General features: G+C 40.0%; 1 protein-coding gene across 1 annotated transcript; it reads left to right on the forward strand.

Moving 5' to 3' along the window:
* Positions 1 to 30,169: 30,169 nt before the first annotated feature.
* On the forward strand, positions 30,170 to 120,290 carry PPP2R3B (protein phosphatase 2 regulatory subunit B''beta). The gene is made up of 13 exons (XM_034773499.1): positions 30,170 to 30,307; positions 32,879 to 33,339; positions 70,543 to 70,746; positions 89,760 to 89,945; positions 91,201 to 91,304; positions 92,012 to 92,114; positions 93,446 to 93,520; positions 100,279 to 100,365; positions 100,843 to 100,999; positions 103,402 to 103,450; positions 110,082 to 110,295; positions 110,400 to 110,506; positions 119,529 to 120,290. Exons 2-13 carry the CDS (start codon positions 32,989 to 32,991, stop codon positions 119,671 to 119,673), a joined length of 1,782 nt encoding a protein of 593 aa, XP_034629390.1. The 5' UTR covers positions 30,170 to 30,307; positions 32,879 to 32,988; the 3' UTR covers positions 119,674 to 120,290.
* The last annotated feature ends 1,606 nt before the right edge of the window (positions 120,291 to 121,896 follow it).

Here is a 121,896-nt window from a genome sequence, read left to right on the forward strand (position 1 = left end):
CTATGACCTTTATTAAGAGATTGCTTTAAGGATGAAATATTGGATTCTCTGATTCATTTCAACATTATTCCCTGATTCATTTCAACTTGATTCAGTCTAATTCACCTCATCCTGTAATCTGTCTTATTTCAGTTCCCCCACATCATTCCAATTTCTCTGCAGCTTCCTCCACACAGGACCTCTCCAAGGTTTCACTCCTCACAGTACTGAATTCCTAAATATATCATTAGTCATTAGTTTTTCTCCCTTTTCCTCCTTAAATTGCCTCTCCAGTCTGTCTTTCCAGTTTTCCCAATAACATCTAGAGACGTACAAAACTTGATGGTTTTGTTTCCCAGGTTCCCAACTGTGCATGCAATCATTCTCTTTGATTTAAATCTGGGCAGGGTCACACTCCAGGAGTCTTCTTTTGAAATTTGGGTTTAACTGTGCCCCAGTCAATAGAACAAAATGAAATCAAAGAGTTTATCCTGATGAGTCAGCAAACCACAGCTTTTGATGGAAAACCACAAAGTGGGCTATGTTCATTTGAAAGGACCCTACTATTTTGGTGAACATGGTCTAAGTTTTGAATCTGTCACGAAAACCAAAACCAAATGAATTTACTTGGTTTGAGGTTTCATTGTCAGCCTTTCAGACAGCTCTAATCACATTAGTATCATCAATACTTTGCACCAGATTAACTACATTTTTGGAGGGGAATCTGATATGGAATCTGTTTCTTCCTAATATAGGGCCAAATTCTGCCATTCTCTAGTTAGACCATTATTGACTTCAGTGAGATTGCACAGGTGTAATTGATGTCAGGATTTGGCCCATAAAAGCCATTGCAGTCACTGTTTTGCTGCTTGGGGAAATGAGACAGATTCATGCCTGCAGAAATACAGCAATAAAAAGGATTATAGGAAGATATAACAAAAATTGTTGTATTTTTTCCTCCATGGAATGTTGCATATAGTCTATTGAACATTTTCTCCTGTATTTCATGATAGCACAATTAAAAAAGGAAAAGACAAGTAGTGGCGTAGCACATGAGGGTACCTGCCAAGGTCACTCCAATAATTTACTATTGTAGGGCATGGGGTTTGGTCTGCAGCTGTTGCAAGGGAATTCTTCTCTCTGGAGTATCTCATGACTTCAGTTTCCAACAGAAAATCCATTAACTGGAATAGAATATCAGGACTACCAGGTATGCACAGCTTCACTAGAGAAATATGTGTTTCCTGGTCATTTCTGGTATGTCATTCAATCTTTTTAAAATGTTAATGGAGTTTTTAAAGTGAGTGAGTGTGTGTGTGTGTGTGTGTGTGTGTGAGACAGAGAAAAAACTATCTACAAATTCAAGGGCCAAATAATCTCCTTTAGAGGATTTAAAAAGAGTGTATAAGAATAAAAAAGAGCCTCCAAAAATCCTTAAAAACAGGAAAGAGCAAATGGCACCCAAACATCCCCTGAAATCCATGCAAACATGCAACAGATGTGATCTGTGTGAGGGTGGATGTATGGAAGAATCAAGGTTTGGCTAAATGCTTCAAAAGCACTTCTCATCCTCACTCCTGGAAGTTACTTGACTCATTCAGAAACAAATCTGTAATGTAGACAGTGACCCACAGTCAGATACGCATACCGGAACACTGAATGACCCACCTCCCAGTTCATACAGTTTTCTCTGTGAGTATAACAGCAATTGTGACATCATTATAACAAAGGAGGCTTATATTACATTAATAACGGCTAGTGTGTCCTCCAGGCATCCAAAATCTCCCAACATCCCCGAGTTGGACCAATATCTGCTTCAGTCTCCTATGCAGAATGGCAAAGATGCAAGTTAAAGTTACTTTAACTTGTTCCCTTTACTATTTTTGTTTTAATACTGAGTTACATTTGGCTCTGATGGCACTTGGTCTTTGCTAGGTCAAGTCCACGTAGAGAATATTCTACAGTTTGCTTGAGAAGTGAGCAGGCCATGCACACTACATTATGCCCTCCTGTGCTCCCCAGGTTATTAAGGCAGAATCTTAGACTTCTTTTTAAATAATTATATATAACTTACCCCACACACACACCCCCGCTCCTTCCATGTCATCTACCAGGTGGGATCTGGTGGGCTCCTGATCATTTTACATTTCCCAGATGGTGAGCCATTCGAGTTATTCCGGTTAACACATGTCATTTTAAAAAAGAGAGCTAGTTGTGCAGAACACACAGTTGCAGAAACCTTCTGAATATAACCAGATTAGATGGTCCTCAGGTTCGCTCAGTTCACATTCGACTTTACTGGGGTCTCTAATATATTTGCACACATTGAATAGCACCTTTCTTCACAAATAGTCCCACTGGAAAAAAATAGCACTACTCATGGAATAAAAGAGCTCATCAAAGTGAATAGAGACATCAGAATCTTGCTTTCAGTGGCATGACAACTGATGCCAATGACAGCCAACACTTAAAAATTTCCAATTCAGTATACTCAGCATGAAAGCCTGCAGTACTATCCCCATCGTAACATGTTTGTGTTCTGGACGTTGATGCTAGGTATCATACTCCCTGCTTCAGAAAACACTGCAAAGTCAATTAGAAACTATGACATAAAAAGACCTATTTTCCTGTGTCCCTGCAAAACAATTCCAGGCTTTTTCTGTTTGTTCCCTTCAGCAGAGCTTTTGATGTGCTACAGAAACAATTTAACCAGACTTACTTGTTTGGAGTTCACCGGAGGAGAAAAGGAATCTTGGTGATATATTCTCTTGATATAATGTTTGTTTGAGAAAGAGAAAAACATAACACATAGTGTTTGACTTTTCCTTCTTCCTCTCTTATATCCTGTCCTGTACAGTTTTTGAACTTGCATTTATGATCCTGTTCACACAGGTTTCAGTGAACTATTCTTCTGTCCTTCTCCTAATCAGTGAGCCAGTAAATAACAATAATACTATTACATATGACGAGGTGATATTCTTGCAAAAAGTTGCAGAAATAAAAATATGTGATATATTAATGTATTGTGTACCTCTGACTGCCTCTCCTGCCCTCTGCCCTTTTGATCCATCTCTTTGGATTTATTCTAAGATTCCAAGCCGCTGAGCATCTTTTTAAATAGCACCCATTTCTTTTTAGATCAGCTGGTCAGATGTTTCTTCCTTTTCCCCAAATATGGACTTTCTTCCCAAATTACACCTGCACAAGGCCCAGAACAGGCTAGATTTAGTACTTGGTGACTGACAGGTTTCTAAACAGCACTTCAATGTTCATCATCTTGAAATGTTGTGGAACCTGAAATGAGAGTTTTCCAAGATTGGAAAGGGGGCATTCCTAGCTTCCCAATCGGATACACAATAGTTGCTCCTAGCAGTGGAAGGGCTCAAGATACTGGACTTTAAAGGCATGATATTTGTAAGTACTGAAAGGCAACTCTGGGTCACCTTTAGATACTTTTATGTCTGGCTTTGAACCCTGTACAGTTAGACTCCTGGGGAGGGATCGCCCCCTTCTCTGATAAAACACATGCAAAGGGATTGAAGATGAGGCAAAATCGAAGAGGTCCCTTAGTGGAGTTTCACACACATTATTCCATCAGTACAGGCTACTAATAATAACAACAAAGCTTGCCACGCACAAACTCTCTGTGTCAACAAGCCCATGGTCTTGTCCACTCTATAGACTCTATTGTATGACCTATTCTCAAAGATAGTTTTACTGCTGTTAGCCAAAATTAACTACATGAAACTAATTAACAAAATTGGAATGGACTATTTATTTGAACCCACCAGTTTCCTCTCTTCATATTTCACAAATATTTGTTAACTCCCTGATAGGTAACGGTAATGTCATTTGTAAATTTCCTATTTAATAAAGCATTGGTTCTCTTTTCCATATAATATTCCTTCCAAAATATCTTCATTTACCAAGCAAATACAGATATTTTCTATGATTTCCTCATGAAGGGCTTTATCCTGTTCCCACTGAAGTCAATGGCAAAACTCACATTGATTCCAAGGGAACAGGACAAGAAACTACTTTTAGATTAACTTGTAAGGACATTCGGGGAAAACAGTAAAGAGTCATACAGCAGACCCTTAAGCTTGCACCAGCAACAAAAAGATGTACAGATTGACAAAGTTTCTCACAAATGCATCTTAGTTTAATTTTGCACTGAAATCTATTTAGAGGTTTTGTGTTTTGCAGTAGTGGACTATACTTAATATTATGAGACAGAGTCATATTGCAGGAATTTTGTAAAGTTCCCTTGTCTAGTTGAGTTATGAAACAGTACAAAATGAAAAGAAAAAAATGTTTCAGTGGAGACCCTATATCAGTGTTGCATTTCAGAAGACAAAAAATAGCACAGACCTCCATTTGAGTGCATCCTGTTCAAAGATCTTTTCTCTGTATAATTCTGTTTTTCATTTTAGACATTCAGAACAAACCATACACCACTGTATGAGACATAGATGCCATTTTTCCAGTAGAAAAGGCTTTTATGAGTGCTTATACAAGACGGCTTTATATGCGTCTGACACATCAGCTTGCTGATTTACCATAAATGCATGATTATGCAGCCACCTCCAAAATAGCACTAAAATTCAAGAACATGGTAAATCATAGAATTACACATAGGCCTGGACTCCAAGCCGGCTGAGGCCCATTTATGTCTGAAGAAACAAAGAGAGTAATGGACTGAAATGGCAAATTATATCTGAACCCAACTCACCCCAAACTATACAAAAGTCCATCATCTTTCTGAAATCAGGGTTCAGAAAACAAACAGCATTGCATTTCAGATTTTTAAGCCAATAAAGAAAACAATAAGACATACATAAGTACCTGCGAGACAAAGTAGCATAGGCCTCTTTATGTTCTGGGGATAGGAGTGTTATTTGTTTTATTTCATTTTGTGGGGAGAGCTATTGAATTCCTTTCTGTATTGAATGTATAACATATTGATCTACACATATATTTTATTGCATCTCAGAGGGGTAAAACTGCTCACAAGTTTCTAACTATACTCACTTACCTTTGTTCTTTTTGTATTCGATGTCACTTACAATCTTCTGTACAGAAAGAGCAGGTCTAGTCTACAGCCAAATGGCCAGAGATTTTAAGAAGTGCTGAAGATGTGATTTATTATTCTGAACATACCACACAGCCATTTCAGTTCCATAACTCACACGATTGCATGTGGGATATACAGGCCATGTCCTAAGCAGGTACACAAGGGTAAGAGAAGGGACAGGGATCTTCGCCTCTCCCTCATTTTTTTGTATTTCAGGTTGTTTCTAGTTCTCAAAAAACTAGTGGACACGAGACAAACCTAGAGTTCTTGCAAGTTCAAAATGTAAACCCCGAATGTGACATTTTCTGCAATCTTTCCTGGTGACTTCATGGCATCAATCAACATGCAAAATGCAAATCTACACATCCAAATTGCTGCCACTCTATGGAATGTCCTTTGCTTTAGTGGCAGATCAGAAACACTTCTAGCACATGATCTTTCCCCTCAAGCTGGCTATGGCCTGGAAGACCCTTGAGGAAACCCTGGTCTTTGTTCCGTCAGCTCTGCAGAAGGAGGTTATCTGTATAATAAATTATTTAGACAAGCAGCTTATATTTCAGCAAATCTCCCTTGCAATTGATAAGGTCAGGAGCCTGTGTAAGGGGCTGAGCCTGGTAACAGACAGATCAGAGTTCTCTTGTTCCCTCTCAAAAGATAACTAATTTGGGAGGCTCTTAGGGTATATCTACACAGAGCACTTAGCTGCCCCTGGACATGTCCTAGAAGTACTATCAACTCAATGTTCTTTCTTCAACAGATAAAGCCAATGGACAGTGTGGCCCCCAGGCAGCAAGGAAGAGAGTTCCCCAGAGCTTCTTACTAGGCCTTCCTCTCTCCCCCCTTTCCACTATATTCAAGTATTTGTCAGGGCCACTGTTTTTATTTGCTGGGGGACCTTGTAGTATGAATGCGGTCTGGTTAGCTTGGTCCTTTTGCTTTTTTACACCCTCTGTATATTTTATTTTATTTTATCTCTGGGAGATGCTACACAGATCCTATTGTCTTGTTCTCATGTCAGCTAGATTTCACATTTTCTTTTCATGCTCCAGTTCCGCCAATACAGGAATTGACCCCCAGCCCTCACTCAGGCAAAAATTGCACCTTTGTGGTTATGCACGTTGTATGTAATGTTGTTACAAATGCAAGGTAGAGTTGCAGCTCTGGAAGTCATCCAGGTTGGAAGAGAAAAGAGGGGCATGACCTGAATGGTTAGTGGGATCCACAACAGGAGATTCTTATTAGTTGTTGATCTTCCTGTCAAGTAGAGAGAGAAGAAGGAGATACCCATTTCTTCTGGGTTGATAGACCAGGGCACAAAAATAAATTATCCTTTATTTTAGTGAATTTTTTTTCCTAATATTTTTTGTGACAGCTCATTCTCAGAAAGATTATAACATAAACCTTCCGGTAGTTATGTAACTGTGTTCATCTTTTAAAATTTCATTTTGCATTGTTTTTCACATTGTATGATTTAATGTGGGTCCTATGCTATATGCAAATAAATCCTCTAGACCAAACCCAGAAGACCTTCCTCAGCTTTCACTTAGCCCTCTTGCTTGAGTAAAGACATCAGAATTTGCCCAATTACTTGCTGATCCCTAATTCCTCCATACCCCCGGCTGGCCAGGCCTCCTTCTTCCATATGTTTTTGTTTTTTTGTTTTGAGGAGCAGGAAAAAAGTCTAGGGGAGAGACACATGCAGCCTAGATACTCCTCCACCATGAACTCCGTGGCTTCTTTCCATGATTTAGTTCCCATCTGCACTGGGCAGTGCAGGAAAACATAGAGGCCATAGTTTTCCAAACCAGTGTGAGAGACACATCAACACAGTTACTGATGGCTGTAAAAGCTAAGGGCCCAAATTTTGCCCGTATAATTGCAAGCAGAGCACCCATTGACATCAATGTGCACATCAGACCACAGAATTTAGCCCCTGACATTTACACAGGTCCATCTACATATGAAAGGCAATTGTGGATGGGACACAGAGGAAAAGATAAAGTTGGGAGCAAAGTGTGCACAGGAACTTAAATTTGACTGCTTTTGGAGGGGCACATTCTGTGCCCCCACCATGGCCCCAGGACCGGAGGAGCTCGCTCTGCCTGCTGCGGCCCTGGGGCTAGAGGAGTTCTGTGTCCCTGCCGATTATTTGAGGGGCTCGTGCCCCTGCTTGCCCCCCATTATGCACGCCCCTAGTTGGGAGGGTACTTATAAGAGCAATGAAGCGCATTTTGTTCAAAATGGTAGTTCCCATGGCTTAAAATTAGCAGATAGATGCACTCTTTTCTTACCCATCACATATCCAAAACTAAATTATCTGCATATATCATACATATATACACACACTGCTATTTAATAAGTTGATAACAAAAAAAACAATAAACCTTACTCTTTTAATTAGAAGTGTTTGAAAAGCACAAAAGTTGGCTTTTCCCCATTTTGCTCTCATCCAATAACCTCAATGTAACTTATTCTTTATTCAGTGACATTTCTGACTGTTTAGTTTTAAGTTTAAATCAGTTTAAAATTGATTGCTCGTTTTTTGTTTACCTCTGCAATCATGGCTTTGAAGCTGTGAAAAAGAGAACTGGCTCACCATTATAAATAAGAAATAACAAAGTCAAATATATGTTAAGATATTTTCCACATAGTTTATTTGTCCTAAAGCTAATAATTTTGGAGCTACAAAAACTAAAGAGAAGGAATTTGTTATCTTTTGCCATTCTGCAGTTTTTTTGCATCAAATGTCAACACTGTTGCACAGTTCTAGTGGTTTTCCCCCATTCTGTTCCCTTTTATTTCTTTTGCATATTACTGAACAAAACTGTCTACAAAATGTGCATCCCTCTATTCAGTCATAGTAGGCATGGGCGGCACATGCACTGATGGCTGGGGGAGGCTAGTCCTCAGCCCCGTGCCTTCCACCCACAGCCCTGCCCCTTCTGCTCCCTCCCCCACACTGGAGCCCAGAGGCCCCCCACTGTGGCCACAAGAAGGCAGACTTTAGCATACTCAAAGAATTAGTAGGTAAGATCTCATGGGAAGCAAGTCTAAGGGGAAAAGAGTTTAGGAGAGTTGGCAGTTTTTAAAGGGACATTAAGGGCACTAGAGCAAACTATTTCAATGCATAGGAAAGATAGGAAGCATGGTATGAGACCACCCTGGCTTAACCAGGAGATCTTCAACAACCTATAACTCAAAAAAGTCATACAAAACGTGGAAACTAAGTCAAACTACAAAGGATTAATATAAAAAAAACCCAATCATATAAGGACAAAATGAGAAAGGCCAAGGCACAAAATGAGATTAAACTGGCTAGGGACATAAGGGCTAACAAGAAAACATTTTACAAATACATTAGAAGCAAGAGGAAAATCATGGACAGAGTAGGCTCATTATTCATTGAGGATGGAAAGACTATAACCAAAATGCATCAATGGCCAAAGTATTAAATGCCTTTTTTGTTTCATTTTCCACCAAAAAGATTAGCAGCGCTTAGATGACTAACATAATGAACCTCAGTGTAAATGGGGTAGGATATAAGGCTAAAACAAGGAAAGAACAAGTTAAGAATTACTTAGAAAAGTTAGACATCTTTGAGTCAGCAGGGCTTGATGGAATACATACTAGAATACTTAAGGAACTGGTTGAAGAGATCGCTGAGCCATTAGCAATTATCTTTGAGAACTCGCAGAGGATGGGAGAAATCCCAGAAGACTGGAAAAGGGCAAATATGGTACCTACCTATAAAAAGGGGAATAAGGACAACCAAGGGAATTATAGACCAGTCAGCTTAACTTCAGTACCAAAAAGATTTGTAAGCACCAATTTGTAAGCACCTAGAAGATAATAAGGTGATGATCAGTAATAGTCAATATGGATTTGTCAAGAACAAATCATGTCAAACCAACCTAATACCGTCTTTGACAGGGTAACAAGCTTTGTAGATGGGGGAAAGCAGTAGATATGATATATCTCGACTTTAGTAAGGCTTTTGATACTGTCTCACATGATGGCTCATAAACAAACTAGGGAAGGATTGCCTAGTCAAGCCAACTACAAGATGGGTGCACAACTGATTGGAAAACCGTACTCAGAGAGTAGTAATGGTTCACAGTCAAGCTGGAAGAGCCTATCGAGTGGGATCCTGCAGGGATCTGTCCTGGGTTCTGTTCTATTCAATATCTTCATAAATGATTTGGATAATGGCATAGAGAGTTAATTTATAAAGTTTGTGGACAATACCAAGCTGAGAGGGGTTGCAAGTACTTTGGAACACAGGATTATAATTCAAAATGATCTTGAAAACTGGAGAAATGGTCTGAAACAAACAGAATGAAATTCAATAAGGACAAATGCAAAATATTATACTTAGGAAGGAATAACCAATTCCACAGATACAAAATGGGAAATGACTGCCCAGGAAGGAGTACTGCAGAAAAGGAGCTGGGGGCCATAGTGGATTGGGTATTCACCCACGAAAGCTCATGCTCCTATACGTCTGTTAGTCTACAAGGTGCCACAGGACTCTTTGCTGCTCAAACTAAATATGAGTCAGCAATGTAATACTGTTGCAAAAAAGAGAACATCATTCTGGGATGTATTAGCAGCAGTGTTGTAAGCAAGAAATGAGAAGTAATTCTTGCACTTTACTCAGCACTGATAAGCCCTCAGCTAGAATACTGTGTCCAGTTCTGAGCACTGCATTTCAGGAAAAATGTAGACAAATTGGAGAAAGTCCAGAGGAGAACAACAAAACTGGTTAAAAGTCTAGAAAACATGACCTATGAGGAAAGATTGAAAAAATTGGGTTTGTTTAGCCTAGAGAAGACTGAGGAGGACTTGATAACAGTCTTTAATAAAGAGGAGGGAGATAAATAGGTCTCCTTAGCCACTGAGGCTAGAACAAGAAGTAATGGTTTTTGATTGTAGCAAGGGAGATTTAGGTTAGGCATTAGGAAAAATTTCCTAAATAAAAGGGTAGTTAAGCACTGGAACAAATTACCTAGGGAGGTTGTGAAATCTGCATCATTAGAGGTTTTTAAGAGCTGGGTTAGATAAACACCTGTCAGAGATGGTCTACATAATACTTAGTCCTGCCTCAGTGCAGGGGACTGTACTACATGAACTGTTGTGGTCCCTTCCAGTCCTACATTTCTATAATTCTATGATTATATACACACTGCATTATTCGAATATTGTGTAGTGAACATGTGGAGCAGGAAATTTCCTGATATGTACAGGTGCACACCTAAACATAGCTGAACTATTTATAAGCACACAGATACTTAAGGGCCAAATCCATTAAAACCAGTAAGAAGATTTCTGTTGCCTTCAATGGGGGATGAAGTGAATCCTGAAGCCAGCACTTGAAAATGAAGATCCTACCTTCTGTCCTCAATTCCCATTGACTTCAATGAGATCTGAGGATGCTCAGGAACTTGTAGGTGTAGGCCCTTCGAGAACAAATCTTTCTTAAAGCATGGAGACCATTTTGTATATTACACTATTATCCTATTATGCTACTATCCACCTTACCTATTTCCCACTTCTTGTTTGTTACCAACAGTTTCTGTCCCCTTTGTTTATAAACTGAGACAGCTCAAAAGGTGAAAAAGTATCCTGTTATACTTTTTCACCTTTACAGAACCTCTGTAGTTGGTATCTACCTTCTCCACTGCTTTGCCATTTCTGCACTGCACTATTGCCTACTCTATTATATTCTGTGATTTGTTTATCCAGCAATACGTTCCATACATTCCTTTATACAACAGACTCTGGTCTTTGAGTCAGAGCAGAAACGAAAGTTCCTTCTCTACAGAGTTTGGTTGTTTATTTCTTTTTATTCCTTTCCTCAAGCCTTAGGATTTAGTAGTCAAATTTATAGAGAAGCTCTGCCCCATAGAATTTTGTTTCCAAACACTGTGGCTTAGTTTGCTTTAGAAGGTGAAATACATTTATTTTGATATTATTTTGGCAGTATTTCTTTTAGGTTTAACAATCGCTTGGTGTTATTTTTCTGAACTGTATATATTTTGTTTGTTCCCATCAGAGAAGCAGTTGTTTAATGCTTAGCTGTACATTTGCATCTGTTTGATCTCAGGTGTCTTGCTGCCAAAAGAATTAATGGTGCTTTTGATAATATGTACTCAAAGGTATATTAATTTGAGGAACTCTTTTGACCTACTTGTTTCGATAATGTTTGAGGTTTCTATCAGTATTGCTTCCCTTTATCATTTTTCTTTCCTTCCCTTTACCAGAGGCCAATTTTCTTCTAACAACCTGTTTCATTTCTGTTCAGTAAAATTCTCTTTATTTTTTAATTTTCGTAGGTTATTGAAGTCCCCCGCTTTCAAATAACATTAATTTTACATTTTGTCAAATAAAAGAAAGTTCAGTAGACCAGACCAGACTGAATAACCCTATCTATGTAATGTATAGCATTTTCCTTTGTGTTGAAAAATTCAATGAACATGGATGAAATGTTGTTCCTATGGTAGGTGGAAAACAAAAATGAGTATTATTTCATTAGATCTGGAATATAAATCTCACTGTCATTTTTAAAAACATTTATTCAAACATATATAAGGAGTAACATACTGATTCCTGCTCCATTTAGCAGGGGCTTCCATTTTAAAAAGACCCCAATTATGCAATCTGATCCACAAATGGACACTTACAACTCAACAAAGTCCCACTGAAGTAACTTTGGGCCAAATTTTCAAAAGTATTTAGTTGCCTAAAGATTCAGATAGGTGCCCAGTGGGAAAATCAAAAGATTTGTCCATATAAATCCCATTGATTTTGTCTCTTGGGCTCTGCACAAGCACAGGGATCTGTCCATGTGGATCGGGATTGCAGGATCAGGGCCAAAAACTAACATAGACCCTTGTTCCCCTGCAACATCCCACTGAATCCTGTTCATGATCAATGCCAATTTTTTTTTAGAGTCTTGCTTTTACTTCTCAGTATAGCTGACGAACAAAATTTTGAATGAAGTTTTCCATTGGAAAATGCTGATTTGATTAAATCAAAATGTTTTGCAGGAACATATCCATTTCACATAAATTTTCAACAGGAAATTATTTAACTGTTTTGTTTCTATCAGGTTAAAAAATCATTTCTACTTCAGTGTTTTTATATACTGTCAATAAGGTCAAAGGGAATCATTGATAAGGTCAAAACGAAATATTTCAGACTTTTTCACTTGACAAAAAACTCTGAGATTTTGATTTTTCATCCTAATTCAGGATGAAACTAAATTTTGAAATTTTGGACTTCCCACACGACAGAAATTCCATTTTTCAAACAGGTCTAATATAGGTCTAATTTTTGAATAGATATCTGATTGCAATTCCCTTCACCTCAAAAGTTTCCTAAATAAGGCCTTGGCTACACTTACCCGCTAGTTCGACAGCTGGAAATCGAACTTCTGGGTTCGACTTATCGCGTCTAGTCTGGACGCGATAAGTCGAACCCGGAAGTGCTCGCCGTCGACTGCGGTACTCCAGCTCGCCGAGAGGAGTACCGCGGAGTCGACGGGGGAGCCTGCCTGCCGCGTGTGGACCAAGGTAAGTTCGAACTAATTCGAACTAAGGTACTTCGAACTTCAGCTACGTTATTCACGTAGCTGAAGTTGCGTACCTTAGTTCGAATTAGGGGGGTAGTGTAGACCTGGCCTTAGATGAACATTGAACATTTTGAGGTTGGTTTGGAGGAGAGACAAAGATATTCAGTACCGAAAGTCTTGTTCCTTGTTTTATTAAAAACAGTCCACATCTAGCATCTGAACTCTCCTCTCCCAGCACATTCACAAATGTGGTGACTGGCAATTCCCACCCCCATCCCCCACCTAAAATACAGAGATTGTGGACTCTCAAAATGGGAAAGGGCCAAAATTTCACATTTAAGGATCACACTGAAGCGTCTTTGTTCAAAGAAAACAGATTCAATTGTCCATTCCATTTTTGTAGGACAAGAATGTTTTTGTTGAAAGGGAGGATTATTTCAGACTGCACATAAGACACTTTTCATGGTGATACGGTATTACAAATATACTGAAAAGCAATAATCAGATCCAGATTATTATGCTGAATTAAAGGCTGAAGGTTTGTTTTCCAGGCTGTGTAAAAGCTTGGACTTAATTTGGCTTCAACAGCACCAACACATTGCAAATTACTTTTAGTGTCATATGGGGGAAATTTCACTAGATCTCAACTGGGTTTGGAACCCACACAAATCCAAAACTCATATGTGAAATCTGAATTTTACTTGACTCAAAATTTTAAAAGATGCTGATTTGCAGTCCTAGTTTTGTATAATTCTGTCTCTATCATATACTCTCTTGGATGAATAGATATATGGAGTTACAGTATTAACGTTAAACACCAATGTTCACACAAGAATAAATGGATATAAACTGGCCATCAACAAGTTTAGACTTGAAATTAGATGAAGGTTTCTAACTATCAGAGGAGTGAAGTTCTGGAACACCTTCCAAAGGGAGCGGGGGTGGGGCAAAAAACCTAACTGGCTTCAAGACTGAGCTTAACAAATTTATGGAGGGGATGGCATGATGGGACTGCCTACAATGACATGTAGCCCATCCAGGACTGCTAGCAGCAAATATCCCCAAATGGACAGAGATGGGATGGGATCTGAGTTACTATAGAGAATTCTTTCTGAGGTGTCTAGCTGGTGGATCCTGCTGACATGCTCAGGGTCCAACTGATAGCCATATTTGGGGTCAGGAAGGAATTTTCCCCTGAGTCAGACTGGCAGAGATCCTGGGGTTTTTTTTACCTTCCCCTGCAGCATGGGGCATTGGCACATTTAAACTAGAGTAAATGTAAGGCCCTACAGCTCTAGAACCCAGGCCTGCAGAGCTACCAGGTTACTGACAGCTCCAGGCTGCCACCCAGTTTTTGTCTATGGATATAGACCATGGGAAGTTCCGCCTCAGAGGTTTAACAGAAGCAGCCTCATGGCTCCTGGTTGGCTCCCTACCCTATTTAAACCCATGGGGCATTCCAGGAAGTGTCTAGTCAACAGTGTGGCTCTCCTATGGCTATCATGACTGTTCTTGCTCCTGAATTCCTGGCTTTGACCTCAGCTTGATCTGGTCTTCGCCTCCTGACTCGGACCCTGAAATCTGATTCGGACTCTGACCCTTAATATTGACCTTGGCCTGGAAATCGATTATGAACTCCTCTGCTGCTACCAGCCTCAGGTTTGCCCCTGCGCTGCCCCTGGGCCTTGACTGCTTTTGTTGGGATCCTGACAGTAAATGGTGGATTCTCTCTAACTTGAAGTCTTTAAATCATGATTAGAGAACTTCAGTAATTCAGCCAAAGGTTATGGGTCTATTACGGGAGTGGGAGGGTGAGTTTCCATGGCCTGCAATGTGCAGGAGGTCAGACTAGATGATCATGGTGGTCCCTTCTGACTTTAACGTCTATGAGTCTCGGAGCAGCCTGTGCACATGCATTAGTGCACGTGTGTGTGTGTGCACGTACATACACAGAGAGAGCTCACCATAAAAAGCGAAGCATGGGTGGTATCTGAGAATGCCACAAGAATTTCCTTTTAGAAAGAAGAAATGTTTAGGGATAAAATATTAATAGAAAGCAAATGTATAGAAAGGTATTTAAGATACATTGGTATTTAAGGTACATTGATAGCAATAAGACTACTCATTTGATTAAAGTTAAGCAATACCTTGCTGAAGCAGGGCCATTGTTTGTAAATGAACATTTTTAATGGTGACTTCTGCAGAAAGGCTCTGTCTTGTTTTATAGATTTGCTGGCCTAGATTAAAATGAATAAAGAGGAAATCATTAACTTCTTTTTGCACAATGCAAAAGTACTTGCGCAATTATTTGTCATGTTAGCTCACTAAGACCTGGTCTACACTAGGAACTTAGATCAGTATAGCAACGTCTCCACACCCCTGAGAGACATGATTATACTGACCTAACCTCCGGTATAAACAGTGCTATGTCAACAGAAGAATTTGTGCATTGATAACTGCCTCTCAGGGAGGTGGATCACCTACCCAGTTGGGAGAACCCTTCCCATTAGCATAGGTAGTATCTACACTGAAGTGCTTCAGCCGCGCAGCTGCAGCTGTGCCACTGTAGTGTTTTAAGTATAGACATACCCTCAGACTTTGAAAGATCGTCTGCTAATATTGGCATTTTAAACTATCCTTGAAGAGCAATAAATTATAAAATTAGAATTTGTTCTTACTTAACTATTTAGCTTTATACAAGCAAATTGTCAGGCTTTTGCTAATTATCTTGCCTGTGTTGATGATTAACAACCTAATGATGAAGTGGTAAAGTTTATGTAGACTCAGAAGCTCTATTTTCACATGGACTTTTACCATCTCTTTATAACTGATTGAGAATGTTTTCTGATTTATATTTTTAAAAGTTTAAACCACTTGACAAATATTTCATAGCACTCATATGGCTCACTGCTGCCACTTGTTTGGGAAAATGAAAGGTAAGTTGAAAAATGCACCTTTTCCATTTTCATCTCTAATTGAATTCTCTCTTGACCCCCTTATTCCCTGTGGCTGTATTTCAGGTTTTGATGATAAGAAAAAGAATTTTGTATTTGGATAATACAATTTTCTCACTTGCCTTCGGCGACCTTCAGCTCAATTTCCTCTCCCTAGAGACACTGTATATTATAGAATTGAATCAAATTCCTTATTCATAGAAAAAAAAGTTCCAATTTAATCTGAATATTCAGCATTTTACACTGGTCAGGGTGATGGATGGCATATTGAAACGCTTTTGGTTCAGGTAATCAAATGGTAGAATTCAGACTTGTATTGAAAAAAATAATGAAGTCTATTCAATATTCTTATAAGGTACAAAAATGAACATTATATGGTAGAACTGGGGCCTTTTCTTATTACCTTACCAATAACGTCTCCGTTGCAAAAAGTATAGTCAAAAATTAAGAATTTATGTAGGTTAGAACATGTGAAAAGCAGCAGCTGTTGAGAGCAAAAGGAGGTAGGTACTTGAGACTGCTCAAATGAACAAGTACTAAAACTGGGGAAAAAACAGATCTGTTAGTAATATACATCTGAAATGTTAAATATTGGTCAACTATGGTGTTTAACATTTCCTTAAAAGGCATTTTAAGAAGTAAACAATAGAAAAGGTTTTTTTAGAACATTTCAAGTAATCCAATGTTGTAAATTATTTTGATATTTTATTACCATGCCAAAGAGTGTTATAAACTAACAAATTCACAAAACCAATTACTTAGAGCAGTGGTTCTCAAACTTTTGAACTGGTGACCTCTTTCACATAGCAAGCCTCTGAGTGCGACCCCCCCTTATAAATTAAAAACACTTTTTAATATATTTAACACCATTATAAATGCCGGAGGCAAAGTGGGATTTAGGGTGGAGGCTGATAGCTCACGACCCCCCATTCAGGGGCAGCTCCAGGCACCAGTGCAGCAAATGCGTGCCTGGGGCACCAAACTCCGCCGGTCGCTGTGAGGGCGGCAGTCAGGCAGCCTTCCGCAGCGTGCCTGCGGAAGATCCGCCGGTCCAGTGGCAATTCAGCAGTGGGTACGCCGAGGCCGCGGGACCGGCAGATCAGCCGCAGAAATGCCGCCGAAGCCGCGTGACCACGGACCGCCTGCAGGCGTGCCGCCAAAGGACACCTGACTGCCGTGCTCGGGGCGGCAAAAAACATAGAGCCGCCCCTGCCCCCATGTAATAACCTCACAACCCCCTGAGGGTTCCCGACCCCCAGTTTGAGAACCCCTGACTTAGAGCAACCTAAGGCTGGCTGCAGCTTATTGAGGTATGGTACTTGGACAAAATATTACCAGTGGAGCAAAAGCTAATGGTTTTGCATCCATATGATTGTTTTATATATAGATAATGTGGAAGTTCCCTGTACCCCTGTTGAAAATCTGGGGATAACTCTGTTTTGTTTTTAAGGTCTTCTAGACACCTTTGACAATTGGTTAAAAGCACTAAGACAAATATACACATCAAGGCACTGTATTCAATAATCTAATACTGGGTAGTTTGTTACAATGATTTTACTATGCAATTGTGCAATGGGGAAGACTAACCTTTCTCCGTGTTTACAGTCTCTTATGTTCAAGGCTCTATACTAAAGTCTTTATCCTTCAGGCTGAGGCAGATGAGATGGGCTCCATCAGAGCCCACCAGTACAACTCCCTAGCTGACTGATGGGAGGCAATAATCACATCCTGGAGTTTGGCATCCTCCCTCCACACCATTAACAGCCCAGAGGGCAAGTTATCAAACTAAGGTCTCCAGCACGGAAATGGAGAGCTTTAACACTATGCTGTGGATGCTTGATTTGTATCTTGACTTCTATGAATAATCCTTACATATGATTTTTACCTTTACAGGCTGTATACAGCTTTAGGGTGGTATTTTCAAAAGCAGTTAAGGGAGCTAGGCATCCACTGAGCCTGAATGGAGTTGGATACCTAGCTGCCATTTGAAAATCCCACCTCCAGTCTTGTGCACTAACAAGTATAACACAAATGTGTAGAATTAAAATAGCCCTTCAGGATAATAGTCCTTCAGAATCTTTATAATATTGGATATCCTTAAAATTAAAGTAGCCCTTCAGAATCAAAACAATATTGTTAGAAAACGGAAATTGCTACAAACAGCTGTAGTTTGTGATTTCACGAGCATATTAACTCTACTTTTGGAATAAGAGCAGCACCCAGACTGATATAACTACATCAGCTTCACCCAGATGAAGATGAGCATCCCTGCTTCCCCCCTCCAAACTGCTAACTCTGGAAATTCATCCTAGGAATTGAAAATCACATGCCATTGTTACTAGTAATGCAAGTTCTACAATTGGACGTTAGTTACCAATTCTGTTGATGAATGAGCTAGCCAGAGCAGAATCCATCTCCCAGAGCTGTGTTACCTCTGCAGGAATAGCACGTAAAAATGTATTATTTTAGAAACTAAAGTGAGCAGATATAACCAAGTACCTACAGACAGTTGATCAGCTGAGTAAGAGTGTCTTTTTTTTAGTTAGTTAGTTAGTTAGTTAGTTAGTTAGTTAGTTAGTTAGTTAGTTAGTTAGTTAGTTAGTTTTTTGACAATGGCCCTGATTAAGGAAAGCATCCTTATTCAGGATAGGGCTTAAGCATGTGACTTCAATGAGATTTAAGCATGTGCTTAAATGCTATCTTGAATAGGGATGGACTTAAACACATACTTTAGTGATATCCTGAATCAAGAGCTATAACTGCCAGAGGAACAACTCACTAAAGTCCTGATCCTACAGACACTGTGCATGCATTTAGCTTCATGCATGTGAGTAATCCCATTAATGTCAATGGGACTGATCATGGTCACACTTTTCAAATGTCCCTCATTCTGAGGAGATTCACTTATTTTAGTCCCTCAGTTCCCTACATTCCACACAAATCTTATTGTTGAAATGTATTTATGAGTGCTTTTGAAAATTCTATCCTATGTACAGATATAAATAATGTATATATGTGGAAGTTACACTATAGTACAATAGGGAATTAGAAATATTTTACAGTTCCATAGAAAAAATACTTCAAGACTTGACCCTGCAAGCTGCTGAGCATGCTCCTCACCTTGCAGCATTGCTCAGTGCCCTCCCAGAATGAGCCCTAAGAGAATGTGAAGGTTATATGGGGAGCATCTAAAAGTCAGGAAATGCCAAAGTTAAGATTACACAAACAGTATGAAATGTGTCCTCTACTATATACCCGTTATGAGATATATATACACATAGCACTGGAATAAATTGCCTAAGGAGATTGTGGAATCTCCATCACTGGAGATTTTAAAGAGCAGGTTAGACAAACACCTGCCAGGGATGGTCTAGATAATACTCAGTCCTGTCATGAGTGCAGGGGACTGGACTAGATGACCTCTAAACGTCCCTTCCAGTCCTAGGATTCTATGATACAGTCTTTAATTATATGATCAAATATTAATCCTCAACCTACAAGAATGTATTGTATATTTTCTCCAGCCCTATATACACACATTGAGCATTTTGTAATTTTTTATTCTTTTTACTTGCACTGTTTTCATTTCCATAATAGTCAAATATTCCTCTAATGATTTAGACATTATTATTATACAGATTAGAATCATGTTGCCATTTGCAGTCTGCAGTCACAACTGCTGGTCTCATGAGTCTCAAGTCCTTTCACATAATAATATTAGAGGATTAATACTAATTACAGGGAATATTTCTCTAAACTTCTCTCTGGAACAGAAGATTCAGTTACCAACAATGGACTAAGCTTTAGCTACTCCCCACAGCACACATTTGTTCTGGCAACAGCCTGTACAACTTGCTTTTTTCTTAAAGGCACAGTGCTTGATTCCTGAGTTCTGTACAATACAGATCACAAGGAAAAAGAAGGGGGGGGGGGGGGAGGCATCTATTAAAGTGAATGGCTCAGCTCAAGGTACCAGTCTGCTAATGTGTCCCAAATGCCTGTTTCAAAGAGAATCACAAAGTACTTTGTTGAACTATACAAGATACTGTGACAAGGAATTCAAGGATGTTTGGTTCTTTCTATGCATGCTTAACTCCAATTAATGTAAATGGGAGTTTCATGAGCATAGGGAAAGAAGTTGTACAGGCTCTCATATTAGCTGGCACACCATGAATTAGTTGCTAATGTGCTGTGTCGTGTTCACTCTGGATATAAGCTAGCATGGGTAGCAATTTAATTGAGCTGCTGAAGTTAAAGCCATTTTTTGGCATCACATAACAGAGTTTGTTGTGGGGTCACATATATGCATCTAAGAGGTCATGTACTAGCAAATTTCAGGAAATTGTAGACGTGCACATTATTAGACTGAATTGCTGTCTGGCTCCAATATCTGAAATATGTAACCAACTCTTAACCCTATGCTTCAGCCCACTCTGATGCATTTAAATCACAAAAACACCCAATTCTTTGTGTCTTTAACTAAGTTACTGTAGTAAAAAATAGAACATTAAGAATGCATGACGAAGTCCTTTACAGAAATAGATCTGGATAGATCTGTAATACCGATTTTACTGACATAGAATTGCAAATCCCAAGCATTCAGAAATCATGAATCAGGCCCCCCCAAAATTATGAGATTGACTTAAAAATCTTGATTTTAAAAAGTTATAAATTTAGGTTTCTTTTTATTTTGGTTTTGGGAGGTTCATGTTTAAACTTTTTTCTGCAACCAGGTGGGCTAGAAACGTACTTGTTGTTGTTATATTTTCATAATCACAGGACTCCAGGTGCTGAGGTCTTTAAGAAAAACACAAAATATTATGAGACCCATGATAAATGTGTGAGTGTTGGCAACACTGCAAGACATTCACTTAAGAGTTGTATGGCCTTTTACTCCTTTCTAAAAGTAATTTTTACAACTAAAAACATGTTAATGAAAGGAAAGGAACATGGTTCTCTATGCCCAGAATCTTTTCGAAATTTTAACTTTTCCCTAATAAGAATGGAAACAAATGTACTTATTCCTGAAGGCTTTTATGGATACTAGAACTGAATTGGTATTTTCTAATGATGAAGACATGAGTGAGCTCCTTACAAAAATCAAAAAAAGCAGTAAATATGGTGTGCATTACTGTTCTAATTAGTCCACAGATTTAAAAATAATTAACCTTTTAGTTACTGGATTAAAATATAGTGAGAAGCCCAGATCCAGCAACCTAAAACTGGAATAATACAGTAGTGAATTAGGCCCCACTGTGCATAAGGACCTGATCCTGCACCATTGTAGTGACTGGAAATTCTGCTACCGATAAGAGCAGAAGTGAGTCCTAACTGAAGTTCTAAAATATTATTCAATAGATTACAAACAAATCAAAGTAAAGTGCAGGGATATATGTGAATTGTTAAATATGTGTTTTGTACAACATCTTAATTCAACAATTAATTTAGTTAATTATTGTTAAATGTATGGGTTAATTAGAACACCACTAGCCAAGATAATACAGAGTTTTACTTCACAGTTGTCACTTGGTACACTTATAATACATTACAGTAGACTCCACAAACAAAAGAAATTATTTCAGAACCAGTTAAAGCTGCTAACAAAAATATACTTGCCTGTCACGTCGTTTGCAAAACCCAAGCACTGAAATTCAAGAAAATTAGTAAAGAAATTATAATCACACTTCTCACGTAATAAATATATTATCCTTATCAAGTGCAAAGAAATGCATGTTCTGTCACAACAACACAACTCCAACTCCAGCTTCCTCTGCTGGGTCCTGGCCATATACATGGAGCTGCTGGGGTCCTGGCCCTGGAGTGGCTCATGTGTGTTTCGGGGCAGATGAAGTGGTTGGCAGACCTAGCCACTGCTGGCTGCTGCTGAATGCTGTACGTTAGCTTTTCCTCTCATGTATAATGGTCCCATCAGTGTGAGAGGAGAATTTGGCTCAATGACACTCAACCTGGGGAATGAATAGATTTCCACTCCCATGTCCCATAAGTGTCCTCACACACATCTTGCTAAACACGACCCCCGAGATTGTGTTTTGAGCAGTTTTCCATATGCTTCATATGGCCTGGATACACTGTTAGATAAAACCTTTATATATAGCATTAGAACTCTGTAAACCCAAGATCAGAAGATCAGGGTGACTTAATGGGAAACCAGCCTTTCATACTTGGATTGCTGTAAACATGGTCCAAGCCAAGGCCCTAAGGGAAACAATCCTCTAGATATTAATTCAGCAAAATGTACAATTGCTCAAATTTTCTTGCTCCAGAGTGATATAAAAATTAAATTAATCTAAAAAATGGCAAACAACTGCTCAACTGCTTTTCCTGTTTGGTGAATAGTGCACCTGCTCTTACAGTAACTACATTTTATATTACTTTTTCTTTTCCCGTTCTGAAATGTAAATACTCCCATACAGCAACAACCACTAATGTAAAGAGACAGCCTGTGATGATGTCTCAGTCAATAAACACACAATGTGATATTCATGGACAAAAAATACTTTAAAATAATGTCTGAATCCATGACACAAGTTGACAGGCAGCAAAGCAACTCATAATTAAACCCAGCACTACACCCTCCCTGGTGCTGCAAGAATTGCTGATCTGCAAGTGATTATCCAGACTCTATTTTCTGCAATATCTAGTCACAAAGTGAAGACATAAACACAAATGTTGAGCCTTAACTCTGAATTTCATGCTTTCCCTAGTTTGTAGCTGCCTGCAGAATGTGTACACTAAGTCAGCATTGTTGAAATTTTTTGTCTGCATATGATGCTACTTTTGGAGGTCATCTGATATCTAGCTCATCATTCTAGCTCTATTTTTGGTAGGCAGCTGCAAGAAAGGCTGAAGTGTCACGGTTGGGTGGTGTGGGTCCGTAGTGTAAGGGAGTCCCAGCCTATTAACATTTTCTTAGCCTTTCCCCTCACCCTAGCATACAAGAGGATGCATGAAGCCCCAGCAGTCAGTGCTCTAGATCCACACATAAGATTACAGTACTTGATGGCTTTCAGCACTCACACTTCTTTTTTGTATAGCAGAAAGTTGGATTTTCTCCCATTGATCAGACAGAAATCTCTACATTTTACTGTATTATCATAGAATCGTAGAACTGGAAGGGACCTTGAGAGGTCATCTAGTCCAGTCCTCTGCACTCATGGCAGGACTAAGTATTATCTAGACTATCCCTGGCAGGTGTTTCTCTAACCCTCTCTTAAAAATCTCCAATGACAGAGATTCCATAACCTTCCTAGGCAATTTATTCCAGTGCTTAACCACACTGACAGTTAGGACATTTTTCCTAATGTCCAACCTAAACCGCCCTTGCTGCAATTTAAGCCCATTGCTTCTTGTCCTATCCTCAAAGGTTAAAGGGAACAATTTTTCTCCCTCCTCTTTGTAACAATCTCTTATGTACTTGAAAACAGTTATGTCCCCTCTCAGTCTTCTCTTCTCCAGACTAAACAAACCCAGTTTTTTTCCCAATCTTCCCTCAGAGGTCACGTTTTCTAGACTTTTAACCATTTTTGTTGCTCTTCCTCTAATCTGTCCACATCTTTCCTAAAATGTGGCACCCAAAACTGAGCACAATATTCTAGTTGAGGCCTAATCAGCTCAGAGTACAGCGTATGAATTACTTCTCATGTCTTGCTTACAGCACTCCTGCTAATACATCCCAGAATAATGTTTGATTTTTTTTCTGCAAGAGTGTTACACTGTTGACTCATGTTGAGCTTATGATCCACTATGACCCGCCGATCCCTTTCTGCAGATCCCTTTCCACAATGCTTTGACCAAGTCATAAAAGCAACAGCAAGTTTTGAGACACAAGCCAGATTAGTAGCTACGGCCAAAATTGTTGAATGTAAGCACTTAAATAAAAGTTATCTGATTGTTAGAGATGCTGAAAACACCTACCTCCAACTGAACTAAGTAGGAGCTGCAAGTCATCAGCAACTTTTAAAATCAGGCCACTATTTATTTCTTAGGTGCTGAAATATAGGTTTTACACCTAACTTTAGGTACATAAATTTGAAAATTGTGGTCAGCAACAGCCATATTAGAAGCCTGACCCAAAAGTAGCTCTTCTCTTTTAAAACTACATCCTAATACAGTTTTACAGTTTTCCTCCACATATGTGCAGTTTTAAAGTTCCAGTATAAGGATTCATAAAGATTCTTCACAGGGAGTTGTGTCTGGATCTAAAAAGTAGGTATTTCACCTCACCATACATGCAATCTATGGCAAAATGGCAGCTCTCCATTCAGGAAAGAAAGGTGGAAAAGTAAGTGTGAAAAGCTGTTTTGGAAGTGGTACTACTATAATCTATAGGCTAACTATGAAATACTTAGAATTTACTGAGACAAAACTACCACTTAAGTTAATGGGAGTTTTGCTTGAGTACTCAAGACTGCATGATTTAGGGCTTATACAATACAAGTTTATAGGTCCATATCCACAGGAAACATCCCATTACCTACCATTGGCATTTAGGACCCACTGTGTTTATGGCAATAATCTTCCCTTCAGGGCCGGCTCTGGGTTTTTTGCTGCCCCAGGCAAAAAAGCCCCCAGCCTCCCGACCCCCGGTGGGGAGCGCGGCAGGGGAGGGCGCCGAGCCCGGCCACGGCCCCGCTCTCCCTGGCCGGCTGGAGCGCCGCGGGAAGGGCGGCGAGCCCGCCGCGGCTCCGCTCTCCCCGGCGGCCGGAGCGCCGGGAGGAGGGCGGCGAGCCCGGCCGGGGCCCCGCTCTCCCCGACCAGCCGGAGCGCCAGGAGGAGGGCGGAGAGCCCAGCCAGGGGCCACGCTCTTCCCGACCGGCCGGAGCGCTGGAAGGAGGGCGGCGAGCCCGGCCGCGGCCCTGCTCTCCCCGGCTGGCCGGAGCACCGGGGGGAGGATGGCGAGCCCGGCCACGGCCCCACTCTCCCAGAGTGCCGCCCCCCTCCAAGTGCCGCCCCAAGCACATGCTTGGTAGGCTGGTGCCTGGAGCCGGCCCTACTTCCCTTGCTGTCCACAGATATTTACTATGCTGACATACATGCATAAAGAAATCAGAAATGAAAAAAGTCAGCACTCATCAGTTCTAACTATTGATTGAGGACACTGACTTTATAGTGTAGATGGAGTTCTGGAAAGTGACAGAAAAAGCTGAAGGCATTTTAGGATGAAAGTGGTATTTGGAGCTACTTTACATATACCATATGTTCTATATACCTACTCTGAAAATGATGTTACCAAGCAGTATTGGTAAACTATACTCTTTATGGTTTTAAAGAGCAAAAATGAAATGCTAGCCACTTTATTTTGTTTTAATGCAGCTTCTTATTGTTAGATTTAGTATTGGAGCCTAAGATTTCGCAAAATTGCCCTTCTAAAATATTATATTTGAAGTAGGGCAGGGGTTCTTAAACTGGGGGTTGGGACCCCTCAGGGGATCGTGAGGTATTACATGTGGGACATGAGGTGCCAGCCTCCACCCCAAACCCCACTTCGCCTCCAGCATTTATAATAGTGTTAAATATATAAAAAAGTGTTTTTAATTTGGGGGGGTCGCACTCAGAAGCTTGCTACGTGAAAGGGGTCACTAGTATAAAAGTTTGAGAACCACTGAAGTAGGGTGAGGACCCGTCCCAAATGGGCAGGACAGTCCCAAAATGCAGAGTTCAAGTCACGGTCCCGGGCTGAATGACCCTGGGACATCATTTGCCCCAGATTACCTGTGGTACTGCTCTGCTCAGGGGCAGTACCAGCCTTATCCCAGTGGGGTGGGGGCACTTAGGTGGGCCTTTGCCCCGCACCCGGAGCCAGGCCATGGTAAGAGCCACTCAGGGAGCCTGGGATGCTGTGGGGAGTGCCGGATCCTCCACCTGCCCTGAGCAGGACACCCTGTGGGGTAGAGACATGGGCCAGAAGCTGCTCTCAGGCCTCCCACCCAGGGCAGGTGGACAGTTTGGGGGTCCCCGCAGCGACCCAGGCTTCCTGGGCAGCTCTTACCATGGCCCAGCTCTGGCTTCTGGCCAGGCCAAGGGGTGGGGCCTCAGGGAAGAGGAGGAGCAGGGGGTGTGGAGTCAGTGGAAGAGGAGGGGCAGGGCCTCATGGAAGAGGAGGAGCAGAAGTGTAGCCCTGGAGGAGGATGGGTAACCTGCATGTGTCCCTCTTTTGCCTTTTGAAAAGGTGGTCACCCTAATTTGAAGCTACAAATAAATCATATATGAAAAGCATAAACATTCAGTAATGTAAGTGCTGGATGGCAACCGAGTAGGGCAGGTCAGCTTCTTCTGCTTCATACGCTGTCTGGACTGCAAGTTCCAGGTGAAAATCTAGGTAATAACTGAAATCCACACAGATCTGAATTGTCTAGGCCAGTTGTTCTCAAACTCCATTGCACCGTGACCCCCTTCTGACATAAAAATTACTACACTACCCCAGGAGAGGGGACTGCAGACTGAGCCTGCCTGAGCCCCACCGCCCCAGGCAGGGGAGCCAAAGCTGAAGCCCAAGGGCTTCTGTGTGGGTGGGGGGCATGTAACCTTAGCCTTGGCCGGTGGGGCTTGGGCTTTGGCTTCAGCCCTGGGTGGTGGGGCTTGGGCTTCAGACTTGGGCTTCAGACCAACATCAGCCTTGGTGACCCCATTAAAATGGGGTCGTGACCCACTTTGGCATCCCAACCCATAGTTTGAGAACCCCTGGTCTAGCCCGCAGTTATCTTACACCTCCTATTAGCTGCTTTAATGCTACAACCTTCCTTTTTGCTCCTTAGCATGTAAAATATACTAATTTTGCATATGCACTGAGTCCTATATTGATGTAGGTTATTTTACTGCACCACCTACATCCACCTAAACCTATTTCCTGATCCTCACTCACCCTCACATGTAACTTTCACCACCTTTTACATAACTACTGAGTATGACTCCATTATTTTAACTTTCAGACACTGGATATTGTCTCATAATGCATGCACAAATTTTTAGTATTCAAATGTACATTTTAAGCATCCATCACTAAAGTGAATGGGTACATTTTGCATAAATTGGACCAAGCACATCTCTATTGATCACACATTAAACCAACTGAGATGTGAGAATACCAGCCAGAACACAAGTTTCTATAAGGAAGTCTAAAGTCAGCTCTTAGTTGGAAGGCCTTAACAAAGGGGTGCATTTTACAGCTTTTTCTAAAATTGGACAAGTATGGGCTCACATTTATAGAAGCAAGTTCCGGGGACAGAGACACCCTATTGAAGGAGACCTGATTCAGATTCTGCACGTTCTTTCCTTGGACCAGCCTGCCAAAGTATTACTGCCAATTGCAGTACCAGCTGATGATCTTGCCCCAAGTACTACATGCTTCACTGCAGACATAGAGGGTCTGATTCCCATCTCACTGAAAACAGTGTAAATCTTTACAAATTCTATTGAAGTCAATGGAGTCACTTTGAATTTACACTAACAAGCATAGACCAGACTTAGACCCTGTGTATTTTTCACAGATGTTTTATTTCTTTTCTCTGATTTCTCCATCTGCTCCCTATGGGAGATCTCATTGCCAGCGTCAACAAAGGGCATCATTTCTATGCAGATGATATCCAACTTTACAACTCACTCCACTCGCTCTCTGATCCCTCTATTGCCACCTGTTGTCACTCTGTCAATCAACACATGGCTACACCATCACTAAGGAATGCTTCAAAGACATTCAAAATGTTTTAAGAGTCCTCTTTGTTCCATGTCTCTGACTCTTCTATCACTCTGCTTAATTCAGACCTGTACTTCTAGGGCCAGAAATCGTGTAATCTGTGACAAACTTTTTTGTCTTCCCTCATCTTCCATATTGAAGTCTGTCCTTCACTACCTCCAGAACATTCACAGATTTATCCTTACTTCAGATTCTCCTTTGCATATCTTATGCTCAATGCCTTAATCACTTCCCATCTTGGATAATGCAGTTCAATACATTTTAGTCTTCATAAAATCCTACTCTCCTAACTTTACAGTCCAATATGCAGGAACCAGAATACTATCTTACTTGAGAAAGTGGGGGCCTCTCAACCTATCCTTCATCAATTTACAGGCTTTCTTAACATCTCTGAATCCAATTTTAAAAACTGTGTAAAAATATTAAAGTAATTACGGGAATGGTTCAAAAAACTCAAAAACAATGACAATAGCATCATTGTTTTGGGCAGAAGGCTAATATTTTTAATACAGGAATTGCTTTCCTGAATTTGTTGGCCTTTGGATTTATACCAGATTCTCTCTCAGCGCTTATATGAACCTTCTCCTTTGCTCATCCAATCTTAGCATCTTCTTATCTATTGCCTCTTTCCTTCACTCTTCACAGTGGAGGAGCAATCCCACTTTTTCACTTCTCCTAGATTCACCTAATCTTAAAGTCAGGGTATGTCTACACTGCAATAAAACACCTGCAGCTGGCCTGTGTCAGCTAACTCAGGCTTGCAGAAGTCAGGCTGCAGGCCTATAAAATTGTGATGTAGATGTCTGAGCTTGTGCTGGAGCCTTGGCTCTGGAATGCTCCCCACCTGTGGGATCCTAGAGTCCAGGCTTCAGCCCAAGTCTTCACTGCAATTTTATAGCCCTGCAACCTGAGTCAGCTGAGATGGGCCAGCCATCGGTGTTTTATTGCAGTGTAGACACACTCTCTATTCCTTCCTTCGAACCACTGCATTCCGTTCCAACTTCTTTGTTGCTGCTTCATGTAGATGATAAAGTGGGGAAAGAACATTTGCAATGCTGCCCCAGTCCTGGAACTCTGACACTTCAAAGACTGCCATTCCACCACTATACAGAAGCTGCCAAAGGAAGCCAACAGCAAATAGATTACATTTAGCTAAATCCTTTCTTTCACTTCACTGTGATACGTGGATGATATATATATATGAAAGGAGGTGAAACCATATCAGAAGAGAGGGTGGGGGAATCTGGGTACAAATACAGGGGGCCTGCAGCTAGGGTGACCAGATGTCCCGATTTTATAGGGACAATCCCGATATTTGAGGCTTTTTCTTATATAGAAGCCTATTATCCCCCACCCCCGTCCCGATTTTTCACACTTGCTGTCTGGTCACCATACCTGCAGCTGTACTGAGTGGATGCCAATAGGTGAGGGAAAAGTTGTGTGTGTGCAAGGGTCTGAGCACATGTCCCTCTTAACCCCCTCAACCCCACAAGCCTATCCAGAAAGTCCCAGAAGTTTATTTGTGAAATTTAAACAAAGTATGAAACTACACAGAGGTTTTGAGGCTGGAGAGAAAGATAAACAGTGAAGTGAACTATATGGCAGGGAGTGGCTCTCAAACTGTGAGAAGTTCTTAATAGAGAGATTGTCTATCATCTACCTTTACATTCACCATTGCCGGGCTTCCCCTCCCCTCCCATTTGCTATCACATGAACCACCTTTCCTCCCATTTGCAACCCCACCATAGCATTCCTATGGCAACTACAGCAATTGCTTACATAGAAACGCAATCGGAAAATATTTAATGTATTTTTAGCTCTCTCTTAATGGAACTTAACAGCTGGAAACAAGAAGAGCCAGCATCACGTGATTAGTCAGCTCTCTTCAGAATACCAGCAAGTACTCTGTGGACCACGAACCACAGATTGGCAACTATTGCCAAGAGAGTTGCCATCCTTGAGGGTTTGGGGTGGGGGTGGGAGAGAGCCTAGGAGGAACATTGTGGCAAATGGCACTGATATGTAGCAGCACCTTGTGTTGCACCTACTTGATTACAGTGACAAGCTGGGCCCCTACATTGTGCCTCTTATGTTGTGATGCACTATGAGGCCAGGTGGGAGCTTCCCTACCCCAGGATGCCCCCTCAGCCACAGGGTTCAGGAGGCTCCCAAGAGGGAGGGAAGGAACCCAGGTGATGCTGATGGCAATGGCACAGGGGGTAACTGGAGGGTGCTCGGCCCCAATCCTGGACCCCCAGGAGGCAATGTTGGGAGCCCGCAGGGCATGGGGGAGGTGGAAGGTGTACAGGGGGCCGCAAAGGGGGCTCTACACCACACAGGCTGCTGGGAAAGGACGAGAGGGGGCACAGAGCCAGCCTCCCACGCGCGCCGCACAGGCTGCTGGGAAAGGAGCAGTAGAAGGGAGGAGCCAACAAAACACCGGAAAGCCGGGGGGGTGTCGTCACGCCGCACAGGGTACTGGGAAGGTGAGGCGCCTGCACGGTAACGTCAGGACGCAGCAGCAGCCTCCCGGCGTGGCTATGTTTTCTTCCAGCCACGTGCCCCCCTGTCACCCTGGCAACCGGGCGCAGCTTCTCGCGGGGAGACTCTCGTGAGAGCTGCGGCTGGATAAAGTGTCCGCTCTCGCGCGGGGCGGGCCGGAAGGCGGCGCGGCGGGTTTGAAGGCAGCGGCGGGAGGTGAGACGTGAAACCGCCGCCGTCGCCGCCACCCCTCCCCCCCTGCGCTGCGCCGCGCCGCGCCGCGCCGCGCCGCAGGGCCGGGATCTTGCCGGGGAGCGCGGGGCGGCCCGGGCCCTGGGCGGCTGCAGCCCTGTTTGTGAGCGGGTCCGTGCTGCTGCGGGGGCCTGTCCGCCGCCCAGGGATGTGGCGGGGGCAGACGCGGGGGGAGGGGGACAGAGGAGAGGCTGAGCAGGGCTGGAGACAGCTAAGGCCGTAAGAACGGCCATCGCGGTTAGATCAATGGTTCATCTAGTCCAGTGTCCTGCCTTCAGAACTGGGTAATTATCAAGTGATCCCTCCCTGTCATCCAGTCTCCGCTCCTGGCAGTCAGAGGTTTAGCGTGCCCTGTGGGAGGGTGGGGTTGCATCTCTGACCATCTTGGCTAATGGCTATGGTGACCAAATGTGAAAAATCAGGCTGGGGTAAAACAAAGACCTTAAAATTGGGACAGTCTGGTCACCCTACTAATAACTGTGGTTGGACCTATCCTCCATGAACGTAGCTAATTCTTTTTTTAACCAAGTTATAGTTCTGGCTTTAATAACATCCCCTGGTGACAAGTTCCAGCGGTTGACTGTGCATTGGGTGAAGTACTTCCTCATGATCGCTTTAAACCTGTTGTCTATTAATTTCATGACCCGCACCAAGGCACCCCGGTTCTCTCTCCTCAGGGGACAGAGTCTATCAGGAGATAGACCATAGATGCAATCAGTCCTGCAGTGAGCTGGGTGGGATGGGCCACTCAATGCGTTTCTTCCATATCCTATCGTTGCCATTCCGTGAACAGTGTATGAGTTCAACACCATGGATAACTCTGATTTCATAAACACAATATCTGAAAAGCTATAGTAGCCAACGGAAAGGTGGGAGGGGAAGAGATAAAGTTGATCATTTAAATCTAGTTCTGCCTGCCTTGTCTTGAGTGCTTAATTGCCACCGTTATCATTGCATAGTGTGTTTTGGCTGCCTCTCTCAGGCATGCTTTCCCTGCAGAAAATTACTGCAAAATCAACATGGATGTTATGGAATCAAACATCAGCAATTTAGGAAAAGCTGAATCTTTACTCTGCCCTTATTTGTTGACACCCTAAAATATGGACTGTATAACATTGTGAGTGGCTTTTTTTCTTTTCTTTTAAAGAGCCTCAGTGGTTTATGGTGCACAGATCACATTGACTTTCAGTGTTACATGAGCTCCTAATTCACTTAGATAACAGAAAATCCTAACCTGCAAATACATAGTGGAACATCTAACTTGCAGTTAATTCTGATTCACTCTGTCTTGGTTTGAATGAGTGTTGGGATCTGCAAACAAGCCATATCTAAAGAAAGTCTGAGTAAGTGATGTTATGGATGTTTAAAGGGTCCTGAGTTTGAGTTTGTCCATTATTGTGAAGCATGCTAGCTGGAAGACTGGATAAAGGCTCAAACTTCCTAATTTTAAATGTATGTAAATTACAGTGCTAACAAAAGTTTCAGATCTACTTCTTCCTTAACTGAGGTTTTAATAATAATAATAATAATTACAACTATTTTGCATATCTATAAAGCCTTCCACCTAAGGATAAGAATGCTTTGCAAACATTAAGCCTGTTTATGTCAGGTGTTTTTTTACAGATGCGGTGACTGAGAGATCTGGGTCAACTACAGAACTGGGATAGAACAGTGTGGGGTTTTTTTTTAGTATTTTGCTTTAGCCCTTTGCTTCTTTCCTTAAATTCTGAACTCAGGCATTTTCAACCTGGAGCTTTGCCTCAGAAGTGAGAGTAATTCAAAGCTGAAAGGTCTTGCAGCCATCCCAACACTTAAAGCCATCATATGTTTGCATTGGCTTTTAAAAAAACAGTACGTTCCATACATTGTAAAAATTAATAACATTAACTGGTATTTTCAACTTTGATTTGTGTTGTTGTCCTGACTGAGACATAAGAATCAAATAGTCTGAAGACCGCAACATACCATAACTGTATAAACTTGATGATAAATTTCATTTAGGATTATACTGATAAATCATTTAAAGTGAGACGAAGGGATCATATTTTAAGGCATAAGCATAAGATGCAGAATTAAGGTTGAGTTTTCAACGTTAGCTCTGTATTTCCTGACTCAAACGCTTGATATCTCAGTCTTAACATTTCATTAATACTAACTTCATTTGCTTGGAATTTCACCGCTTGCATGTAATGCCTCCATAGTATCAGTCAGGTTCGAAGCCTTATTTACGATCCACTTCTATTTCCATTTTTTTAAAAAAAGCCCTTAAAACTTTGCACATCTACATGCACAGAAAGGAAGGGTTTTTTCTGGCAAAATTGGAAATAAATGTCTGAAAAGTATTAGGGCTTGTCTTCATGTACAATCTACAGTGGTAAAAGCTTTAGTGAAAACACTCCTAGGCTGACAGAAGAGCTTCTCTCATTGATGTAGTTAATCGACCTCCCTCAGAAGCAGTAACTGTTGACAAGAGAAACTCGCCTGTCCACATAGCACTGTCTACATGGGGGAGGTTAGATTGGTATAACTACATTGGGGGGTGGATTTTTCACACCCTGAGCGATGTAGTTATATTGATATAGGTCTGTAGTGTAGACCAGATAAATTATCTCCCTTATGCTAAGATTGTACAGGATGGGGACTCAGAGCAACAACCTTCACAGCCCAGATTAGTTTTAAAAGCCTTTTCATAGATTGTTGTACTAATCCATAGTCGATGGAATGTGACCCAATTCTCATTTATTTGTATGTTTGTCATCAAGTCTTGTATCTGAGTTTGTACCACATGGCATTAGTTCAGTCTTGACATCTTGATGCAACCATAATATTAAGCAATAAAATCTTTCTTTTAACAGGCATCTTGGATTTTGTGCAACAGAGTGAAAAACAGTGGAATAAGCAGTGAAACTTCCTTAATCTGATTGACTTGAGTTCCTTTGTTGGAACAAAGGTAAACTGGTAGAAGATGCCAACTGGGAAAGTTTTGCAACCTGTACTAAAAATGAAAGTGGATGAACTCTTCCTGTGCTGGCTCAGTCAGCCTACAACCCAGTTGATGTTAAAGGATTGTTTGAGAAGGATCAAGAATGAAGAGAAGACTGAAATTGGTAGTGGAGATGCTGGGGACAGTGAACCTCTCATTTTTACTAATAAAACCTCCAAATCTAAACAAAGTATGCTAGATAACCTGATATCTCCTTTGGTGACTCCTTCCAGTCCTCCTCATCTTTCCACAGCTCTCCCCCTGGGAACTTCAACTAGCCCAAGAAACCTATCTAATATTAGAGGAATACGTAGATCTACAGGGACAAGAACAGTAAGTTTCTTTACTTTCTGAGACTTAAATTAGAATACTTTTGTAATGGGTGAATCTGAGGTGTGTGGTGTTGATGAGTTATGAGGATGTTAGTCACTGCATTCAGTCAAAAAGTGAGTTAGTGGCATAAATTGCTAATCTTTGCTAATACTTGTCTAAACTACCAAGAGACTGGTAGTTTTATAGCTGATTGCTTGTGAGTTTCTTTTGTTTTGTGTAATGTTCATTTTGTTTTTCCCTCTTGAATCTCCATTTCTTCAAAATCAACAATGGTAGTTGTTAGTTGTTCAGTACTGTGAAGTTTAACAAAGTAATGTAAAAGGACACTAAACTCTGATAAATATAATACCGTACAATCTGAGCTGTATATTTCTATGTTGCAACTCTTACTAGATGCTAAATGTACCACAGTGAATGCTATGTGTGCTGGATAATCATTTCCTCCTAGAGGATTAGAAATTGCAGAAAATGGTTGATTTTAGTTGTAGAGTAGCTGTTTTAATAAACTTAGCATCTAAGTTATTTTGCATTCTTATGTGGGTGTGCATCTGATAAAATCTTCTGCACTGTTTGGATTTACAAGATATACTAGTGTCTGAAATTGGTATTAGGGATTTCATTTGACTAAAGATGTGGAGTAGAGCCTTACAAACTGACATCTCTGGTTGGAAGCTCTAGTTCACTGATTATCCAAGGGCCACATGTCACTTTTCCGGGCGCTAATACAGTGCAGTGCACTTTACCAGAGTTTGAAACATTTACCATACACACCTAACTCTACAAAGGGAGTGGTATTATCTTCCAATAGAAGGACAATGTCCTGGTTAGAAGCAGAGGCCCAAATTTTTAAACGTATTTATGCTTTGTTCAGCATTGCAAAACCTAACTGTTTTAGGAGCCTAAGTCTCTTTGCCCCCTAAATCACTTTGAAAACTCCTAAGTCAGTTCAGCATTGCAGTGCTGAGTGAAGCAACATTTAAATCACTTTAAAAATCTAGGCTTAGTCCCGTGTTATCCTTAGCCTCTTGGAAGGTTAACTAGTCTTTTGCCTTTGCTTCTGGAGGGTCATCATTTGTATCCTCTTCTGCCCAGCAGATGTATAAACTTGAAGTTCTATCAGTATGGTGTAGAGTGAATGATTTACTGAATGATTTATTGCCTTATGTAAATGGACTTTGTGGGACTCTGGTTTTAAGGGTGTCTGCTTTTCTTTCTAATTGTTCTATTATGATGGGCACAGGTGCTTTCAATTTGAATTCCCAGTGGAAGACTGCTAGCTGTAAAATTTCTTATCCAGGAGATCAGAATGAGTCAATCTTGCTTTTCTTCCCAATACCAGTAGCTATTAACATTTCTCAGTGGAAAAAAATCCTCCAGAAATTTTTTTATTGTGAAAGCATCATAAAATAGAATGAAAGTGAAGAACTTAGTTATATGGACTAATGCTCTTTTGTTATGCAGATAATGACTGTATTACAAATGTGTGAATTCATAGAAATTGCATATCAGTAGTATTGGAGTCAGTTTTTTTTTTTTTAATTCCTTTCCAGTGCAGTAAGGCTAAGGGTATGTCTACGCTACGGGATTACTCCGATTTTACAGACTTTGATTTTTGGCAACAGATTGTATAAAGTAGAGTGCATGCGGCCACACTAAGCACATTAATTCAGCGGTGTGTGTCCATAGTACCGAGGCTGGCATCGACTTCTGGAGTGTTGCTCTGTGGGTAGCTATCCCATAGTTCCCGCAGTCTCCCCTGCCCATTGGAATTCTGGGTTGAGATCCCAATGCCTGATGGGGCAAAAAACATTGTCGCTGGTAGTTCTGGGAACAGTCTCCCCCCTCCCTCCATGAAAGCAATGTCAGACAACCGTTTCGCGCCTTTTTTCTTGGGTGAACTGTGCAGACGCCATACCATGGCAAGGATGGAGTCTGCTCAGCTCAAGGCAGCAGTCGTGAACATTGTAAACACCTCGCACATTATCGTGCAGTTTATGCTGAACCAGAACCTGAAAAACCAGGCGAGGAGGAGGCGGTAACGGCAGCGGGACGACGACGAGAGTGATGAGGATATGGACACAATTCTCTCAAACTGCAGGCCCCGACGCTTTGGAGATCATGGTGTTAATGGGGCAGGTTCTAGCCATGGAACGCAGATTCTGGGCCTGGGAAACAAGCACAGATTGGTGGGACCGCATAGTGTTGCAGGTCTGGGACAATTCCCAGTGGCTGCGTAACTTTCGCATGCCTAAGGGCACTTTCATGGAAATTTGTGACTTGCTTTCCCCTCCCCTGAAGCGCCAGAATACCAAGATGAGAGCAGCCCTCACAGTTGAGAAGCGAGTGGCGATAGCCCTGTGGAAGCTTGCAACGCCAGACAGCTACCGGTCAGTCGGGAATCAATTTGGAGTGGGCAAATCTACTGTGGGGGCTGCTGTGATGCAAGTAGCCAAAGCAATCACTGAGGTGCTGCTACCAAAGGTAGTGACTCTGGGAAATGTGCAGGTCCTAGTGAATGGCTTTGCTGCAATGGGATTCCCTAACTGTGGTGGGGCGATAGATGGAACCCATATCCCTATCTTGGCGCCAGAGCACCAGGGCAGCCAGTACATAAACCACAAAGGGTACTTTTGAATGGTGCTGCAAGCACTGTTGGATCACAAGGGACATTTCACCAACATCAACGTGGGATGGCTGGGAAGGGTTCATGATGCTTGCATCTTTAGGAACCCTAATCTCTTTAAACGGCTGCAGCAAGGGATTTACTTCCCAGACCATAAAATAACTGTTGGGGATGTTGACATGCCTATAGTTATCCTTGGGGACCCAGCCTACCCCTTAATGCCATGGCTCACGAAGCCATACACAGGCAGGCTGGACTAGGGTGACCAGACAGCAAGTGTGAAAAATCGGGACCGGGATGGGGGGTAATAGGAGCCTCTATAAGAAAAATACCCCAAAATAGGGACTGTCCCTATAAAATCGGGACATCTGGTCACCCTAGCAAGTGTGAAAAATCGGGACCGGGATGGGGGGTAATAGGAGCCTCTATAAGAAAAATACCCAAAAATAGGGACTGTCCCTATAAAATCGGGACATCTGGTCACCCTAGGCTGGACAGTACTCAGGTTCAACTATAGGCTGAGCAAGTGCAGAATGGTGGTAGAATGTGCATTTGGACGTTTAAAGGGTCGCTGGTGCACATTACTGACTCGCTCAGACCTCAGCCAAACCAATATTCCCATTGTTATTGATGCTTGCTGTGTGCTCCACAATCTCTGGGAGAGTAAGGGCGAGATGTTTGTGGTGGGGTGGGAGGTTGAGGCAAATCGCCTGGCTGCTGATTACACGCAGCCAGACACCAGGGCGATTAGAAGAGCACACCAGGAAGCGCTGCACATCAGAGAAGATTTGAAAACCAGTTTCATGACTGGCCAGGCTACGGTGTGAAAGTTCTGTTTCCCCTTGATGAAAACCCGCCATCTTGATTGACTCATTCCCTCTAAACAACCCACCCTCCCCCCTTCGATCACAGCTTGCTTTCAAAGGAAATAAAGTCACTATAATTTAAAAATCATGTATTCTTTATTAATTGATTATAAACATAGGGAAAGAACTGACAAGGTAGCCCGTGTGGGGTTTGGGAGGAGGGAAGGAAAAGGCCACTTCAAAAGGTCAAAATAATGACAGCCTTTTACTTGGGCTCTCTCCCTGTAGTGATAAGCTTACCAGGCACCATATTTTGTACGGAACCTCAGACTTGATTACACTTAAACAGAAAGTAATAGTTTTGGTCAGTGGATGGTATGTTTCTAAGCTCTCCTTTCCTAAAGTTCCTGACTTATATTGAAGATCTCAAGTATTGTGCAGTGTTGCAGAATTTGCTGCAGAATTGTTCTAAATTTCATCTTTAAAAAAAAAAAGGCAGCTAGCCTTCACTGTTATGACAAAATCCTAAAAATGAGAACTGAGTGTAAACCAATGCAGAGTCTTCATACAGTTTGAAATTATTTCTGAGGGCTTGTCTAAACAGTGTGGTAATGTGCACTCAAGGGGTGTGAATTCTCAAGCACATCAACATGTTGCACCTTAACTAGCTCATGTAGATCTTGCTGACGTGCTAAAAGTTCTTAGTGCCTGTTAACATAGTGTTGTTTGAAATGGGACTGCAAGGGCCGGTTAGTGTGCAACATGTTGATGAGTTTTAGAATTCACACTCCTTGAGCATGCATTGTCGTGTTGTGTAGACTGTTGTTAGATGCTACCGGTGTGGTGCTTCTGCTTTCTCCTGTTGATATCACTCGGCTGCATGCGTGTGTTCCCTCTTTGTGCTGCCCCAGCTCTGCGCAGATAGCTGACACAGCAAACCTGACGAGAACCCCCAATAACCACAGAGTCTAGTAAGGTACAAAGGCACCTCGGCCAGGTTTATTGCGACCTCGGACACAATTGCAGTTCCCCGTAGATTACTTAGTCTACCGGGCATACTACTAATAGATGCCTCTTGGCAAGGACCCGGCTCAGTGGCGGGACTTTCCACTGCCCCCGTGGCCAGACAAAGACACTACCCCCGGGATACATTTTTATACACGGGTACAAACAAGTTACACATCACTCCTGACGTATTAAGGTGCAACCCCTTCACGTAATAAGGTGCCGCCTCGCACCTTGTACATGTTGGTTCGATCAGAACAACTCTATCCATCATTTTACCCTTTTGCCCCTGTCATTGGGATGGGTCGGCCTGTTCCATGTTATCTGTGGAATGTTCCAATATAGTGTATGTTCTGATATCTGGTGTCCAGTACCTTTTAGGTATGTCTTTTTGCAGCATCAGCCCTTTCCTTGCCAGCTTCTGTGAGCAGAGCCTGCCTCTGGCTCACAGCTTAACTTTGCTTTATGTTAGCAAAGTCTTGACCATTACTTTAGTTTGGTTCAGGCCTCATACTGGGCCTTCATTAGGGCCTTCACTTACATTTCCCCCACTTCTTGTCTTTTTAAGGGGAGGATGTTTACTCATCGTCCCGGAAAAGCATAATGCATAAACTAAAGATAACCCAGTGGGCTAAACACTGTTAGGTGGTTACTTTATTTTACCATCTATACACTTATGCCCCATTTGTTTGTTTAGTCTGCACATTCCCTCGTACGACTGGCAGACAGATTTTATTATCCAATTATTTTTTAATCCCTTATGGTGGGCCTGGGAATTTTAGGCCCGGGACCATGACTGAGGTATGTAGTATTATGATTGAGCCTTAGAGGCACTCTCAAATAATCAATATATATGAATTATATGGATATGGCATATATATTTGTAGTGTGTGTGGGCATATATGTATAGTATGTATGTGTACATATGACACTACTTTATATCTAAGCATAATCATGTTTTTCTAGTCCGGTGTTGTACTTTGGTCTTTTTACTTTGGTAACACAGATAGAAACTCACTCCTATTAGGGCAATTTCAGTTATCACTTGTCAGTAGTATTAGGCTGAGTGTTTTGAAATATTGGATAGGGATTGTGATGGTGTGTCCCACAGTGCTATGTATATGAGAAGAAAAACAGAAATTTGGAGTAATGACACTACCACTGAGGGGTGTGTGTGTGTGTGTGTGTATGTATGTGTGTGTGTGTGTGTGTGTGTGTGTATATATATATATTGTAATTAGTTACTACACAGTACTGTCCATTCATGTTATAGGTTACCCTTACTGCTAGTTGTCACCCTCTGGTTAGCTTTACTGGGCAGGAAATAGAAGTGGCTAGCTTCTCTGTTCCATTGGTTGCACGGCTCTGCGATACACCAGTAGTTGACATAGATCTAGTTGTTTTTTATGGATGCTGTCTTCCAGATAACCTACTGAATGGACAGTAACCAATTTATTAAATAGTACTATGTCAGGATGTAGTATTGGTACCCAGACACTGGACAAGATTGTTTTGAATAACATGTGCCTTAGTTAGGATGCAGTGTCACTGACCCAAATTATCACTGGTACTAACAGGCAATGTGTTTACTCAATTTGTAGTTACTATGTTACTTTTTGTTTGTTTTATTACTTTTTTTTTTTTTTTTTTTTGCCTTCAGGTTGTTTGCTGCCATTTGTTTGTTTAACCAACACATAGATAAAAATTAACAGTTTAGCAAGGTTATGCACATTGTAAATGTTGTACAGCAATAATACAATACAGCAATAAGACAACAGTACAACAATAATACAGTAGTACAGCAATAATACAGTTGTTTTTACATAATAACTAAGTTGAAATTAAATGATGGCTTATCCTGGTCCAGCTAGTGTTTTTTAGCTGATTGTTAACTTAATTGTCCATATATGGTAGATAGAGGTGTATTTGACCAATCTCTTATTTATAAAGCACTTCATTTTTCTGTTCTTGATGCTTGGGGGTTTCTTCACTGTATACTGATATCATCTGGTGTCTTCAGGGTGTGATATTTTCTGGTGTCTTTGGTCTGTGGGATGCAACTTAAACAGCTAGTTTGTTAACATAATAAAGGATTTTTGTTTGTTTTTTGTTTTTGTTTTCAGTAACTCAAACTTAATACACAGTTTAACTTAGTTTGTTTACAATGTAATAAGAACAATGTAATAGGGACCAAGCCTTTTATAACACAAGCTATACTTTTGCAATTGTTGTATAGACACTCATTTTCATTTGAAGTGCATTACTAATATTTTTATACGAAATGTAATGCTTAACGGCTAAAATAAATGCTCACAATCTTCCATGAGAAGGTGTATTGCTTTCCCTTGCTGAACAATTTGTTTCAGCAAAGGAGTTAACAGAATTTTTACTAAGCTTTTTAGAGTTAATTTGCTTGTGATACTAATTTCACTCTTAACTGTTTAGAAGCACAACTTTAACAACCACTGCTTCCCATTAACATAACATAACAACAAAAGAAAAGCATAAAAAATTAAACTAAGTATAAAATTAAACCAAAATAAATTTTAAATACAGTATTTTGAGGGTATTTGAGGGTATACTTTCATGATGCTTTGTTATGTTTGGGAGCCAAAGGTGGAAACCTGTTTGGTTTGGTTAGCTTTATGCATAAATTGTTAGTTTAAAACATTTTGGTTATGATATTCTTATAACTATATTTAAAAGTGCAAACAAGTTTATAAAAAGCCCTCCCAAAAAATTAACGTTTTGTTAATATTATTTTTACCTTAATGTTGAAGGTTTCCCCTTACATTTTTTCTTTGAATAACAAATAAAAAAAAAATCTTAAAAATCACAACAAAACTGTGATTGATCAGAGAATATTTTTGTTTGCAATTGCATTATTTGTTGAGGCAGAAATATGTGGAAATATATGTACATATATTTGTAACTGAAACATTTTTGAACTTTGCACAAAATATTGGTGCTAATAATACTATGATTATACCCCAACCATGATCTTAAAATAGTGTGGTACCACATATACATAAATTTTTAGAAGGGTATAAAATTGACTTTTGTTGCAACAAAATAAAAATAATAAAAAATAGTCACGTGACCCATACAACATAAGACAACACACATGACATACAGGACAGATTTACAATTAACAACAAATGGTGCCAGAATTCTATTCATAACTATACAAAATAAGGCAAACAAATAAAAAATAGTTATATTTGAATAAACAAATTATTACTTTATTTAAAACTTGTTACATAAATTGTTAAAAATATATTAATATTTGCCAAATGTATTGTATTAATTTGGTAACAAGGAATTTTGCATTATTTTCTATTTAACATTATTTTAAAACTCTGCTATATGGAAATAAGAAAAGTCCATATTTCAAATATTAGTGAGTGGTTAGGATTAGAAGCAGAGTGTGCATTTCTGTTGCTTGGCAACCATATCTTCAAGAAAGTTAGGAATAATTCCAACTGTTGCATTCCTGAAGGGTTAAAATACTTAATTTACTGGATTTATTTAAAGTGAAGTTTTTACCTTATTTTCTTTTTGTTTCTTGTTTCATTCTGTTTTCAATTGCTGTATTGTTTGGAGGTTTCTGTAAAAACTATAACTTTTAACTTTTAAAACAAAGAGAGAGAGCAAAATTGAGGAGAGGCTGGGGGAAAGGAGGGGGTGAACAGCAACCTAGGAATGTAGCGAGACCTGAGCCAAGAGAGATTAACTCTATCAAGATATTTGAAGGTACAGGCAGCAGCAGCAAATTTAGCAAACTAAGAAAGCATATCAAGGACAAAACTTAACCGGTATGTAAAAATATTTGAGAAAGAAGGTTCTATTTTCAGTTATGAGCACGGAGTGTGGTTCCGTGGGTCAAAGTAGTTGGGAACCTGCACAGTTAGGAACCGTGCCCCTGTTTTTTATCCTGGCTTTGAGAGGAGAATGGGGGTAGTTACCTGCTCTTGTAAAACCTGAATTTGTTCCTCCAATGTCTGTTGCTTTTGTGTGCATGCCAGATGGATGGCGGGAGTGCCCTTTTTTGCTGCAGTTAACTGGTTTTGGGCAACTCCATGTGTTAATGCATCAATTCTAGGTGTTAACCCACTTAATTTTGGTTTTTTACTTTGAAATGCTTTTTTATTCACTCCCCTGCGATCGAGTCGCAGCTCCTGTCTCCTAATGTGCTCTGTGAACTGTTCTATATTTTCCTTCATCTGATTTACCAATTCTGTGAAAGTATTATGTGCTACTCTTTCCTTCTGTGCACTTACTTGTCCCGTTCTGACAGGCACCAGTCTAGGTCTCAGTTTAAGTTTAACTGGAACCTGGCTTTTATCATAAGGTGGTGGTTGCAATGCAGTGGACCCCGTTTCATCTTTTAATTTTACTAGGAACACCTGTTTCCATTTCTGTCCCCATTCCTCAGGCACTGTAAAAGCACTTGAAGAACACTGAACCCCAGGGGACGGTGCTTTTTGCTTCTGCAGGTTTTCTACAGCTGTTTTCAATTTATTTTCCTGCTTCACTTGCTCAAGCATATCATGAGTTTGGACCACCTGTTGCCCTGCTAACAGAGCTTGGGCTTTCCAGTGCTCGACTGCCCGGGTTACCTCTTCTACTTCTCCTGTTTTTTCTGTTACTTGTTTGGCCAGCATTCCAGCATGCTGTCTGAGCCATCTCACTGCCAGAGATATAAGTTGCAAAATTCTTGCTTTTTTACTCTTATTACTGTTTCTCAGAGCCTCGGTTTCTACCATCGCTCTACATAAGCCAGTCCATGTTTCCCCACTCTCTTTTTTAAATTCATATGGACCCCCCCTTACTGGCAATCCAGCAGGTCCAAGAGTTATCAAACTCCGTGGGAATCATAAGGGAGGGAATAAGGGGGTTTCCTAGCTCAAGGTTTACTGCCATGTTAGATAGCGATTCTTACTATGGCAGTTTTGCTTACTCACCAGATCAGCGGTCGGGGTCACCAGTGTGGTTAGATGCTACAGACACATGAACTGCCTCATCTGCATGGGCTGATAAAATGTTAAGTTTAAAAGTTAAATATCAACATTACTGAATATTATAGCAAAAACATCCAACTAGTGTCATCCCAAATTGCTTTCAGGTCAGAAACTACCACTAACCTAATCCAGTTGCTCAAATTTCCAGCTTCCCCCTCTTCAACTGCTTATATGGTATAAGGGACGGTTTTGTGGCCTGCAGCATGCAGGGGGTCAGACCAGATGATCATGATGGTCCCTTCTGACCTTAAAGTCTATGAGTCTTGTGTTGTCTCTGCAAGGTCTGCAGCATGTTATAAACTGAAAATGGCAGCATAAAATTTAACCTGTTTAAATGTGTGGCCTAATTCATCACTGTCCTATGGACCTTTTAAAGTGTGAAGTGGTATAATACCCCCCTGGACAGCACTACTAGTGCAGTAGGGGTCCCTGCCAGAAACGGGGGCAGGCTGTACATGGGCCAGAGAAGGCCCTGTGAAGGTAGATCAGAGACAGGAGCCATGGGGGCAGATCAGAAGTGGAAGAATCTAGCTGGGGCAAACCTGTGCCCCAGGAATAGTCTGTGCAATGGCTTATAGGAGTGCTTGCAACAGGACCACAAGTTAAGGCAGTGGTCCCCAACCTTTTTTGTCTGGCAGGCGCCAGACGACGAGCCACGGAGGCCCGTTGCTGCGGACGAGCATCCACCAAAATGCCGCCGACAAATGGCAACATCAATAGGCGTCGCTGCCAAAATGCCGTCCAAAATCGGTGGCATTTTGGCAGCTACGCCTCTGGATGCTGCTGCTTGTCGGTAGCATTTCGGTGGCTGCTTGTCCGCCGGCCAGTACGCAGGCACATTTAGATGCCCCGGCGGGCGCCATGGCACCTGTGGGCACCACATTGGGGACCCCTGAGTTAAGGCATCCCTCAACACAAGGATACATCATCTCATCTATGGGATTGCTGTACTGGCTTTACAGTACTGTATTCATTTTCACATCTAGTCCAGTAATCTGCAGTTTTGAATTTAAATAAAGGTGCCCCCAAACTATTTCACACTGAGAAGTGTGCTACGGAATTTGTCTAGTTTTCTTGATTATAATAGTGCAGTGGCAATAGTTGCCTCTTGTTTGAGGCCTAAAATCAACTTCTTATTAGGCATTTAATTATCTGTAGGCTTAAAGTTCCTATAATAGCAGAGCAGAAGGCAAATGAATGACTTGGTCTTCCAGTACCAAACATAGGCAGAACTACTGAAGTCACAACCTCTCACATTTCACTGCAATAGGCACCAGAATTTATCCTAATTTTCCTGTAATATAAGGATAGTTTTATAAATATACTAAAAGTAATAACTGTTTGACAGTAAGGAATTACAACAACTCTTGTTTGAAGCCTCCTTGGTGGCAACAATAGAAAAAAGATAATGGTTTGGAGAGAGAATTTCTATGTTTCTAATAAATATATAATGGGAGGAAAACTAAAATGCCATTTTTGGCAAAAAATGCACTTGGGATTTGGTTCCATGGTTATGTCACTAGAAACCCTTTGAAGGGTATTGGAGTCTTGTAGATTACAGTTGTTTAATCTACTCCATTCTTCAGCCAATACTTAAGAGGGGAAAGAAAATCTTTTGAAGTTAATATTACTCAGTTCGCTTGGCAGTCTGAATACTCTGCAAACTGTGTACAGTAGCTAGCCCAATGCATCTAACAATATACTGCCCCAAGTAAGTATAGCAGTTGTTAAAGAGAACTGGAAATGTTGAATATTCATAATGGGGAGTAGGGGAAGTCATAAATGAAAATGTAATCTTCATTTAGATGGTGGAGTGGCTTTTATAATACTGTTTAGAAATGACCCTTATAGGCTCAGTTCCCCCCCAAAATTGGGTTCTAAGCTACAGAAAACTTGTATGAACTCTGGTCTAATTTTATTATCAGCTGAACTGAACCTTCATCTTAAATGTTTCTGTTCTATAAAATACAGTATGTTTAAGAAATAAAAGTTGCTTTAGAATGACGTGCATTTGCTGTGTACATCAGCCCTTAAAATAACACCCTTGGTATGATTGCAGGTTCTCCTATGGCTGTTAACTCTTATAGATAGCAGAATCTACCCTTTTTTCCTTCAGTTGTGTTCACAAACCACCCATTACAATGTTAAATAGAATGCATCTGTTTGTGTATGTGCACTTAATCATGCTTCCAAGAGGAGTTAAAACAGATTTACCTACCCCTAGTTTAAATTTAAGTGGAATTTGGAATCCTGATCTTCCATAAATGGAAAAAAGTTCCTAATTGTAGAAATAGCTTGTAATGTAATGCCAGTAATCCAGATTTAGGTTCTAAACAGGAACCATAAAGGGATAGAAAAAAATTAAGATACAATATTGTAGCATTTGGGACTATGTTCCAAAAGGTGATATAAGAGAAGGGTCTTACATCTAATCAGGAATAGTGGAAGAATTAATAGAATTTCCCAGAGCTGCCTAAAATTTTGCTATAGCCAGCTTCTTTCAAAGTCTCTGCTCTTTTAACTACAGAAGGGAAATTTATGTATGTGCTTTACGGTTACTGAAGTATATATTTTCTTTTGGGCAGAGGCCTGTTGGAGTCATCTTCCATCAACACCTTTGGTACATTTGGGCTGAGTCAAATTCAATTCCAGAAATGGATATCAGTCACAAATAAGATACAGGGCATGCAGTGGCGCTGAATACCTACAAACAAAGAGATTTCAGGAAATAACAATGAGACTTGAATTATAATTCTGTTTGAAGTTAGTCTCCATAAAAGGGTTTTGAGTTGTGAGAAAACAGGTCTTATCTGAAGGGAGGAAAATCTTGTTTTTCCTGGGCCATATTCCCCACACAATCAGGGAGAGGCAGGAAGAAAGATAATTGACAGTTCTCCGCTAATGTAGAACATGGAGTCCACCATTCATTAGCCAGTAAAAGTGCCAGTCATATTTGAAGATAAGCTATGTTTGTGCTACCTCAAAGCCACTGATTACTCAAGCAGCTAAAAGCCATTACGTTAGAGGATGAAGTCTTGGAAGGAGTGAGGTTCAGTGCTGTTGCATGGACAGCATAAAGGATACCCATCGTGTTATGTGCTTCCATGATGATTTGTCCTGAACCAAATCTGGCACGTTAGAGTGGGATGCCTGTGAGGAACAAGTGTCTGTCATTCAGCCATCATGTTTTAGGTCTCGGTTTTTTCATCTTGCTTTCACTGGGTCAATGTCAAAGATGACTTTTGCAGGGCAGTTGGTAAGCATTCAGAGCAGCTGACTACATCACTTTGGAAAGAAGGATCTGTTTAGTTAGAAAATGGATCTATTCATTCTACTTGAATTTTTACCATTTGATGTTTTCAATCATTTGGAGATGCTTCATGTGACTGGTGTCCAACTTCTTTTCAGTCTTAACAGTATAGGGCATGTTTCAGTCCCATATGTCAAAAAACTGACCACTGAAGCATTTATATAATCCTCAGCTTTGTGTCTACTTATCTTAGTAGCCCAGGTTGATATTCTGGTTTTGAAGACTGAGAAAGCAGGTGCAGAATTGAACTTAATTTGTTTTAAGTTATGTGAAGTTACTTTACTTTTAAAGTCCATCAACTAATTTAACCTGGGTTTCCCTTTATTTTTGCTCTTAAATATTCACACAGAGAAAAGGCCCTCATTGCATAAACTATGAATATATTATTTTACTTGTTTTTACTTTACTATTTTACTTACCTCACCGAACCCAAAACCAACCTGAGGACTTACTAGATAATTTAGTAGCATGATACAGCTCATAGATAAATTACTAGCTTTTGAATAAGGGATATCTTACAAAGTTTACTTTTCTTATATAGTCTTTCAGTGTTGATGCTGGAAGTTGTACTACATTAATACTGCTTTCTGGAGAAAAATTTAAAATGTTGTCAAGGCTGAATCCCCACTCACTTCTAGTGCAGAAAGTGCGGGGCCTGCAAGGATTCTAAAAATTAATACTTGTCATTCCAGGCTTGTATTAAACTCCCAAGGTTACAGCTTTTCTCTGATCTTGGCTTGGTAAACACTGCCACCACCCAAATGCAAAAGCCCTCTTGGACCCAGCAAGGAGCACTTGGGAATTCCTCCCTGTGGGGTACCCTCAAGCCCTTTCATCCCCCTTCATCCCCCTTCTCCCCCAAGGAAGAGCTGAGAAAGAAAACAAAGGAAATTAGCTGTTACCACCAGCTAATTAAACCGCATATGCACAAACCTCTTAGGACACCAAAAATCCAATTCCTTCTTGAAAAAGGTAAATTTGATTTAAAACAAAAAGAAAATAAATACATCTGGAGCTTAGGCTGTTACTAGATTTTAAAAGAGCACTTCCAAAAATTAAGCACCCAAAATAGCTTTCTTGGGGGTTCAGCTTAAAGGTTACAAGCAAAAAAAAAAAAGGATCTGGGGAGATCCACAAGCCAAAATAAAGAATAAACCTGATCGTGCTTATCTAAATGTTCCCTATCCAAATAATTACTTCTAGGTATGGAAGATAATTTTTCATACCTGGTTCAAACCTTACACAGCATTCCTGCTTATAGCATTGCTGCTCTGTCCCTGCAGCCCAGAGAACAGACAAAGAGAAAGTTTTTCCCAATTTTAAAAAGTTCTACCTTCCCATTGGCTCTCTTGGTCAGGTGCCCACTCCTTTTCTTTTTCCTGTGGGCTTGTTAACCCTTTACAGGTAAAGCAAGCAGACCCAAAGGGATTTTACAGCTAGCTGGGCGTCCATCAAAGGGAGCTACTTCCCTCCCCCCCACTTTCATGTATCATACATGTAGTCTTGAGCTTCAATACAACTATACAAACGCTATATTAAAGGAATGTTAAGGTTGAAAAGTCAAGCACTCAAAGGTTAAGAAAAGCCAGAATTAAGGTTGCACGTTCAACTTTAATTTTGCCCGTATGTGTGTGTGTGCATTATGATTGTCTTTAATTTCCATGAGCATGCTTTCCCACAGGACCCCCTGCCTCATTCAAGTTATAAGTCACCTGTACACTGATCAAACTTGGGCAGATTTTCTCAGGCAACAAAAGGCACGTCCCTAGCACCAGGCTATATTATGCTCCCAAGAGAATCATCTTACTGAACTGCCATTGAAGCTGCCCAAATCCTGCCCCAAGGAGTTATCCAGGGTAGTAAACTGCTTCATCAATCCTGAATGCCTATAACCTGTATCAGAGCTGAGTTAGTAAGCACTGCAAATAACTATTGACCAACTGTACTGAAATGGTCATATGTATGCATGTAGTCTTCTCAAACAGCATGGATTCTCTCTGCCTGAAACCACCAACCAACAGCCTCCTCTGCATTCCCAGAGTATAGTACATTCACTCATGAAGATGTTCTGGGTGCTGTAAAAGAGTCCTGACCCAAGACTTGCGAATCCACCCCATGCCCTTCCTGGCTCTTGAAGGAGAGTCATGAATAACTGGGTGCCACTTATGACTAAAATAGCCAATGCATCTTTCAGAGAAGGACTCTTCCCTTCCTCTTTCAAACATGCAATAGTCTGACCAACGCTGAAGAACCCCAGCATGGATACTTAGACCTAGCCAACTATTCCCAGTATCAAACCTCCTATTCCTGAGCAAGCTCACAGAGAAACTAACAAAAAGCCAACGACAAGCTCATCTAACTGAAGCTAACATTCTGTACCTGGAATAGTCTGGATTTAGGCCAGGACGTGGAACTGAAACTGCTTTAGTGGAACTAATGGATGATTAGTCAGTGGATAGAGAACAGACATCCATTCTCTTCCTCCTGTACTTCTCTTCCGTATTCAACACATGACCATGTTATACTGCTGTATCGCCTGAGAGAGAGATGGTGGGGTCCAGAGTAATGCACTAAAATGTTTTGAGTATTTCCTGGAGGAATTCACCCAACAAGTAGTGATGGGAAACTGCATCTTCACCACTAAACCCCTCGCTTGTAGAGTTCTACAAGTACAGTTTTCTCTCCAGTCCTTTTCAACATCTGCATGCAACCACTAGGTCAGGGGTGGCCAACCTGTGGCTCTTCAGAAGTTAATATGCGGCTCCTTACCTAGGCACTGATTCTGGGGCTGGAGCTATAGATGCTAACTTTCCAATGTGCTGGGGGGTGCTCACTGCTTACCCCCCTGCTGTGTCCCAAGGCCCCTTCCCCTGAGCCTGCCATACCCTCGCTTCTCCTCCTTCCCCCCATAGCCTCCTGTGCACGTGAAACAGCTGATTGCAGTGGGCAGGGGGAGTAGGTTCTGATTAGCAGGGGCTGCCAGCAGGCGGGAGGTGCTGGGGAGCGGATGGGGGGCTACTGATGTATTACTGTGGCTCTTTGGCAATGTACATTGGTAAATTCTGGCTCCTTCTCAGGCTCAGGTTGGCCACCCCTGCACTAGGTGAACTGGTCAGACAACACGGAATCAAGTGCCAGTAATATGCAGATGATATTACTTACAGCTCATCTTATCCTTCACCACATATGCCCAAATCACTGCCACCGAGAGGGCCTAGTGTTTGGATGAGTTCAGCTCATGTATGAACAGCAGCTGGATGAAGCTAAACCTAAGCAAAACAGAGATGGTGCTGGTGGGCAGAGTTTTCAGCCATGGGGCATTCTCTTTTGATTGAAGTTCACATCCACAGTCAATTCAGTCCATGGTCTAGGATTACTCTTGGATTCCTTGCTGACACTGAGCTCTCACATAGCAACAGTCATGAGTAACACTCATGAATAACATCTCTGGTTGGCTAGAAGATTGCCACATCCTGTTGGGCAACGACCTGGCCTCAATTATTCATGTCTTTGTCACCTCTCAGCTGGACTACAGCAATGTAGTATACCTGGGCATAAAACCTTCAGTATTTCGGAAGCTCCAACTAATATATACAGTGCCTGTGCTGCTGAGGAAGCATACTGCAGATCACACCCGTACTCTGCTCTCTACAGTGGCTTCCCACAGAATTTTGAATCAAGTTGAAGGTCTCAGTCCTTATCTTCAATACACCCCATGGCCTGGGCCCAAGATACTTAAATGTTCATCTTAAGCTCTGGTAAAAAGACCACGGTCAGCAGCTTCACTCCTCTGACACAATGGAACGCAACAATAAGGGTAAAGCTCGTCTGTGTGGGAGACCAAACTTTCTCGGAGGGTGATCTGAAACGAGAATGAATTCTCCCAAGAGCTAAGGCCCCCACAAACCTTACCACTTTACCCTCCAAGTACAAGGCACTTTTTTACCTTGCCTTCTCGAATATAAACATTTTTTTTTTTTTTTTTAACTTTAATACAGTTTTGCTAACCAAAACAAGATGCTTCACTACATATGCTGCTTCTGGTGAGAGGATGAGATCTGACAGGTGACAGCTGTCTTGCTTAATGCGTTACTGGAATGCTCTCAGAGGAGTATAGGTTTTTATACTATCTAGAATAGACATTCCTTTGTCCGGATGTTGATGATGATTGTATCATTGCATGCTTGTTGCATTCCTTTGTTTTTGCTTTTGTATGTTTAAAAAAATAAGTTCTTAAAATAGCATTTACTAGAAGAAATTGGTGTCAGACTACAATTTGATCACCTATTGTAACTTTGAAAGAGGTCAGTTATATCCATTAGACTGTTGGAAAGCTGTTGAAACGCCCCAAATTTATTCTTTTGGGGGGGGCATTTATTTTACTGTCTGCCCCAGTTAGATGTGCGCTCATACCGATTTAGCAGTGCTAAATAAGTATTTTATGTTTCTAGCAAATGTAAAACAGGAAGAAAACTAAAATGCAGTATTTTTGGCAAAAACTTTATTCTAGTTTTTAACCATGTACAGCAGTTTCAGAAATGTACTTCAATGTCGCAGACAACTTCTGTTGCATAGTTTTTTCTTATTCATTACTGACAGGTTAATGCCCCCATCTATGGAATTTGGAGTTGTTCCAATGATGGTGGATGCTCCAGAACGAAGTCCCCACCCTTCAGCTCAGGTCATCAGATTTTCTGCCTCCAGCAGCAGGAAGTTCATTTTCTTCTTCATTTTTGTACATTAACAATGTATGTTTCTTCTCCCCTTACCCCCTTGGTTTGGGTTTTTGGTAACAGGGTGGCTTCAATAATTCAATGCTGCAGCATCTCTTAAGCATTCTTCTGCCCCCATTTGGGCATGGCAGAGCTGGCCTGCAAACACTGAGCTAAATCTATGTGAGGTAGCATTTGCAGACTTTACAGAGGATGTATTGTGCCCTACCTGCTCACAGCCAGACAACCCTTGTGCTGCCGGAGCATGGGTCTCAGTTGGAACAGTATGTCAAGTCTCACCTCTTGCCCCAAGGAGCATGACTCAACATAAAAGACCAATCAGAAGCTTCTGAACATTTTAGGAAGATAATCTAAGGATGAGAAGGACACTATCTGGCTAGCTCAAAGGGGGTAAGTCCTGCAACCGACCTGGGCTGGAGGGGAGGAAACCCTGAAAGGATTCATAACAACCCCCTCACCCCCAGATACCAAACTGGGTTCTCAACTCCCTGGGGGAAGAAGCACAGGGTTCCCTACAAAATTAGGTATCTTATTCAAATCACTTTGAATGCCCCTCTGTGGGAAGGCAAGTACAAACAACATAATGAAAGTTAACCTCCTTGGCAGAGAAGAATCTGTTACCTTTCCAGACAATTTACATAAACGCTTCCTTCTTTTCTCTATCCTTTAAGTCCTCCTCCTACTCCTCAACTGGTGCAAAATGCACTTTGGACTTGCAAGCTAGTCCAGGAGCTCACCCTGCACCAGCAGAAAAGACCAGATTTCCTGAAGCAGGGACTCCTTCATCTGAACCAGAAATACCTATAATTAACAACCTGGGCATCAGAACAGAAGTGTAGTTCTGCATAGATTTTTCCATTAGCCTCTGATATAGTTTGATATCCACGCAGAACTCAGCCAGGAAATTTCTTTCATTGGTGTGGTCAGACTACTTAAGATTCTCACATTAGCCCTTTTGGACACAGCAAACTCGCGTTCAGCTGATTGTTCACCACAACCCCAAATCTTCAGAGTGACTGCTTCCCAGGCTATAATCCCCCATCTTGTAAGGATGGCTGTGGCCTTCGTTCTTTGTTCCTAGCTGTATACGTGCATACTGTTTGCTTGTGCCCCCACGTTACCAACTGATCCATATTGCTCTGTATCAGTAATCTGTCCTTTATTTACCACTTCCCCAATTTTTTATGTCATTTTCAAGTTTTATCAGTGATGATTTGTTTTCTTTCAAGTCATTAAATAGTGTAGGACCATGAACTGATCTGTGCGGGACCCCACTTGGAACTCACCACTTAGTGATAAATCTCAAAATGTAACTGTAAATGTGAAATCATAAGTTAGGCACCTTTTAATCCATTTAATGTGGACCATATTAATTTTATACCATTCTGTTTTTATCAAAATGTTATGAAGTACCAAATCAAATGCCTTACAGCAGTCTTAAATATATGACCTTGTCTGAGGAAGATTTGCAAGTAAGGTTCCATTCCTTTGCAGCAGCATCCTTTTGTAGGAGGCTGCTAATGTTCCCACATCGTTCCTTGCTTTATATGGGGGAACTTCCATTCCTACTTATTACTCTTCTATACTGCTTATTGTTGTCCTACTTCTGTGATTCACTGCTTTCTGGTCACTGCTTCCCATTAGTGAGAATGAGGAGAGCAGGTGTGGACCAGAATGGGGAGAAGAAAAAGTTTATTTTTATTGATAGATTGATTGGTATGAGCTTCATTTCTCATCTCATTCCATCCATCTAGTAGTTTGGTAAATGAACAAAATACAAACTGAATTTTTTTTCTAGAGAGGTTAATACATACATTATGTCAAGTTGTTGTCTTAATGCTAATGGGTAGCTGGAGCATTTCTTCAGCTTTGGGAGAACTCTTAGTGGTCTAAACGTAATGACAGTTCTGTAGAATTTGAACTATAAATCCTTATTGTATGATGTCCCAACCAGATCTGTGACAAGCTGTACAGACCAAGCCCCAAAATCATTCTACATGAACACTAAAACATAACTGCATAGAGGGGGATGCAGCATGTCTGCCTTTGTATTGCTCTCTATAATAGTGTTACTATGTAGTACCGCCTCAGTGGTGGTATTGATTTATTTGTAAACTGTAACTTAAGACTGGATGGTCCTTTGTCCTTTGCCAGTTGTGCCATCACTATACTGCACAAGAAACCACCCTGTGCTCCTGTACAGGACGGGGCAAAGCCCAGTACTTTAATTCCCCTGAATGCAAATACTAAATAAGGATAGAAATGACAACACTAGCCTCCCGGAGGCTCATACACATGGCTACCAATTCAGGGCTTGTGCTTAAAAGCACAACAGGCTCTTTAGTCTTCCAGAGACCATAGATATAATTGCATCAAACATACACTTTTGTGGTATTCTTTCCTGAAAAGATGCTGCTGTTTTCTGATAGTGTCATGCCACCTCATGTACCTTGAGAGGGTTATCAGTGCTGATACATTCAATATAAAGATCTTTCCTGGCTCCATGGGAGGAAGGGGCTGCCATAAAATCTCCTTTTTAGATCTGGAAAAATGTAGCTAAGCAATGTTCCTCTGAACAGCGTATCGGTACCTCAACTGCAGTAATGAAATGATTGCACTTGAGGCAAGTTGGTGTACCATTGGTGTCTTGTGACACTCTTAATGTATACTATACAGAACAACTTAGAAAGGAAGCATTGTCTGTCTGACTGAAGAACCAAGTATCAATTTTTGATATAAGAGACTGAATTATTCATTCACTATCCTAGCTCTTCTGTTTTACTGTTTCTTATGCAGTATTCCTTTGTTATTCACTCATTGCACATATGACCCTGGAACAGAGAATTTTTCATATCTCCTCATCTTGGTAACCAGAAAGTTAATTCTGATTAGGCATGTTTCTTTAGGCATGTTAATGTTTTTTTTAAAACAAACAAAAAACACCGCCTTCCAATTAGCCATGTTCCAAACCAGCCGCTAAATTTTTATGACTTTTAAAAATTCTCTAAATTTTCTAAATACTGATTTTATTAGTGTTTAAATATTGATGTACTCTTCTTCTACACCCATTCTTATGCTGCTTTTTGGAATCTTCACAGATGAAAATAAGTAAAATTCCAGAAGTATCATTAGCTTTCTCCAGAAAATAGAGTTCACCTGAATTCTTTAGGCATAGGACAAATACAGATTTTGGAAGTTGGATGCAACTTATTTAAGTTCATGAAGTTTCACAGGTATACACCAAGTCTGTCTGGTTCAATAACACTGCTCTACAGCCGAAATGCTTCTGAAATAAATGTAGTCAAACTTTACTAATTCTGGGTCACTGAGAATGAAAATGATGCTTAAAATTGTTGATTGTCTCTAGTTTTCAAGATATGGTATTGGGTCAGTATATATGACCCTTGACTTGGGAATGGCGGAGGATAAGTGAGTTATAAAGGGAAGGGATCTCAATTTAAACCAGAAATGACTAAAATACATCTTTGACTGGATCTATGAATAAATCTGAGACTGGGTTTGGACAGTACTTGCTTTTTAGGCAAAACAATGAATGATGCACTCTGAAGCTGGTATTGCGTCATACATGATATGAATTGCATCATGTTATTCCTAGAAGTCATGGATGATGCAATCATAATGAAGCTTACATCACTCTGCTGAACAAATTGCCCTATATCAGCTCTAGAAATCAGACCGTGTCGTGCTCTCTTATTTGTCAGTGTTTGATTTTGCAAAGGGACACATTTCTGTTTAGCCAAAGTGAGCAAAGATGCCTTGTACTTGTGTGAACAGTGCAGATAACTTCTGCTATGTTTGTGGTGAAGTGACTTTTGCATCCCAAAAGCGCAGTATAACCACTATGGTTAAGAAAGCCTATCACCTTTATTTTGGCTGCAAAATTGGAGATCAGGACAAGAGGTGGGCCCCACACATATGCTGCAACACTTGTGCAACAAGTCTTCGCCAGTGGTTGAACAGGAAAAGAAAATCTATGCCTTTTGCAGTGCCAATGATTTGGAGAGAGCCAACAGATCATACCAGCAATTGTTACTTCTGCATGGTGCCTCCAGTTGGGAAAGGTGTGTTAAAGAAGAAAAAGTGGACTGTGCATTATCCAAACATTCCATCAGCTATACGCCCAGTACCCACGGAGAAGGACTGCCGGTTCCTGATGCAGAATCATTCTCACTTGAGTCAGACGAGGAAGAGGATGAAACTTCTGGTCCTGAACCATCAATGTCACAGGACCCACATTTTCTCCCATCCTCCTCCTCTGAACCACACCTCATAACACAAGGTGAACTGAATGACCTTGTCAGGGATTTGGAAGTACCCAAGAGTAAGGCAGAGCTGTTGGGCTCCAGACTACAGCAGTGAAATCTCCTGGCAGGTGATGTTAGGGTTTCCATGTTCCGTGACCGTCAAAAGGATCTTGTCCCATTCTTCTTCATGGAAAGTGATCTTGTAGCCTGCAACAACATCGATGGTGTAATGGCAGCCCTCAACATCGTTCACGATCCAGATGAGTGGAGACTGTTCATTGATTCATCGAAGACGAGTCTTAAAGCTGTTTTACTGCATAATGGCAATGTTTTGCCATCAATTCCAGTTGGTCACGCAGTCCATATGAAGGAAACCTATGACAACATGAAACAACTTTTGAGGTGCATAAACGATGACCAACATCAGTGGCAGCTTTGTGGCGATTTGAAGGTTGTTGCTCTCTTGCTTGGTCTGCAGACTGGATACACAAAGTACTGCTGTTTTCTCTGCGAATAAGATAGTCGTGCAAGAGATTCCCACTACAGCAAGAAAGATTGGCCACTCCAACAGTCATTGGAGCCTGGGAGGAAAAGTGTTCAGCATCCACCACTTGTTGAACCAAGGAAGATTTTGTTACCACCCTTACACATCAAGCTGGGTCTGATGAAGAACTTTGTCAAGGCCATTGACAAAACACAAGCAGCTTTCAAGTACCTCCGTGGAAAATTTCCAAGGTGAAGTGAAGCTAAGATAAAGAAAGGTGGTGTCTTTGTTGGTCCTCAGATTCGTGAACTTCTTCGAGATAATGCATTTGACCATGCACTGCGTGGCAAGGAAAAGATGGTATGGAAAGCCTTCCAGTTAGTGGCAATAAATTTTCTCGGAAACAACAAGGCAGACAACTACAGGTTGTTGGTGGAAAACCTCCTCAAGGCATACAAAAGCCTTGGTTGCAACATGTCACTAAAGATAAATTTTTTGCACTCTCATCTAGATTTTTTTTCCACTGAACTGCGGAGCAGTGCACGACGAGCACGGCGAGCGATTTCACCAGGACATTGCAACAATGGAGAAGCGCTATCAGGGCAAATGGAGCCCATCAATGCTTGCAGTCTATTGCTGGACAGTGACAAGAGATGCTCCATTTAATGAATACAAGAGACAAGCCAAGAAGCGCCGAGTAGACACTGAATAGGACTAAACTATGTACATAATAGTTTTTTGCCTTTTGTTTCATAATAAATTTTATTTATATAACCCTTTTGCTGATTTTTAAAGTGTTACATAAACAGGACAGATGAAATATCATGTAAAGCAACCATAAACACATGAAAAGACCTAGGTTTACAATTTATGATTAAAACTCTATCTACACAATATACATAGACATAAAATGTAAAAACTTAAATATTTTAGAAACAGTAGCCAATCAGTTGTTTTAATTGTCATATTTGAATTCAGCACATCAAAATACATAATAAATAGCACATTTTATCTCTGAAGCAGACGACTTCTCAAAAATTGTAGAGCAGTGTAATTAAACCCATAACTAACTTAGAGGATTGGACACTTCCTGTTTACCCTACTGTTGTGGTTTGCAGTCACTGGAAAATGCTAACAATGAATTTAAATGAATAACTAGATCAGGGGTCAGCAATCTCTGGCCGCGGTTCGCCGTCCTAGGCCAATGGGGGCTGTGGGAAGCGGCGCGGGATGAGGGATGTGCTGGCCGCGGCTTCCCGCCTCCCTCATTAGCCTGGAGCAGCAAACCGCAGCCAGTGGGAGCCGCAATCGGCCAAACTGCCGATGCGGCAGGTAAACAAACTGGCCCGGCCCACCAGGGTGCTTACCCTGGCGAGCCGCGTGCCAGAGGTTGCCGATCCCTGAACTAGATCAAAGAGCGCAAAATGAAGACTGGTTGCTCCCTAACTACCCAATCTAACCCAAAACATTTAACATATTAAATTGGAATCAGAAAAACTTAGCTCCTTACTTAACATGAACTAATCATTTCTTGTTTTAAATTATATATTCAACTTCCTCCAGTGTTGCTAAAGCTAAATTTTGAACTAATGGATACCACAATTGTCCTGTCAAAAGCTAGATGCTGTTAAGCTGTAAAAATGTCCCTCTCAAATCTCCAAAAAAGTGCTGCTCCTGAAATCAGCGATTCATTCCAATATCAATGATTGGTCAGCTTCAAACAACAAAAATGGTCCTTCAGAATGCAAGCACAAAGACAGCCTTTAATTATAGCAGTCGCTGTGTGCTCAAGTTATAATAAAGCTGTAATCCTTTGGGTGGACATGTCTGTAATATCTGTGCTTGTGCCACACTTGTCACTTCAAACAGTTTTCTTAGCTGAAATCTATAAAATAGAATTGGTAACATCAGGTGACCTTAATTTCTCTAAATTGGAAGCCTCCTGTTCCAAATGACTGCACTAAGTAAAAACTTTGTTGATCTGGGGAAAATGTCAAATTAGTTTTTTTTTTTTCCCCTATACTCTTCAGTTCACAATGAAGGGTACCAAATTTAAGATTCTAGTTTAATTAGAAAATGAAAATTATTTAATGCACCCCTTTATCTATACAATATACTTCCAATTATCCAAATAGCATGGGGGACACTATTTTATTTGGGTAATTGGGAGTTTAGATAATTGAGAGGGCAGGAACTATTCAGCAGTGAGGTATCCACAGCTGGAGGTGTGTCCTTCTCAGTCCTGGCTGGTGGTCTCTGCCCCACCACAACTGCAGCCTCCTCTTTGCCCATCTTGTGCCTTTAGGGATCAGGTGTCACAAGCCTTGTGGCATCATTGGGAGACCTCAGCGGAACTGCAGTCACAGCCCTGCTCACTCTCTTCTACGGAGGGCTTCCTGTGGTGCCATAGGAGCCAGTCAGCAGTAGAGTGGTCACTCCTGCATCCCGGAACCTGTTGTTCTCCTCCTTGCAGTCCTGGCCGGGAGCCTCTGCTCTATTATCCAAACATCTACATTGTCTGAATCTTTGCCTTGTCCCCCATCATGAGACACATTACCTCTACAGTAAGTATCTCATGGTGTGAGACAAAGAAGTGATTCAGTTAATGTGGAAGTTGGGGTAATAGAGTTTTAGGTAAATGGGAGCATACTGTAATAGTTAAATTACTGTGAACTGCTTCTCAGAAGTTAGTTCAGCAGGAAGTGTTGTTGCATTGTTAAATAAGACTTGCAGTCCTTCAGCTGATAGATAAGGATAAAATTTTCAGTTCTGATTTAGTGCATAGTAACCAACTGACTATCAAAAGGGCATGTTTTTACATAAGATCAGCTATACTGGGTCAGACCAGTGGTCCATCTAGCCCAGTATCCTATATTCCAATAGTGGCTGGTGCCAGATGCTTCAGAGGGAATGAACAAAACTGGGTAATTACCCTGACCATCTTGGTTAATAGACATAGATCAGGGGTCTCAAACACACAGCCCGCGGGGTTATTTCCTGCAGCTGCCAAGCTCCCCCACCCGACGCCCCCTCTTCCCCCAGCGCGACGCGTCCCCGCTCCTCTGCCTACTTCCAGGCACTTCCCACTGACAAACAGCTGTTTGGCGGTGCTTAGTGCTTTCTGGGGGGAGGAGCGGGGAGCCGCATGTGCTCAGGGGAGGAGGTGGAGAAGAGGCGGGACGGGGTGGGGATTTGGGGAAGGGGTTGGAATAGGGGCGGGGAACGGGCGAGTTGGGGTGGGGACTTTGGGGAAGGGGTTGGAATGGGGACAGGAAGAGGTGGGGCGGGGGTGGGGCCGGGGACAGTGGGGTGGGAACTTTTGTACCTTTATATGAAAAGGTGTCAGTGATGTGGCCCTAAGGCCAATGTCCTAGTCCTCATGTGGCCCTCGTGGTGACTTGAGTTTGAGATCCCTGACATAGATGGACCTATCCTCCATGAACGTAACTAATTCTTTTTTGAACCCAGTTATACTTTTGGCCTTCATGACATCCTCTGGTAGTGAGTTCCACAGGTGACTGAATTGTGTGACAAAGTACTTCCTTTTGTTTGTTTTTAAACCTGCTACCTATTCATTTCATTGGGTGACCCCTAGTTCCTGCATTATTCGAAGGGGTAAATAACACTTCCTTATTCACTTTCTCCACACCATTCAATATTTTATAGACCTTTATCAGATCCTCCCCCCAGTCACCTCTTTTCCAAACCGAACAGTCCCAGTCGACTTAGTCTCTCCTCATATGGAAGCTGCTACATAGCCCTAATTTGTTTTTGTTGCTCTTCTCTGTACGTTTTCCAATTCCAATCTCTCTTTTGGGATGAGGCAACCATATTCAAGGTGTGGGTGTACCATGGATTTATCTTATTTTCTCTCTTGTATGGTTCAGAACATTGTTTGCTTTTTTTGACTGCTGCTGTATGTTGAACAGATGTTTTCAGAGAACTATCCACAATGACTCTAAGATCTTTCTTGAATGCTAATTTAGATCTTGTAATTTAGTATGTATAGTTGGGATTGTTTTCCAGTGTGCATTACTTTGCATTTGTCAACATTGAATTTCATCTGTTTTGTTGCTCAGTCACCGAGTTTTGTGAGATCCCTTTGTGACTCTTCACAATCTGTGTTGGACTTAACTATCTTGAGTAATTTTGTATCATCTGCAAACTTTGCCACTTCACTGTTTACCCCTTTTACAGCACAGGTTCCAGTAAAGATCCTTGGGGGACTTTGCTATTTACCTTCTCCACTGTGAAAACTGGCCATTTATTCCTATCCTTTGTTTCCTATCTTTTAACCAGTTACTGATCCATGAAAGGGCTTTCCCTCTTATCCCATGACTGCGTACTTTGCTTAAGAGCCATTGGTGAGGGACCTCGTCAAAGGCTTTCTGAAAGTCCAAGTACACTTTCAGTGAAAAGTCCAAGAGGCATGCTTTCCCTTTACAAAAGCAGTGTTGATTTGTCCTCAACATATCATGTCCATCTGTGTCTCTGATAATTTTCAACCAATGTGTCTGGTACTGAAGTTAGGCTTACTGGCTGTAACTGCCAGGATTGCCTCTGGAGCCTTTTTTAAAAAGTTGGTGTTACATTAGATATTCTCCAGTCATCTGGTACAGAGGCTGATTTAAGTGAGTACTCCTGTTCTTTTTACACTAAAGTTAGTAGTTCTGCAATTTCCTATTTTGAGTTTCTTCAGAACTCTTGGGTGAATGCTGTCTGGTCTGACTTATGGTTAAATTTATCCACTTGTTGCAAAACCACCTCTATTGATGACTTAGTCTGAGACAGTTCCTCAGGTTTGTCACTGAAAAAGAATGGCACAGATCTGGGAATCTCCCTCCCATCCTCTGCAGTGAAGACTGATGCGAAGAATTCATGTACCTTCCCCACAGTGGCCGTGTCTTCCTTGAGTGCTCCTTTAGTACATTCATTGTCCATTGGCCCCACTGACTGTTTTACTCCTGGGGGAATTCTGCACCACTGTGCATGTGCAGAATTTAGGTTCCCTGAAGATTTCTCTGCTTCTGATGACTTTCTGATGACTAAGCAAAGGGAAGCCACAAGAGTGGTCATGCGACCCTCCCCAGCAGTATGTTTCATGTGCCATGGGCAGGCGGCAGAGAGGTAAATCACTGAGGGGCAGGAGGCAGGACTGAGGAAGACCCAGCTGGTGGTTCCTACCTTGCGTCGAGCTCAGCTGCTAATCTGGGCTAGGCTGGGTTGGGGAGGACGGGACTTCCTCTTCCCCTGCACAGCATCCGGGGCCGGGTCAGACCCATCTCCAGATTTCTTCCCTGGCTGTAGGAAGTTCTGCAAACTCCCCTCCCACCACCACCCACATGCTTCCTGCACCCATTGCTCCTCAGCTACAGGGGGAGGGATCCCAATCCATCCAGACCCCCTCATACTCAGACCCCCCAATGACCCCCATTCCCTCTGCATCTGGACCACCCTGACGAGTCTACCACACCCAGATCCCCACCCCACCAAGCCCTAACCAGTTGCACGTGGATGCACCCCATTGAGCCCCACTTCCCCAGCATCTGGACCCCTGAGCTCCGCAGACCCACCCACTAAGCTCTATCCCCTTCACCCCGCCCCCCCCCCCCCCCCCCCCCCCCCGCAGAGTCCTATTACCATTGCACCCGTCCCCTCCGTACCCAGATCCCCCCATTGAGCCACACGGACCCAGATTGCCCCATGCAGAACCTTCTCAACCCACACCTGGATCCCCCCACACTAAGCCCTTCCATATTTGGATCCTGCCTTGCTGAGCCTGCCTCCCACAGTTGGTGCACCTGGCATGGAGGGGCAGGGCTCTTGGGTGTTTCTGAGGCGGTCCCAATCCTTGCACTATGTCACGATTGGGTGCAGCCTCACTGCTGAGTCCATGTCCCCGAGAGTGTGTGTGTGTGTGTGGGAGCTGCACAGTGATCTTTGTGCTGCCAGTGTCCTGTGCTCCCCAATACTATGCTGGAGCCTACACATTTATTTGACAAATAAAATTTGCAGAATTTTAAAATATTGTGCGCAGAGTTTTATTTTTGGTGGAGAATTTTTAATTTTTTGGCTCAGAATCCACTCAAGAGTATTGTTTGGCAGGCTTTCTGCTTCTGGTATACTTAATTAATTTTGCGTTTAGTTTTTGTCTTTTGCTAGTGGTTCTTCAGTTCTGTTTTGGCCTGCCTAATTGTACTTTTACACTTGACTTGTCAAAGTTTGTTCCTTTTATTTTCTTCAGTAGGATTTGACTTCCAGTTTTTAAAGGATGTCTTTTTATCTCTAATTGACTCTTTAACTCTGTGTAGCCATAGTGACATTGTTTTGGTCTTTTTTTTTTAAACTTCTTTTTTTTATTTGGGGGATACATTTACTTTGAGCCCCTATTATGGTGTGTTTAATCAGTTTCCATGCAGCTTGCAGGCATCTCACTCTTGTTACTGTTCCTCATTTTTATGCAGTTCCTCTTTTTGATGTTTAGATGCTACTTTGGTGGCTTTCATTGGTATTTTCCCCCCTACAAGGATGTTAAATTTAATTACATTGTGATTGTCATTTACGAGTAGTTACTAGTGGATTGTGGATACTTCTGCTTGTTGGAGCTACCCCTTCCCTTACTGCCACTGAACTTCAGAAACCTTCTGAGAAGCAAAACCTGTTGAGGCCAGGCAAGTGCTGTCTTTTGGCCCTGAGCATGTGTAGTCAAAACTGTGTGGCCCCAAATGCCTCAGTGCCTCTTTTTTCTCTATCTTGCTGTAGAAAAACTGTTGATTGTGATGAGCCCTGGGGGAGAGCTTAGGGTTGACAATAAGTAAACATGTTTTCAAAAGTGTTAAACCAAATCTGCGCTAGTGTTTAAAACCATGATAGTTACTGTTAGCTAATTCTTCAACAAAAAAACTTTAAAAACAGATTCCAACGAGAAACTGCAGAACTGGAATTAATTTGCAAACTGGACAGCATCAAACTAGGCCTAAATAAAGACTGGGGGTGGATGAATCACTATAAAATTAATTTCCCCCTGCTGATACTCGCACCTTCTTGTCAACTGTTTGAAATGGACCACCTTAATTACGTTGGCCTCATTAGCATTACAAAAGTGATTGTTGAGAATAGCCCACTTCTACCTTAATTGAATTGGCTAGTTAGCCCGCCCTCCCCCCCCCCCCACTTTGTAAGGCAACTCCCATCTTTTCATATGCTGTGTATTTATACCTCCCTACTGTAATTTCCACTCTATGCATCTGATGAAGTGGTTTCTAGCCCACGAAAACTTATGCCCAAATAAATTCGTTAGTCTCTAAAGTGCCACAAGGACTCCTCGTTGTTTTTACTATTATTCTTTTATAGTCTTAAATGTGACTTGTTTGCTACTCTAGATGTGGCTGTGAGAGGGTTAAGAAGGTTAAACTGAGGGGGATAGTGAGTAAACTTTTCTTTTCCTTTTCTTATTGTGGTTTGTTTTCCATAGTGAACTTGCTTTCAGGGTTAATTAGTCTAAATAGTTATGTTGAAGATGCTTGATGTATTAGATTTTTGTCTCATTGGTTAGCGTAACATTAATCACGATGTGCTTTTTGCCTTTGTAACAAACTTTTTAAATCTTCTTTTAAAGAATCCTCCTTTTTTTAGGCCAGAAGGGATTATTATAATCATCTGGTCTGACTTCCTGCATAACAAGGCCAAAGAATCTTACCCAGTTATTGCTGCATTAAGTCAAAATTTCTGCTTGAGCTATAGCATATCATTTAGGAAGTCTGCATATCAAGACTTCAAATAATTGAGAATCCACTACATATGTAAATAAGTTATTTCAGTGGTTATTTACCCTTGCCATTAAAAATGTGCACTTTATTTCTAGTCTGAATTTGTATAACTTCAGTTTTCAACCATAGAATCTTGTTATGCCTTTTTCCTTTAGGATTCAAGTCTCGTCCCAATATAGGTACTTTTAGTTTTGTGATTTGTATTACATTCTCTTGCCTGAACTAAAGAGATTGAGCTTCTTTAGGTTTTCTTTAAAGGCACGTGTGGAGAATGTGAGAAATTTCTGTATTTTTATTAAAAAGATATGTTACTCAGTTACCCAACCACTTTTGTATTGTTACCTACTAGGTATGAAAGGATTAATTTCTTCCCAGGAACAAGGGGAATAAGAGATCAAATGACTAGGTCACATAGACATGCTGGAATTGGAATGAATGGACTATCAAGATCTGTCAAAATGTGAATGGAGCTACCTTGGAGATACACTGAAAGACCAATGGTTGGACCATTAACTCGTAACAGCTGCCAACCAAGGGGACTTTTTGGATTTGGCAGTCAAATTAGAGTCTGACCACAACTCCACCCTTCCTGGGCAGGGGGAGGACATGTGAAAACAGCATGATTGACACTTGAAACAAAGGACTCTGAAGTGTTAGCAAATGCTGATAAGAGCCTTGTTCTCACAGTTGATGGTAATTCAGTCTCATATGGGTGGGCAAGATGAGGAAGGTTGGCTGCAAGTGTGCAGTCTGCCTTCCTGATGATGGCAAAATGAAACCCTGCTAACTAAACAAGGAGATGCTGGCAAGCCAGATGGAAGACTTTTAGTTTCGCTTGATCATTTTAACCCAAAGCCATAAATACTGTATTCCAGTGGACTAATAAATGCCAGTTTATTTTATAAAGGCTGTCTTTTGTCACTGCAAACAGTTGCTGGTTGCATAGCTCCCACGAGAGTAAGTCTCCAACGGGGGGGTCCAAGCTCAGTTGGATCGGCTGAAGAAGCTACAGTGAGAAACAGGTGCGGCCGGCAAGGATGCAGTCTCAGGGTACGTCTTTGCTACCCGCCAGATCGGCAGGTAGCAATCAATCTATTGGGGATTGATTTTATTGCATCTCGTCAAGACGCGATAAATCTATCCCCGAAGGTGCTCCCGTTGACTCCGGAACTCCACCAGGATGAGAGGCGGAAGCGGAGTTGACGGGGGATCTGCGGGGGAGCCGCAGCCATCGATCCCACGCCATGAGGACGGGAGGTAAGTCGATCTAAGATATGTCGACTTCAGCTACGCTATTCTCGTAGCTGAAGTTGCGTATCTTAGATCGATTTCCTTTATCATTGATAAAGGTATTGAATAGCATAGCCCAGAGAGCAGATCCCTGTGGGACTGCACTAGAAACGCCTCACTTAGGGCATGTCTTCCCTACCAATGTTAAAGCACTGCCGCGGCAGCGCTTTAACGTGGCTTGTGTAGTTGCGCCATAGGACTGGGAGAGAGCTCTCCCAGTGCTAAAAAACCACCTCCACGAGGGGAAGAGCTACCAGCACTGGGAGCACAGTCTACACTGGCACTGGGAGCGCTGTCTGCACTGGCACTTTACAGTGCTGAAACTTGCAGGGCTCAGGTGAGTGTTTTTTCATACCCCTGAGAGAGAAAGTTGCAGCGCTGTTAAGTGCCAGTATAGACAAGCCCTTACAGTTACTTTGTGATCTATCAATTAACCACTTTTTAGACGTCTTGAGGTCTTAAAAGTTGTGGAGTCCATGTTCCAACCCTTCCTGTTCTGTTGTCTTTGAGCTTTAGGACTGTTAGGGAGGGGACAAATGTGGTAGAAACACATGCAGGAAACTGTTCTGCTGCTATAATTAAAACAAAATTACTATCTTGTGATTTGAGGGACCAAATTACATGTACTGTTAGTATGTGGTGCTTGAATTAAAGTGGTGGTTGTACTTTCACACAGCAATCATTCTATTCTTGGAAACCCAGTGAAATTCCAAGATACAAATGCATTTTTGAAAGGATTAGTTAAAAATTCAATTCATGTCAGACTGATGAAGCACTGAACAGCTGGTGCTATGTTGGAAGTAGCTACTGATAAAGAGTTGTCATTCATGTACTTTAAAAATACCTCTCCTTGTACCAGATTACTCTATCAGCTTTAAGTTAAGGTGATTCAAGGTAAATGTATACCTAGGAGTAGTTAGATTTCTAAATCTGTCTGCAGGACTTCATAAACTCATATAATGCATAACACCAGCCTAGACTATAACTATGCCTTTTTTGATGGCAAACCTCAAAATAGCATTCTTATGCTCTGGCAGGATCCGTAAACCAAACCAGTGTGGTGTTTTTTTGTTTTTTTTGTTTTTTTTTTTTTCTCTACAAACTAGTCCAAGTATACTTGGACAAAATACTAAGGGCTGTAGCAGAAAACTTTAAACTGCATAAGTTGGGCGCCTAAATAAGTGGCTTTGTTTTGAAAGTGATCAGCCTCAGCGCTCTCTCTCTCCTTGGAATGGGAGCTATAAGTGCTCACCTTTTTTACGTAAGCACCCAAGCTTACAAATGTGGGTCATCATAGATTCTTTTTTATGGGTAGGCTTTTGTAAAGAGGTGGGTTTTGCATTAACATCTCTGGATGGTCACACTGGACTACATCTCCATTTCACGATAGTTTGTCTGGCTCTTTCTCGTTTTCAGGTTTCTGATGAGCACATTTGAGGGTCATAAATAACAAGGAAGTCCTTGTGGTAGCCTAGTTCCACTCCAACAAGGTGATATTTGACACGGAATTGGGTTCTAGAAGCTCTTTTAATTTAATTTTTTCCCCCCAATGCTTAACATTGTGTGTGTGTGTGGGGGGGGGGGGGGGGGGGACTATGAAAAATGGACCAGTTTACACTCTTCATAGTGTTGTCTTCCTGGGGCTGCAAAAGAGCCTGAAATTATAGTTCTCATTCCTCTCAATAGTGTAACACTGAAACCTCAATTTGATAATTTGTGTCAACATTAACTATTTCACTACTGATCTCTTTAGCAGAAACATCCACCTAATGTGATTACCTGCAATCTCATGCACACCAACTCTCTCTTGGGCAACTTCTAAAACCTCCAGTTCTGCCTTCTAATTTGTGCACAAGTTAGACATTAGTCAGTACAAAAATGTGCATATATTGAAAACAGAGTGTGGGGACAGTGTAAAACTGAACTTAGTATTAAAATAAATATAGACTATTATACTGATTGCTCTAATCTTTGATTCACTAAAACTGCCTATTTAAAACTATTATCTGAAGCTGCCACAGAATCCAGGGACTTTGCTACAGAAATTGTCCAGACTACACAAGGCCTTATCAATAGGAAACAATAGTAACCCATAAAGATAGAATGCATTTTCTCTGGTAGTGATGGGACTCCTCTCTGAGATGCAGTTAGTTTCTGTGAATTGCACTGCTGTAACTCAGTGCTTCAGTAAGTGCATTTCAATTGCTTCAATAGTGTGAAATCTGCTTTATTGCAAATTTGATGAGTCTGTTCTATGTATGTGTGTATATTTGTGTCTCCTCTACACTTTCTTATAAAGAGAGGAAAACTATTCTCCCTGCATCCAAGTCTAGTGCTGATACAAGGCTTCCACATATAAACAGATATTCCAGGAATGCAAACAACCTCTCATTTGGCTGCAGGAGAGCCTTCTGTATTTAAAGTCCTTGCTGGGAAGCAAAGGAGAGTCCAGACTAAAATAGTTCAAGCTGGTGGGAGGGAGGGGGTTGTTGATGCTTGATAAAGTGTGATTAAAACTTAATGTTTGTTTCTTTTTACATTATTGTAAAATGCTAATTTAAATTATTTTAAATCAAACATTAAGTGAGACTTCAAACTAACTTGTCTGTGCTTTTGATAATTTTCTGGAATTCATTATGAGTTTATAGGGAATGTAACCTGCAGTGTCAAGTTAGTTTTGACCTTCGCTACTTCACATTAATATCATGTGTGGCCTGTAATGTTGCTGAATAAAGGGAGGAAATTCTCCCTGCAAACAAGTATAGAAAAGTGTGTATACTTCTATTTTCTCTCTCGTAATACAAAAAGGGAAACTTTGATACTGAAAGATATCAAATCTGAATGCGATAACAAGTAAATACCTTCTACAAATATACTTATTTATACCTGTGGAACTCAATACCAGACATCACCAAGGCCAAGAGACTAATAGAGTTAAAAGATTAAAATTTTCCATCCAATTCTTTATGTACATTAATATCTTGGTTGCTTTTAGAGAGCTGATCTAGATTAAGCAGAAGTTTTTGTTGATCTGTCCACAGTGACACCCAAGATCTTTCCTGAGTGACAAACGTTAATTGGAACCCAGCAATGATAGTTCAGATTGTTCCTTTCACTGTAACCATGTAAATGCAGTTAACTTCCCATCATGTTGTTCATTCAGCTAGCTCCTTAGGTCTAAAGTTTGTCTCTCACAAAATTTAGTTATCCACAGATTTTGCCACCTCACCGTTGATAATGTTTAATAAATTAATCACTGGTTTTGGTAAGGAAACTTGGTGTGCTTCATTATTAACAAATAGGCATTTTTCAGAGTGGTAGCCATGTTAGTCTGTATTAGCAAAAACAAGGAGGAGTACTTGTGGCACCTCAGAGACTAACAAATTTATTTGGGCATAAGCTTTCGTGGGCTAAAACCCACTTCATCAGATGTATGGGGTGGAAAATACAGTAGGAAGATGTGTATATACACAGTACATGAAAAGATGGGAGTTGCCTTACCAAGTGGGGGGTCAGTTCTAATGAGACAATTCAATTAAAGTGGGCTATTATCAACAGGAGGAAAAATCAACTTTGTAGTGGTAATCAGGGTGGCCTATTTCAAACAGTCAACCAGAAGGTGTGATTAACAGTAGGGTGAAATTAGCTTGGGGAAATTAGTTTTTGTAGCGAACCATCCACTCCCGATCTTTATTCAGGCCTAATTTGATGGTGTCCATTTTGCAAATTAATTCCAGTTCTGCAGTTTCTCGTTGGAGAACAAATTGGCATTTGTTCATATTACTTGTTTTGTCTCTTGGACAATCCATGATGGTTCTTTTAGCTCTCACCACCTTGTGATTACTTGAATTTTGTGAAGTAATTTGTCAAGGATAATTTAATTCACCATTTGTTTAGTGTTCTCTTTTTTGATAAGCCAAGATAAAGTACTACTGTTGCTTTAATAGAAACTTTTTTTTGTTTTCTAGCTATAAAACAGAAATTTGAGGTCTTCACTCAATCTTCAGAGTCTCTTCCTTATCCAGTTAGATGAATCCATACTCTATTAAACATTTAGGAATAATATTCTGTCATCTAAACTTAAAAAAAAAAAAAAAAAAAAGGCAAACACATGTATCTCAATCTAGATTGAGGACATTTGGACTCATCATGTAAGCTTTACTACCACACTAAATGCCATGTCTCTTGTACTCTTTCTTATATGGTGTTACCGGATACATTTGTTGGTACAAAATAGATGGGATCAGAGTTAAGGTTGTTTAACGATGCATTTTCTGACTCTAAAAGATACAATTGTTTAGAGGCTTTTTCAACTGTACTTTAATTTCCTGGCTTTCATTTTTCATAACTACAACTTAACTTTGTAATAATGCTTTTCTTAAAAAACTGATACCTTTAGAACCATAATTCTTTCCTCAGAAATCGGTGTCTTTGACTTGTATGTTACACGTTCCAGTGATCTATGATCCTGTAAAGAGAGCCCTTTTTCAATTTTTGTGGGTTTTGTGAATTAAATCTAAGCCTTGTTACACTGGCATCTGAGTAATTTCCTTTCCTGCATGCCAACCCTCCTCCCCCAAAAAAACACAACCTCTAGGTCTCTTTCCCAATGCTTATTTTAACTGTACCCGTTCTATTATACACAGGTACAGAGTCAAACAGTCTGTCCACTTTTTTAGAGGTACTGACAGTGCTGGGAGGGCTGAAAGTTTTAACAAGCTAAATGGAGATAGTAAACAGGATGCCATTCTCAAATAGTCATAATGGTGACATTTAAAGTAAATGTATTTAAACATGAATGTGTTCCCAGTGACAGCTAGAGTAAACCTATGACAATTTGAAATTTTAAAGCAATACCATTTCAGTCAGAATTTTTTTAAAAAAATTCCGGAACATTAGAACACGGGAGATGAAGAATGTATGCATTTTTTTACTTCAAAACCATATGAAAAAGTGTAAACTTGGCGGGATGGTGGAGAAATGAGAAGGGAAATTTTGTGAACTGAAACAGCCTCAGTCCCAAAAATATTTTTTAAACTACAATAAACTGAAACTAGGAGTCTAAAACTGCTATCTTGAACTGCAGCATTGCTACTGAAACATGATGTTCATGTTTACTTTAAGGTGTGACTTTCTTTGTAATACTTCAAGTACCTTTGTTTGGGCAAGAAAAGTTCATCCTGATAAAGCAGTTTCATATGTGATATCTAAATCTTCCCTTTCCTGCTATAAAGTGCCATCTCTGCAAAATTTCTTTTAAAAGCCTGCAGTTGTGGTAATGTTTGCCTACTTTATTTCTCAATATTTTCTGCTTTAACATTTTACATGACTGTAATCCTACAGTATGTGGATAATTGTTCAGACACATACAGAAGCTTCATCTTATGGAACTGTGAACATGAGCTTTACAACCGCTTATCCCAGCAAGTTTGTTTGAAGTTTTATCTTGCGGTTGCCTCATGTTCTCTAAAGTGACAGAGTTCACCGGTAAAGGGCTGAACAACTTAGAATTTAATTGCTGTGTAATAAGCCTTATCCCTCAATTAAATACTTCACTGAGGCTAGAGAGTGAGTGGTTTCTGGCAGAAAGAAAAGCAAGGGGAAAAAACTGCAAAACTGGCATCTGTACATTCCTCCGGAGTTTGCCTTTTTTTAAATTGGGAGCTGCTTATATAGATGGTTCTCTAAACAGGTTTGTTTCTTTCCATACCATCCCATTTAGTCTTTGGAATGCATGCAGCAAAAGGGCAAGCCCCCAAAGTGACTTTCCAATCTGTTTTTGTGATTCCAGCCAAGTTCTCTTTAATGTATGGCGCAGGCTAAGTTGAGCTGGCTCTCTTAGAATATCACAGAACTAAAGCGCAGCTGCTGCTCTAAGTGGCACTGTGTGATAATAGAAAGGCTCTGCTATTTACTTGGACTCGAGTGCCTGGACTGGCTCTCACAGATATTATATGAAATCTGAAAGCATGAGGATAAAAGAGATTTCCTTGCGGCAAGATCCTGATCTAAGAAAGGAGTTGGCATTGCTAGCTCGAGGATGTGATTTTGTTTTACCTTCTAGATTCAAGAAGAGACTAAAAGCTTTCCAGCAGGTCCAGGTTTGTTTATGTTCTTCTCTATATAACTGCTTCCCCTACTTGTGAAGGCACAACTTTTGATCTCCATAAACCTCATGAAATACATGAAAGTTCTTCACTAACTAGGAATATTTGAATACTATTTTTTTTCCAAAATGTAACATGTTTGTGTTTTTTAAAAGAAGTAGATACTGTGCTTTAGTCGTGTTACATGAATTGTGAATTGTTTTAAAGCAAAAAAAAAATTCATAAATTTAGCATAACACATATATGCATGATTTGTTTGCAGATGTGTGTGAAATAGAAAGGTTGGTATACTTAATTAGCACTATTTGAGTTAAAAGGATAGTTCCATTATAATCTACGTGCTCTTTCCCCATGGATATTAACTTATTCCTCACTAAAACTAGATACAAAAAAGTAGGCTGCAGCTGTGCCCAAATATGAATGTACCCCCTTTATCATGCGCTTTGTGGAATTCCACACATTATGTAACCCAATGAGACATTACCATTTTGGACTTCATGGATCAGATCAGTCCATACTAAAGAAAATTTAAGATATTACTGTGTATTGCACAAGTATCTGCGTAACTGCTACTTTGCCACCAGTGAGTTAAATCCACCATTTTACGAAGTGGGCTCATTATTATTTGAGTGATTATGCATTTCAAATATTGCTAATAAGTTAAAATTATACTTGTATAGAGAAGTGCTCCATTATTTTGTCAACTTTTGCAAGTGTGCTAGTTTAGTGATGAAAAATTAACAAATGTGATTTTTAAAAGGTATCAAGTATTGTCATAATTTCCTGATGTATTAAAGCTTTATTAAAGAGTTAATGCATTCATCCTGTTTTTAACTTACACCCACCTCCAATCTATGAGCAAAAGCTGTCTCCAAACTATCTTGTATAGCACACCTGACCTTTTTGTACCCTATTTATTTAGGAAAAGATTGGCTGCCAAATTCAGAATTTCCTACTTTTTGTGGAATTAAAGGTAATCAGAAAGTAAATATGGCCTACAATTTAATTCTAAATTCCAAGTCTAATGTACTAGTCTCTTTCAGGTGACCTTCAAGAGAAGGCCAAAGAAACCCATGACCCTATAAATGCTTTGGTCTCCTATTAACTTAATATATTGGATTTAAAAATTGAATGGTGGTGTTTCAGATTTGGTTGAATTAAACTTGATTTGAAAAGGTCATTCCTTATTTTAAAGCAAACGTATAATGCTGACCCTGCTATTTTAAAGCATTTAATGAAAATTTGCTGTGAGTGTGAAAAGATTTGAGTTACTGCAAAATTAGTTTTGGTGGCTTTGAGCACTGTAGAGATCCTGAAAAGTACAAGAAGTGAGAAATGCTATGTGTGCTATTTATTCTTGCATCTTTGGTAATTTAGTTAAATGTTTAGAGATATCAAAGCTGGAGGATGGCTTACTCTAGTCACAATACCTTTTTGTAAACAATCAGTATTGCCCTCTGTAGTGCCCTCTAGCTTGAAAATAATATTTTATCAACAAAAATGATAGTTACATTGTGTCATGAAAATGTTGTTTGCTTTATGTGGAAAGGAACACTAAACATAGTGTAGCTAGATTGTATGTATAAAGATAGGTATATAATATCACTAAAGGAAACTTAGAATAAGTGCTTGAAAATCTCTAAGGGCTTGTCCACTCTGCAATTTATAATTGTTTTAATACGTTAACCAACATACTTGTAAAATCTAGCGTGGACAAGGAACAAACATTTGTTGCCAAGTCACTTTTAACCCTAAGGTTAAATATTTGTTCTTTGTGTACGTAGCAAGTTCCAGTTACTTAACATGTACATGATTACAGCTTACAATGTAGTTGTAAACCAAAATACTCTGTGTAGAATGGGGGGGAGGGGGATGTGGGAGAAATGGCTTGTGCCCTTCTTTGCTTCTTTATGAGAATAGAGAAGACCCGAATGAAAGTTTAAGTGTCTTCTGCTTGTTTTTTTATATAAGTATCAGGAATGTCAAATTGGTCATCACTGATTTTGCTAGAAGATCTATTGGGAGACTCAGAGTATGATTATTGTGAGCACTAACAATTTAACTGAAGGAGCAAGTGTGTTGAATTTTTAACAAAGATGTCCTTTATTCAAATTAGAGCTGACTGGGAATTTTTCAGTGAAACTATTTTTTCAGAAAATGTTGATTTGCCAAAATCGAAATTTTGCATGGAAATGAGGTTTTTACAAAACTTTTATTGGGAAAGTTTCTCAAGATAGAATTTCAAGAGAGAGACCACCACACCCAGAATAGCCAAGAGCCTGGTGGTGGTTAGGACACCAGTAATCTAGTCCTTGTTCTGAATTAGGCAGAGCATGAACCTGAGCCCCTGCATCCCTTAGGAGTACCCTAACCACCAGGCTATTGGCTATTCTGGGGGCAGTGGGAGGTCTCTGGCTTTTCACACACAAAAAATAATTTCAGAAGATCTCTGCTCTATCTCAATGTAGAATAGGAAAAATTTTGAAGTCTCAAAAATGTTGGCAGGACACAAACAAGTTTCCCACCCAATTCTAATTCAAATGTTAATTATTTCTAGTAGTGCCCTCTATGTGATAGGTGATTTCCAAATAGAAGTAGAGATGGTCCATGCTTTATGAAGCGCATGTTGACGTTATGCAAGCAGTTGAGGGCAGGGAGGGAGAGGAGCTTTAAGCTGTCTGGCCATAACTTACTTCCCCTCTCAGTTGCTTAACTTTTATTCTTTACTCTTATAGTTTCATTTCCCTACTTCTCTGTTAGTCATAGTGCCTTTCAGAGGAGGAGACAAGATTTCAATTTCTAATGTAAAACCAGAATATAAATCTTTCAATTTTCAGACCTCATAAAGAAGCAAAAATAAGCGCAACCCACTTTTTTCTTTGTAGACTGCCTTTAATTTGTTTTAAATGTGGGGATCAGATGAAATGTTAGACAAACTCCAGATTTCCTCTAGCAGACTTATTGCAATTAACACTGAACTCTTGAATGAATACCCAATAAAGAAATAACATTAGTGTATAGCAAGGTTTTGTTCTTCGTTTGTGTATGAACATATGCGACTAAAACATTTGTTGTGAGGTAATTCAGATTGATTGATGGAACTATAATGGCTTCTGGGACAAGTCAGTGGGCTTTCTTCCCCCCCTCCCCCTCCCCCTCCCCCCCGAGCTCCACATGTAAAACTTCCAAGTACAATATATCCTTTCTGGGACCAAACAATTTGTTTTGTGAAAGTCTTCTAATGAACTGCAATAGAAATCACTGGAAAGCTGGGTGGGCTTGAAGAGCCTGGGGACAGGCTATTTTCCAGCATCTGGTTTTGTTATCTCATGGACTACGGGTGATAAAATAGAGACAGATTTTCTTTTTTCTAGAAAAGCCCTGAAAGTAATCGGATCAGCCTTTCAAAATTGATGTGAAAAAGTAGCCCAAGCCTAAAATCCGCCTTTTACCATGTTGTTGAAAAATACTGACTTTCTCAGTTATCAAAATTATTTTTCATGGATAAGCAGAATTTTGCATTGATTAGATGCAAAAGGGGCTAGTCAGGAGATTTCAGATACTCTTAACCCATCACACTTACAGTATGTAGGTAATTGGAATATGAAACTTTAAAAGACAGCTGTATCCCAATTGCTCATCAGTTTCAGGGAAACTTTGGAATCAGAAGTCAACCATGTGGAACATATGTCAGCTGTATTGGAAACTTAAATATGTAAACTGAATTGAAAGGTTTGTTACCTGCTGATCGTTGAGTTTGGGTATTTCACTCTATGGTTGGTGACACGTCAGTTGATATGTAAGCCACCTTACAAACACCTACATAGTGTGGTGATGTATTTGAAGTTGGAAGCAAAAAAGATAATACACAAGTAAAATGTATAATTTATCATTTGCACCCAGATATCCTATTGGGTTGGTTGAACTAGGAAAAAGATATTTTCTATGTTTAGGAGCCCACGTCGTTTTGTAAAATAGTTCATCTTTTAAGGTTGGAACTGAAAATTTCTTCTTTAGAAGAGCTAAATTTATTTTTATGCTGAGTGCTTCTAGCATTCAGCCTGAATTCTAAAATAACCATTTTCTTGAATTTGGGAGAGCCAAAATTAATATACACAGCTCCTGCTGTACTGTGATTTTTTTTTTTTTTAGCATAATCATTCTGCGATATCACGGTTACTATTGTCCCACTAAAGCATAGAGCAGGACCGGAAGGGATCAGGCAAGTATATGTATAGTTGTACAAAACATTTTCCCCTTTAGATAAAAATAAAGGCTAATTCAATGAGCATCTGTCATGATAAATGCCTCTTATGCTTGCTATTTGGGATATAAGCACACACACATCTTTAAACATTTTTTAAAAGTGAGCAACTCAGAAGACTGGCTTTCCTTCTATCTGAAGGAAGCAGCTAATCATTCTTGAAGTAGAAGAGCTTTTTTAGCTCCTATCTCCAATGACGACTACCTCAATTTTTCTGTCTCTTAAAAATGACAATGGCAGCTAAAATTGGCAACACTTTTTGCTTTGCCACTGAAATCCTTTGTAACTCTTAAGCTCTGGTGGTATGCCCAAGAGAGGACAAGGAATGTAGCCTTCAGACCTCTGTTTGGGGTGTGCTAGTCTACAGCTTTTTTATGGTCCTTCCTGCTTCTTCGTTCAGTGACAGATAAGAACTTTAGCCCAAGTCTAGGTTAAATCATTGAATAGCTGAATGACTTAGTTGAGGTAGCAGATAATGCTTAACACTGAAGTTACTATGGGGAACTCCTTTGTGATCACTGGTCTTCTAGCAGACCAGCTTTCTATAATGGATCTGTTCTCAGAGCTGGTATTAGTGTATCCACAAGGGTTAGTATTCATGGGGCAATGCAGGATCAGTACCATATCACAGCCATACATAATCCTGTTTAGATTGGTAGCCCTGTTTCCCTCTGCCCTTCCCCTTCAAAACTTGCAGATAGAGTACACACGAATTCTGAGATCTCTCAGTTGTGAATGGTGGTGACAAAATTATGTGCTATAATTGAGGTGAATACACAATGTTGTATGTAATCAAGGGGCTTCATGGATAATTACCCCTTGGCTGCCACCAGGCACATAGACCAGAATGCACAGAACATTCATCTAGGATAGTTGCAGAATTGAATTGGAACATCGTGACTGCACTGGGAGGACAGTTGAACAAGTGTAGTTGTGATCCCATCACTTCCCTTCTACATTGACCAGTTGAACTGATGTCTCTGAAGTGTGTTCAAGACTTGCCGAGAGCTAGTGCAAGTGATAAAATGATATTCTGTACTCTTGTGAAACATCTGAAGCACTCCTGTGGACAGTGTTCCAGACACTGGAATGTGCACTGTAAATGCCAAAAGTTTCCAGGATAGACTGGCCTTTATTGTCTCAATGCCCCACCCAAACCACTAGGCGACTTCAGTGTCTAATCAGCCAACATACTGTGGTAGCTCCAGTACAATCTGAAGGACCACCTAATTTCTAAGATTAAACAGTGCCTGAATGAGAGCTTTCTCATACAGTAACTCCTCACTTAGTCGTCCTGGTTAACGTTGTTTCGTTATGTTGCTGATCTATTAGGGAACATGCTCATTTAAAGTTGTATAATGCTCCCTTCTAACGTCGTTTGGCAGCAGCCTGCTTTGTCTACTGCTTGCAGGAAGAGCAGCCCGTTGCAGCTAGCTGGTGGGGGCTTGGAACCAGGGTGGACCGGCAGCCCCCCTTTCAGCTCCCCCTATCAGCTCCCCGCTTCCCTAAGTTCCCGGTGCAGCAGCTGCCCAGCAGGCTAGCAATTGCAGCTGTCCCCCCCCCCCCCCCCCCCACTGCCATGTGCTGCTCCTGCCCTCTTCCTTGGAGCTGCTCTCCAAGATGCCTGCTTGCTGTGCAGGGGTAGGGAAGGAAGAGGGGGGCTAATGTCAGGGTGTCCCCTTCCCCCCGCTCCTGCATCCTGCTTACCCCATCTTCCATAGAGCAGGGGGGACACACTAGGGCTCAGGACGGAGGGAGCTTGCAGCAGCTGCGGTCACAGCAAGCTGATATAATTAACAAGGCAGTGTACTTAAAGGGGAAATGTGCATATCTCCTTCCATTCCTGCTGCCTTGTAGAGTGAGAGAGTTAACCCTTGAGGGCTCAGCCAGTTGGTAGTTCATCAGTTAGCAGTAAGGGAAATATCCCACCCTCTGACTCCTCCACCTCAACCAAGCTTCACAATCATCATCACTGTGTACCAATATTAAATTTTGTTTAAAACTTTGTGTGTGTGTGTGGTCTTTTGTCTGCTGAAAAAAAATTTCCCTGGAACCTAACCCCCTCATTTACATTAATTCTTATGGGGAAATTGGATTCGCTTAACATTGTTTTGCTTAAAGTCTCATTTTTCAGGAACATAACTATAACGTTAAGTGAGGAGTTACTGTACTATTTTCTAATGGGGGGGGGAAAAAAAGGTGGGTTCTCTCTGGAATGTTTTGGAGGAGGAGGGTCTGCCCGCAAAAGCAATATTATAAACCTTAAATTATCAAAAAAAAAAAACCCCAACAAAAAAACAACCCCAAAGACCTCCCTTTATTAAAGAAAATACTAAGTTCTCAAGGGTTCCTAAAGGATGTGGGTGGAGGGAAAGTATCCCCATAAAGTGGACTCTGAGCTCTCGGGATGCAAAGCTTAAGTCCTTCTAGTTTGTCTGCAAGAATGAAACATATGTAAGGAATAGTATAATCATGGCTTTGATTTATGTAAAATAGTATATGTTGATCTCTACCTGAAGTCACAGAATAGATACTGCAGAAGGCTTATTCTCTGAACTGATTCAGAACTTAATATTGGTTGTAAATTTACTTTCCTACCTTGGAATTGTTTGTTGAAGCAACTTCAATTTAGCCCTTCCTCCCCAATTTTATTTTTAAGTTTGGGGTGGTCATGTGTTTCCATTCCTGACACAAGTGAAGTCTTCCTTCATCCAAAAGTGTTTCCTAGCTAGTAACAAACTTGTTCCTTGAGGGTGTACTTTCATAACGGCTTACGCTCCATCCTTTTATCAACTTTTAGAGTATCTTGCTTCCTTTTTGCTTCTGATCTATTCAAAAGTCTGAATCAGTGGACTTCTTCTGACATCACTCCAGGCAGAATTAGAAGCCTCCTGCTGGGGGGCTGCAAATAGCTCACTAGTCATGTTGCTGGCTCCTCATTCTGCTTACTAAATCACTTTGAGACAGCTAAAATATATTCCCTAAAATAACTTTTCTGTATAGGCAGTTGCTGTAGTTGGGATTTATGTGATCAAGAACAGGAGGATGCTAGTTCCCATAACTATCTTTGTGATCCACACTGAAAATTCTAGGTCCCCCTAGTTTATAAACTTGCAGAAGTGCAAGACCTCCTTGTTTCCAAGATTGTTGTCTGGGAAGAGCCCCAAGAAAGATCACTTAACTTTGCAGAACACCGCTCTCTACTGGATCAGGAACAAAACAGTAAAGAAGATGAACCATTTGATATGATTCCATTTGGCAGTTTCTTTGCTCGTTATGTAGGTAACTGAAGCCTACCTATTACTTGAGTGGAGCAATTCTGTTTTTGAGGGTGACCAGGGGCATGGCTTCAGCCCTGGAGTAATGAAGGAGAGCTAGGTAGTCTTGCTTATGAGTTCTGTTGAAGCACGCATCAGCTTAGCTTCAGCTAATAATGCTGCTTCTGAGCTTTCCGTATATAAAGCAATTAAGCCAGTCTAGGATTTTGTTTGACTAGCTTTAAGAGTGACACATACTTAAAGATTATTTGTCAAATTCTATCTTGTGAACTCCTGTACTGAATGAAGAAGTGGATATAGATAATTTTATGTTAACCAAGTTTTTTCCTGCTGCTCAGTACAGCAACTTATTACCCTTCTGGGAAAACTGTTCTCTGTTCCATATTTTTTATCCTCCCATTCCAGTCTCTCTTAATTTCTGTGTGCTGACTCCTATTCATCCCCATCTAGCTAAACAAATCTAGTTAAGGGTAATAAGGTATTTTAGGGATCTTGTAGTAGTAGTAGTAGTAGAATATCATAGTACATGTTGTGGTCACAGCTGTGGAAGTCTCCTCCTGGGAAAGAGGGAGTAAGTTGTCACTGGAGAGTGGCAGAGAGAAAAGGTGTCAAACTTCTCTACATGTAAGCATCTCAAGGTGTATGCTAGTTTGTGGAAGAACCCAGATCTTGTTTTCAGCACCTTCGATAAAGCAAAGCAGAAGTTAAAATACAATCTTCATATGCGCCCTGCTAGTGTCACCTACACAGAGGGGAAGGTGACAACTACAGGTGGATGTGAATATTGCGTTCATAAAAAATAAACTGATGGTGTTGGAGGGAGGGGGGAGAGTTTCCCTTTTGTATTCTGACAATTGACCTATATGTAAGTGGAACTTGAGTTTCACTGTACTAATACACTAGACACAGAAGTTCTTCAAGAATGTTTCCTGCTTCTGTCTCCTAAAGTCAGAAGTTAATTTTAATGGGACTTACACTTTGTGCTTTCTTTAGCAAAGTTAAATTGTGTGAAAATCAAATTGATGTGAACAATAAACCAGCTCATCGAGGAGTGTTGGGATCCATCTTCTTGTATCCCTACTCTATTGTAGCTGTAAGTCCACAACTGTCCTGTAAGAATGTACCACATTTGTTAAATGAGAGCTTTCTTTCATAATGATTACAATATAATACAAGCTCAGCATTTTATATTCAGGGACTGAATAGCATATATGATGTCTCAGTATTGTAAAAAGAACAGGAGTACTTGTGGCACCTTGGAGACTAACAAATTTATTAGAGCATAAGCTTTCGTGGACTACAGCCCACTGTAGTGGCTGTAGTCCACGAAAGCTTATGCTCTAATAAATTTGTTAGTCTCCAAGGTGCCACAAGTACTCCTGTTCTTTTTGCGGATACAGACTAACATGGCTGCTACTCTGAAATCAGTATTGTAAGCAGAGCATAAATAGCGGTTTTGAGAAACTCTGCATTATAATAGCTATTAAATTGAAACAGAAGCTTCATTCAGAACTGAAGATGAGGGTTAATTATCTTATTGACTGAAAAATATGGGATAAGAGGTTAGAGAGCCTAGTAACTAGTTTCCTTCTTTTCCCCCCCCCATGCAAATTTCATCCTCTCTGAATTTTCCAATTGAGGCTTTTGGGCTCTTCTGCAGTAGAAATATCTGTAAACTTTGATCATACTTTTGATTGTTCTTCATTGCATTTGTTGAAATTACATGTGTGTCTCTCAAATGAGAGAGAAGGGAGTTAAATGCTGGGTTTTATTTGTTTGGGCTTGCTTATAAGACCTAAAAATGGGTTGTTCCAATAAGTTTTGGGTTCAAAAGGTAGATGAGTAATATACACCTATAGAAATATTTATTTTTCATCCTTTTTTAAATCCACATAGTATTTGAATAAAGTTTGTGATTTACAAATAGGTCTAAAACTAAATGAATTTAAAAGCAGTGTCTTAAGTAAAATGGATTGCAAACCCCCATACTGTTTTGTTACATCACCTGTCTTAAAGGAAAAGAACTTCTGCAGAACCAGAAATCTTTACCCTGTTAAAGTGGCTCTTGCATTCCTAAACTTTTAAACCTTTAATTACTGTTTTTGACTTGGCTATCTTTTCAGAATAAGGTGCTATGATGCACCACTTCTTAGAAGTGACAACCAGAGTGGATAAGAATCAGTGATATTTTTTATTTAAATAAAATTTTTCTTTATAAAATGCTCTGAAGGAAAAACCTATCTAAAAATATCTTTGAGCTATAACGTATCTTAATTAAAACTATCTCATAATGGAATAGGGATTATACATTCTAATTCTATAGTATGAGACAATATATTCATGTAATGTTTAAGAGTTTTTAAATGAGTTCCAATAGTTCATGGATTAAGGACCCAATCTTATGGGGTTTCAGGGGCTTCTGTATAGATTTAGGTTAATTTTTCCATCTACCCAATGGGACTAGGTACCTTCTACACTGAGCACTATCAGAGATGCTTAGTTTTGCAGTTCTCTACCTGTGGATTTGTGTCTCCAGAGATAACATGCTTGTTAACAGCAAAAATGTTTTTAAATAAATAAATATATAGAGGTGAGAAATAACAGACCTCAACCCTATTGTCCCTCTGCAAATTTGTGTACACAGAGTCAATCCCTTATCTCTCTCTACAAGTGCAAAGTTTCAAAAAGTTCAATGAATAGAAGATTGTTGGGGGTGGAATAGATCTGGACAAGGAGAAGAAATCTGAAGATAAATGTGAGAAGGGAGGGTCAAACAGTAGAAACGAGTGAAACTGTTTGAGCAGCATATTCCAGAAGTCTTGATGTCTTTCTAAATATAGCCTACATTGATTTGAGATCTACCATACCATTCTCTTACTAGAAGGAAAAACCTCCAATGGCAGCAGGCCATAAAAGAGATCCAGTTTGGGAATATTTTAATGAAGTTTCTCTACCTGTGGGTAAGACAGGCATGCGTGTAAAATGCAAACAGTGCAACAAAGAAATGCAAGGCCTGGTTGCCCTAATGACACAACATCATGAGAAGTGTTCCTTCTCCGGAGGAAGCTGCATTAAAGGTGATGAAAGGAACATGTCTGAACATGCAGGATCTTCAGGTTGGTAACAACCAACAAGAAGGCACTTTTATGTAGAAATCCATGATTAAATCAAGTCTTCCTGATTAGTGATGTAAATCATGATTTAAATCAATGTGATGTAAATCAAATCCACCCTGGTGACAACTTAAACTTTTGCCCATACTTGACAGTGTGTAGTAAGAAATTCTGGATCTTATATTAATCTGATCCTGCTGCATGTTTTCCATCACCTGAAGTCCTAATATTGAGTAGAATCTCGTTCTTGAGATCTGCATTCTATGTAATGTACCAAGGCTGTTGATTTTAACACTAGAAAATACTCTTTTTCCTTATAAATCTCTACTCATAAACAATAACAAAGCTGCATAGTCTAAGTTGATACTATAAAACACAAGCACTGCCATATGAGGACAAATTCATTCAATTATTCTAAGTACTGCATCATGTCAAAACAGTGCAAATACTGAGAATTGTTTAGTCTGTGGCATCTTGATCAGCATGTTGTTTAAATATATTTTTAAGTGGGTAAGTGTGCTTGATTTTCCCCACCCTTAATGAATACCATGTTCAGGTATTTAACTCACTTTCTCTTGACCTACACTCTGTAAACAATTGAGACTTAACCTCATTGAGCTAATTGACTTTATGCATTTATTTCTTTAATGTGGTAGTTCTTGCACAAACAGAGTTGCCATCCTGAAAAGTGTACAGTCTTTTAAAAATAGGGGAGAAGAGGCCTTTCCCCTTTTCTTGATTTCAAGAAAGTTATTTTAGTTCAGGAAGGAGAGGAGATGTTATCTCATTTCTAATGTCTTGCGTAATGGTGGCTAGGATGGGTCCCCATGACCAGCTGCAAATACTCCATATCCCAGTAACTCAGTAGGCAGGCAGGGGAAGGAGCAGGCATCTATACCTCACCAGAAGAAGTGTACCATAGCCAAGGCAGTCCAAGCTGTGTAACATCCAGAGATCTCTACTTGGGAGAGTGCTTGGGATAAGCATTCCCTTAAAAATCATCTTAGGGAAAGCAACAGCTGGTTTCCCCCAGATTTAGAAACTGGCCCATCTGGCTTCTAAACTCCTTGCTTCCTCGGTTTTGATCAAAGCCAAATTTGCTGCTTGAATAGACATTGTCTACCGCTAAGAAGGGAGAAAAACTAAGCAGGCTGGAGAGGGTCAGAAGATTCTTATTCATGGAGTGGGTGGGGATGTACATGTTTCTTTTCAGCCTGCTTGATAATGTGGTGATTTCCCTGCCTCTTGTTATTGAAGGGCTGTAGGAATAATGTATCTGATGTTGACATATTCTCAGCTGTTATCAAAGAGTAGGGAATATTCTTGAAACTAGCAAAGGGAATGAAGAAATGCCTTTGTGCCACTCCATGCAAAAAATAAATAAATAAATTGACCTTCTTACTACTTTTACAGAACCAGAGTAAAGAAACACTTCGTAGTCTGAATTTACCCAAAGCCGTTATGCTTTTTGTATGCCGGGGTGAAAATTGACTGTGTGTATTAAAGGAAGGATCTTACTTTCTCTTTTCAAGGTGAATCTTACAGAAGCTTATTTGCAATATTACAAAATTGTAAATCATTAGAAGATCACATTTTAGAGGAAACTTATTAGCTTTCTGAATTGCGAATTGCAACTCAGGCATATGTTCATTGCAAAGGCTAATATGTCAAATTTACTTCATACTGTTACATTTCAATGAATGATTTGCATGTGTCGAAGTGTAACTAATTTTTTTTTAAATCTCCTTTTAGCTCCAAATATTTCATAATTTTATGTGGTTTGGCAAGTTGTGTGCTGGAGTTTCTCACTTGGCTGAACAAGTCTCTTTTGGAAGTTTAATTTATAAACAGATTTTTAGCACGAGCAAGAAAATGAAGGCTGGCCTCCAACTGAAAAAATTCACAGCAGCAAAAATAAACTGTCCTATCAGGTTTTCAATCCAAACAAATTTATTCTTGGCATTAGCAGGACTCTTAGCAGTATTTTTTAGATGTGAACAAATATCCCACATTAATTTAAATTGTTAAAAATCTCAAATTACTGGCTTAATTCTTATTAATCTGTGTGGAATTAGTCATAGAAATATAGGACTGGAAGGGACCTCTAGTCAGTCATGTAGTCAATCAATCCTCCCTGTGCTGAGGCAAGACCAACTGTAACTAGATCATCCCTAACAAGTGTTTGTCTAACCTGTTCTTAAAATCCTCCAAGGATGGCAACCTAGTCCAGTGCCTCCCTTTGCAACCTAGTCCAGTACCTAACTATCCTTGTAGTTAGTTTTTCCTAATATCTAACATAGTTAATATATTTAAACTTTTTCTCTATAAGGCTAGTTTTCCTAATATCTAACCTTAATCTCCCTTGCTGCAGATTAAGCTGATTACTTCTTGTCCTATTTTCGGTGGACATAGAGGACAGTTGATCACCATCCTCTTTAACAGCCCTTAACATGTTTGAAAACTTAGCTGCCCCTCGGCCTTTTTTTTCCACAAGACTAAACATACCCAATTTTTTAACCTTTCCTTATAGGTCAGGTTTTCTAATCTTTTTATCGTTTTTGTTTATCATTTAGTCAAAGTGCATTTTTAATAGGTTGTCTTATTTAGAACAGAAATAGCCCTTCTTTTGAGTATTTTCAGTGTGGCTCCCTCTTGATAAGATGTACATATGCTCTAGGACATCCTACTGAACCCTCTAGAAAGCAGTGATCATAGGGGACATCCAGGTGAACCTTCCCAGTCATTCATAGGGGACATACAAAGAAGTGCAACTTTAGTAGTTCCTCAGTTCCTTCTGACCTTCATCTGAAAGTTGGAACTGAGGATCAAAACCTGTAGTTATTTTCTTTTTCTTTAGAAAAGCAAAAACCACTCCTGTACCTACAGCTTTTGATTGGCTGTAACTAATGTACCATAGATTTGGTTTTTCTGTACTCAATTTTTGGTATGAGCTTGTTGACCTGGTGTTCAGTGTTGTAGGTGTAGCTGATCCCAGCAAGAAGTCTGGGTTTAAATGTTGTACGTAATTCTGTTCTAAATTATTGATCCCGGATCAACAGTCTTAGTAGCTGAATGGAAATAGTTTCCCAGGGTAGTGTGCAGCCTTCGTTGCCTTTACTTCCTGCACCCATAGGGATTGGAAGTAAATGCTTGAACTCTTTCTGCTTAAGTTGTCTCTTCAATCATCTGAGTTGGTACCATCCTAGAGACTTGAGACCCACTTCCAAAAACAGTTCATAGAAGTCTTCAGTCAGAGATTCAGTTGCATAAAAGGTGAGGGTGGCCTTAGTGCATGCTACTTCCTTGATGCTAAAAGGGCAGGGAGGGGAGGCTTTGTTTTCTGTAACATCCTTCGGCGTATTTCTGGAAGATGTGGAAGCCTGGGTCTGTGCCTCTACTTAATGCTAAAGGAGGCTTTGGAATACTTGCAGCAGGATTCTTCAAGGGAAATACGAGTGCGTAATGCTTTGATACAGCTGCTTCACCTCAAAGGTTATCTGGTTCAGTGCCGAGGGAATGCTTCATACTTGCTGCTGAGGAGTCAGTGGGGCGTTACTGTTCTACCATTGTTTCCTCTTCAGTATGTCCTAGAAACCATCCCTGACCTTGCTTTCCAAAGATGGATAGGTGTTGAAAATTTCTTTGACATGGATGGTTTGGGGCTGAGCTCTTGTTGCGGCCATAGTCCTCAGCCCCAAGAGGCTACTGTATATCTGTTTCCAAAAAAAGATTCTGAAGGTATTTTTCTCTGCTTCAAAGACCTAGAAATTGAGCCCAGGAAAACTGACCACTTTGGGGAGGCAGTTGTATTTGTTGGTCACCCTTCAAATGAGTAATTTCTGATTACTGAAAGATGACACACATTCACCTTCCTGTTCCAAAACCAACTTCTCTCCCTCTTTAATCAACTCTCCCAGAAGGAAAGGAGACCAACCAATTGTGCTTGATGGGCAAAGAGTAACCATAAATACTCTTCAAGCAGTGCACAGTGCCTTTAGGACCTCAGCATGCTCTTGGACTACAGCTGTCTCCCTGAAAAGGAGCTAAAGGATCCAGACCTTAAAGATAACTAAGATAAGTTGGTGGATTTGCCTTTTTAGGACCACAATCTATTTAGTAACAAGGTAGATGATTGTTGCTGCCTGGTTGGGGAAGTGGGAAAATATCAGACCAGTGATTCTGGAACTCCAAAGGTTTTCTTTATTCAGTTCCACTACATGTTATTGCTATACATGCTTTTTCAATCCATTTTCAGGTATCACTCACAAGAGTACGAAGGCTTAAATTGTTTTCCTCTTCCAACTTGAAGCAATAGAGAAGGTCCCTCTGTAGTGCAAAGGAAGATTTACTTTATTTTGTTTTTTTTAAAAAAGAAAAGCCTGCATTCCATATAGGCTCTCAAAAAATTGAACAAGTGCATAAAAAATCAAATGTACATGGTAAAGGGATCCTAACTTGACAATCCTATGTAAACAACCTTTTACCTCACTATTTCACAAGGTGTTTGTTTTCAGTTTGGGTTAGTCTTTCTCCGGTGTTTTGTAACTCTTCATATGCCAATTCCTATGCAGATTGAGTTTGTTTAGACATCTTGTTGCTTCCTGTTCAAAATCACTCTGATATAAATATTCACAATAGGGACCAGTTCTGTTTAAACTATCACCATCAAAATTGAAGCACATATTGAAATAGCACATATTTAGTGTGCTATTTTTCTTTTAACTAACACACTAATGATCATTTTAACTTGTATAACAAAAGCTGATGTTTTTACTGTTACCAAAATATCCTCAAATCTAGAATGTCAAGTTTATCCACAGCAATATTTTACTTGGAGAAATTAAATGGTGGTATGGTTGAGCGGTTTTGGGATGAGGAAGCTTCTGTTGTGATGAAGTGGACATGCCTGCTGTGTTAAATATGTCCATCCGGAAAGAACAGTTCTGGGAAAGGATTTATCGTTAGTTGTTGTACAAAGTTAACTTTCTAAATTCCAGATAGCCTTCAAAATCCAAAAATCTTCTACGTGTAAACCAAAAGGTTACCATTTATCTCTCTGTATCACAAGAAGATGTGCAGTATACTTTATATAATTGAAGGAACAATTTTTGAAGAATATCTACTGTTCCAATCCTCTGCAGAACTTTCAATTTTATTAGTTTCTTCTCTTGCTTTGTTTTACTGGGTCAGATTCCCTTTTCCTTCTTTGCTAAGAAACCAGTCTTGTGACAGTCTTTAAACTTTCTTAACCTTGGATTTAAAACACCTAGTTTCGGGTCTATACTAAAGTTGCACTAAAAGACTGTTTAGGCCAGGGGTCGGCAACGTTTGGCACGCGGCTCGTCAGGGTAAGCACTCTAGCGGGCCGGGCCAGTTTATTTACCTGCTGACGCAGCAGGTTTGGCGGATCGCAGCCCCCACTAGCCGTGGTTCGCCGTCCCGGGCCAATGGGGGCGGCGGGAAGCCGCGGCCAGCACATCCCGCGCCGCTTCCTGCTGCCCCCATTGGCCTGGGACTGCGAACCGCAGCCAGTGGGGGCTGCGATTGGCCGAACCTGCCGCGTCAGCAGGTAAATAAACTGGCCGTGCACGCTAGGGTGCTTACCCTGGTGAGCTGTGTGCCAAACGTTGCCAACCCCTGGTTTAGGCTAATGCTCTGAAACTTTTAATTAAAGGGGTTTACAATAATTTAAAACTTCCTTGCATTCCACCTGAAGAAAGAATGGACAGCAGTGGATCTGAAGAACTTTATTACCTGCCAGTCTTGTCTGCAGCTGAAAGCTGCTGCCTAGGAAAACAACAAAGATTAGGGGGGAAAGGAATGAAGTAGCTGGATCACAACTCAATCTGACCTTTTTTTTTTTTTTTTTTTGCTTCCTTTTTTTGTCTTTCTGTAAAAATGGTCAGTTAACACACAGCACTGCCCTTCCCTCTCTATGGGGGAGAGGGGCTAAAATATCTACTTACCAGGCTGGCACAATAGATTAAAACGTGCTATCTATATAATCGTATTCCAAGGGTGTCGCTCTAAAGTATAGAATGTCTGAGTCAGTTTGAAATGATGGAAACCGCTTCCAACATGGTTGAGATCTCCTTTTGTTTAGGATATCACCAGATTGAATAATCACTGGGATTCACTGTCTGTGACTGTCCAGTTTTCAGGTTCTAAGCCATTTTGCCTTTACGAATTACACCTGGGCAACAGCACAGGCTTTCAGCGACTAGTTATGTCATAGAGGCTCAACCCACGCACTGATGTAGTGGTGGTTACCTTGAAATGTAGGGGGAAATTATAAAGAAATTTGTTTATTGCACTCTTCATGATGCTAACAGTAACACCACTTTGGAGATTGGAAAATTGTTTCTTTATATATAAAAAAAAAAAAAAAAAAAAAAACTCTGAAGTGTTTCAGCCTGGGGAAATTTTTAGGTGATCTGGAGTATTTGTTAGTTTTTATTTGGTGATTCTGTTGATGTGACTTTTACATTTTTTATGGCATCAAGAGAGCCTTTATGGTGTAACTGAAAAGTGCAAATCCAGTAAACAAAAATTAAAAAAAATTCACCTACAAATACCACAAACTCAAGTAAACTTTTTTCTTTTCTGTTTTTTATTCTGACCTACTTAAAGGATAGCATTGAATTTTAGTGAAATTGCAACATTAAGGCAAGTGTAAAGTTGGAATTGTTTGGCTCATTTGTAGAAAAATCCTAGGGGATTAACTCAACCTCTTTACATGTTATGTCTCAGTGAAAGGTGCAGGATTGAAGTCCTCTTGGGGACCAAAATCCTTTATCCATATGACATTCTCAACATGGATGGCAACAGTACAGACATCCCTATGTTGTTTTGCCTTTGCCTCAGCCCAGCTGTGGAAGGACCACCTTGAGGGGTGTGGTGGTAATAATGTGTCTTTGCCATTCATTCCTTAATTTTGCTGCTGAATTTTATCAGATGGTGCCAGTTGTGACTGGAGGAAATTGAGATGGACTTTGGGTTCACTGGGGTGGTTGTTTGCATCATAGGCCACTATGGGGAAAAACTGTGTCACTACTAAATTGGGCTGGTTTTGAAATTGTAACCTAGAGATGAAAGCCATTGTATTCAGTTGCCAAATTATTGAGCTGTCCAATACACAAATTCTTTTTATTTGCTCAGTTTATTTCTCTATTGCCTTATATCCTGTTGACTTGTTTTTCAGCTACTGACCTTTCTTCATGGGACTAATTGAATAAAGGGTAAATTCTCCTTTACTGTAGCTAACAGCTGTACTGTAACCACTTCCCTGAATAAATTTACCTATAATGGACTTCAATCATTTTTGAGTTGTTAATTACACAACTCTAGCATACATAGACCCGTATATCTTTGCACTTGTGTGTGCAGAAGCATTAGTACCCAGATACTGAGAACATATTTTAAGGAAAGTTGTCTTGTTTTCAGGATTCAACTGAAACTTTTTTCTTCACAGTTATGACTCTTTGAATTAGAGAAGAAAAGTGTGCAGCTTGCTAGCATCCACAAGATTGCATGCTTACCTGACCCTCTTGAGTCTACAAAACTGAGGTGGAAATTTTCTGAAAGCAAGATCTCACATGATTCTAGCACTTCTGTATTTAAACTTGTTACTTAACAGCCTTGCTTGTGATATTTTTGGGCTGTTCTGGTCTCAAGCTAGAACTGAAAGTAAAAATAACAATTATGAATACTTCCAAACTTCAGAAAAAGGTTTGGCTAGAGTTCTGGTTCTAAAGCTGGATGAAGACTTGAGTTGGGATAGAGGGGAAACGCTGTTCTTACCTTAGCCAAATAGCTTTCCTTATGTCAAACTTAAATTCATTTTGAAAAGACTGAAATGTTCTAGATGCTAGTTTTTCAGGAATTTTTCACTCTTCATTCTTAAAGAGCTTATTCCAGGGGTCAGCAACCTTTCAGAAGTGGTGTGCCGAGTCTTCATTTATTCACTCTAATTTAAGGTTTTGCATGCCAGTAATACATTTTAACATTTTTAGAAGGTCTCTTTCTAGAAGTCTATAATATATAACTAAACTATTGTTGTATGTAAAGTAAATAAGATTTTTAAAATGTTTAAGAAGCTTCATTTAAAATTAAATTAAAATGCAGAGCCCCGGACCGGTGGCCAGGACCCAGCCAGTGTGAGTGCCACTGAAAATCCGCTCATAGGTTGCCTACCCCTAGCTTATTCCATCATATGTAATGATTTTGTGTAGGAATGTGAGTTACAATAGTTAATACAAAACAGGATAAAGGCTTTTCAGCTTCATTCTAAGGAGGATTGTATGGCATACAGTTTAATAGACCTCACTATGTCAAATGTATTTATCCATTTAGGTTCAGACAAAGAAAGAAGAACCTTTGCCGCCATCACTGAGCCAAACCATTCCAACATTTTATTTTCCCCGAGGATGTCCAAAAGAAAAAGTGAATATAGATGCAGTGATTGCCAAAATAGAGAGAACTTTCTCTCAGTTTCCAAATGAGAGAGCAAGATTAGAAGACATGGGCAAAGTTGCAAAGGTGAGGATTTACTGGGTGTCTAATTCCTGTATACTAACCTACAAAAAGGAAACAAATAATGGTTTTCCTATGTTATCTGTTGTGTGATAGGAATAAAATTCCAAAAAGTTAAGTAAAGACCATAGCAGTCAAATTTAAGTTAATATGGGGCCTGATCCATAGCCCATTAAAGTCAATGGGAGTCTTTACATTAACCTCAGTGGGTTTTGGGGAGAGCCCATAAATGTCAACATCAGAAACTCAAGCAACCAAATTCTCTTTGAGTTATGTTGTGCAGTCCCAGAGATGTCAGTGGGATAGCATTGTCTCAGTGCAAAATTTGGCTGTGTGCTTCACAGTAATCAATTGTACTACTGCAGATGTTTTAAGTGCATTGCTGTTGGTTTACTTACACGGTGCAAAATTAGAATTTTGAGTTATCACTCCAAATGTGTCTATGTAGAACTCTACAATTAAACCAGTTACTCATCTAAAAACAAAGAAACTAGATAACTTTCTCACCTTAGACAGGAAAAAGTCATGGACTTGCATTATTAAACCTTCAAATCCAGAATGGCTTTGTTTTTTTGGAGGGTTTTTTCTTAGTCCTTTTGTAGTCACTAGATTTATTGCCATGTCAGAATATGGGGTTTATCAATCTAAAAAGACTGACTTGTTTTGCTTCTGTATAACATACATAGCAAATTGGGTTAGAGGAATTTCATATTTTTCTCCTTATAATATTGAAGCAATAAATATTTTGTTTTTAAGGGAGCTGTATTGATCACTTCATATATCTTTCCATAGTAGTCTAGGGCTAACTCTGGAACATATATACACTAACTGTAACTGCTTACAGTAAACATATGCTTGACTTCATATGTGAATCTCCCATTTCTTTAGAAGCACAAGTGGAAAAATGTTTCCCAACTGTGGGGGAAAAAAAGAATAAATGGAAATGACTTTCCCCTTAATTTCTTTTATTTACTGTGAAAGTCTACCTTGTTGTGCAGTACAGTAGAGACTAAAGCTGTTGGTCAAATTAAAGGTTACCAGTCAATAAACCAAATCTTCCAGAAATTGCCTTAAATACTTAAGTTCACTGTAGTTCCGTAAGAGTGTGTGCAACGAAATGTGTCTGTCCTGATCTCCCATAATGCTGCCTTACAACTACACTAGCAAGGTTTCATTTTATGCTAGTGTTTTGAGAGGGAGTAACACTCAGATAAGTAATCAATAAACTGACTGTCTGCATTGTTCTACAACTTAATTCCAGGCCTGTGAATGCCCACTTTACTGGAAAGGCCCCTTGTTTTATTGTGCTGGAGGAGAACGAACAGGATGCGTCTCAGTTCATAAATTTGTTGCAATGTGGCGAAAGTAAGTAGGTTGCGTTTTGAGGTACTGTATTTCTTAATTTAAATGTAATATTTTAAGCTATGAATGTGATCCAGCCTGCAAACAAACAAAACCCCTTTATGTAGTCCAACAGAGAGTGGACTTGATAAAAAAAAAAATTAGTGTACAGTTTAAAATCTTGATATTTGCTGTGTAAAGATATATAATGTGGTGTGGTTAATGACAAGTTCCTAGTGGCCCCAACTGTGTAAGGTTTTGAGAAGTGTGGTCCTAATTTGCAGGAATATGTCAACGGTTGTGGGCAGATACTTCTCCTTCCTAGCCCTTTCTATTCTCACTGATTCCAGAGAAAGAACTATGGTCTTGATTTCAAACTGTCCTCTCATTTGACTACTCCACTGCTGGGAACAGGTACACTATAGATAATTTAATGTAAATTATGCCTAAAGTCTAATATGAGAGGAAGCAATACGGGATTATTGGCCAGTGCAATGCTTAGAGCTGTGTAAGCTCACTAGTAGGTAGAAGAAATTGTGACCACATGCCTGCCTTTATATTATGGTAACTAATTCTTTAGGTGCTCACATTACATCAGTGAGTTGGGATAGACTGCAGCTTTTTTCATAAGTCCTGCTGTAGAACTTCCTAACGCAATTATGAGCATTTTTCCTCTCTGAATGGAGTAGAAAAGTATTATGATGCAAATTCATTTTATATTTGCATTTCAGAATACTACAGACCTGTCATGATGATGCGGCAAAGTTTGTTCATCTTCTGATGAACCCTGGATGCAACTACTTGGTGCAAGAAGACTTCATTCCATTTTTACAAGTAAATAGCAATTTAAATTAATCATGACCTCTTTATATCTTCCAAAGCTAAACAAAAGAATAGATGTACCAGAGCAACTTTAATTTCCTAACTGATAGATGCAACGAGGAGTCCTTGTGGCACCTTAGAGACTAACAAATTTATTTGGGCATAAGCTTTCCACTCACTTCATCAGATGCATGGAGTGGAAAATACAGTAAGCAGGTATAAATATACAGCACATGAAAATATGGGAGTTGCCTTACCAAGTGGGGGGTCGGGGTCAATGCTAACGAGGCCAATTCAATTAGGGTGGATGTAGTCCATGCCCAACAGCTGACAAGAAAGGGTGAATATCAACAGAGGGAAAATTACTTTTTGTAGTGCTAACGAGGCCAATTCAATCAAAGTGGATTGAAAAATTTACTGATGCAGACTAACACAGCTACCCCTCTGAAACCTAACTGATAGAATAATTCTAGTAAAGAGAATGAATAAAAAGATGACTGATATTTAGTGCATTCAACTTGTGTGGTCAACTGACCTACTAATGAATTTAAATTATTACAAGTCATTTTACAGTTACAGATATTTATAACCTACTTTTATGTAGGGAAGAAATTGAAAAGAAAAAACCCTACACATCCTACAGTAGCTCTTAATTGATGTTTGATTTTGACTGACTAATGTGTCAGAACCTATTAAACCTTAAGAATGACAACTCGTGATTGACATAGTAGTGCTAAGGATGTGCTCAGGTTTCTGGGAAGTTATTGGAGAGGGAAAAGAAGAAAAATGGCAATTGAATCTCTTTTTGGACTGTCACAGGTCTTAGTGTATTGCTAATGAATGACGAAAGGCAAACTTGCCTGTTGGACTATCACTATCTGTAGTGTACTTCCACATGGTTTTATAGAGTTTCTTCATTTATAATGGGAAAGCATCTGTAATTTTTCAGTAATGCTGTTTCTTACTAGTTACACTTATCAAGCCCCATCGACACCAGGAAAATGGTTTTTTTTGTTTTGTTTTTGTGGGTTTTTTCTTCCCCTGTCTAGAAAATATAATTTGCACACTTCTGCCTATTGTTTCTGAACTCTCCCTATTACAGTTAAGAAAAAGCTCATGTTAAATGGCTTTTAAAAGCCGGATTATTTTGAAAACATACATCACGATGGGATGTTTACATGAGGCACTCTACAAATGAAGTTATATTTAATAATGGTTGCTTTGCTTAGCAATTGAATTTGGCTCTTTCAAGGAATTGGAGGTAGTATTCTGCATTAATGAGTTGATACCCAGGGTGAGAATGGGTACCAATTGGCACTCCATTTCTTCCCCTCTCTTTATAGGATGTGGTGAATAGTCATCCTGGCCTATCATTTTTAAAAGAAGCATCCGAATTTCATTCTCGTTACATTACCACAGTAAGTGCTTTATTTAGAAAAATTACTTTATTTATACAATTTAACTGTTAGTTAATAGGTCAATTGAAATATGTAAAACCATCCTTTTCACAATGGATTTATCTCCAGAGACAAGTATTCTGCTGATCTCAACTTTCCAGGCTTCTAGTGCATCATACTGAGTATATTCAAATCTTCAGGAGACACGGTAGTGGGAGGAAGAGCATCTGTCATGGCAACTGATAGTTGTAAGGTTTCTTTATACTTTAGGGTGTTAGAAGAGCTTACTGAATAACAGTTGAAATGAGGAATACTGAATGGAGATGGTTTGTGTGGAACATGTTTATGTATTTCTACTGAAGAGCAAATTACTTAGTTAACTTGGATGCTTATTTTCAATGGTTTTCAATGTATGGCTGGTTAGAATACTGACCCTGATTTGGACTTTGTAATGAAAAAAGCCTAAAAGTTTAAAATGACTTCTGCTTTATTTCAAGTTCAGATTTATCAAGTAGATAATATATAAGCTCTCCACAATATTATGGAATTGTAAAGAAATCATGATAGAATTTAAACCTTTTTTTAGCTACTTGCACCTTCCCAGTTCAAGGATTTTTCCTTTAATTTAACATTGTATACATGAAAAGTTCCAGATCTGCAGCTCTAGGCTCCTGTGACTAAAGTTATCTTTCTGTCCACAAACTGCTATATGAATAGCAGTTAACTGTTCTATCAATTTCCCTCAACTACTGATCTGGACTTGACAAACTCTAGAGATTATGTTGCTTCAGACTCTGTGCTCATTTGGTCCTTTAATCTTCAGAGTCTGAGATCCCTCCAAAGGGCATGCCATTTAAAAAATATATATATATATTTTCAGCAAGCATCAGTGACTGGGTTTAACAAGCATCCTCTGGGAACTAAATTAATGCCATTAATTCAGTATACATAAGCTACAGTTGGCTGGAACACAAATTTAATCTGGAAGTCTTTCTTTTGAGACATTAACTTTGGTTCTGCACCTTTCATACTCTAGTCCAGAGTTGAAGGTCTTCAGGTTCATCCTCCCCACTCCAATAGACATTGCCAACAGACCAGTAGTGGTATTGCCAGCCCCAAGAGTTCAAAAATTATGGATCAACCCCCAAAATGATTGGCCTAAAAATTAAGAGATCCTTTAAGAAGATTAAATTGCGGGGTTCAGTCTACTCTGATTTTTGAACCCCACTGCCTACTTGCAGTGTGTTTTAGAAGCACTGTAGTGCAAACTCTTGCATATTTAGCAAAAGTAAGACAACTTTGTCCCCATTTGCAGTTACTCTTGGCTTTATGCAGTTTTGGAGCAGGTGGTGGTGTTCCACTCCCTAGCTCTTGCCTTCCCTGTCCAAGACAGCCACCTGCTCCCTTAACTGCCAAAATTTGCACAGCTCCATGTGTGACATTTCTCATCAATGTGAAAAAGTCAATCTCCCCAATATAGTCCCCTGCCACTACTTGGGAATGTGGACGGGAGACATGTGGGCGACATTAGTGACTTTCTCACCAACAAGGAAGGGTTGCACCTGGGGCTTCATGAAACTTTACTTCTCTCTCAAAAGTTAGCTGCTACTATTATCCTTTTCCTCCCCCACACCCTCCTAAAGTCAATTGGTGCCCCCCTACCTTGTGTGCCTGCTGCTGCTCCTGTTCTCTCCTGCAGGAAGCTCTCAGGATTGGAGGATGTAGGGGAATATGCTGAAATCTTAATACCATACCCCCACCCTCTAACTCCTGGTCAGGAGAAGCCCTGCGGAAAGGCAGTGTGGAGGTGCTGTTGGGGGTTGAGCAATGAGGGCCAGTACTGCTTCAAGCTGCTGAGAGAGGAAGTGTGTAGCCATTGCAGACCTGGTATATCAAAATGCCTCAACAAAACAATGTGCTACACCCCAGAGCAGCAGGTGATGGGGGGAGGGTAAGAGGGCTCAGATTTATCTGCATAGTAGTGGGGTGAAGTGGTAGGGGGCGTGAGGGCTCAGCTTTACCCTTCATAAGATGAGGCGGCAGGGGTGTGCGGGGGAGAAAGGGATTCCTCCCCAGTTGACACCTAATGTATAGGAGGCAGGGGCCTCCTGGCAGGTCCCTGGCAAAAGCCTTTTCTCAGTGCTGTGGTGGGTGGGTGTTCCCCTTGTCCATAATGGATTACCTTCAGAGGGATAGCCTGCTCTGGGGGTTGAGCGTGATAGCTTATGCAGTCTATCATGAGGAAAGAACCGCCCCCGTGGTAGCCTGCCAAAAAAGATGGGGATGCAGGTCAGTCAGTCACCTCCAGAAGCCTGCAACAGGGAGGGGTGGATCAAAACAATCAGGTCCCCACAAGAAGACTGCCAAGGTGGGTGAGTGGCAAGAAGAGCTTGGAGGATGGTGCAGTTGGGGAGTTGGTGCAGGCACCTGCTCCCAAGTCACACAAGGCGAGGAACTCTTCATGTCATCACAAGAGCTCCTCCAACAGGTGGCAAAGTTGTGGGACTCTCAATAAATTAATGAGAGTTGACACTGTAATTGTTTGCTGGGTTTTTCTTGCTAAGAGCTAGTTTTTGCCTCTTACCAGTGAGGCCATAGCAATTCCTAGATGAATTATTTCTCAGAAGATATGGTGGAAGCAAGGGGAGAAAGAAGGAAATATGTCAACTGTGGGGATCTTTCTTAAGTAACTGTATTGGAGCCTGGTTTGTCTGAATTGTGGAAAAACTGCTGTTCCTTCTGAGGGCTGCAGCAGCTAAATCCTCTCATCCCCCAATCCTTTCTTTAGCTGAGGAACATATTTACTTAGGGAGGCCTGGGTTGAAATAACATTTGACAAATTCATCTTAGCAGTTGGCCAGTAGGGATAGCTAATGAAATTTCCACTACTTACTTTTGCCCCTAAAAGAACTTCTCATAGAAAAGAAGCCCAAACTGCTATGAACATTCTCTCTGAAAAGGGAACTGTAACACCAGTCCACTAATTAAAGAATTTAAAGAAAACTATCTACACTGTTGTTCCTGTTTAGAAGAAAGAGCATCTGCTGAACACTACAGATTTCTAAAGAAATTAAGCCCTGTAATTATCTGAATGATAACAAATAGATCAGTTGATCTCCCTTTTAGTTAAGTATTGTATTTAAGTGTATTCTGAATGGGAGTTGTTTAAGAAACTTCTTGAAGCTTTAGTGATCCTACTGCTGGGTGGAAGCTGTGTCTGGAGGATGTTGTCTTCACATAATTAAAGTTGTAGGTTAGAGTTTTTAGTGGATTCTCCCACCAATTTACTATTAAATATTGAAATCAATTGCTGCTGCACTTCCACTTCTGGGTAAGATGCCATCTGAGCAGTACTTCAGAGGGAGGCAGACCCAGCTGCTGGCCAGAGGTTTAAAATAATTGCCCTCAGTCTAGGAGTAAGGTCTGATACATAATTTTTAGGCTAATAGAAAGCTAATCTGTAGAAACAGTATTTGTACTGATACAAGAGTTGTGTAGGCAACTTCCATAGGAATTAAACATATCTCTAGAATTTCAACAGTTTCATGTTTATTTTGCACAATTTTTCCTTCCCACAATCAAAAAAAAAAAAAAAGTACAGCAGCAAGTGACTTTTTGAGCATAGTAAATAAAACAAGTCTCAAACTATTTACTCATTCTCTGCTCTGGTTTGTTTTAGAGACCCAAATTTTAAGACTTGTCCAGTTGTCTCTAGCAAACATTCAGTTTTGGGGTTTTTTTAGACCAGTTATCATAGAATCATAGATATCAGGGTTGGAAGGGACCTCAGGAGGTCATCTAGTCCAACCACCTGCTCAAAGCAGGACCAATTCCCAACTAAATCATCTCAGCCAGGGCTTTGTCAAGCCGGGCCTTAAAAACCTCCAAGGAAGGAGATTCCACCACCTCCCTAGGTAACGCATTCCAGTGCTTCACCACCCTCCTAGTGAAATAGTGTTTCCTAATATCCAACCTAGACCTCCCCCACTGCAACTTGAGACCATTGCTCCTTGTTCTGTCATCTGCCACCACTGAGAACAGCAGAGCTCCATCCTCTTTGGAACCCCCCTTCAGGTAGTTGAAAGCAGCTATCAAATCCCCCCTCATTTTTCTCTTCTGGAGACTAAACAATCCCAGTTCTCTCAGCCTCTCCTCATAAGTCATGTGCTCCAGACCCCTAATCATTTTTGTTGCCCTCCGCTGGACTCTTTCCAATTTTTCCACATCCTTCTTGTAGTGTGGGGCCCAAAACTGGACACAATACTCCAGATGAGGCCTCACCAATGTCGAATAAAGGGGAACGATCACATCCCTCGATCTGCTGTCAATGCCCCTACTTATACAGCCCAAAATGCTGTTAGCCTTCTTGACAACAAGAGCACACTGTTGACTCATATCCAGCTTCTCGTCCACTGTGACCCGTAGGTCCTTTTCTGCAGAACTGCTACCTAGCCATACAGTCCCTAGTCTGTAGCAGTGCATGGGATTCTTCCATCCTAAGTGCAGGACTCTGCACTTGTCCTTGTTGAACCTCATCTTGTTGTGTGGTTTTTTTTGGCCCAATCCTCTAATTTGTCTAGGTCCCTCCAGTGTATCTACCTCGCCTCCCAGTTTAGTGTCATCTGCAAACTTGCTGAGAGTGCAGTCCACACCATCCTCCAGGTCATTAATAAAGATATTAAACAAAACCGACCCCAGGACTGACCTTTGGGGCACTCCGCTTGAAACCGGCTGCCAATTAGACATGGAGCCATTGATCACTACCCGTTGAGCTCGACTATCTAGCCAGCTTTCTATCCACCTTACAGTCCATTCATCCAGCCCATACTTCTTTAACTTGGTGGCAAGAATACTGTGGGAGACCGTATCAAAAGCTTTGCTAAAGTCAAGGAATAACACATCCGCTGCTTTCCCCTCATCCACAGAGCCAGTTATCTCATCATAGAAGGCAATTAGGTTAGATGTGTAACAGATGAGGTAATGATGTCCAGATGGATTAAACTGCAAAGCTAAGGCAAAACTTTGGCAGAAAAAAATTGCTTTGTAGTTTAAGCCAAAAATGGGCTGTCCCTAAACACACAATTAAGACTGAACTAATTAAGTTTCAGAGGTAAGATAGGCCATTTCCCTTCCTAGGCTTATCAAACCAGCTGTTCCTATTCAAAGTAAGAGCAGCAGAGTTTGCTGTGTGCTGCAGCTTTAACTATCTATCTATCTATGTATATGTGTATATATATAATGTGTATGTAAAATTTCATGATTAAAATATCAGTAACTCCCTTAATACCCTTTACTCATAACTCAAAGCCAATTTCATTTTGATATGGAAGTATGATGGACTGCTTCATAGGGTTTTTTGACATCCCTTTATTTTAGTAACAGATGGGTTTATAACTTGGAACTTCGAGTTTCATTGCCAGATAGGTAGTGTTTTTAGTAGTGTAGTCTGAAATAAAAATCTCATATTCTTTGGACTGAACCTTTTTACAGTAGGCTTCTAAGACTGTTCTTACTTTAAAAGTATAAAGTGGATGATACATGTACTTTATAGTATCTAACCAACTTTTCCTTCTTACCTTTTCTCAAATAATTCTCTTACCACATTCTTTTCCTGACCTACTCTTCTATATCCTGTCTTTATCTTGCTTAGCTTAAATTGTAAACTCTTTGAACCAGGAAATATGTTATGCATCTTTCAAACCTAAATTTTGCAGTGTAAATAGATAAACAAGTTTTGTGTTTCCTAATTTAGATTTTTAAGATCCTGGAGAGCTGAAATATTGTCTTATGTTATCCTATATACATGGATGGCGTAATGGATAAGTGATAACCCTTACATTTGTAAAATTAAGACATGAATTTACATCATCAATAGAATCCTTGCTGTGGGTAGAACTAGTATCTTGGATGTACTAGATCTGAAGACTGGATTTGGAAGGGAAAAGGTGGTTGGCAAGCATGAGGAAGGAGGCTGTTGTGGATGTAGTGGGGGAGGTTTTGAATGTGACGGAGTAAAAGGCAGAAACCCAGAGAGGGATATATGAAATGAGTTGGTGGGCGTAATTAGAGAGGAAGGGGATATCAGAAATGGGGTTCTTGAATAAATTGGACAGAGGTGCGAAAGTTGATCAGGGATAAAGTTACAGTAGTTGAGGCAAGAGAAGCCTGGACATGGACAATTTTAAGGTTTTTCCAGGGTTTTTTAGCAATGGGAATAGTGAGGTAAAGGATGGATTTTGATAATGCAGAAGTAGCAGAATTTGTCAAGACTGAATATGAAAAGAATGTTGGCAGAATAGAAGGGTGCTGGAGTTATCAGTACAGATACAGCTGGAGAGGGATTAGGGGGAAATACGTATGGCTTTGTGGCACTGAATTGAAGATATTGAGACACCTGAAGGATATCTAAGTGATATCTGTAGATTTAGTTGAGAGAGAGCTGGAAATAATGTCTGGAAAGGTAGCATCTGAAACAATAGGAGGATGAGCTCACTAAGACAAAGGAGAGGGGGGGAAAAAAGGAATGGACCCAGGCCTCAACAGATGGAGAGAGGAGGAAGATAGACTCTGAGGGTAATGATGACCAAATACTGCAGATTGAGCAATAGTAATAAACAATGGGAAGTGAACACAGCAGTAGACTGCAGAACCTTATTTCATATTTTTTTTTGTTTGCATTTGTACCCAGTTATTTTTAAACTCTTAACCAAGACTTGGAACAATACGGTGTTTAGTTCAGGTAGTAAAAAGTAGACTTTCAACTTGTCTGTCTCTTGCAGGTTATACAAAGGATATTTTATACAGTAAATAGGTCTTGGTCTGGAAGAATCACGTGTAATGAACTCAGGAAAAGCAGCTTTTTGCAGGTATTTATGTAAAACTTTGCAAGGTAGATATAACTTCTGCTCATTTAAAAGCTTTATTAAGTTAAATACTTAAAAGGGCATAAGTAAAGATGGTATTTGTTCTTGCTTCTTCCCAGATCAATGAAGACTAAAGTGCCTTGATTCTCAAGGGAGCAATTATTAATACAAGACTGTTTCAATTTAGATTACTGTGTTGTTCAGAGCTATATTTGTCTCTCACTTAGCAGTAAGTTGGCTGTCCTTACTATGCAGCTTTCTTTGGCACCTTCGCTTTCAACTCAGTTTATTAAAATCTGCTCTTAGCATGCTATATGGTGCATAAGGTCTTTGAAGATTAACAGTTTTTCAGTGGAATTATTTTAAGATGAGTGACACTCATTGATGATATGAGAACTTTCACTTATCCTTCCAGTTGCTGCTGTGACCAACAGGCATCTTGCAGGTTCTTTAATGAGATTTTCTTTTTCCTGATAATAGAATGTGGCATTATTGGAGGAAGAAGCGGATATTAACCAGCTGACAGAGTACTTCTCTTATGAGCACTTCTATGTCATCTATTGCAAATTTTGGGAGCTGGATACAGACCATGACCTCTATATTGATCCAAAGGATTTAGCCCGGCATAATGATCATGGTATGACACACGGGACAACTTTTAACAGTCTAACTTTAAGAACATAAGTAAAAGTTAACTGAAAAGCTATACCACACTTCATATGCAGTTATAAGAATATCTAGCAGCTACAGGCTGTTCTGCATTCACAAATTCTACAGTGGTTTTGGATTCAATAATCCTGCACATTTGTCCAAGAGCCTAATTTAAATCTCTTTACATCTTACAGCTGCTCTGGAAGTACTTTGTCAGAGGCTGTGCATCTATTGTTATCTTAAGGAATCATTCCTCTCATGATTGGAAAGTTCACTTACAAACAAAATCTGATATGCCCTGCTCTCCCACATAGTGAAAAAGATCTGGGACATCATTCTGATTGCCCTACAGAAGGGAAATATTTTTCCATAGGGTTGCTTCTACTCAAGTCTAACTACTTTTTAGTCAATATTTCATTCAGGAAGGAGAACACTTCTATGTTTTTCTGCTGGTCACGATCATTTGAACCAACAAACCAGCAAAGGCAAAAGCAAGTTTGATCACATATTATAGATGACTCCCTCTTCATTCTTAACAGGAAGAAAAAGTAACAGCTGTTTAAACATGAACAGTAGAAAATATGGGTGCAAGCAGGTTGAAGGGATCGATCTTTAGTACTGCTGCACGTCTGCCATTCCCATTAAGTTCAGCTGAAATCAAAAGGAGACACTGCGTGCTGAGCACTCTTGAAAATAGGTACTACCTATTAGGTGCCTAAATATGGACTTCACAGCCTAACTTTTGGAGACACATTTTGAAAATTTTGGCCCTACACTTAAAAAGCAGGTGGTAAAGCAAGGTATGTCTTCAACGGCGCAGTTGTCTCCCACAGGGAGTGGCCGTCTCCTTGTTGCTGTCAGTCTAAAATTAGACTAGACCAAGCACTCATACACATTGCAAGGAAAAATATGGACGTGGAAGGGGGTATTGATATGATAGCCTAACAGGTCTCTTCCCTCTCTAATTTTTATGATTTCAGCTTTCAGCTGTATCATGCCTTTTTTCGCCTGAAGCAAACTAGCTGAGTGTCTCCCAGTTCTGGGAATAAATAGTGAATAGGTTGCTGGTGTCCCTTAGAACAGTGGTTCTCAACCTTTCTGGACTACTGTACCCCTTTCAGGAGTCTGATTTGTCTTGTGTACCCAAGTTTCATCTCACTTAAACTACTTGCTTACAAAATCAGACAAATACAAAAATGTCACAGCACACTGACTGAAAAATTTCTTACTTTCTCAGGTTTACCATATTATAAAATCGATTGAATATAAATATTGTACTTGCATTTCAGCCTACAGTATATAGATGAGTAGAAACAAGTCATTGTTTGTATGAAATTTTAGTTTGTACTGTCTTCGCTAGTGCTTTTCATGTAACTGGTTGTAAAACTAGGCAAATATCTAGATGAGTCCATGTACTCCCTGGAAGACGTCTGTGTATCCCCAGTTGAGAACCACTGCCTTAGAACATCATAATGTTTTTCTGCAAGATATGTTCAAACAGGAATTAATTCAAGGAAATCCTATAGCCAGTGTTATACAGGAGGTTAGACTTCAATGATCACAGTGATCCTTCTAGCCTTATAATCTATGAAATGTTTGGTGATAGCAAAAACAAATATATACTACAGGACAAGGTATGACTAGTTAGCCTTTTACAGAAGCATTGGTGGGGGGGTTTACTTTGAAATGAAAGGTTTCAATGGTTAGGTTAATCAGATGCAATTCTGGTTCTCTTTTCCAATATTAAACTTTGAAATGTAGAAGTATCTTCTGTAAAACATACAGCTCTTAAAGCCTATTAATTCCTTAGTAATATGTTTTATATTCTAGTAGTGAAATTACACTTAGTCTGCTGGTAGAAAGCACCATAAAACTACGCAAATAAGATCAATCATTTAACCAAAGACACTTCATCTTTAGTAAAACACCAGAATTGGTAACAGAATAAAAACATGTATCTCCAAACTGTGTGTCAGTTAGTTAAGTATTATCTTTGTATATTAAAATTCCTAATTCCAGGTTGGCGCGCTGATGAATTATAGGGCTTCTAAAATGTAAAGACCCTTGAAATCAAGATTAACTTGTTAAGGCAATGCTTGTTAAATAAATGCTGATCTAATAGGCAGTGGATTATGCTGTGTATTTATTGTCCTAGAACTCGTGCTTCAAGTCAGAATTTAAAGCCATTTGGAACAAATTTTGGAGGCTGTATATGTCAAATGGTCCCATCCATGGGCACTCAAAGATTAATGAGAGCTAATCTTTTGTTTTACATACCTCTGTATCTATGTAATTAGGTGGTTTTCAATAAATATTTAATCAGCTAAACACAATATAAAACAAAAATATGACCTTTAAATACTTCTAATAATTTTTTCTCTTTCACAGCTATATCAAACAGGATGATAGAGAGGATATTTTCAGGAGCAGTAACAAGGTAACTTTTTAATATGCTGATTTAAATATAGGTAATCCAAATTAATGGTCAGTCTTGTTTATGAAAAATTGAAAATGAAGTCCTAGAACAGAACAGTTGCGGTCCACTGAAAATCTAAAGCTAATTTCAAGGATTCAGCACTGTCACTCCAACGTTTAAAATCCACTGTTTCAACAGGAATTTTTGTGTTGCTGGTGCACAATGAACTCTGTGCAAAAGTCTTTGATTTTGGTAAATAAGGTAAAGCAATGTTGACCATTACTTTGTAAAATCTAATTTGGGTTGGGAGGAAAGTGAAAAGCAATCCTGGCTTTCTCTGCTATTTTATCTTTCCATTTGCCAATTTAAAACTTTAAAGGGACTCCACTTGGAAACTCAAATTTTCATTTGAAATCTTTCTACTAATGTTATAAGGTTAATATAACTAAAGTTAGAGAAAATTTATCTTAAGTGTGAGTACTTTGTGCATTTGACAACACCGTATAGGAGCTTCAGTATTTTTTTTATGGTCATTTGTATTTCCTGTCTCATGGAATAGCTATGATGACTAGGGCTGGCTAGAAAACAAGAATTCAATTTCATGAAAAACTGAGGTTTTAACATGTAGTTCTGCATCAGAATGAAAACTGGACCTGTCAGATTTTTTTGTTTAAAAACAAGAGAGAACCACCCTAGAATAGCCAGTAGTCCAATGCTCACTTGGGATATGGATGACCAGGATTCAAGTCCCTGCTCTGCCTGATTCTGCCTCTCACGCAGTCTCTTTGGCCCAATGAATATGTAACTATTTACACCAGTGATGGGGACCGCTTCAAAATAGCAAATGGAAGTGTGGGCCATTTTGGAAATTTAGACATTGTCTGCAGACCCACGGGGTCCACAAGTTGAAAACTACTGATTTACACAAAGTGAAACAGCTCCAACAGGAGAGAAAGAGACTGACTGACTCTTTGGCCTGGTGGTTAGGGCATATCATGAATATAGGGGGAATGGTAGCAACCTTTATGTATGCTTGGCAGCTGTACTGGATTGCCTTACCTGTAAAGGGTTAAGCAGTTCAAGTTATCTAGTTGGTACCTGACCAGAAGGACCAATGAGGAAAGAAGATACTTTCAAATCTTGGGGGGAAGGATTTGTTTTGTGGGTTGTTCTCTCTCTGGATGGAGGGAAAAGCCAGCAGGTATACTATCTCCCAAAAACCATACCTGGAATAATTCAACTAAAACCACAGAAACTGTAAGTAGGGCAAGGAAATTAGTTAGGTTATTTTTTGTTTTGGCTTGTGAGTTTTCCTATGCTAAAGAGGTAGTTTCATTTCTGTTTTGTAATTGTGAAGCTGAGTCCAGAGGGGAATCCTCTATGCTTTAAATCTTTTTATTACCTGTAAAGTTACTGTCTATCCTGATTTTTGTAGGTGTGATTTTACTTTAGAAAAAAGTTCTTCTTTTAAGAACCTGATTGATTTCAGTGTCCTGAAGACAAAGGGTTTGGTCTGTGTTCACATTGCTAAGGCACAGCTGGTTGCTATTTTATTCTCAAGCCTCCCCAGGAAAGGGGGTGAAGGGACTTGGGGGGATATTTTGGGGATAGGGAGTCCAAGTGACCCTTCCCGAATATTTTGTATAAATCACTTGGTAGTGACAGCAATATCAATCTAAGGAATTAGTGCCTTGGAGAGGTTTAACCTAAGCTGGTAGAATATAATCTTAGGGGGTCTTTCATACAGGTCCCCACATCTGTACCCAGAGTTCAGAGTGGGGCAGGGGGAACCCTGACAGGGCACTTGCATGAACCAGGCAGAGTAGGGACTTGAATCTTGGTCTCCTACATCCCATATGAGTGTCCTAGCCACTGGGCTAGTGGTTATTCTAGAGTAGCCTCTCTTATTTTGACCTATACTTGAAACCTTCATGACAAAACCAATAAGTTTGAGTGAAAAATTCAGTTTTGATTAATTGGCATTTTTTGTCCAAAAATACAGTTGAGTTGAACAATTCTCAGTCTGCTCGAACAACATCACACTCATGCAGTGCTTTTTGGCATCTCTCATGCATGCTGTTCCTGAGGGCTAGCAAAGGGGTCTTGACCAGTAAATGTAGCAGAAAATCTGAAACCAAAGTGGCAGTATACAGCCCAAGAGAAGAAGTGTGCTTCGGCACGTTTCATGATGTTGCTGTCAGACTTCCCAAAAAGATCTAAACATCAGCAGGCTATCAGAAAGATGCTTTAAAAACAGGAATTCTGTACCGGAGAAATTTCACCAGGTGCTAAGCAAGACTACTTATCTGATTATTTTCTTAATTGGTCAGTTTTGTAAAAATCGAAGTTCTCTTTTGGAAGGTATAGGACACAAAGAAAGTTGCTTAGAAACTGTAATTATCAGTGCAGCATAAAAACAGAAATGAAATGGAAGTGAAACCAAAAATAATTCAGGAAGTATGGTGTATATATATGTGGGCTGTCAATCGCAGATAACTCATGCGATTAACTCAAAAAATTAATTGCTATTAAAAAAATTAATCCGTTTTAATCCCACTATTAAACAATAGACTACCAATTGAAATGTATTAAATATTTTGGATGTTTTTCTATATTTTCATATATATTGTATTCTGTGTTGTAATTGAAATCAAAGTGTATGCGAAGGGGAGAGCCCGGGCCCACCCTCTACAACGGGCTCCAGCCCAGGGACCCTAATAGTATCAGCTATGGTAGCTGACTTTTTAGAAACAGGATGCATACAATTCCCTGGGCCTCCCCACAGCAGCCCCCACTTCCTCAATATCCACTTCACCCTTACCTCAGGGCCTCCTTCCTTGTGCCTTATTTGGTTTGTACTGCAGAGTTTCTCCAACAGCACAACTTCGTCCTACAGCTCTTGACATACACCCCCACCTGACTGAGAGGTTTTTAACTAGTTTGTCAGCCCCTGATTGGCTTCAGGTGTCCCAATCAATCTAGCTGTCCTCCCTGCCTTCTGGAAAGATCTTAATTGGCCCCAGGTGTCTTAATTGACGTCGAGCAGCTGCTATTTGCTTATCCTGGTTACAGGGATTTGTTTAGCCTGTGGCTAATATATCTGTCTTCCACTACTTTACTATAGCCATCTGGCGTTGCCCCGTCACATAACATTGTTTTGTTTTTGAGTGCAGTTATGTAAACTTCAGAGCCTCCAAGTCCACTCAGTCCTACTTCTTGTTCAGCATATCGCTAAGACAAACAAGTTTGTTTACATTTACAGGAGATAATGCTGCCCTCTTCTTATTTACAATGTCGCCAGAAAGTGAGAACAGGCATTTGGAATTGTCACTTTTGTAGTTGGCATTGCAAAGTATTTACGTGCCAGATATGCTAAACATTCATATGCCCTTCATGCTCCGGCCACCATTCCAGAGGACATGATTCCATGTTGATAACGCTAGTTTAAAAAAATGTATTAATTACATTTGTGCCTGAACTCCTTGGGGGAGAAGTGTATGTCCCCTGCTCTGTTTTACCCATATTGTGCCGTATATTTCATGTTATAGCAGTCTCGGATGATGACCCAGCACATGTTGTTCATTTTAAGAACACTTTCACTGCAGTTTTGACAAAACGCAAAGAAGGTACCAAAGTAAGATTTCTAAAGATAGCTACAGCACTTGACCCAAGGTTTAAGAATCTGAAGTGCCTTCCAAAATCTGAGAGGGATGAGGTGTGGAGCATGCTTTCAGAAGTCTTAAAAGAGCAACAGTCTGTTGCAGAAACTACAGAACCTGAACCATCAAAAAAGAAAATCAATCTTCTGTTGGTGGCATCTGACTCAGATGATGAAAATGAACATGCGTCGGTCCGCACTGCTTTGGATTGTTATCCAGCAGAACCCGTTATCAGCATGGACGCACATCCTCTGGAATGATGGTTGAAGCATGAAGGGACATATTTACGTGCCAGATGTGCTGAAGATTCATATCTTGCAATGCCGGCTACAACAGTAGCATGAGAGTGCCTGTTCTCACTTTCAGGTGACATTGTAAACAAGAAGTGGGCAACATTATCTCCTGCAAGGTAAACAAATTTTTGTCTTAGCAATTGGCTGAACAAGAAGTAGGACTGAGTGGACTTGCAGGCTCTGAAGTTTTACATGGTTTTATTTTTGAATGCAGTTATTTTCTGTACATAATTCTACATTTGTAAGTTCAGCTTTCATGACAGATTACACTACAGTACTTGTAGTAAGTGAATTGAAAAATACTATTTCTATTTTTTAAAGTGCAAATATTTGTAATCAAAAATAAATAGAAAGTGAGCACTATACACTGTTTTCTGTGTTGTAATTGAAATCAATGTATTTGAAAATGTAGAAAAAATCCAAAAATATTTAAATGGTATTCTATTAACAGCACAATTAATCACGATTATTTTTTTTAAATCGCTTGACAGTCATATATATTAATCCGAGTGTGCTTGGAATGGAACAAAGGAAGAGCAACAATGATATGTTTTGGCAAAACATATCATTGTCGCTCTTCCTTTGTTGCTTTCCAAGCACACTCGGATTAGGCTACAAAATGCTGTGCAACTTTTGTATTTTTAATTCAAATGTCAGCCACACTTGCTGCCTAAGCAGCCATAATTCTAGGACTGGAAGGGACCTGAAGAGGTCTTCTGCCATGAATGCAGGTGACTGGACTAGGGCTAAGTATTGTCTAGACCATCCCTGACAGGTGTTAACCTGCTTTTAAAAATCTCCAGTGATGGAGATTCCACAACCTCCCTCCCTAGGCAATTTATTCCAGTGCTTACCTACCCTGACAGTTAGGACGTTTTTTTCTAATGTCCAACCTAAACTGCTCTTACTGCAATTTAAGCCCATTGCTTCTTGTCCTATCCTCAGAGGTTAACAAGAACAATTTTTCTTCCTCCTCCTTGTAACAACTTTTTATGTACTNGATACAGACTAACACGGCTGCTACTCTGAAACCTTAAATATTAAGTGGGCATCAGGCTGTAGCGACTGATCCATTCCGTAGTTTTCCATAATCAAGTAATTTTGCTTGTCTTTTCTAAACTCCTTAAGGTACTGAAGTGTGCAACACTTATTCTGCTTATTCCCACATCTTCCAGCCACTTTCATCTGCTCCACATGTTGCATGTTGGAAGCTTTGGCTTCTAGCTCAGGATAAGGCTTTGGAGTCCATCAGTCTGTTATATTTGACACTACACATGAGTCACGCTGTCCAAAAGTAATGTCTAAATGTCTGGCTGACTACGGTTAGAGTTCCTGTAACCTATTTCAGTAACAACCAGCCTTGTATTGGTTTCCATCCAACAGATTTGCAGAGTAGATGCATGAAGTTCCAAACATATAATGTATTCACAAAATATCATTGCATGGTCTCAGAATTGTAGCATAAATTTAGGCCTGGCTATCTGTTGTTTTTTATTTTAAAGGTATAGGATGAGTAGCTCAGTTCTCTTATCTTTCAGAGCATCTATTAATTTTTCTTGTGGAATCAAATTTCAATAATGCTTTCTTATTGACACTTTTTATGGTATTATCTATACGTAGTCTTAGGAAAAAAATAAGAGATTTCCTGTACTCAGTTCTTAGACATCCTTGGATTTTAATAGTCTCCAGGAGTGTGAATCTGTTGTACTTGCCTATAATTTTTGTTCACTGAACATAGTAATTATTTTGAAGTCACACACTCACCACCCACCTTCCCTGCTCAAATTAAGGGCTATTTAAAGGTTACAAAACTTGTCTAATGTGGTTGAAAAGAAACTGACTTAAGCACTAAAATATGCTGTGAGTTGGGGATTTGCCCAGATATTAGATCCTCACAGACAAAGGACAAGGGAGCTAACCAGCACCCGGGCGGGTGTTGAACAACCATCAACAGCCATTGTCCAGCAAGGGAGTTACAATTCAATGACTCACTTGCACTTTGCTGGTGTGTGGTGAAGCTGGAGGGCTGAGGAAGGGGTAGTGGGAAAGGAGAGCTGGACTGAAGCCGAACATGCTGTTCACTGGACTGGAGGAGGAAGAGGCAGGCGGAGGGATTGTAGCAGGAGGATAGTAGGGGAAGCTGTTTGGAGAAATAGGTGAGGGACCTGGGGACAGATGGACTCCAGCAGAAGCTACGTGGACATCCAGGAAGACTTGCCTCATGGGGGTTCAGGGAGCATTGTTAGCCCTCCATGGGAAAGGAACTATGCTTTTGTACGTGTGGGGAAAATAAATAAGACAGCAGCGAGAGCACAACCAGCTGAGAAGTTGCTCCCAGCTGGTTCTGAAACAGCAGGCGCCCTTCAAACCCATAAGTGTTTAGAGAATGTGTCATCTTAACTGAGGAGTTAACCACCCTAAACATAGGCTTCAATTCTGCATGTGACCCCGCACAGGCCAACACCTGTGCTTCAGTGACCAAATGTTGAATTGAAGTTTTAAATACTCAAGTTTATCATTAAACCAGTTTTAAGGCAGATTGGGACCTGTTATAATTTCTTTATATAAGGCACCCAGAGCATGTCAAATCACTCTCCATCAGACAGGCTACTGAAAATTGTAACTTTAAACTGAAATAGTGCTGATAACCTTACAGCTTTTTAGTTCTTGAGCAAAATGGTGACTTTTCCTTTTAAATTTTCAACACATTTGCACTTTCAGCGAAGGGATGAATTACAGCTCAATCAGTTTATATTTTTTAATATTTTACTACTTATCTCTTAATCTTTTCCCAGAGAAAATTACTCTCCATGACTTAAAGAAGTGTAAGTTAGCAAATGTGTTCTTTGATACCTTTTTCAACATTGAAAAATACCTTGACCATGAGCAGAAGGATCAATTTTCTATGTTGAGGGTAAGTAAACTTTGTCTTGTTAAACACAAACATATAAAATGTAATACCATGCATTATGAATAAATTTAATGCATAAATAAAATGTTAAAATTGATTCTGTTCAGGATGGTGAAAATGAAAGCCAAGAGATTTCTGACTGGGAGAAATATGCTGCTGAAGAGTACGATATCCTGGTAGCTGAAGAGGCAGCTAGCGACCAGTGGAATGATGGGTAAGAAAGATATGGGGAATGTTAATAGTATGAGTTGGCTAAACTAATTAGAGTAGCATATATTAAACAACTTTGATGTCCATCATGCCTTGCTTTCAGACCCCTCACTGCAGGAGTTCCATATCTAGCTATATGGCCAACGAACCTTTTTGAGAAGTAGATTAGAGGGTATTGAGGTGGCCTATGAGGGCATCCTCGTGCATCTCAAGCAGTACATTCCAATGACAGAGGTATAAGTGCTAGAACTAGTTGAAGTTTTACAAAGTTTTTGTCAAAAGGGTCTTTTTTCCAAATCAAAATCAATTTTTAAAAAAGCAGTTTCACAAAATGTATTTAAACATGAAAAATTTTCATAAACAAAATGTGTGAATAAAAAACTTCAAAAAACAAAAAAGGGTCCATTTTGGACCCTGTAAGATAGAAACAACTTTAAACTATTACACAATTTTATTTTTCTTCCTTCTCTAATAAATACCCCACCCATCTAATCATGCCTCAGCTACTTGCAATCACAAAATCCAACATCTACCTTACTCCATGCTAGTCTTTCAAATCTAGTTTTTAATACTATATAAAAGTATTTAGACTAAGTGTTTAGGACTAAGGTTTTGTGTTTGCTGTTGTAGCTTTAGACCACTACTTGCATTTTTGTTTTTTTTAAAGTTGCCATTGGCCTCAAGATGTAAGATCTGTCGGAAAGAATAAAGGGTGTTGATGTTCCTGGATTTCGCACATCAGATGGGCATGAAAAGTGCCTGACTGCCTCAGGAAAGGGTGTTCAGTTAAATCCTATGGCACCTGCAAAATCTCCTCTAAAAAGGACCAAAAAGACTGCAAGCCTCTGTTATAGAGCTTGTTTGTGCAAGAGGTTCTAGTAGCTTGAGTCCAAGAGGCCTCTTAAAAAGATGTGTCCAGGCATAAGTAGTGAACTTTCAGCAAATTCCCAGGCTGAAAGACCACTATCGCGTAAATGTTACTGATCTCCTGAATGTCTGCTTTTAGGAGTCAATGCAAACCCTTTATATGTAAATACCTATTGGAGAACGGAAGGGAAATATAAATCCCAACACCATGGAGATAAACTGAAACTGGTTATATTTCTTGTAAATCTAGCATCTGTAACATGATGCCACAGCAAAGTAATCAGATGTTCCTTCAGATTCAGCTATTAGTGGTTTTATGTTCTTCTGTTTTTACCAGAAAAAAAAACCCTGTATCAGCAGAACACTGACATTCCTTCTGTAACAATTTTAGGGATTCTGATTTCTCTGACTACTAGCCCTGCCCAAGGCTAGGGTAAGGAAATGTTAAGGTAAGGATGCTTGTTTTGAGAAGGTCCAGAGGTTCCTACTGGTGCAGGGCTGCATGTTTCGAAATATCACATCCTTGCATAAGATCCAGAGTTGAGTTTAATTAATGTTCTTAATTTCTAACTTCTCTCCTCCTAAGCATCAACTTCCCCAGTTGACAGGGTAATTAGAGTATGGTTTAACTGATGTTTCCCTATGAAGTTTACTAAATGTTTCTATAGGCATAATTTACCAGTGTTTCTACATAGTCTTGCTTCTCAGTGTTTTCTTGCTATATAACTTGCACCACTCCTTGCCTTAAGATTAATTTTCTGACCCTTTAATCATTGAGGTGGGTGTTTTAAAGTTACAGTAGATTCTGCTGATTAGCAACCGGCCTCAGTTACCAGCAAAAAGTTGCCATTATCGGGCAGTTGCCAATAAGTGAAAGGCAAGTTTTTGAGACTACAGCCAGGGAAGGAAGCACTAGAATGTGCCTTCCCTGACTGCAAACCTGCCTGTGGGGAAGGGGACTGCTGCCTGGATGCAGGGGCTTTCTATAGGTAGCAGAGGTGGTAGGGACCCACAGCTGCACAGTACCTCTCCATTTGCTTTCTGGGGGTTAGGGCTCAGCACGCCCCAGCACTGCATTCCCTGTGTGCAGCCCCGTTAGGGCGCAGTCTGGAAGGTGCAGGGAGAGGTACCATGCCCACAGCCTCCCTTCCCAGCATGTAGCCCCAGACCTCCTGCATGTGGCCCCAAGTTTGTGGGCTGCAGCCCCAAAAGGAAGCACTGGAACATATTGAGCACCAGCCACAGGCAGGACTACAAGACTGCAGCCAGGGAAGGCATAGCCCAAAACTTCTTCCCTGGTTGCAGCCTTGCAAAGCTGCCTGCAGTAGGGCCTTTCTTCCAAAAAACATTCTTAATAAGCAGCATGCCATTGCCAATACCTGAATCCCGTTAACATTGAAATCACTGGGATGTTGCTATTAACCTGAAGTTGTTAATACCCAGGTTGCTATTAAGCGGAATCTACTGTATTGGTGTCCTAATTTACTTTAATCTTTCAAGTGAGGCAGTGCATTTCTGTTGTCTGATCAGAGCCAGGGTGGATAAAATACTCTTTTTGTACAATCTTTTTTTAAAAATAGATATTGGATTTCTTTATTTAAATTTAATACAGATTTATTTTTTTAATATGTTTAAAATTGATCATGTGTTAAGGCCTAAACCTGTTACAAATAACTATTAAAATCATTTAAATTAAATACAAAAAGTAGTATTAAGCAGTATGCATTTGCTGCCAAGTTTAGAGAAAGTCAAACCACTGAACTAGTTGAAATCAGTAGCTGAGCCCCTGGAACCGGCGTTTGTTAAAGTGCTAAACCAGCTTTTGCTGAGCAGAGAAACCAGTAAGCGTGCAGAGAATTTTTTTTTATTTCAAATTTATTCAGCTAGTTCAGATCAGTGACTAGCATATTCAAAGTTAAGAAGCCAGTTGGGAGTTTCAAAAACAAGAAGGTTTTTTTTCTCTTCCAATCTATAAATACAAATTCGGTATGAAAGTATGAGATCTTCTAGTTCTAAAATCTTGAAGGATAGGGTGACCAGAAACAATCAGTTCAATTCAATAATTACAGCTTCCTTTGTCTAACAAGTCATGTTTTGATAAACTTTTTTTTTCTTGCGTCCAGCACATTTAAGGTAGTTCTAGTTTTTTTAAAAAATGCTATTTTATGCATTTTTAATTGAATTTGAATTTCCATCCAAATAGAGCTTGACAAAATTCACAAGTTAACTTTTTTTAATCTAGTAAAAAAAGGTGAACTCTATAATTTCAATAAATGTGTGTAAATGTAGTGTATCCTCCTGGTTAGCAAAAAGAAGCACCAAATTTAATATAAAGGCTGTATTTAGTTGCAAATCAGTGAATTTTAATGGTTAGCAACCAAAGAGAATGTATTTCCTTAGGAAAATAACTAATATATAAATGCAAAACACTATTAAAATTGATGACTTAAATCTAGATTTCCGGCTTCCTGATTTAAATCATATGGTCTAGATTTCCCTAAGCCTCTGAATGCCAGATGCTGGGACTGGATGACAGGGAATGATTGCCCTGTTCTGTTCATTCCCTATGAAGCATCTGCCTTTGGCCCCAGTTGGAAGACAGGATACTGGGCTAGGTGGAACATTAGTCTGATCTGGTATGGCCATTTTTGTGTTGATTTAAATAGGTCCCCCCGATTGAAACTACCAATATTTATAACTTACTGATCTTGCTTTATTGGGCTTCCGTGCCTAGATCCTACATTATCAATTTGGAGACCAATGGCTTGGAAATACCAAATAAGTATATCTCTAATATATCAAAACTAGGACAGCTACTAAAATCAATGTGTACAGTAATAGGTCAAAGTTGGCAAGGGAGTTTCTAGAAGACTCAAAGCAAACAAATACTAGTATTTAAGGAGTAGGACAAGACAAGTTGTTTTGTAGTCAGTTTAAAGTTGGCTCACAATTTAAATGCTGTTAAAACAAGATTTTATAAAACTAGACCAATAAAAATGTTTTTTACAATTTTAATATTCCAAAGAAGCAGTTACATAAACCTTTTCTCTGTAGTGTAAGAACCTGAAAATGAAGCAGACTTCATTTGACTTTTTGTTGAGGCCAAGAGAGAATGCAAGATTATAAATAGTGATGAGTAAACTGATTTTAAAATAAAGAACTTTTCTTACAATAAATGACTACATTGGCATATGGCTTTGCTACTGCATTATATAAAGAAACTGATTAGCCTCTTGGTCTCTTGTTTTGTTTTGTATGTGGTAATGTTGGCCTTTCTTGATGTATGCATCTATCTGAAAATCCAAATATGTTTTTAAATTCAGCATAAAGTTTGTTCCAATTAATCTTTTGGGAATATCAATGGTGCTATTCCCGGCTTGTCTATTAGAACAGCTAACTTAAGCAAAGCTCAGCTCCTGACATCACAGGATTCAGTACAGTCATATCTAGAACCAGGGCATTCCAGTACAGATTTTAACCTTTCTTTTTTAGATTGAGAATTCCTATTAATTTGAATGGTGTTTGGAAAGTGAGAGGAAAAAATAAAGGACCTGGACAAAAATATTTTACTTCTAAAACTTTAACTAAATCTGTCTGAAGCTTCTGATACAGTGGGTGTGTGGGCTGGGCTCCTAAGTAATCAAGAAATAATCAAAGTACTGCATAAATGCTGGCATAAGTGCAACTTGAGGAGTGTTTAAATACCCTTTTGAGTACATGGGTGTCTTAAACCAGGAATAACAGAGTGGTAGTGCAGGATGAAAATCTTATTTACTCTCTTCTAGCATGGAATAGAAATTGGTTAACTTCACAGTATATGACTGAAAAAAGTTGTTGCCACATCTTTCCTTGCTGCAGTGTGTGTGCACAGTGGCATAAATGCAAATAGTACATTCTGGATGTTTGCTTTTTTTCGAAGAATCTATTTCAGTCTCCAAAAGAAGGAATTAATGGTGTAGAAGACTGTAAATTATAGTGTCTGTTAGGAACCCCATAATTATGGCTGAAGAGTCACTTTCATTATAAACCCTTGTTTTCAGGCACTTATAACATAAGTGAAAAAGTTAACCTTTAGGATGAAGTTTCTCATGCTTGTTCTCAGCCCAGTGATTAATATTTTGGGGAAATTTTGAAAGATTGTGTGGCTGCTTTTTAGGATTATCTGAATATGAAAAAATGTCTAGTACCAAAGACACTTTTCAGATGTATTATTTTGTGCCCTAGAACTCAAACAGCTTCTTAATTTAAAACGTCCATCAACTGAATCTTAAATAGGGACAAATATATTCTGATGTATGAAAATTTATTCTGATTACGAAGAATGAAGCGAAGGACTAAACATTTGAATACTGTGCATACATAGTGTGGACATTCCATTGATTTAACACACCAACCTGTGGAGCTCTACTTACATGCTTATAAATATCCAGGACTTTGCCACATTGATTTTAGTGATCAAGGTTAAGATTGAGCCTTTTTATACCTTAACTAGGTATCCTTATTTCTGAATTCACTGTCCCTGTTTACCTTACCTTAGAAGGCACATGAAACTTTACAGCTAGGAACTCATGATAGAGCCTGACAGACATGGTGGACCAATTCAGATCTTATCTTAGCAGTGAATTCAGTCTCTAATTCTCTCACCTCTACATTAAATTGACATAGCTGGGACCCTGTAACTATGGTGGCATCTAGCTGCCCCCATTCCAAAATTTCTAGTATCTAGGATGCACAAAACAACTTGGATGTGAGATCTTGTGATCATGTGTGTGCGTTTTTTGGCAACATACTGAAAAACGAATGCAGTAGTGTTTAATTGTGCCATCTCTTACTTTTTTTTATAGTGGCAGTGACTAAAATCAGCATTTCTATATTGCTAGCTTTCAACACTGCTATCACTCAGCTGTTCTGCCTCTCCAAACAAAATGTTGAAGGGCCACACTCAAAGCACTGGCACCAGCATATTGCACTGATCCTTTACTCTCTGTGTGTGTGGGGGGCAGTGATTGTCACTGAGACAGGTGCACATGTACTAGTGATGAGAGCCATAGAAAAGCCTATAAATAAACAAAACTCTATTCTCTTCTAGTATCAGAGGGGTAGCCGTGTTAGTCTGAATCTGTAAAAAGCAACAGAGGGTCCTGTGGCACCTTTGAGACTAACAGAAGTACTGGGAGCATAAGCTTTCGTGGGTCAGAACCTCACTTCTTCAGATGCAAGGTTCTATTCTCTTCTAGAAATTCAAGAAAAAATTCTGATCTCACCTCTGCTTAACTCTCTCTATATACAAACAGCTGCAGTCATAATCAATTTTCCAGCTCTTAAGACTTCCCACAAATAGATTTCTGACCTGTAGCCCAATTCACTTCCTACAAGACTTCTGCTTCTGTCTTCCCTAGCCAGCTTCCATGCTATCACCTACTTGTGTGCCCCGGCTGCTGGTCTCCTGAAGAAATATGATGCTAGTACACAAAGTGGTAACAGCATTAAAGTTGGGATTTTTCTGTGCCAGATTCTCTTGTTGGTATACCGTACTGTGACAGCTTGGCCTACTGGAAATTCACTCCAGGGAGGACAGGTGGAGCCATGGCCTATCCCATAGGGGAGGGCATCTTTAATTACCTTCGTGCCTTGGGCTCCCAGTGGAGTTCTACCTTGTATTTTAGAATCAAAATGGCAGACTTTGGTCTTTCTCTAGATCCCACTTTTTGTTCCACTGAAAACAAAAGTGCTTTATGTCTTGTCCCACTTAGAAAGTTGTATCTCCCACCTGGCTGATTCTGACTAGTTTGGTGTTCAAAGGGAAGGAGAAGGGTAACTGAGCTCTCTGTACTTTATCTGAGCAACAAAGTATATGGTGGAAAGGAATTGGGGGAAGCGGGGGCGGCTATCTTTTCAGCTCTTCTTTTTCACATTGGCATTCCCAAACTCTGGCTAGCAGACAAATACATTTTGTAAGCAAAAACTTACAGATGGGATGCTTCTTTGGAGGGACTAAGCTCTGCTGACCAGACAGTCCCCCATGCAATGAATTGCTGGCACAAAATTGTGCCTGTAAAACTTGTGAAAATCTGGGCCAGTACTCCTAGTCAGTGTGTCTGTGTGACAGGTGCTGTTCAGTAGTAAGTCAAATAGCAAGTGTGGATTTCAGCCCCAGACTGGAATAGGCTGCAAAGAAGTTAATAGTAACAGTACCGTTAAAGCTTTCTGTCTGGACTGTGTAACTGCACAGTCCTTCACAGATACCCAACTAAAGTTGTTCAGTGATTTTAAAATGAGTGTTTTTACCCACAGAACTAGTCTTTGTTCTGTAACCAGGAGGACATAATGTGAAAGGGTGTTAGTCGGTGAATTCTGTCTTCTCGGCACCATTTGCTGTGAGCCAGTTAATTTAAGTGAGAATCAGTGGATCTGAGAAATTACACTTAAGTTTTTAAGGCTTTTACACACTTGTCAGGGAAAATTGACTGGTGTGTTCCATTTTTAATTTGTTTAAAGTACAAGCTTTACCCTCTCTCACTCAGCACAGGCATATTTACATAGTTGTGTGGCTAAATCCCATCTAGCCCTTGAAATATCTCTCTGCTAACATTTATAAATTAGAGTTGTGTGAAGAACAGAAATTGTTTCATGGAGGATTTTGAAATTTTCTTTCATTCCAATTAAGAACCCTAGAATTTCTAAACTCTTTATGAAAGAAAATTCTGAAATAAAAATTAATTTGGGGTTGATTGAAATGTTTCATTTCAATTTTGACATTATAATGTGATACAAAATTTAAAATTCAAAGTCATATTGAAAGGAAAAATTGAAATGTTTTGTCCCAAAAATGTCAAAATGGGATGTTTTGGCAAGGTGGAAAAACTTTTTCGTTTTCTCTTCTGTATGACATTTTAATGAAATCAACACAATTTCACAGTATTTCATTTTAGATTAAGCTGAATTCTCTGAGGGAAAATGATTACACCTAACTTTTTCTGACTAGCTCTAATATTGTCATTTTATTTTAGGGTTGTCAAGGGGATTCCTGGTATATAAACAGTATAGGCTGAGGGGTAATCTTTGATCTGTCAGTTGCTAGAAGAATGATCTTGTGACTTGCCACATAATGCCACTTCAGGGTCTAATCCTAAACCCATTGAAAGCAATGGAAAGATTCCCACTAACTTCAGTGGGGATTGAATCTCCTTAGTGTCTCTGTATACCAGCTTGTCCTTGCTGTTCCTTGTTGAGGAGGCAATAGACAGAGAAACTGTTCTCAGTAAGTGCTCAGAAGTGCTACTTTCTGTAGAAAGACGTCATCTGTACAGAATGACGGCACTCGGTGGTAATTTGGATGACAAATGTGAACCTAAGATACCCCTGGCTCAAAAAATGACTGAGGCATGATAAATGAGGTATTTTTAAACTGGTCATGAGATGCACTGCTTCCTGGGTGCTAGAAGCTGGGGGTCATTTAGAAAACTTCTTAGAATTCTCTAAACTTTGGAGTGGGATGCCCAGTTAAAGCAACAGTGTGAAAACTGATCTTGCTGGATACTGCCAAAATCAGTGGAAATCATTCTCTTGATCTGGATACATTTATCAAGTAGCCATTTGTCATTAATGAAAGAAGTTGGCTTTTGTTTTCTAGCATCTGCTTTGTTTGATTTACCACCCGCTTTCTACCACTGGGTTACTGTGGCTTCCTCATTAGGCCCACTTTTAATAACATTGTAGCTTCCCTATCCTTCATATTTTGATATGTTTCCAAATCTAATTTCTACCTTTCTAAAGAAGGGAATTTGTTTCTTGTAAAGTACATGTATGTGGTGCATTTGGCAGTCTCTGGCTCTTACCTACAAATACTCCACTTGCACACTATGAGCTTGACTCCTTTTAATTGATTCAATTCCTAGTATGTCTGATGTAATTTTTATGAAAAGGGGTACAAAATCACATAACGTTTGACCTAGAGATTAGCCAGTTACAACTGGTATGGTAACTTCCTTGAACGTTGCTATATTCAAACTAAGTTTTATCTACACTTATGTGCTGCTTAAATTTTGTCAAAAGTAAATCTCTTAAAGTAGGTGCATCATTATTACACTAATGCCTACGCACTTCCCTGTGACTCTGGACCCTTCTTTAATTCTTTTTATTCCTTGTCTCTTTCCTAGTTATGAGGCAGAGCTGAATCCTGTAGACCATCAGAAGGCCAATGTCCTAAAATTTCAGATGGAGAAAAGACCTTTCTTTGAAATGCCATCCCATCTAGCTGATGTAGACTTGGATGACTATGATTATGAAGAGGACTTTGAGTGATTCTGATCAACACTTGCAGAAGAAGGAAAAGGACAGTCTGCAGCAGGTCTGCTACACATGTATAAAAATTCAGTGGATTTGTCTTGAGAGAAAATAAACTTAGTTCTTTGTGCTACAAAATTAATCATTAGGTTATCATTTAAAGAAAATGAAGTGTATTTGTATGGAATGACAAAACTTTTTTGTATTTATTCAGTAGTTTATAGCTTGTAAAATAGATTAAAATATTTATTTATAGATGTTGCATAATTCCTTAACGGAAGAGTAACCATATTTAAGTTCTTCTCTAAAGTACTCTATTGGTTTTAAGAGATGACTATATAATTCTCTCTAGAGTTGATACATAGTGCACTGACCACCTTCATCCTGTATCTGTGAACCGAAGTCCCTGTGCTAGGATGGGAAATAAGGAGAATGCTTGTGCTTTCATGGCAAAAATCTAGTAATGGTATCATTGTTAAAGAGAATGAGAGTAGCTGTGAGTGAATGATTTGGCTCAGTATTTGAGAGTAGTTTCATTGGACAAGCCGAATATATTAGTGTACAACGTACACTATTTAATGCTAAAACAAGCTTCTCCTCTTTCCTTTCCACCCCCTCATTTTATTTGCCCCAACTTTAACTTCGCCCTTTTAAACTTCAAGTCCTTTCATTGATGTCCATTCTCGAATACTAAAGTCTGTTTTAGTGTTCATACTTGACGCCTAATAGGGTATTTTACTCCATGTAGAAGGAACCAATTTTTTTAAACCTTGTATAAATGTTACTTGATCTGTGATGTGCACTACTCTGTGGGCATTCAATGTTTTTGTTTGTTCCTCCTTTTCAATGGTTAGCTATTGACACATTCCATAAATATTCAAACAAATAGTGTCACAGCAGCTTGAAATTGTCTCCTCACCTGCCTACCTATGGCAAGAGATTGCTTACTGGACGAGTTGACATTTGTTACTCAATTAAATCATAAGGTTGTAGTGCCTTGAAATGTACAAATGTAAGTGAGAATTTAGGTATGGAACGTTTTCAGCAATACTTTACTGCTAAACAGATTTTCATGTAAAATGTACAAAAAGATGTAAGTTATTTTTGTTTGCGGTGTAAATCTGTTTAAAATGTTTAAAGGATCATGTTTGTATTTTCAAATAAAGATTTTCATACATGTAATCTACTTGTACTCACTTATTACAGACAGCAAATGTCTTACTATTTTAATTTCAAGATGCCTTTTAAAAAATATTACAGGGTATCCATGTGTGTACACACTTCTTTAAATGGTAAACTTGGATCCATTTGGCATACTTATTCAGAACTAAAATCTGAAAAAATCCGTAGGAGTTTTCCACTACTTGAGGAAGGCAATATGTTTCTAAACTGCAGGAAGATTGCTGTACAAAACAAGCAGGATATTGTGTGATGATCTAAGATACTTGGTAGCCCAAGTTATATCTCAATGTCACATAATGAAAGAATACCCTTTTTGTAACATGAGCTCCGGCGTTGATTTCCAGTACCAGAGTGTAATAGGAGAAAACGCAATCAGGATTATAAATAGAACCCAGTCTACAAGGTTTTGCATTTTGTCTAGTGGAAGTTCACATAAATCTAACTTCACCAACTAAGTCTGACCCTGAAGCCAAATTTTCTCAGCAGGGCTCCTACAAACTTCATTTCAAGCTTCGTCATGACTTCCTGGAGGATGATTTGCCTTGTCGTGAGTAAGCTGACTTCACAGTGCATGCTCAGATACAACTTTGAAACATGAAGAAGGTTGCAGGCTGTTGTGCTCCCCTCAACCTGGCTCCCTTATATAGAAGCCAACTTGTAAAAGCATTTGTAAACATAGACATGCTTCTAATGGCCTAGTTCTCCTCACGAGCTGATATTCCTGCACTTAAAGTGCAGCTCTAGTCTGAAAATTGGCAAAGTATAGTAGTATGAGGTTCCTATGTTAGACCTCACAGCAGTGGCTTTATTTTTTAAATGGCCAGTTTTACATAGAGAATCTGTCATTCTGGTCTTCTTTCACTGCCAGTAATAGAGGTTCTTGGAGTTATTGGCTGTGTGCACACTTAATGTGGAGAACCCATAGGGACGTGCACTCTTGATTGGAGATTTTTTTCATCAGCAGTGTTAATTGATCCATGCCTGCACGCTATACAGCCTCAGACAGAGGGTATATGGGGTGAGGCAGATATACTGCTGCTCCAGTTCCTTCTTAACCAC

Source organism: Trachemys scripta, chromosome 1 (assembly GCF_013100865.1).
Source record: "Trachemys scripta elegans isolate TJP31775 chromosome 1, CAS_Tse_1.0, whole genome shotgun sequence".
Lineage (NCBI taxonomy): Eukaryota > Metazoa > Chordata > Testudines > Emydidae > Trachemys > Trachemys scripta.

Bases quoted from the DNA above. Each gene is read 5' to 3' on its own strand.
- PPP2R3B (XM_034773499.1), top strand. From the start codon at position 32,989: ATGCCAACTGGGAAAGTTTTGCAACCTGTACTAAAAATGAAAGTGGAT. The intron at 101,000-103,401 runs GTATGACACACG...TCTCTTTCACAG, and splicing joins AGCCCGGCATAATGATCATG to CTATATCAAACAGGATGATA. The intron at 110,296-110,399 runs GTAAGTAAACTT...GATTCTGTTCAG, and splicing joins ATCAATTTTCTATGTTGAGG to GATGGTGAAAATGAAAGCCA.